This window comes from Bos mutus, chromosome 3 (assembly GCF_027580195.1).
Source record: "Bos mutus isolate GX-2022 chromosome 3, NWIPB_WYAK_1.1, whole genome shotgun sequence".
NCBI lineage: Eukaryota > Metazoa > Chordata > Mammalia > Artiodactyla > Bovidae > Bos > Bos mutus.
The window spans coordinates 47,489,007-47,633,185 of NC_091619.1; the positions used below are offsets into that span (position 1 = coordinate 47,489,007).

At 38.6% G+C, this 144,179-nt stretch overlaps 2 protein-coding genes across 2 annotated transcripts; both read right to left on the reverse strand.

Moving 5' to 3' along the window:
- Window positions 1–11,815: 11,815 nt before the first annotated feature.
- Window positions 11,816–94,177, reverse strand: ABCD3 (ATP binding cassette subfamily D member 3). Its single transcript, XM_005908707.3, has 23 exons — window positions 93,955–94,177; window positions 64,907–64,943; window positions 58,213–58,311; window positions 52,697–52,785; window positions 44,991–45,060; window positions 43,539–43,636; window positions 43,063–43,186; window positions 40,421–40,477; window positions 38,015–38,157; window positions 35,028–35,097; window positions 32,749–32,818; window positions 32,560–32,657; window positions 32,356–32,447; window positions 30,646–30,737; window positions 30,496–30,559; window positions 30,304–30,367; window positions 23,215–23,292; window positions 23,045–23,110; window positions 22,859–22,948; window positions 22,260–22,379; window positions 17,083–17,187; window positions 14,646–14,702; window positions 11,816–12,602 (listed from the first exon to the last, which is right to left on the reverse strand). Exons 1-23 carry the CDS (start codon window positions 94,062–94,064, stop codon window positions 12,525–12,527), a joined length of 1,971 nt encoding a protein of 656 aa, XP_005908769.1. The 5' UTR covers window positions 94,065–94,177; the 3' UTR covers window positions 11,816–12,524.
- Window positions 94,178–113,824: 19,647 nt separating this feature from the next.
- LOC102271961 (calmodulin-1-like) lies at window positions 113,825–114,584 on the reverse strand. The gene has a single exon (XM_014482542.2). The coding sequence runs from the start codon at window positions 114,536–114,538 to the stop codon at window positions 114,197–114,199; it is 342 nt and encodes a 113-aa protein (XP_014338028.2). The 5' UTR covers window positions 114,539–114,584; the 3' UTR covers window positions 113,825–114,196.
- Between the last annotated feature and the right edge of the window lie 29,595 nt (window positions 114,585–144,179).

Below are 144,179 nucleotides of genomic sequence, written 5' to 3' on the forward strand. Positions count from 1 at the left end.
TGCAGCCCCATGGACTGTAGCCCACCAGGCTCCTCTGTCCATAGGATTTTCCAGGCAAGAATACTGGAGTGGGTTGCCATTTACTTTTCCAGGGGATCTTCCTGACCCAGGATCAAACCCATATCTCTTACATCTCCTGTGTTCTAATATTAAGACCTACTATTTGATAAAATATAAACAGTATAATCTCAGCTCTTGTGGAGCTTGTGTATTTGTGGGGTAAAATGACAAACAGGTAATGACAACAGAACATAAACATGATAAGGGAAGTCTAGGGCACTTTGGGGAACTCAGGTGGTGCCCTCTAACCTGGACTTGGAAGGGCTATCTAAAAATATCAGCTGAAGGACAGAGTTAACCAAGTGGATGGAGGAAAGGGAGAGGAGGAAGCATGAGAAGGGTTCCAGAAGAGGGAAGGCTTGATCACAAACAGTAACTTGAACATAGGAAAATGCCAAAAATAAATGCGTGTTTGACAAAATCTGGAGTTTTATATTGCCTTCAGCATCCCAAAGTCAAAGCCATTTGGCTAAATATCTTTGGCTAAATTAAGAGTTGGGCCAATTAATTTATGTTTAACATTTATCTTTCTAGGGGATATATGTATAACAGATTCACTTTGCTGCATAGCAAAAACTAACACAATATTGTAAAGCAACTATACTCCAATAAAAAAAAAGAATACACAGCCTCTGTCCTCTAGAACTTCATAGTCTGACATGGGAGACAGATATGATGGTAAATAATTGTCATGCAGTACACAGAAGTGATTTCTTCAACGGGGCAGGTGCAGAAGTAGCACTGATTAGGAGTTTCCTCCCCTTTAGAAGAGCATCATTACACGGTGTGGTCAATTCTTAGTTACTTAGCTGCAACAGAGCTTCCCCATTTCCCCACACAACCTCCAATTAGAAGACTATTATCTAGGTTTAAAACAACAAAGAGACCTTTATCAATTAAAAAATAAAAATATATCTTTCTTTAAAAAAGTTTTAGAAAGTACTAGCTCTATTTTTTTTAATTTAGGATGATCATTAATATTTTAAGAAGCATTTTCAAAGAACCAGAATGACCAGGTCACAGAGCTTGCTCTTTCATTCGAAGAACTAGCAAAAAGAGCTTTACCTGAGTCAGCAGAACATTCTAAAAAAGTTATATCATGGGTCTCTCTACATAATCACTGGAAATATGATACTCTAAAGAACACCTCAGAATCACGGCCCGATTTTTCATTTTGAGTTTTCTTAAATGTATTATCCTCTTTACTGCTAAAATAAGCAAACTTTTGTGGAAAAAAAATGAATATAATGACTTTTAAAAGTCTTTATGGACTTCCAAAGATGAAACATGCTTCTCTTCTCCTTCCTAAGACCCCACTACCATGATACTAAGTAATCTTAAAAGGTTATAATCTATAGGGACAAAGAAAAAAAGAGAGAGGAAATTAATGCACTCAGTTAATAATGCACTGAGGCACAGAAAAAGCTTATACGCAGAAAGGGGAGTCATACCCTATTGTGTGCAGAGGAGGAAAGGAGGAGAGGAAAATTAATTTGTCTTCACAGAGCTCTCAAGAGGCTCAGACACTCCGACTTGCCAGATATGGCAGAGGATATTCTTGAGACTATATTCAGTGACTATAAATGGAAGGACAGTGGCTATAAAAAATATTTAGGGGAAAATGATCTTAAGCTTAAGTTCAGTTATTATAGCTGAACTTCCCACCAAGTGTAACAGAACAGGATATTTTCACACATAAGGGACTTTACAGAATTTTCCTTCCATGCTTTCTTTCCCAGGATGCTGCTGTAGGACACATTCCACTAAGTAAGTGAGTAAATCCCAAACAGAGGAAGATGTGGGATGCAATGCAAGAGAGCTCAGTGTCAGGCTGACAGCTCGGTGGGCCTACAGAACCACAGTGAAGAGGGACAGAGGAGCCCAGGAAGACTATCTCTGGCAAGTAATAGAAACATTGACATGGTGCACAGCTGGGAATAATTGAAGATTGTTATCTGACAATTAAAGCAAATGGGGCAAAATTTTTTTTTTAAAGGAAGGCAATCAGAACCTAGAGGGGAAAGACAGGAAGAAAGGGACACAGTTTTCTGCAGTAAACAGTATTACAGATTCATTACAGAAAAACACTGGAAAAAAAGAAACAAATGCTGATCATTAATTTAAAATGATTTAACTGGAACTTCTGCTGTATTCTATCAATTGCAGAAGTATTCTATAAATGAGCCAGAGACAGCTCTTCAGTAATCATCTATAATGGCTCCTGTGTTGCTTATTTCTTCACAGGAAGTTAGGATGATAAGCTAAAAGCCCACCTGTGACAAAGTCAAACCCTCACACATCGACTGCTTTAAATATAGTCCCAAACCATGGTTTTAGCTGATCAGAGCCTACCTACTTTACATATCCCATGAAATTGTACTGAACATCTGCTAACCATAGGTAAGATAACCCTGTTGTCAAACCACTGTTGTCACAGAGCAATTGCTGCTGAGGGACATCACCTAGACATGTGAACCCTTCTCTGATTTCCACGACCCCCCTGGGAGTCCCCTTATCCTACTGCCTTATAGGCGGTGGTCTCACACCACCACCACTGGAACTAATTTTTTCTTAGTTCTGTCAGTTTTCACATGTTGAAGGGCTTCCTCTCATGCAATCCTGTCCAAGTGCTGCCAAATAAAGTTTATGTGTTACTGCCTCCCATGATCTTGTCTCCTTGATCAACTCCCAAGCCCCCGAGCTTACCACCAGAAGTTACAAAGGTTTACAGGCACAAGGGGAGGGAATAGAGACCTCACTTCCCGATGCAGTATGTTGATCCCACACTGCAAAGAACATGTGGGGTGGGACCATCCTTGGAAGACACTATCTGTCACAAAGGCACATTTATAAAAAGTAACAACTAGGAAATAAGACAGATACAAGAATCAGAAAATAAAATAGGATCAACAAATATCAAATGCCTAGCAATAAATCTAATGAAAATATGTAATACCTCTACACTGAAAACAACAAAACATTCAGTTCAGTTGCTCAGTCGTGTCCAACTCTTTGAGACCCCATGGACTGCAGCCTGCCAGGGTTCTCTGTCCATTACCAACTCCCAGAACTTGCCCAAACACATGTCCATCGAGTCAGTGATGCCATCCACCATTTCATCCTCTGTCGTCCCCTTCTCCTCCTGCCCTCGATCTTTCCCAGCATCAGGGTCTTTTCCAATGAGTCAGTTCTTCACATGAGGTGGCCAAAGTATTGGAGCTCAAGGTTCAGCATCAGTCCTTCCAATGAATTTTCAGGACTGATTTCCTTTAGGTTTGACTGGTTGGATCTCCTTGCAGTCCAAGGGACTCTCAAGAGTCTTCTCCAACACCACAATTCAAAAGCATCAATTCTTCGGTGCTCAGCTTTCTTTATAGTCCAACTCTCACATCCATACACAACATAGAAAAAACTATTTGACTAAATGAAACTTTGTTGGCAAAGTAGTATTTCTGTTTTTTAATATGCTGTCTAGGTTAATCATAGCTTTCCTTCCAAGGAGCATCTTTTTAATTTCATGGCTTCAGTCACCATCTGCAGTGATTTGGAGCCCAAGAAAATAAGTCTGTCATTGTTTCCATTGTTTCCCCATCTATTTGCCATGAAGTGATGGGACCAGATGCCATGATCTTCATTTTTTGAATGTTGAGTTTTAAGCCAGCTTTTTCACTCTCTTCTCTCACTTTCATCAAGAGGCTCTTTAGTTCCTCTTCACTTTCTGCCATAAGGGTGGTGTCATCTGCATATCTGAGGTTATTGATATTTCTCCCAGGAATCTTGATTCCAGCTTGTGCTTATCCAGCTCGGCATTTTGCATGATGTACTCTGCATATAAGTAAAAGAAGCAGGGTGACAATATACAGCCTTGACGTACTCCTTTCCCAATTTGGAACCAGTTTGTTGTTATATGCCCAGTTCTAACTGTTGCTTTTTGACCTGCATACAGATTTCTCAGGAGGCAGGTCTGGTATTCTCATCTCTTGAAGAATTTTCCACAGTTTGTTGTGATCCACACAGTCAAAGGTTTTGGAGTACTCAATAAAGCAGAAGTAGATATTTTTCTGGAATTCTCTTGCGTTTTCTATGATCCAACGGATGTTGGCAATTTGATCTCTGGTTCCTCTGCCTTTTCTAAATCCAGCTTGAACATCTGGAAATTCTCAATTCACATACTGTTGAAGCCTAGCTTGGAGAATTTTGAGCCTTCCTTTGATAGTATGTGAGATGAATTGAAAAAGTCTTAAATAAACGAGGAATCTATCATGTTCAGGAATTTTGCAGTTGTTGGGTGCACACATTAATTAGGTCAAGGTGGTTAGCTGTGTTCAATATTTATGTGAGGTTTTGTTTTGTTATTGGTTGATGAAGCCTTTATCATTACACAACATCCTTTTTAATGTTTAGAAATGCTTGCTGCCTTAAAAGTATACTTTGGGTTCTGAGACAAGATGATGGAGTAGAAGGATTTGAGCTTACCTCCTCTCACAAAAACACCAAAATCACAATTATCTGCTGAAGAACCATTGACAAAAAAGATTGGAACCTACCAAAAAAAAAAAGATATTTTACATCTAAAGACAAAGAAGCAGCCACAATGAGATAGTAGGAGAGATTTGTGATATAATCAAATCCCATATCTTCCAGGTGGGTGACCCACAAACTGGAAAATAATTTTATCACAGAGGTTCTCTCACAGGAGTTAGAGTTCTGAGCCCCCATCAGGCTTCCCAGGCTGGGGGTCTGACATCAGGTAGAGGAGCCCTCAGAGCATCTGGTTTTGAAGGCCAGTGGGGCTTGATCAAAGGAAGTTTACAGGACAAGGGGAAACAGAAACTCTACTCTTGGAGGGTACACACAAATCTCATGTGCACAGGACCCAGGGGGAAAGCAGTGATTTCCTAGGAGCCTGGGCCAGAAGCACCTCGTGGTCCTGGAGGGACTCTGGGAGATGTAGGGGCAGGGTGTGGCTATGGCTCATTGTGGGGACAGGGACATCAGTGGCAGAGGCACCCCCAACAGCCCTTAGGTGCCAGTGCTGGGATGCCTCAGGCAGACGACAAATAGGGTGACACAGGGCACAGGCTGCCTAGTCTTCCTGAGCCCACAGCCACCTGCAAACACACCTGTTGACACAGCTCTGCCCACTAGACAGACAGACAAGACTGAGCTCCACCCACCAGTGGGCAGGCACCAGGCCTTCCTACTAAGAAGCCTACACAAGTTTCTAGATCAGCCTCACCCACCAAGAGGCAGACACCAGAAGCAAAAGGACCTACAACCCTGCATTCCAAGCATCGGAGGTCACACACACAGAAAGTTAGACAAAATGAGACAGCAGAGGAATATGTTCCAGATGAAGGAACAAGAGAAAACCCCAGAAGAATAACTAAGTGAAGCAGAGATAAGTAATTACCTGAAAGAGAACTCAGAGTAATGAGTGTAAAGATGATCCAAGATTTTGGAGAAAGAAGATAGAAGAAATGCTTAACAAAGAGCTAGAAGATATAAAGAACAGTTGAACAATACAATAGTTGAAATGAAAAATACACAAAAAGGAATCAATAGCAGAATAAATGAGGCAGAAGCATGGATAAGTGAGCTGGAAGACAGAATGATGGAAATTACTGCTGTGGAACAGAATACAGAAAACAGAATGAAAACCAATGAGGACAGTTTAAGAGACCTGTGGGACACAATTAAATGCACCAACATTCACATAATAGAGGTTCCAAAGGAGAAGAGAGAAAGAGCCTGAAAAAAATACCCAAAGACACAGTAGCTGAAAACTTCCCTAGCGTGGGAAAGGAAACAGCCACCCAAGTCCAAGAAGCACCGAGAGCCCCACACACAATAAATCCAAAAAAGAACAAGCCAAGACACATAATAATCAACTTGACAAAAATCAAAGACAACATTAAAGAAATTAAACAACAAAAATTAAAGAAAAAACATCAAAAGCAACAGGCAAAAGCAACAAATAATATATAAGGGAATCCCCATAAGGTCATCAGCTGATTTTGCAGCAGAAACTCTGCAGGCTACCAGGAAGCAGCACAATATTTATTATAGTGACAAAAGGAGAAAACCTACAACCAAGAATACTCTACCCAGCAAGGTTCTCATTCAGATTCAACAGAGAAATTGAAAGCTTTACAAACAGGAAAAATCTAAGAGAATTCAGCACCACCAAACCAGCTTCCCAACAAATGCTACAAGAACTGTTCTAAGTAGAAAAGAAAAGACCACAGCTACAAACAAGAAAATTATGAGCGGGAAAGCTCACTAGTAAAGGCAAACATACAGTAAAAGTAGGAATCATCCACACACAAGTATGGTATCAAAACTAATAATTGCGTTCAGTTCAGTTGCTCAGTTGTGTCCGACTCTTTGTGACCCCATGAATCGCAGCACACCAAGCCTCCCTGTCCATCACCAACTCCCAGAGTTCACTCAGACTCACGTCCATCGAGTCAGTGATGCCATCCAGCCATCTCATCCTCTGTCGTCCCCTTCTCCTCCTGCCCCCAATCCCTCCCAGCATCAGGGTCTTTTCCAATGAGTCAACTCTTCGCATGAGGTGGCCAAAGTATTGGAGTTTCAGCTTTAGCATCAGTCTTTCCAATGAACACCGAGGACTGATCTCCTTTAGAATGGACTGGTTAGATCTTCTTGCAGTCCAAGGGACTCTCAAGAGTCTTCTCCAACACCACAGTTCAAAAGCATCAATTCTTTGGCACTGTGAGGAGAGTACAAATGCAGGATACTGGAAATGCCTTTGAAATTAAGACACTAGCAACTTAAAACAATCATAAACCTAAGCACCTATGGTCAATTAATCTAAAACAAAGGAGGCAGGAATGTACAGTGGAGAAAAGGTATTCTCTTCAATAAGTGGTACTGGAAAAACTGGACAACTATATGTAAAAGAATGAAATCAGAACATTCTCTAAAACCATATACAAAAATAAACTCAGAATGGATTAAAGACCAAAATGTAAGACTGGATACTATAAAATACTTAGAGGAAACATAGGCAGGACACTCTGACATAAAGTGCAGAAATATCTTTTTGGATCCACTTCTAAGAGTAAAGAAAATAAAAACAAACATAAACAAATGGGTCCTAATTCAACTTAAAAGTTTTTACAAAGCAAAGGAAACCACACACAAAATGAAAAGATAAACTATAGAATGGGAGAAAATATGTGCAAGCCATGTGACCAAAAAGGGATTAATCTCCAAAATATACAAACAGTTCATGCAGCTCAGTATTAAAACAAACAATCCAAAAAATGGGCAGAAGATCCAAACAGACTTTTTTCCAAAGAATATATACCATAATTTGAAAATATACATGCACCTCAATGTTCACTGCAGCATTATTTACAATAGCCAAGACAGGGAAGCAACCTAAATGCCCATGGACAGATGAAAGGATAAATAAAATGTGGTACATCTATACCACGGAATATTACTCAGACATAAAGAATTGAAATAACACTATTTGTTACAACACAGAGATTATCAAACTAAGTGAAGTAAGTCAGAGAAAGACAAATATATATCATTAATATGTGAAATCTAAAAAAATGATACAAATGAAATTATTTACAAAACCTAGACAGACTCACAGACATAGAAAACAAACTTATGGTTACCCAAAAGGGCAGGTTGGGGGGAGAAGAATAAATCAGGAATTTGGGATTAACATATACACACTACTATATGTAAAATAGATAATTAAGAAGGACCAGCTGGTCTAGGTTTTGTAATCAGACAATTTAGAACTCAAATTGTTGGTCTACCATTTATTTTTTCTATAAGCCCAATAATTTACTTTGTGCTATGAGTCTTAACTTACCTTTCTGGGGATCATTTTAACCATCTTATAGTATACTTGTCAAATAAACAATAAACATGAGGATCTGGCAAGTTTTAAGAGTCTACTTTGATATTTAAACATTCATCTAACAAAGGACTCATATTCAGAATATATATAAATCTCTAACATCAATAGGACAATTCATAAAAGGAGGCCCAAAGATTTAAATGGCCCCTTCAAAAAGGAGGCTATCCAAATGGAAACATGAAATGAGCTCAGTTGTTACTGGTCAGGGAAATGCAAAATGAAACCACGATGATTTACTGTTGATGGCTAAAAATACATAAATAAAAGAGAAAAAACATTCATAATACCAAGGACTGGGAAAACAGATTCTCATACACTTACAGTGGGAGTGTCAAAATGGCACTTCAGTGAACAGTCTGGTGGCGGTGTACGTATCAAAGTTGAATACATTACATTCCAAAAATGAACACGTATGTGCACCAAAAGACATGCATAAGGTTTATAGGAACTATCTGTAATAGCGCCAAAGAGAAAGCACAATGCCCATTGGTGGTAAGATTAATGAAGTGTCATCTATTCATATAATTAAATATTATACAGCAAATAAAAGTGAAGGCACTTTTGCCACATCTAAAATGTATCAGTCATTTTCATAAGGTTGACGGAAAGCAAACACACACAAAGGGTATTTAATTACATATGAAGCTCGAAAACAGGTAACCAAATTTCTAAGTCTAAATAAAATGGTTTTTACAGTCATGATTGAACGAAGACATGAAGGTGGCCTTGAAGTGGGACAATGTCCTATTTCTTGATCTGGGCGGGGATGGTAATGAGCACGAACACTTTCTAAAAATTCAATGAGCCTAAGATTTATGGGCTTTTCTGTTTACATATTATATTGCAATAAAGTGTTTACAAATTTTTTAAAATGATTTAACTATATGCGGTGGGTGTGACAGGAATACAGGCAGTAGGGAATGCCTAAAACTGATAAATTAAGAAACAGTTATGTAACCCACTATCTAAAAAATAAAAACCACCACAAAACAATTAGAAGTTAAAAATGGTTGCCCTCAGGGCATGGGGAGGGGCTGTTATTCATTAATTTCTGGTACTAGAATTTATTAAGTGACATGCTTGTTTACAGGTTAGAGCATTTCAATTCTTCACAAAGGAAAAATAACTGACGTAGGGAAAAATGTAAACCATTTCCTACAGTTAACAATGCTGAAGTCCATCTACTAGAAGAAAATTCATTCTGCTTTTAGGCAAATTATGGTTTTAAACATCAAATTTAAAAGTTAAAAAATTATATAAGGAAATGACAGATGTTATAACATCACCACAGTTTTAAGTCAAATGCTAATCATTAAGTAGGGTGGAGGTGAAGGGTGGCAGGATTTGTCATCCCAAAATACCCACTTTGCAATAAGGACTAGTTGAGTTAAAGGCACTTAAAACAGCAGGTGCAGGAACGTCACTCTGACTCTCCCCCCTTTCTTCCTAAAAACAGGAAGTAAAACCTCCGTAGACAAGATGTCCTTCCTACACCAGAAGGAAAATAACACTCTTACCAAGGACAGGATGTTGAGGCTGACAGAATTCTATACAAACCTTATTAAATAATGCTTACCTTCCCCTAGGCTCTCCACAGTTACTTTTCCACAGTCACCTCTCTTTGCAGCACCATCGGCTTTAGTTTTGCCACTTCTTTGGGGCTTCCCTTCCTTATAAGGGCTCCTGTAAAACTTAAATAAATGTGTCTGTTTTTCATCTGTTAATCTGTTTTATGCCAACTTAATTCTTAGGCTGGGCCTAAGAGGGTAGAGATAAAATTTTACCTCCCCTATAGAGGCAAACCCCAGGTACCTGCTATTCTGTTAGTGCACAGCATACAATGCTAGTTGTTTACATCCCTGTTTTCTCATATAAAAGTAGAAGCTCGCTACGAGAACCAAGTGATAAACTTGATATGCAGTGTTGCTCACGGATGAAAGCCCTTATCCTTAGCTTCAGTTAGTTCAGTTCAGTCACTCAGTTATGTCCAACTCCTTGCAACCCCATGGACTTCAGCACGCCAGGCCTCCCTGTCCATCACCAACTCCCGGAGTTTACCAAACTCATGTCCACTGAGTTGGTGATGCCATCCATCCTGCCTTCAATCTTTCCCAGCATCAAGGTCTTTTCAAATGAGTCAGCTCTTTGCATCAGGTGGCCAAAGTATTGGAGTTTCAGCTTCAGCATCAGTCCTTCCAATGAATATTCAGGACCAATTTCCTTTAGGATGGACTGGATGGATCTCCTTGCAGTCCAAGGGACTCTCAAGAGTCTTCTCCAACACCACAGTTCAAAAGCATCAATTCTTTGGCATTCAGCTTTCTTTATAGTCCCAATATGACTACTGGAAAAACCATAGCTTTGACTAGATGGACCTTTGTTGGCAAAGTAATGGCTCTGCTTTTTAATATGCTGTCTAGGTTGGTTGTAACTTTTCTTCCAGGGAGTAAGTGTCTTTTAATTTCATGGCTGCAGTCACCATCTGCAGTGATTTTGGAGCCTCAAAAAATAAAGTCTTTCACTGTTTCCCCATCTATTTGCAGATTAAACAGCCATTTATTTCCCACTGCAGTCTATGGATGATGCTAACAGGAATTATGTGGAAAAGGATGTCCCATGGTCAATCACATCTTGGAAACACTGGATTCCTTTATTGTAAGCCTTCCTAGAACTATCAAGTTAATGTACACGGTGATTCTCCAGGGAAGGGATCTTCTTTCACACCTCAAATGGTGAGGCAATTTTTAATTTACAGGGAAGGAAAAATCAAGGAGAAACATTTTTTTTTATCACAAGAGGCATAACGGGGCAGTTAGGAAAATACTTCTATTAGTAGGCTTAGGGTATCTTAGCAATCTGATAATTTGAAACTTCCCCCATGTCATAAAATCTTCCCTAGGACTGATACGATCTTTCAAGGTCCCCTGACTATTTGGTAGCATTTGTGAAGTACACCTAAGGTTTTTTCATGATTTTTCTAAAAAAGAAATTTATTTCAATAAAACCACATTTGACAAAACTTTTTAAAATTGAGACACTGGGTGCCAAAAAGGCCTTCTGAATTTTTATTTTTGTATTTTTCAAGTCAAGACTGTATGAACTCTGTATGAACTATCTAGGATTTATATACCAGAATAAAAAGAACGAGCAAAGATTGTATAGGATATCTGATTCTTTTTTAATCTGAACAGAAAATAAGTAAGTATACAAGTTTGCTAAACAGAAGTTGTAAAAACTGAATGTTATGTATTATGGAATCAGTACAAGTTTTACTTCGGTAGTTGGTGATTCTTAGAGTTAATTTTGCAAAAAAAACAAAACCAGTTATGCAAAAACAAGAATATAAAAAGCCCCTTTCTGAATCCCAGTTTGATAAAACTGATTTCATATCTAGCTTATTGATAATACTCAATTGCAGTTTTCCCTGTGCAAATAATACACATAGTCATTAATGGTGGTTTGGTGAGATAAAATTGATTTCTCTTAGGATATAGTTCAATATAATAACCCAAATGTAAAAAAGTTATTCAAGATTCACAGAGATAAACCAGTGCCTCAGGAAACATAATTCACTCACGTGCATAATTTTATAACACACTTCTTAAACATACAATCACGGTCAAAGACAGTGATAACATTGCATACTCAGTGCTTCACATGATGTAGTGCACTCTTAAGGCTCATCTGGAGTTTAACACCGTGTAACCACCATGCATTTAATGAATGGGCTTCTAACATACACAAATCCACTCAATTCATTAGAAATTCTAAAAATATTAGAAGACTTTGAGCTTGACATGTAAGGACTTTGTGTTCTAATATCCCAATCACTGAAAAGATTAGGTGGAAACACAGTAACCCTCCCCTGTAAGCAAGACTGCACATGTACTTTCGTTGCATCATCACAAAGAACCCCAAAACAACTCAATACTGAAGACTGTGAGGGGCATATTTATTACTTAGGCAAAGAAAATTCAAATGGCTTTCTTGGAGTCCAGTGTGCCCCAAGACATATGCAAGGAATGAGGATAACTGTGGCAGCCCAAGAACTCTGCCACGGTGTCATAAATGCCATTATGCCAAGATACACATTTTGATAAAACACTGTGATTTGTTTCCCGCTATCATGGGACACAAGAAAATGAAACTCAAGACTCTTGTTAGAACAGGACAAGTGATGACCCCAGTTTTAAATAGGGTTCTTCATTGAAGGAAAAGATAGAGCCATAAAAGTCAAAGTAGCTGACTTCAAATGGTTTACATCCCAGGATGAATCAGGTTACACTGATTTAAGCCCAATTTAATTTAGGCAGGTTTTTAACCACAAGAATAAGGACATTCTTAGTACATATTAATAATTAAACCAACATATACACAATTAGCAATATCCTATATAATATTAAATGTTTCAATAACTTGTTCTCGATTATTTGGTACCTAATTTGTTGCTTTGTTTTAAAAAACAAGCTCAACTTTATTTTACAATGTACTTTGTATTTCTAATTGTATTGTGTAATTATTTCATTGAAGCTGGTACAATACAGTTCTCCGGATTCTAGGAGCCAAATTCAACTGTATCTTCTGTTATCTGTTTGAATTCATAATTGCCTCTGCCATCCATATGCAGGTAGTACTAGGGGAAAGAAGGGAGAAAGAAATCAATAACTGAGAATCTTCTTTCAGTCAGGAATTTATGTAGAGGTCATCAGACAAGAAAATGACTGGAAACAATCATTGTAAGCCACTAAAATTTTCAAAAGTTTATACTCAGAAATGCATACCATTTTCCAAGGAAAGACTAAATGACGAAGTTTGCTCTTTTTAAAAATAGTCACAAAATACCTCTGCTTGTAGCGGATATAGCACTTTCCATTATGAGAACTAAAACACCAGACCTCCTCATTCATTTTAAAGGAACCAAATCTGTAAGCATCCCACAGAGTAGAATGCTTCTGTCACTCCACAACTGATCTGGTCAGCAGAGGTGCAGCTGTACTGTGTGCAAGCCTATCAGGCAGGACAGCCTCTGAAACATTCACTTTAGCTGGTTTCCCAGATTGGTTCCGAACCTCTAACTTAAGGCTTTTTGTTCAATTGTTGACTTGGCAAAGGAGGAAAAGAGCCCATATAATTCCATCCTACAAAGATGCTTAGGATAGCAGCTACAAAGCCTTCTGTTTTATTTAGTGGTTTTTTTGTTTACTGAAAAGATCTTCTTTTTTCCAGTTTTCTATATTGTTATTTTAAGCTATTTTGGACTCAACACTGCAGTTCTTTGTGTCTCCCCCTCCATCACATGGTCACTGATCCGATGGTTACTTTGCTACTTGTCTACACCTCCAGGAGAAGAGGAAAGGGGAAAGCCAAGTCCTTGCACTGTCCTATGGTTGTAATGTTTATGAACTTCTGTGAAAACACAAAGGCTTGGGTATATTTTAAACTGCCTTGATATCCAGTTAGTCTTCCATTCAATTAACAAAAGTGGGAAAATCATAATGTGCCATTATAAAACTATCTTTAAAAGTCAACAGCTATACACAATTTCATTAAAGTTTATTAAGAGCTTTCATACAGACTACATCTGATCCTCATGGTAACCTAGGAGACAGCTGGGCAAGATCAGTAACTCTATTATACAAAGGAAACAATGTCAGAAACAGTGTTGCCTAAACCCAGGTATTCTGACTTCAAATTCCATGATCTTCATTTAACCATCTGTACACTACCATTTGGACCATAATATTCCTGAGAGCAAAGACAGTACTCTGTATCCCGCATAACACTTAACCCAGTATTTGGCTTTTTTTTAAAAAAGGAGCTCAGTCAGGTGTATTTTATGGGACAAGATAGCCTTACCATATTACAATTTTTCTCAAACCCTTTCTTTCACCTGAAATTTCTGTATCATTTAGGAAGGAAAGGAGGAAGGAAAGAAAGAGAGAAAAAAAGAGGGAGGTAGGAAGAAAGAAAAAGAGAGAGCAAGAGAAAGCAAGCAGGGAGAAAGAAAGAAAAAAGAAAGGAAAGAAAGAAGAAATGAACTAAGCTGGGTTTATTCTTCGGGGTTGATCATTTTACACTAGGAGAGGAAAAGAACTGCTATGGTGAGAAGGGCTCTGTGATACTGCCGGAGAACCTGAACTGCTGCAAAGCTCACTGTAGTATCTTTGTAAATTAGAGGGACCACTTAATGAATTCTATTTTATTATAGTGTGTGATGATAAACAGCTTACATTATAGTTTCCTCCTTGTAGTCCTGATTTCTACTAAAGCTGTCCCTAAACTTTTTGCCATCTGATCCTTCTTAAGACTCTCTTTCCTTTTGGTCAGTAGAGAATGGTTAGAAAAGGCTGTGATCAGATTATGTACATTTTAGTCAGTTCATTATGTAATAGTGATTTATAAAACTGGAGAATCATTAACTGGTTCTCTAATACCTTTCCTATACAACTAGAGACTATCCATATTAATATATATTATATGGCCCTCAAAATTGACAACTACAATAATATTTATAAAAATGCTATTTTATAACAATGAATTAGAATCACCTTTTCCCCTGAAATTATATATCTATGATGGAACACACACCAAGAAATCTAAAGTCATAATCACCTAAATTCATATTATGAAAATAAAACAAACTTTCACTATACCATTCAATATAAGAAATACAAACCTCATGGTGTTTCCAAAGAGACTTTCTATGTGACACAGTGAAGAGGGTAATGCCAACCTAATACAAGGAAAACGATTTAGGTTTACATCAATAACACAGTTACAAAGTAAATTAGTTTATATAATTTAAGCTGTTAAGATGACTGGCTTCAGTAGCTATAGTTAAAAATCAACTGATACCAAATGTTTAAAGTAACAGAAAGTATAGGCCATCAACTACATAATAAAAACTAACAAGTATCAATAGAGTCTAAGAAAGAAAAAAAACTAAACTAACAGTTACTAGCTTAATTAACTGTATTGTTTTGTTTTGGGCACAAAATATATATCCTAGCATATTTTCTATTTTATTGTGAAAAATATATGAAAAGAGCATAAGGATGGTAAAAATGACAAAAGGTCAAAATCAGGAAAATTAAATCAATATAGTATTGCCTACAATAAATCTGTTTTTCAAATACAGTACAATCTTTACTAGAACCCCTTAATTTGGAACATGTCTTAGAATTCAGATTTTGGAAAAGCAGCATTTACCACTCCCAGAGGGTTCTGAGGTAGAATTCTGAAATTAACACATCAATGTTTCTGCAGCAACACATATGGACATGGACATTCAGGAAGATAAATATCAATAAAAGGGCTTAAAAATCTATTAGTTCAGGCCAGCTCTGGCTACCCAGTAAACTTGCCACAAAACAATGAAAAATCTTTTTCAGTTTTAAAAGCTCACTGGATTTTAGACTGTGAATTAGGGTTTATGGACCATTCTTCAGATTTTCAAAACAACATCAAGAGATGTAGCTAGCTGCTCTGGATCAGTGATTCTCAACCGGGAAGAAGAGGCAGGACATTTTGCCGTAGGGGACACATTTCAAGGTCTTCTGATTGTCAAAACTAACAGTGCTAGAGACATCTAATGAGTTGAGATCAAAAATGTTCCAAACATCCCACAAAGCAGAGGACAGCCTCCCACAACTAAGAATAATCCACCCAAAACGTCAACAGTGCTGAGCCTGAGCAACCCTGCTCTAGGATCACGGTTTCTCAACATGGGTCTCTCGAGGCTGAGAAACAGGCTAGGGTAACCAGGAAAAAATCTCCACCATGAGTTCCAAATCTTACTTTCATTTTGAGAATTAAAAAGAATTTGGGTAAGTATATTCTTCTTATCACTTCCATCATGAGATTTAAGTGCCTAGGTTCGTGCATACACTTCTGCTGGTACCATGTGATGACTTAAGCTGGTATTGTTTAAAATTTTTAATGTGTAATAAGTTCAGGTGCCAAAGGAAAGGTTATCAGACAGGTCAGAAACTGCATGACAAATATACTATCAGTTATTAACAAAATATATATTTCAATGGTGCAACACATGTGATTTTTGAAAGCTTACTTCAGATATTATTTCTCTTATAATTCTAAAATAATTAGATCAGATCTCAACTGAATGAAGGCATTCTTTATTACAGAATTATTTAAGTCAAAATACATAGGCAAAATTCAAAACATAAGATCTGGACTTCATATTATATTTGGACCTCACATTTCAAACTAGTAGTTTAGTTTCAGCAAAACAGTATCAAATGTCTTTCTAATGCTGCAATTTTGAAACTGTGTTTTAAAATTTCTTCTGTACTTAATTTGTAAGTTTATACCGGTTTTGTAGCTGTAAAGGAGTTTCAAGTTTAAGTTCATACCTCATATCATGTTTATCCATTTTTAAGTGCCATTAAAGTAATACAATTTATCAACCGGGGGCCCCACAGGAATTTTTTTCTTTTAAATGGAATCTATACACAGGAGAATTGCATATTTTATGCGGACTTGCAGCCTACAGCTAGATATAAGAGGAAATTGCATGGAGCGTCTAAGTCACTAATCAAATACAGACTACATTGTTTTATGTATAAGAGAATTCCACAAACACCTCTTAATACCTTCAAATCTGAAAATCTATATAGATAAATGGATTTAAAAAAAAAAAAAAAGGCTACTATACTAAAAGAAGCCTTGGTAAAATATTGACCAGGCCAGACAAAAAAACAGATATATTAAAAGTTGCCAAATAATTTGCCAATTTTTTTAATTAAAATTTTTTAAAATTTTCTTTATAAAAAAACAAATGATATTTAGGTAAAGCTAATGGAACAAATTAAGAAAATATCAGTTTATTAACAATGAGGATAGGGAATGAGATAAAAGGGGAAATTTTTAAATATTTATTTTATATCTAACACATGGCTAGAAAGAATTATACACAGAACTCACTGACAATTTTCTCTTTTAGTCGTATCTATTTTATCAGTTTAAAATCTTTATTAAAGCAAGATACCTTCCTTTGATAGTAATTTTGTCACTTCATAACTTGGAATCTTCTCTTGGATAGATATTTGGTTGGACACAGTAAAGTGGGAGCAGGGACAGAATATCACACTCACCTCTCGACAATGACTGTAAATGTAGTCTTCCACATCCACACTAACTGCACTTGTACATTCATCCAAAATAGCAAACTGGGGCTTGTGATAAAATAGTCTTGCCATCTGAAGCACGAAAGGAAATACTCTGTATAATCATATGTCACACTACTGAATAACATTAGTAAGCTAAAACAGATTTTCTTTCAATTAAATATATATTTATATTCTTGTAAACAAAGAAGGAAATGTATTCTAACTCAAAAAATTTACTTCTCAGAAACAAAAACAACATAAAGAAACTTGATTGCTTTCATTGCCTTCCCAAGCAAAGAGAAAAATGTAACACATGAGAAACACTGTTATGAGTAAAGCAAAAGCTCTTGACTGATATGAGATGAAGTTGAGCTTTAAATTAATATTAAAAAATTCTCTAAACAAGATTAGAGGATACACATTTTCATGAAATCTTAGAATTCAGACTATAGATAACTCAATGCAAAAACTATTTTTAAACAGTCTGTTGCTTAAGTAATGCCAACTAATATTAAGTTGCGAATTTATATTCCTACCAATAATGTCTGAGTGCACATGTTGTATATATCACTGTGGTCAATATTGGGCATGCTCATTTTTAAAAGTCTATGTGAATTTCGTAAGTGAAAATTAACATCAAGACTGTTATAGCTTAACATTTCTTTGATTAGCAGGAATGCTGAAGATGTTGCTATTTATTTTCCATATGTATTTTATTTTCCAGGAATTATTTATCCTGACCCTTTGTCTAACAGATATTCCAAATGTCATCTGCCTCCTAACACCAATCTCGATGATATAAAGTGGGCACTTTCTATCCTTGCCCAATTTATCTTCTCTGCAACACTGAACTCAGGTGACCATTTCCCTTCTTGAGAAAGTGAGAGTGAGACCATGGGGTTTCAAGTATCTTAAGCTGTTTTCTCAAGTTTCTTTTCCAGCATTTTCTCTTTTGCTGAACCATTAAATGTTGGGGTCCCTGAGGGTTAATTTCTAGGCCCTCTTCTGTTTTTCCTATTTTGTTTCTCTGAGTGATCTTTTCAAGTCTCATGATTTCAAATATTATTTACATTTACTCCCCCAAATCTCTCTCCCACCCATACTTCTGTTCTAATTTCCAGGCTGATACATAAAAATTCCTATTTAATCTTTCTATTTGGATATCTTACAGGACTCACAGACTTTAAACATAAATCCATTCATCCATTTCCTCCACCCCATATTGAACACTTCAAAGCAGCTGCTCAAGCTAGAAAGCTGTCAGTCCTCCCTGGTCTTCTCTTCCTCCCCTACCCCCATCTTTAGTCCAAGTCAGCCCTGTGACGTCTACTCACTTTCCCCCAGCTTCCAATCATGCCCTCAGCCCAGAGCACAACCTTCTCCTGCCTGGATAACCACAAACAGCCTCCTGCTTCCTCCTCTGTGCCTCTTTAATTCTCCATGTAATCAGAGAGGATCTTCCAGAAATGTGAGAATTTCATTCTTCTACTTAAAACCCTTCAATGACTTCCCATTTCACTCAGAATAAAATCCAAACTCCTTACCATGACCTACAAGACACTGCACAACCTTATTCCTACTCACTCTCTAACCTCAACATTCCACGCCATCACCTCCTCTCAACGATCAGGAGACAAGGTGTCATAGGCCTTAGAGGCTTAGTACATGTCACGTTCCTCACGTCTCAAACGCCTCACTCTGCTCCTTGCATCATTCAAATTTCTGCTTAACGTCACCTTCTCAGACAAACCTACCTGATCCCTCCCAACCCAAGCGGGTCCCTTTTGTAACATCTCTGTAGCTCTTCACACAGCATAAACTACGTTGTCTGTTTCTTTGTCTATCCCTTAGGCTGTAATACTCACAAAAGCCAAGACACCATTTTAATCACTACTGCGTACCTAACGCCTGTATAGAATAGCAGACATTCAAATATTTGATCAATGGATAACCGAATCAGCTTTCTTGGAGTTTACACTTTATTTATAAGGGTGAGGAAGGGGAAACAGCAGGGACAGACTATCGAGAAGCTCGTTCAGCTGTGCAGAGAATGAAAGGCGTGGACAACCTGGGACCTTCGGTTATGGGAGAGTTTGGTCTCTAGATCACAGCGACCTGAAAATATCTTTCTGAAAGAGGGCTGCTGCTGCTGCTGCTAAGTCGCTTCAGTCGTGTCCGACTCTGTGCGACCCCACAGACGGCAGCCCACCAGGCTCCCCCGTCCCTGGGATTCTCCAGGCAAGAACACTGGAGTGGGTTGCCATTTCCTTCTCCAATGATGGAAGTGAAAAGTGAAAGTGAAGTCACTCAGTCGTGTCCGACTCTTAGCGACCCCATGGACTGCTGTCCACCAGGCTCCTCCGTCCATGGGATCTTCCAGGCAAGAGTACTGGAGTGTGGTGCCACTGCCTTCTCTGGAAAGTGGACTATAAGAAATTAAATATAGGTGTGTGTGTGTCAGGGTGGTGCAGAACTGAAGGAAAGGGATGTGATACAGTTAGAGGAGGGAGGGTCCAAAAACACAGATGGAAACAGTTAGCCTAATTAGGCTTTCTCAAGAGGAAGGATGATATATCATCCACAAACAGAGGAAACAGGAGTTCAGGACAGGCCAGTGCAAGGTTATTAAGAGGGGTGGTTATTTGAAAGCATTCAAATGCCCGTCCTCTGCGTTCCCAGGGAATGCTTTGCATTCCTTGTCTCCACACTTACCACGCTGTAAGGAAGTTTTCTCATCACATGTCTTTCTCTCTCCTACTATGTGGTTAGCCACTTGGTATTGCAATACAAAGAGATTTTGAAGAATATGAACACTGCAGTCATACTGCTGCCTGAGCTTGAAAAGCCACCCACAGCCTTCTACCAGCTTTAACATTTACTAGATATCTTCGCCTGGCAAGCCACTTAACTGTTCTACAGTTCTATTCCCTCTGCGGAATGGGATTCTCGTAGCTCTCATCTCACAGGACTGCTGAGAGAATGAAGTGAGATAACTGTGTAAAGTGCTTGGCATATTGCCTATATCACCTATTAAGCACTCAATAAAAATTAGCTGTCATTTAACTGAAATAACAGCTTCTCTTTTTTCTTTAAGGGATAGGAGGTGAGTTATTCTGCTGAGAGTGGTGGAGTAATAATGGGGTAGAAGGCCTGAAACTGGTAGTTTTCATATGATTATCATGAAAAATGAGACAGAGGGACAAAAATCAGTAAAATGACTGCCAAGACATGCTGTGAGGGCCTGAAAGACTGGAAACCATGGAAGTGTGGTGGCAGCAATCCATCTCTTTCTCTGACTTTTTTCCAGCGGTGCTCAGAAGCCCATGTACAGAAATGCTAAGGCAAACAAATGCTCTTGGGTCGGTATTTAAATAATATGAGAAAACAAAAAGTGAAAAAGGAAGTTAAGGGGAAGAGATCATTTGTTCATGTAAGAAATACCTCCTCTGTACCTCCTATGTGCCAGGGCCCAGATTAGTAAGTCTGTGCTGCATAGGAAAGAAGGCAGAGTCAAAAGGGAACTGATCAGCTGTAGAAAAGGAAAGGGTCAATATTAGAGAGATCTCAGTGACTTTGAGGAACGGGAACAACTGCCAATAAGGTAAAAGAAATAATTACAAAACGGACTTAAAAAAACACTAAAAATCTTATGACACTGGAATCTCTGGTAAGAGGCTTTGTGCCTTTCTTCATACTTTTGTAAGTATTTCAACTTTTCCATCATATATATTTTTTCATTAAAAAAAAAAAAATCACTAAAGACGAATAGGAAGTGGAGCAGAGGCACTTCCCTGGTGTTCAGTGGCTAAGACTTCACGTTCCCAAATGCAGGGGGCTCGAGTTCTATCCCTGAGCAGGAAACTAGACCCCAGACACCACAACCAAGAGTTGGCATGCTGCAACTTAAAAAAAAGATCCTTCATGCTGTGACTAAAGATTCTGTTTGCTGCAACTCAGACCTCATGTAGCCAAATAAATATTAAAGAAAGAACAGTGGAGCAGAAAAGATGACTATGAGTCAAAGAAATAAAGCAGACCAATCTATAATATTATCTGGAGCAACCCTGGCTGATGGTGCTGGACCCAAATGAGTGTAACGAAGGAAAGAGACATGTCACCCAATCACTCAATGCCCAGTCACTTCAAATTCTCACTCCTCCAGCCCAATATCCACTTTGAGAATGGCTGATCTCTCTCTTCTGTTTATGATGTATTCATCAGTCTAGATTAATTTCACCTTATAGCACTAGCCAAATGAATCACAATATTAGGTTGATATTAAGTTCATAAAGAATGGGTATGAACTGGGGGAAAACAACAGGCAAAACATGTTCCTCACAGAGTGGGAGGCAACCATGAGGCTGGATACAACCTGAAGACACAGAGTGAGCAGTTCAGGATACGTCAACTCGTGCTATGCTTCCTTGGCTACGTTTTCTCTCATTTACACAAAGTTTACACTCCCTCCCTCCAAAATCCTCTGGATCTGCTCAAATGATGGTACTAGTTAGAAAATGACTCTTTAAAAAGTTATCCCTCTTTACAGAGTACTCCACGAATCACTCTTAATATGCTGTGTTTTATAGCCATGTTGGATTGGGATAAGTTTAGCCAATTATAGAAACATTAAAACAATTCCTTTCAAATGTTTCTTTATATTATGAAATTTTGAAATTCTAACTTTAAGTAGTAAATATTGAGCTCTGAAACAAGAATACATATAATGATAGAGGGAAAGGGCAAGAACAGAACAAAGAATAAAAATAAAATAAAATTAACATCTCTAACACCTTCAGCTACTTTAGAGAGAATAGCCTGAGTAAGACAGAGAGATGTTTACAGGGAAAAAAGTACTAAAAGGGATCTCAAACCCAATCAGGACCAATGTGCTACAAAGTTCCCCTAACTTTTAGAAAAACAGATTAATGGTATATAATTGGATCTGCATCTTTTCCTTTCAAGGGAATATTTATGAATTTTTCAGAATTCTAAATTTACATGCAAATTATTCTTTTATTATCATATAAACAACTATACTATAATCATTGATAAATAAAAAGATTAATAAAACTGTATGCCTTGATTATCAAAATGCTGGAGTCTAAGAGTGGACTTCATGCAACCAGCTGCATTGCTGTGCAGTGTCTTCAGAGCACACTTACCGCCATTCTTTGCTTCTCTCCACCACTTAGCACATCCATCCAGTCCTGAACACTGTCCCAGCCACCTTCACGTTCAAGGATATGACTCAACTGGACATTATCTAAGTACTCCTTCAGCACCTTTCAGCAAAATGATTAAAGATGAAATCGTGTTTAACATAAACCAACATTATCTGTCTTGCTTTATTTTTGAAACTAGAATTGCTATAATTCTATTGCCAATATCACTAAAAAAAGCTACATTCACCAAAGAATGTGAAAGGTAAACCAAAAACTCTTTTACTTCCTATTTATAGTAATTTTGACAAAATAAATCTAGCAGCTTAAAAAGAATAACATTATTCTGCACAATTAAGGGATGAGGACAATGAGGAAACAAATAATAGTGTAAAGATGACACTAAACATTCAACAGTCATATTTAAGCAAAATGGTTAACATCTTACCACAGCCTGAAAAGTTATAATTAATGATAAGGTTTTAGAATTCTTTACAAAAGGTTAGGATTAACCACTTGGCATCTAAAATACTTAATTGATTAAGATACAGACTCTGAAATGGAGTGTTTTCAGTAAGGCTAGTATATAAACATTTCCTTACGAGGTCAGAAATCCCCTTCTTTTTCTGATCTTCCTTTCCATCTGGATATATCACTTGGTCTCGAAGTGTTCCAAGGGTCATATAAGGTCTCTGATAGTAAAAGGGAAAAAAGCATTAGCAGTAAATTTATTAAAAACAAAAGATCTTTAAACCAAAGATTATAAAATAGCTCAAGCGAGGCCTTACCTGCGGAACATAAAATAACTTTCCTCTCTCAGGTTTAGTTAGACGTCCTCCAAAAAGAGGCCATAACTATAAAAGCAAAGGAGGAAGGGGAACAGTTGTAAATTTCATAGCGTGGTATAGATGACAGGCCAAAGTAGGACTGCAACATCCTAAGGCCAGGCTTTACTTACTTCACCAAGAACACGGAAAAGTGAACTCTTTCCACAGCCATTTGGACCACAGATTAGAACATTGGCCCCAGATCGAACCTGAAAAGAAATCAGTCTATGAATTAATTAAATAGAACATACACACAATCAACATTTCCTTGGAGTCAAATAAGCTAATGATAAGCTTTCCATTTTGTCTACAGATGTGATTAGATAGAGGCTGCGGACGGTATAATGAAGAGGCCTTTTATTTTTGTTTACTTTCCATTTTTACTCAGTCACTTTTTTCCTTACTTAAAAACCACTATTGATATCAACTTAAATCTCCATCATAATACAAAGAGCTAAAGCTTGAATTCTTGAAAAACAGCAATTATGTATATACACAATCTTTTTTTTTTAATGCAGTTGTTCTATATATATTACTCTGTAACTTGTTATTATTTAACAATATATCACAGATGTTCTTTTACATCAGTATATTCAGATTCTCCCCATTCTTTTCTTAATGCCTGTACTGTATTCCATAGTAAGGATGTATCAAAATTTATCTAAATACTCTCCTTTTGTTAAGTATTTAGGTCATCTGTATTTTGTTTGCTTTTTAATAATACTGCAATGAAACTCCAAGTCAGCTAGCAAATTGACACATGAGTGAGAAGTATTTCTATAGATCAGATTCTTAGAAATTATAAGTTGCATTGAAGTATATGTATATTATAAATATTTATAAGTTCACCAAATTGTTCTGCAAGAATGTAAGGATGGAAGTTAAATGCAAAAATGTCAAAAGGGATTGAGTTCTAAGTTTATATAATGTGAGTTAATCAAACCTGTGATGAATCAAAAACCCTGGGTCATAATTCTAGCCTTCCCAGCAATGCAGCACAGCAGGAAACACATCAGAGAGAGATGAGTTACCCTAGCTGCAGAACCTGCCTTTTTAAAAACTGTTGAGTCTTAGGTTCCTGTTACTTAACTCAATGAATATGTATTGAATACTAAGTGTCAGGCTCTGTTCTAAGGCAATACAGATAAATTAGTGAGTAAAAGAGACCAAAAAACCCCCCAAACAACAACAACACACCAAAATCCTAACCCTTACCAGTATACATTCTAGTGGGAGACAAATACGATGAGGAACATGCATAATAAATAAGTAAATTAAACAGTACGTTAGAAAATAAGTACAATGGGGAAAAAAATCAGAGATCAGATCAGATTAGTCGCTCAGTCGTGTCCGACTCTTTGCGACCCCATGAATCGCAGCACGCCAGGCCTTCCTGTCCATCACCAACTCCCGGAGTTCACTCAGACTCACGTCCATCGAGTCAGTGATGCCATCCAGCCATCTCATCCTCTGTCGTCCCCTTCTCCTCTTGCCCCCAATCCCTCCCAGCATCAGACTCTTTTCCAATGAGTCAACTCTTCGCATGAGGTGGCCAAAGTACTGGAGTTTCAGCTTTAGCATCATTCCTTCCAAAGAAATCCCAGGGCTGATCTCCTTCAGAATGGACTGGTTGGATCTCCTTGCAGTCCAAGGGACTCTCAAGAGTCTTCTCCAACACCACAGTTCAAAAGCATCAATTCTTTGGCACTCACCCTTCTTTACAGTCCAACTCTCACATCCATACATGACCACAGGAAAAACCACAGCCTTGACTAGACGGACCTTTGTTGGCAAAGTAATGTCTCTGCTTTTGAATATGCTATCTAGATTGGTCATAACTTTCCTTCCAAGGAGTAAGCGTCTTTTAATTTCATGGCTGCAGTCACCATCTGTAGTGATTTTGGAGCCCAGAAAAATAAAGTCTGACACTGTTTCCACTGTTTCCCCATCTATTTCCCATGAAGTGGTGGGACCAGATGCCATGATCTTCGTTTTCTGAATGTTGAGCTTTAAGCCAACTTTTTCACTCTCCACTTTCACTTTCATCAAGAGGATTTTTAGTTCCTCTTCACTTTCTGCCATAAGGGTGGTATCATCTGCATATTTGAGGTTATTGATATTTCTCCCGGCAATCTTGATTCCAGTTTGTGTTTCTTCCAGTCCAGCGTTTCTCATGATGTACTCTGCATATAAGTTAAATAAACACGGTGACAATATACAGCCTTGACGAACTCCTTTTCCTATTTGGAACCAGTCTGTTGTTCCATGTCCAGTTCTAACTGTTGCTTCCTGACCTGCATACAAATTTATCAAGAGGCAGATCAGGTGGTCTGGTATTCCCATCTCTTAAAGAATTTTCCACAGCTGATTGTGATCCACACAGTCAAAGGCTTTGGCATAGTCAATAAAGCAGAAATAGATGTTTTTCTGGAACTCTCTTGCTTTTTCCATGATCCAGTGGATGTTGGCAATTTGATCTCTGGTTCCTCTGCCTTTTCTAAAACCAGCTTGAACATCTGGAAGTTCACGGTTCACATATTGCCGAAGCCTGGCTTGGAGAATTTTGAGCATTACTTTACTAGCGTGTGAGATGAGTGCAATTGTGGGGTAGTTTGAGCATTCTTTGGCATTGCCTTTCTTTTGGATTGGAATGAAAACTGACCTTTTCCAGTCCTGTGGCCACTGCTGAGTTTTCCAAATTTGCTGGCATACTGAGTGCAGCACTTTCACAGCATCATCTTTCAGGATTTGGAATAGCTCAACTGGAATTCCATCACCTCCACTAGCTTTGTTTGTAGTGATGCTTTCTAAGGCCCACTTGACTTCACATTCCAGGATGTCTGGCTCTAGGTCAGTGATCACACCATCGTGATTATCTGGGTCGTGAAGATCTTTTTTGTACGGTTCTTCTGTGTATTCTTGCCATCTCTTCTTAATATCTTCTGCTTCTGTTAGGTCCATACCATTTCTGTCCTTTATCGAGCCCATCTTTGCATGAAATGTTCCTTTGGTATCTCTGATTTTCTTGAAGAGATCTCTAGTTTTTCCCATTCTGTTGTTTTCCTCTATTTCTTTGCATTGATCGCTGAAGAAGGCTTTCTTATCTCTTCTTGCTATTCTTTGGAACTCTGAATTCAGATGCTTCTGTCTTTCTTTTTCTCCTTTGCTTTTCGCTTCTCTTCTTTTCACAGCTATTTGTAAGGCCTCCCCAGACAGCCATTTTATAGATCAAAAAAAAAAAAGTAGGGGTAGGGGGGTGGGTGCTGCATTTTTAAGCTGGTCAGGCCAGGCCTCACTGAAAATGACAACTGGGCAAAACTTTTGAAAGAAGTAAACTAGTTTACCTGGAGGAAGATCATTATAGTTTCCACCCACAAAGAGGAGCTACAAAAGCTGAGCAGGAATGCACCTGTCCTGTTAAAAAATCAGAGAGGATTCTACTAGAGAAGTAAGAGCAGGAGAGAAGAACGGGAGAACTGAGCTCAGAGGAGTAGACGGGGTGGCAGGCAGTAGCGGGCAAATGCTACAGGGCACTGTAAGCCACTGAAGGCGCTTCTCCTGATGTAACACACCCAGCCACTTGCATTATTCACACCAGTCAAAAGGTGGAAGCAACAAAATGTGGCATATATATACAATGGAATATTACCATTCAGCCTTAAAAGGAATGAGATTCTGTGTGTGCCACAACATGAATGAACCTGAAGACATGATGTTATGCAAAAAATGCAAGACACAAAAGGACAAACATGATGACTCCACTCACGAGGTCCTCAGAATAGGCAAATTCATTGAGACGCAAAGTAGAACAGAGGTTACACGGGACTGAGGGTGGGGAGAAAAAGGAGCTACTGTGTAATGGGTGGTTTGTTTGCTGCGAAGACAGTGGTGACGGCTGGACCATACACTACATGTACTTAATGTCACTAAACTGTACACTTAAAAATAGTTAAAATGGTAAATTTTATGTTGTGTGCATTTTACCACAGTTGATCTCTAACAAAATGCCACAACTTATGCATGTCAATATTAGAGAAGGAGCTATTGTGAATGAGTTTTCCAAATGATGAGCAGTCTCTTTTTCCGAGAAATTAGAGAGTCATTTTGATGGACTTCTAAATACATACTTCTTGCTTCTATATAATTGAAAATAGTGACTATTCCTAAGAATACATTATATATAATAACTGTACTCTATTATAATAGTGATGCCTTGAGAAGTGCCTGAAGTTCAGAGAACTATTAATTAAATGGATCCCTATCACCCTGATTTATCTAGATAATGTTAGCCATAAGTATTTTTTTCCTGCACCTAACTACTTATTGTGGTTTTCACTGCCATCCTATAGCTCTCCACATTATTTGGTGCAACATGCCAGGAAACCTAGAAACCAAGTTTGTAATGACGTGTATAAATAATAACTAGAGTTACTGAAATCCTTAGATACTCTTATGCACAAATGTCTTGAGACTCAGCATTAACTTTTCTTTACTCCACGGTAATAATAATGTTGGACAAAACTTCCAATTATGCCATCAGCCATGGTAAGCCAGTGATAATTTTTCCAAATTAAAGAGTTATAGGACCGTATTTCCCCGCCCCCGCCCCAGAATGAATTACGACTAAAAGCCAAGGATAACTTTCACTGAAAACCAAGTTCTTAAGAACACTCTATTACTGAGGATCCTGGATTGCTTTACTAGGGCAACAAATGCTTTGAACCACATTATGTTTCTTTATTTTCAAGCAAGCCAGATGGGGAGAAAACAATCAGATGCTTAAAAAAAAAAAAAAAAAAAAGGATGTTTGAATTAAAAAAAAAAAAATTACGTTAAACAAATGTTGGAAAAGACAAAATAAATGAGAAAAAGGCAAATCTAACTTAAAATATCTTAAGTCAGAAACAGACAGAAGAAAAGCTTTTAACAGTGGACCAAAAGGACAGATGTCAAAGAAAGGTCTCAGTGGAGAAGAATGCAATACAAGAATCATAGAACAGGTCAGAGTGGTATAGAATATGATCACAGAGTTAAAAAACTTAAACAAGCAGGATTGTAAAATAAGACTTTCCAAAGTGAAACCAAAATAAAAGCAAAAAAGTAAGGGCCTCTCTCAGGCTAAAAAAGTGAAGTTACCAGGACTGGCCAGAAGTATACTAAAATTCAAATATAAAGGTTTTAAAGGGAAGGGCTTTGGACTAGAATGAAAAGGACAGCAGTAGTGTGGTCACCTTATGACAAAGTGAGCAGACCAAAATCATGATCTACTTTCTCCTTGTATCTGTACACACAGATCGCAAATCTCTCCCCACTAGGCACAAGACATGTGTGCATCTGTGCTGCTGGTGTATTCTCTGCTGCATAAAGACAGAAGTAAGGGAAATAGGAGAAAGGGCCCAGAGGATTCTTCAATGGAGAAAATCTCATGGCTCTTTCTATGCTTGGGTGATAACAATAAAGGGGCTACTGGAAATCTATCAAAGATGGGGTTTTGAGCTCTGTTTATTCCTGATACCAAGCCCTGTAGGTGGCCACATACTCTGCCAACGGAGCCTATTTGACTACAGCACCCAGGGCTAAATGAAAAACACACTTCTGTAATACTTGCGCCATTAAACATTTATCAACCATATTCACATTTTCGGTACTTCCCTTTGTGTTTCCTGGCTTTAAAACAAACATGACAGTATATAATATTCAATACTGAGTAAGTCCCCATACTTTACAAAACTAACACTTTACAGTTTTACAGTTTTTTTTTAAAAAAGTGGAGATGTATGTAATAAATATACATGCTAAAAGTAGAAAAACTGAAGACTTACCTAATAACACTTTGAAAACAAATCTAATAACTCTACTTCTATTTTATAAACTATCAGACAACATTCTTCAACGCAAGCAGTTGGAAATAATCTCCATATACAACACAAATTACAGAGGGCCATGAACATAGAGCATGTGGAGAATTCTGGAGTTGTGCTTTCCAATACAATAGCCACTAGTCACATGTGGCTATTTAAGGGCAAATTTATTAAGTAAAATTTAAAATTCAGTTCCTCAACTGTACTAACCACATTTCAAAAGTGCAATAGCCACATGTGGCTACAATACTGGACAATGCAGATACAGACCATTTCCATATCACAGAAAGTTCTATTGGATAGTGTTATTCTAGAGTAATGGTATCTGGAACTAGAGAGACAGCACATGTAATAGACATTGATTACTATCTTCAAGATTTTCAGATGTGAACTAGTTATAAAGTCACAATAGATACAAACAAAATAATAACCCCTAGGTCTGTGAGAATCGTATAAAATCATACAATAATTCTCATGTTTTGCTTTGCTTTTTAATTTGGCCTGCTCTTTTGGTTAACAGACTCTTCTGCATCAGCATCACAGTCCACCTGGCTCGAGCTGTCTCGTGTCTTGGGTGAGGGGCAATCTGCAGTGGTATTGCGCTGGTCTCATATGGTTTTCATCAGTAATATAAAAAACTGTATTTTGTTTTTATAGGTACAGATCTTCCTGTACCATCAAAACAATACCAACTCATAAATTATTTTAATTTAAAGAGACTAATGTTATATATGCAAGTTTAAATATTCATCTTACAGTGAAGATTCCAATTATCTATATCTTCTATGGCTTTCTTGAAAGGGACTTTATTTGCAAAAAGGTTTTTTGATAGCAGTATTTGAAACTTTAAAGTTCTGTCAAATAAAAATAGATTTCTGTTTCAAAGACTTATTTTTTACTTTTTATTCCAATTATACTGAGATCTCACTGACATGCAGTACAGTTTAAGGTATACAGCACAGTGATTTGACTCCCATTCACCATGAAATGATTATCATAGTAAGTTCAGTGAACATCTCATACGGATGTCAGATTAAAGAAACAGAAAAAAAAAGTGTGTGTGTGATGAGAACTCTTAGGGTTTCCGCTCTTAACAACTTTCACATATAACATCCAGTATTATTTTTATATTTATCATGTTGTATATTACATCCCTAGTACTGATTTATTCTGTAACTGGAGATTTACAATACCTTACTCCAAGGCAGTCCTCCTTTACAAAGGCTTACTTTTTAAAGCAATTTTGTGGATTCAGAGACTAAGTGAAGCCTTAAAATTCTTTTAAACATTCAGATGACAGTTTCTCAGTTCACGTTTTGAAGATGATTTAAGCTTTTATATAACCGTGTAAAAACTTACTTCAAAATTAAGGTCTCGAATCAAGATATCTCCATTTGGCGTTGCTAAAGGAACATGATCAAATCTATAGAGGAAATTAATAAAAAGAGAATAGTTTGACGTTAAACACTAAGTAGATGTAGCTGAAAGAGAAAGGCTACTGTGTAGTTTAGCAAATGTTTATGGAGCTAAAGAACCCTTTTCTGTACATACTTTATAATGTTATCTGCATTGATGATTTCTCCAATTCCAGGTATCAAGGGAATGTCTTGTGCTCCTTCAACACATTAAATGGAAAACTAAGTATTAAAGCATCAAGCCATGTCAGCAAAAACTTATATGACTGAGTGCATTCATATTTACCCTTTTCCTGTTGTGAGACCATAGTGCGTTCATATTTGCCCTGATTTAAATCCTTTAGTACTTGCATTAATTCTGTAATCCGAGCAGTAAAGCTGGAATTAAAAAAAGAAAAAGAAACAAAGAAAGCCATAAGCAAAACTCCAAAGGCTATCGTATCTTTTATTTTTATTAATTTGAATATAATTGACATGTAACATCAAGTTCTTTTCTTTTATTTTATACAAACCTGACTTAAGTTTCTAAACTTATTATGTAGTTTCAATGAAATCACGTAAAAGAATTCTCACCAACATTAGTGACATTATACAAGTATTAGTGATACTATACACATTTTACTATTATGGTTTAGTGGGAGAGCAGGAAGATGGGGCTAAGAAAAGAGGTCTCATAGGATCCCACCTCAACAGATACTGACTTTATTAATAGGCAAGTCAAGAAGGTTGTCTGCCACTAGGACTTTAAGGAATTTTCCAGTAAATACTAAAAAAGGACACATGCTAGTGGCATTTCAGGGTTCATGAAGCACGAACCCTGAGTTCCTGCTGGGGTGAGCTACGCAGCCTTGGATAAAGCTGGCCTTTCTCTCTGAGGACATCATTTATTTTAAGTATGCCATATGCACACTACTTTCCTGCAAACAGGGAAGAACTGGGGAGATCCTTCTCCTTCTTCCTCTGAAGAGGGGAAAAGATGAAGTGTTCTTAACATTAGAGAGAAATCACTGTGGTGATAAGAGAGAAAGCACAACTACTGACAACAAGTTGAAAAGTATGAATGGCATGACGGCCAAGGAGAAAGCATTCTAACCAGAGAAGCAAACAGAGTTGTCCTGTGAATAACAAGCAGAAACCTCCTAAAGGAATGGAAGCATCCTCTACGCCAGGAAATGTAAAGGCATGAGGAAGTTATTAACAAGTTGGAAGAAATTCAGCATTCTCAAGAACGATTCCGCACAATAGTCACAGCTTCTTCTATCCTGTCATGAAGACCTTAACTGCTAAAGGAGTAGAGAAGAAGGAATAGAGGAAATAACGCAAATTAATCACAGGCCTGGAAAAGATCCAAAGTCATTCAACTTCTTCAGATAACCTGAAACTTAAGGCTTTTTTACATTATGTGCTGTCTTAAATATCATACCAAGCCCTTTATACTAAACTTTGAAATTCTGAAATATTTAATTCCATTTGATGGTCTAAGAATAATTTTACCAGACACCTTGACCGGTTTACAACTGGACTTAGAGCTACCACAAGGTAACTTTTCTTTTTTTTTTCCATTAAAATAAATTTCATCCTTGCTTATGCATTACCAGTACCAAAGACCTAAGGGGAAGAAATCTCTGGTAGGGGACAAAAAAGTCCAAATGAAAAAATTTTATTCACTAACTTAATTTTCTGTAAACTAAGCAAAGACTGCCATGATTCAACATTTCCCATCTTACTGAATACCAGTATTCACAGAGCAGACAGCTTGAGAACAACTAACCTAGTTTAAGGCTCAAAACAGCTATCTTAAGGAAACATGAAAAGCACACTATCAGAAAAAAATCTTCCTAATTTTCTATCAAAACCAGCTTCCAAAAGTAGGAAATATGGGGATTCAGGTGCTCCTTATCTCAACCTCAACTGGTCACAATCATTAAGGATAACATCTTAAAAAAAAAAAAAAAAAGATTCTCTGAGTTGCTCAGTATTACAAATCTTAACTCACCCAGCCAATCGAGTCATTTCACGGCCAGCCAAAACTATTCGACCCAGAGCCTGAGACATTCGCAAAAGCATTCTTCCACTTTGGTAGTAATCCTGAAATAGAAAGAAATATTAGTTTTCACTTGTATTTCAAAGATTACAACTAGCTGTTTAAAATTTTTGTTTTTAAGATTTCAGTTGAGTCTGACTACCATTACCACTTTACCTCCAGAAGCTCCGAGTGTGAGCTCTTAAGGTGTCGAGGGTGAGCCAAGTCTAAGAAAGGACGACTGACCACTAGGTACCCGACCACAGTGGCGAGGTCTGAAACCAAACAGTTAAGACTGAAAAACATCAACACCACCTCACTTGCCCCACAAATTCCATTCTACTATCTCTTTTAAAGCATACTTACATTTGGCAATTATGCTGTCAATGAAGCCCATAGAAAACCGAAACAAAATGAAATTATGTAGGTGCTCCACCTGACAGAAAGCAAAAACAAAATATATATATATACTTCCAATGTATTAGGAAAAATTAATCCACCATGAGGACACAAGAAACTGTATAATTTATGCATTCAACAAATATTTACTGAGTACCTATAATTTCTGATTACATTATACATCACATTTCATTGAGCACAATGCTGATCACAGAACAGGTGCCAAACAAAGCCTTCATGAATCCATTTTTATGCAAACAGAGTGGAAAACATAAAGAATATGTGTGTGGCGTCCCTTGCATGAACTAGTACAATGATACTGTATTCATAATACTGTCGGATACATATAGGCAAAAATTGATAATCAAGACAAACAAAAAACAGAAACAGATAATTTAGGTGAAACCAGCTGTCTGGAAATAGCATTCAATGCTTTACTTTAGTTGGAAACACCTGGTCTTTCGCTAAGACTTGTACTACATTCAATTTGAGCCAAGTGCTAATGTAACACCTCATAACTTGAATCTGTAGTTTTAATCTCAGCATGCATTACCCCAAAATTGCAAATCTAAAAATGTATTTTATTCTGCATTTTAAATGTTCTTGACTTTTTCATCTATCAGATTACTCAGGCCCTGCATGATCTGCCACTGGGCTCTATCTTCAACCTCATCTGCTTCTACTTTGCTCTTTCTCACTGAGCTCCAGAAATACTGGTTCCTCAAACATGCTTCTGCCTCAGGCCTTTGCTCGCCTTGTTTCCTCTGTCAGGATTACTGATTTCCAGATATAAATGCCACCTTCAAGAGAGACTTTCTTGTCATCCTAAATTGCTTGGCAACAGCCCCCATCACACTCTACCACTTTATCCCATTTTATTTCTGGTCACAGAATTCACTATGACCTGAAAGCATATAAAATATGTTTACTTGTTTATATCCCCCCCACTAAAATGTGGGTTTCCTGAGTACAAGGTAGCTTGCTCTTAATATCTTCTGCAAAAGAGCAATGGCTGGAACATTTATTCAGTGAATGCCAGATGTTACATATTGAGCTCAGCGATGAAGACGCAACAGTGAATAAAAAGACAAGGTTCCTGAGCTCATGGAATTTACATTCTAATGAAGAAGACAACCAGTAAAAAACCAAAATAATTAGAAATTGTAATGAATGCTTTTAAGAAAAACAGATCATTAAAATGGGAAGTAACTGGTGAAGGTCACTTTAGATGGATTAATCAAAGAAGATATGGCCTCAAAAGGTGTTAACTTTGGGGCTGAACTCTAATGCAAAAGCATGGGCAAGCCACGTGAAGAGTGAACTAGTTAACAGCAGTCCCTTAGACAATTACCGTAAATGCATTTTATCAGTGAACGCTATCAAATTTCAGTCATGTTAAACATAAAACAGACAAAAATTCAATTTCTTTAACCTTAATTTAAATAATTTAAAATAACAACTTCTTTAACCTTTAAAAATCACCTCAAATATGTATTTGATTTCAAAACTTTCCACTAAAATGTAAGCTCCTTAAAGGCAGGATTTGGTCCATTACACACCACTGTCACCTGGACACGCAAGACCCCTTTAGATGGTGCTCCGTATCTTCTGAATGAATAATCAACAAAATTAACTAAATTCAAATCTTCCCCGTGGCAAGTAGATAAAAACCCAAGCATAGTTTGCATACTGTTTACATAAGAAACAATGTTTATATTCTAAGTAAAAGGCCAGCAAACTATGATCCACAGTTCATATCCAGCCTGCCACTTACTTCAGTAAATAAAGTTTTATTAGAACATACCACATCCATTCATTTACATATGGCTACTTTGAAGGAGAGAGTTGAATAGTTGCAAGAGAGACCATAGGGCCTGAAAAGCCTAAACCATACATGGTACTTATCGTGCCCACTACAGAAAATGTTTGCTGAACTGTGCTCACAGTATTCCCAGAAATACTACAGAACAAATCCTTTCTGTAATTATCACTAAGTTTATCATTAAATAAGACTCCTAAGTAACCACTTCAAAAATACATGATAATTATTTTAATAAATCTACCCATTTTTATAACTGGGCAACTTAACGTATTGGTTTGATAGTTTTTAGGAAAACACAGCATAAAAATTCTTTATAGCTATTTAAAAATAAATCTTTTAAAGATTAAAGGTATATATGTATCCTGGCACAGGTCAAGATTTTTTTTTTCCATACATACATGAGCCTCCAACATGTTTATCTTACCAGTTTTTGGAAGACTGAGTGGATTGTCTGCTTTTCTCTTTTATTTCCATTGTAAAAGGCAACTTCTTCACTATTAAGGAAAATAATTTAGCAATTAGTTTTAATGCTACTTAAGCCTAGAAAATAACTTAAAATACCATATTTATTGACTAAATATTTGTATATAAACGAACACTCTGTGACTAACAGTTTATTGGGTACTTCTCAAGCCATGATCTATACATAGCTCAACTGATCAGAGCACAGTTACACCTGTACTGATACACCTGACTGCATCACAGGCTGCACTTTGGACACGAGTTGCATATCCCACATGTAGCCTGGCTGGAAAAGATGTGCTGAGCTAGTTCTCAGAAAAGTGAATAAAGAAACAAGAAGGAAGATACCATGACATATAGGAAGGCAGGACTGGGACAGCCATCTCAGATTACAAACTGAGCCAGAAGGGAAAGGAGACAACAAGAGTTAGGAAAAAAACAGGTAGTGATGCATGACATATAGCCTTTAAAGGACAGAAAAACAAATTAATTCCTCCCCGCCTGACAGTTGCCAGCTCCCAGGAGGCCTAGCTGCACAGTTGTCCTTATTCTTGGAACCCCACCATATCCTCACAACAATTCCTCTTTCCCTGAGCTGATCTGAACGGGTACACAGGGGCCACAACAATCTTAACTAGGAAAAAAGGGCATTTTATGAGTGAAGAAAGGTTTAGTGTAGTTAATGTGCAGAAGTCATGCAGCTGACAAGTTAAACAGCTGAGATTATAACTTGTATCTGACCCTAACATCTAGTTTTCTACTCTACCCAGATTGATGCAAACTGTCTCAGCAAAGTACCTCTTACAGCAGAGGAAAGGAAAGATTTACATGCGAGTCTAGAAGGCAAAGTTAAAACACAATATTTCTTAAAAGTCTCTTCCCCCGCCTCAAAAATTTATGTGAACATTATATTCTAGTCTAAAATGTACCTGTATTTTTTTTGCATCATAAAAACAAGGTAGCCCTTACCTCAATACCTTTAAGTAAATTAACTTTCCATATAGTTGCATCATGTTTGACTAGCCTTTCCCAGTTTCCTTTACACAATAATAGCCCCAAGGAGAAGGCAATGGCATCCCACTGCAGTTCTCTTGCCTGGAAAATCCCATGGATGGAGGAGTCTGGTAGGCTGCAGTCCATGGGGTCGCTAAGAGTCAGACATGACTGAGCGACTTCACTTTCACTTTTCACTTTCATGCATTGGAGAAGGAAATGGCAACCCACTCCAGTGTTCTTGCCTGGAGAATCCCAGGGACGGGGAAGCCTGGTGGGCTGCCGTCTATGGGGTTGCACAGAGTCGGACACGACTGACACGACTTAGCAGCAGCAGCAGAGAGCCCCAGGGTATCAGAATCCTAGTTTAACACAATTCTGTACCTAAAATTTCTTAATTCCTTCTACCTCCTCCACACATTTAAGTCCATTGAGAAAGACAAGGTGAGAACCCTACTTCTCCTGAACATTTTATCCTAAACTTAAAACCTGAAAGCTCAGAACTTCCACAATACTAACAACTGCCTATTCAGCATCTTTTCTCTTCCATATCCTTCCTCCTAAGAGAACCCCAATTTTCTTAAAGTTTTGTATCCTTTTCTAGGCACCCAAGTGGTTGAGGAACAGCCTCAAGCCCCAATCCAAAGGGGAAAGAGTTCCACCTGATCTAAGCCAGTGACTTCGCTGTAACTGCTTTAGTGATAATTCTGGCCAATGAGATGTGAAAAGAAAGTTGTTGTGGGGGCTTCCCACTCTCTTAAAGAGACGGCAAAAGTGGCTGCTTTTGTTTCTGGGCTTTTTGCAGGAGACGAGGGCTGGTGGATCTAGATTTAGAACTGCTTTTGCCATCCTATGATCAGAAAAATAATTAGCCAGAGGAAAGGGGGAACATATAGAGGAGGACAGAGTCAGGAGAAGAGTCAGACACCCTGAGCATGCTGTGCCTGGAGCTGGTCCATCTTAAGAGTTTTTATGTGAAGTAGTAAATGTCCTTATTGTTGGAGCCACCCGAGTCAGGGTTTTCCGTTTCTTGCATTGGAAAACATCCTAGCTAATAGCTCTTTCATTCACTTGGCAAATCACCTCTGTACAAAACCTTTTATTCTTCTGCCTCCCTACAACACAAAAAGCCTATTTAAAACCAGTAAGTACTGTTTTATCAATCCAAGGAAATAAAGGAAGAAGGAACTTTTAAAAGACCATTTCCTAAATAATTCTGTAATGCCAACAGGGTAGTAAATAAATATGACTCAAAATGACTTAAGGTTGACAGATCATCAATACATGAGAAAATTTATTGAGTACCTGCTACACATTAAAAACAGTGCTGGAAGTTTTATATATATCATATTAGTCCTCATGACAACCCTGAATTAGCTACCTAGTATAAATAAGAAAAATGAAACTATAAATAACTTTCCAGAAGTCATATATTATATAATTGATAGGTGGAGAAGGTAGATTTGGAAACTAGGCAGGCTGGCTCTAAAGCCCAATACTTCTCCCTACTTTGGATTTTCAAACTATCTGGAAAATAGACAGAGACACATGCAACGAGACTGCATTAACTTTGAGTGCTCCAAATATAGACTCAAACAAAAAATACTTGTGGATAAACTGAGATAAAATTTTCTCTGAAGAAGTAAGTAAATTTGAATTAAAATTTCTGACTTTGCTTTATGTGAAATTAACAGAAAATTAGCCAACAGAAGACACGAAGAGGTCAATCAGGGATACTAAATAGTTAATAAGAAAAAGGGTTAGAAATGTAGTTATTAAGATTACTTAATAAAACCAATATCCTTCATAATGTATATTTTCAAAAGAAGTAAATACACAGAGACATAATTTCAGTAACAGCGTTACTAGATTTTTTGGAGTTGGCTTACATGACTTCAATATCCACACAAAGGAATTTTTAGTACAGTTAAATACATTTAATACATTTGTCCTTACCTGTTTGTGATGAGCCGAGAATTAACGTATCTATACTCTCCTTCAAGTTTTTGCTCAGTTATTGTCATCTTACCAATGGGTCGTCTAATTCGAGTTAGGAATAGCCCAGAAACAAGCAAGTAGGCCATCATGCTTGCTGGGCCCTGATATTATTAGGAGAGAAAGATATACAAAGATCAAGGATATCATAAATTCACTGAATGCAACATGCACAATTTATAATTAACTCCAGTTACCTTGAAAGAAATCACTCTTTTGACTTTTTCCCTTGTTTCTTTTCTAAGAAGATACCCACTGGGCCTCTTTGTTTTCACTACTCATTTACTTCTCCTCCCACCATACATCTCTCCCCCAGCTCTCCCAAATTTGCTCACTTAAAAACTCCTAATTGCAGTCCTCACTCTTTCTACAGCATCTAAAAACTCTTCTGACGGAGCTCTTCTTGATATTCTTGATTCCACAATAATGTGCAGAACTCTCTTTCACCTTCTCACTAGTTAGTATTGCCTGAGGTTTCCTTTTCTTGCTCCCTTTGCCTCCCAAATTTATATCTCTAATCCCATCAGTCCTAGATACTGTTTCCAAATATTTACTGTACATCTTTTGTTTACTTCTCTGTAACCTCAAGCTCAGTTCCCGCAAATGAGCTCAATTTGCCTTTCCCTTCTCCGGCGTCTTGCTTCTAGCTGCCATAATGTGGTAAAGTATCTCCATATGCATTGACCCTTCCAAGAGAGAAGCTTCAAGCTTGCCTTTTCAAACTCTTCATTCCCATATATATCCTTATGTTCTGCCATACTGAAATAATTGTTTCCTGAACATGCTACTCAGTGAAGTTGTTCTTCTGTCTAGCAAGCCTGACATATCTAAAAAAGTCTGACTTATCCTCAAAGCAGCTCCAGTATCACCTCCAATTCTTCTGGACACTAAAGACATTATTCACTTCCACTACTGGGCTTATCACTCTCCATTACAACTGTTTGACTATCTATTCTTTCACCAGATCATAACTCCTCTTCAGTAGGAACTGTGTCTTACTCATCTTTTTATTCAGACAGTGTATATGGAATATAGCATATATTAAATTGGAATATGGTGTGTATTATTTTTAAATTCAATGTGACTGATTCAATGCTTTTCAATAATTACTAGAGGTACGGATAAAAGAGATAACTAAAGCATAGTCTCTACCTCTAAGAAATACAAAATCAGAAAATAAGAATATATGGAGACATTTTTAAATATAAATATAATACTTAAGTGTTATAAACATGTAATAAGTACCATAAAAAGTTATACCAATAAGAGGCATTAAGACTATTTACTTATTTATAGTAAAAACAAGTTATAAAAATGATTTAACCCAACTTATGAGGTATCAAAAGGTTAGGAAGACAGACAAGAACATTAAAATAAAAACTATTTTCCCCAATGTTTTGAAATGGAACAAAAGTCACTATATAAATTATTTATTAATAACCACAAAAAATATATACATAAATATGTGTATATATATACATAAAACAACCAAATTATTATATGATTGTGTTATAAATATATAACAATAATCTTACATATTAAATGACTAAAGTTAGACTTCAATAAGAATACTCAGAACATTTAAAGATCTTATCAACACAAATGTCAAAGAGACCTAATAAGATGACCTCATGGGACAGTCAACAATTTATATTATTATAAAATACTATTAAAACTGTTATAGTCATTCTAAATGTAATTAAACATTCATATTTCATATTAAAATAGCTGTCTCCAAATCTCTTTTTAGGCACTGAAATAAAAAAGAAAGTGAAAGTCGCTCAGTCGTGTCTGACTCTTTGCGACCCCATTGACTATACATACAGTCCATGCAATTCTTCAGGCCAGAATACTGGAGAGGGTAGCCTTTCCCTTCTCTAGGGGAGCTTCCCAACCCAGCAGTCGAACCCAGGTCTCCCACATTGCAGGCGGATTCTTTATCAGCTGAGCCACCAGGTAAGCCCAGGAATACTGGTGTGGGTAGCCTATCCTTTCTCCAGGGGATCTTCCCAACCCAGGAATCAAACCGGGGTCTACTGCATTACAGATGGATTCTTTACCAGCTGAGCTACCAGTGAAGCCCCTTTTAGGCATTACCTTGCAACAATAAATACAGGTGTGTTCAATGTTTAAGCATTTCTGGTTATTAAAACCACAAAAATTTTCCAAGTGTCTGGCTTAAGAAAAACTGAAAAGCTGAATCAGAAAACTTTAAAAATCTCTAGTAGAGTATTATTTTATAACCAGACTTTATTAGCTACACTTGTAAAATCACACTCTTTGAGATACATAAAAATTCCAACAAACCATCCAGCTATTCACAGCACAGTATTAAAGCAATTTAAAAGACAGAAAAAGTAAACTCACCTGAGCTCCTATTGCACTGGTTAACCTGAAGATATACAAAACTATGTCTAAAAATGGCTGTAAAATAAACATCAGAAGGCACAGAATTAAAAAGAACAAAACTGCCTACACTGATAGCTAATAAGCATGTTAAATACACAATGCTAGTCAACATTTAACACATAATTGTCAACACGTAGAGTTCTCACTATGTACAAGGTACTGTACAGTACGTAGCTCGATGAATACATAAAAGACACAATTCTTATTCTCAAGAAGCTCAAAATGGAGACAGCCTGACCAATGTCTACTGACCATCAATTAGGGAAAATATTTACCACTTTCCATCAACTAAGATAGCTCTACTGTGACAACTAACCATTACTTACTTAGCAATTTCTTAATGTACTATAAAGATGCAAGAAAATGATCTGAGTTATAACCCCAAATCTACTATCTGTTTTTCTGGTTTCTATATATCTTCATCTGAAAAATGAAAGACTCTTTCTGCTCTTGATGTTAGACTTTACCACAACATCTATATGTTGAAATACATTGAGTAAGTTTATAAATCTTAATTTTATGATCTAAAACTCAAGCTCCTAAAACTAAAATAACATTAATTTACTGCTCTTCACATAGAGACAATTTAATTGACATACCAAAAGTTGTACATGTTTTGAAGTGTTTTTCAAGAAACCCAAATCGTGTTCATTTAAGTCCATAGCCACCTTTTCTAATATCTATATCATTACTAGGATAGGTGGGTTGGCTCATAATTGGCTTGTACTAAGATGAACCTTTTCTTTCCTGTCTTATGAACTATCAAGAAGTTAGGCATACTTACGTATACATATAAAGTTCAAGTGCACTTAAATTACTGACAAAAATAATGATTCAGTTTAAGTCAGAGTTCAAACAATTACATATTTTATAAAGTAAATATACTATAGTATATAGCACCACTACAATTAGTTAATATGCTAACATTTTTCTTTATTGCAGATGTGATAAGTCCTGAGCTATGGACTAACTCAAGTGCCAAGATGTAATAAAGAATACACAACAAGGTCTACAAAATTACCAGAATAATATATACAGCATCTCTCCTTCCCGACCCCAACCACCACACACACATGGAGAACAAACTTTAAAATGTGGTAAAAGGCAGAGGAAAAAGGCAGCTGGATTACCGAGCAATTTGTTGCTACCTCAGTTTCTAGAGTTTGGATCAGTAAAGACTTAAAGAAAGAGCTAAATAAAGGACAAAGTTTGGCATGAAGTGAAAAAGGCATCTTAGTAGTAGGCCTATCAAGAGGGGTAAAGTTCTTGTGAATACACATTACTTTTCTAACACCTGCCTGTACTTCTTCGTCCACATGGCTGAAGAGGAAGTATTCCTAGTCTTCCATTGTGACCCAGCGCCTTGTATACAGTTTTCTGTCTCAAGACTGGATACGTGGATTAACTGTGGCCCAAGGCAAGATACTATAAGTGGTCCTCTTGGAGACAAGTTCCGACCACAGATCAAGAGCAGTCGTGTGGATCAGATGGGAAATGGGGCATCTGAGAGGAAGAGGGGGAGGCGGTAATGCTAAGCAGAAATCTTCAAGATGACCACTGCATTTCCCAGCTAATGCAGGAAGTAAAGGCAAAGAAAATGGCTTCACGAGAAAATCACAGCAAAAACTGTAAGGATGGTGAGATAAGAAGAATAAGTAAGAGCTGATATAACCATCATGAAGAACACTGGTTAAGGTCAGAGTCAAAAGCTCTGGCAATATTCTGGAAAGGGGGAAAAACAGTAATTAGAAAAATTGAAATATACTAATATCTTGTGAAAATTTTTTGACTATTAATTAAATGAGCTATTAGAATTAGAAATACTGAAGTGGAGAAATGGGTAGGAAGACATCCACTGTGTATATGTACCACTGCTTTCTTATCCATTCATCTGCTGATGGGCATCTAGGTTGCTTCCATGTCCTGGCTATTATAAACAGTGCTGTGATGAACATTGGGGTACACGTGTCTCTTTCCCTTCTGGTTTCCTCAGTGTGTATGCCCAGCAGTGGGATTGCTGGATCATAAGGCAGTTCTATTTCCAGTTTTTTAAGGAATCTCCACACTGTTCTCCATAGTGGCTGTACTAGTTTGCATTCCCACCAACAGTGCAAGAGAGTTCCCTTCTCTCCACACCCTCTCCAGCATTTATTGCTTGTAGACATGGATTGCAGCCATTCTGACTGGCGTGAAATGGTACCTCATAGTGGTTTTGATTTGCATTTCTCTGATAATGAGTGATGTTGAGCATCTTTTCATGTGTTTGTTAGCCATCTGTATGTCTTCTTTGGAGAAATGTCTATTTAGTTCTTTGGCCCATTTTTTGATTGGGTCGTTTATTTTTCTGGAGTTGAGCTGTAGGAGTTGCTTGTATATTTTTGAGATTAGTTGTTTGTCCGTTGCTTCATTTGCTATTATTTTCTCCCATTCTAAAGGCTGCCTTTTCACCTTGCTAATAGTTTCCTTTGTTGTGCAGAAGCTTTTAAGTTTAATTTTTTTAATAAAAGCATTAAATACTTATAGGCTGCTGTCATGTTCATCATATACATTTGCTTAGATTCAAAATTTAGCAAATTAACAACAAAAACAGACACACTTACCTTACTAAGATTTGAATACAGATCAACTACACTGTTACAAAACTTTTCCACATCTTGTGTAAGTAGCTGGTCTGGATTAGCTATTCTGTTGTCCAGATTTCCCATTTTATAATATGTGAAAGCTCTAAAATAACAAGAAGATGATTTTAAAACAAATGATTCTAAAAAACAACAACAAAAATATCATGTTATACTATGTAGTACAAATTTGTAAAAACAGAAAACTTTGGAGCTAGAAGAGGACCTAAAGATTGCCCTAATTTATTTTAGAGATGAAGATCCCAGTCTAGAGAAGGATGATTTGCCAGTTAATGGAAGTCAGGATTAGATTCCAAATAGTTGAGATCTTTCCATATATGCTTCTGGTTCAAGAGCAATTCACTTGAAAAACATATCTAATAAAAAAGAAAGACTTCTATATCTCATTATCATAAGTATTATTTTTATTTTTAGTATAAAATTAGGTTATCACTTACTGGAGATATTCCTCATAGAGGTACTTGGTTAATCTTACTCGGAAGCACAGTTTGAGCTCATTTAACCCAAACTTCAAGAAGTTATTAACCAGAGAAATCTAAAACAAACAAACACACATTATTAGTTTTGCTTCATTTCTGCTTACGAAATCATAATTTATTTTCCTATCATTGGCTTTGTCCCCAAATCCTATAATTTTTTAATAACTGATAGTTTGAATTGATATAATTCAGTTTTTACTTAACAGTCCCAAACACACAAAGAGAATATGCTACATCAAATGCAATTAGCTATTACCCTAAACTTGAAAATTAATTTTAAAATATATTAGTATTAATTATGAAAAGAATCTTGCAACTATTTGCGGTGGGGAAGGTGTGTATAAACAAACAAAAGGCCAAATTTGTCACCTGTTTATTCAATGTAAAGAACTTACTTCAGGAGTACTGACATTTATGCTTAGTATATCTTTTCTTTGCTACTACCAGCACTACAACCCTAGCTAATGGGATTCTATACACACCACATTTGCATCTGTTAAAAAAAATACCACAAGTTTTACACCAATTAACGCCATTTTCTAGATTATTTCTGGAGTCACCTTTACTCTTTTCCACCACTATATTAAAATTAATTTTTCCATAGTTCTAAAGTCACATTTACATAAAAATTTTGTGAAGAAAACACTGGTCTGCTGAATCTTAATCTTTGATTGACACCAATGCTGCTTAATTTTCTCTTTTAGAAGGATTTCCATGTATGACTATCCTCAAGCTTTATTAAATCTGACATATTTTCTAATAATTAGATTTTACAATCAAGTAAATTTTACAATCAAGTTCCTCCCTATTACTCTCACACAAAAAATACTAAAATTCTTATTGTGCCAATAAAATACTCAAGCTAAGAAAATTACTTATGATTTGGACCACTTATCTTTATTTTTAGTAAATCCACGCAATAAATTCCAATTCAACTTAAATCACGTTAGTGGTTCAAGTAACAGTGTATAGCCCACATCAATGACTCTCAACCAGGATTTCTGCCCTCAGCTCACTGCCTCCACAACCTCACCTTAGCCCTCACAGGACATCTGGCAATGTTTGGAGACACTGAAGACATTTTTTGTTGTCACAGCTTGGGGAGGGATACTATTTCCATCCTGTTTACTATGTTACTATGAGAAACTCTGGCCTAACGGTCAGAAAACATCATCTCCAGTTGTACATACCCACATATGATGCAAAGAAATTGATCCAAGCATAATTCCTTTAAGTTTTTCCATCTAGTATAAAGGTTTGCATTGATACATTTCCTATAAGTTACAAAACTAAACTTGAAAAAATTTAGCATATAAATCTTTAAAGAACTTAATAAGTAAAAATCCTTAAAAGATTTTAGTAAGATGCAATTTTTTTCTATGTAAAAATTTTTAAAGATATAACACTTACGAGAGGCATAGCAGCGATGAAGTTGAATAAGTATTTCTTGAAATCTTTTCTGCTACGACCAATGATACCACTGCAAACCACCACATGCAATGCATTAGTTGCAAAAGAAGCAATATTTGTCACACACAAAAAAACTCTGTAAATCTCTAAAATTATTTTTGGAAAAGTTTATTGAATCAAATGAATCAATAAAAAAAAAAAGATGCTAAAGTCATTTTCTAACAAAAGCTTGAACTTTTGAAATTTTACCATTTTAAACAGCTTGCCTGGAAATCACTCTATAAATGGCAAAATTAAATAAGAATGACAGCTAGTTCTTTCCCTCATAAAAATGATAATTAAACAGCAGGCTTAATTAAGCAGTCACAAAAGGGGTTTTATATGGTGAAACAATTAACTTTACAGACCCAGGAGTGGATTACTGTGGATAAAACAAACTAGTATTTGTTTGTTTTAAATATTTTAACATACTGATTGTCATTTGTATGAACTAATGGCAGAGAGACAGACTAATGAGAGATCAGTAAACCCTTTTAGCTTTGCAGGCCGTAAGGTCTCTGCTGCAACTACTCAATTCTGCTATTGGAGAGCAAAAACAACTAAGAAAGCAATAGTTGTAAGAAAATTTTATCAAAACAGATGATAGTGGGATTTCAATGAAACAAGATCTTCTATCTGTTTTTAATTTATTTAAAATATTTACTGTTTTTAAAATATCCACTAAGAATTTATTTAAAGGATTCTGCTACTTTTAACCTAGAAAGCCATGATGTCATTATAAGTAAAGGATCTTTGACTACCAAATGCGCTAGTGCAAAAATAGAATTTGATCATGTACTCTTCTTCCAAATAATACTAATATTCCCCAAAGCAAATTAAATATATTTTTAAAAACAATTGTGCTAAATGATTCAAACCTAGCTACACACACACACACACACACACACACACACACAAATGACTGGGATACACACTGACAGAGAAATAATTTGCTTTTTATGAGGGAGTAGGTGAATAATGCCAAGTAACATCAACTGATCTTTTAGGGCAAAAAAAATCCACGGTCAAAGAAATTTGGGAAAACCTGAGTTAAAGCTAACAAATTTCTTTACCAAAGAGCCTCTCAAAGCTCTCAAGTATACTATACACTATAAAACTCTCTGAGATAGTTTTGTAGCACTGTAGCATTTCCTTCGCCATAGCTAAGATTCCCAAGAACATATTTTGGGAAATGTTACTCTAGACCAATAGAAAAATTAATGATCCAATCTTGACATAGCTGCTAAAAATTTAAAAAGAAAAAAAATTTAAGCTGAACTAGAAAGAAGTTACAATAGAACCACACAAAAATGTTGTCTACAGCAATAAGAATATTAGAGATGAGAAGCAATTAAGACAGTACAAAAGTTTAGAGGTTTAAATTAAAACTGAACCAAATTTCACATAAAATCAAAGTGCTTTAGTGCTGCCCAAGCTGTGAAACACACAAGATTATCAAACACTGGTAAAGCACATGCCATCATTCAGCAATGGTTTACCATTGGAGTAGCAGCTATAAATTTAAAAAATGGTTTCTTGAATAAAGCTTTATTTCTGCTTATTATTCCGCTGCAAAAGAAAAATAATCATCAATAAAGAGTAATTTTACAGTAGTCCCAATCATAACTACTTCTAAAACATATAGGAATTAAGATAGTTTGGTAATTTTAAAATGTTACTTACAGCCAAGTGGGTGTAAATAAAATATACATTTATGATTGCATATGGCAGTATAGAGGAACACAATTTGCCAAAATGCACCTCTTTGGCCTCAGGCTAGTTTTAGGCTGATTATTTTTAAGAAACAGAAGTGTCAGGAAGCCTTTCTTGTTTGCCTTCCCCTTAGCTACCTAAAGAATTTACAAAAAAGGGCCTGCTCCCAGGACAGAGCTCTGACCACATATATCTGCAAAGCACATGGGCCAAATGTGCTGAGCGAATCAGATATCAGAGTCCACTCTGAGTCCACTCTAAGTCTGGGCCACAAGGCCCAACAAACATTTGTTTACCAAACATTTACTTTTCCGTCTTCATGTAAATTGCTTGTCTCCCCTGTAAAGCCCCAAACCACTACCCCTAACACCCTCTTCTGTTTTTAGCTGAAGATGGTCTTTAAGATGAGGGCTTTGGCCATTTTGGAGAATTACTAAGTTCTCCAGGGTCTCTCCCATGTATATATGTTATTAAAATTTTGTTTCATTTTCTCCTGTTAATCTGTCTCATGTCAATTTAATTCTTAGATCAGCCAGAAAAACCCAGGAGAGTACAGGAAAATTTCTTCCTCTCTAGCAACAGCAACAAGATATGAAGGATTACCTTCCATATCATAGAACTGTCAATCTCTACCTATGCTATTAAAATTTGCCCCGTTCCAAAGACATCAGTTATAAAGGATACTAAAATTAAGCACATCAAGGATCATAACAAGTCTCTTTGAGACTCTATTTTAGCAGAAGTGTACATGAATCTAAACACACTTTGGAAGAGTCAAAATGGAAAAGACAAACTTACAATGTAGCTTTAGTAGCAGGTTAAAGAAACGTGTTACTTTTTCAAATCAAATTGTTTTATATTACGAATTCACAGTATCTTAGAACTTTAAGTTTGACCAAATATCAAATATCTCATGCACAGCAGAAGCTCAAAAACATTCAGGAGAAAGTTAACAATTAACTTTTTTTAATTTTTAGAGCAGAGAAAGGTTTATTGCAAGGTCAAGCAAGGAGAATGGGTGGCTCGTGCTCAAAACCCCTGACCTCAACAATTAACTTTAAAACAACTGCTTTAGAACCCATGAGTGTTATGTTAAGAATATAACGAGAAATGGAATATTTCCTGTCATATCAGTAAACAAAGGATGTCACAGTCATCAGCAACTGAAGCCACCACAGATGGTTAAGCTGCTGAGCCCTGAGGGTACTCAGGAAGGAAAGAATACCTGCCATCTAGCAGCCATCAGACTGCAGCTGCTCCCTCAATGAGCTCTGAGGAAAGGAGGCTCAGGATGTGAAAGCAGAACACTGGCCCCAGATAGATGAGGTGCATGTTAAAGGAATGATGAATTTCTGTGAGCCCAGACTCTTGCATTTTCCCATACATAGAAAAGAGCTAAATTCCTTAACTTGGGAATATTTGGTTTTCTTTAAGTAACAATAACCTCTTGATGTTCAGACTACCTGCCCTTTGCTGCAAAACTTCTCTAGAACCTGGCTCCTCCCCTCGCCTCCTTGGAGCAGTTCTCTCTGGGCCACTGGAGATGCTGTCTCCCAGGTTTGAAGTCCTAAAAATTCCCACTGAATAAAACATAACTCTCAGCTTTTAGGTTGGGAGTAATTTTTTAAGTCCACAATAAGGAGATCCTTGTACTATTCTTGCAACACCTCTGCAAGTTTAAATTACAGGAAAATAATATGCTTCTTAAAACTCTTAAAATTTTTTGTTTCTTACTTTTTCTACATCTCGTAACTAAATTTTAAAACTGAATACCTAACAAGTTGATTACTCTGGCAGAATTATAAGCTGGCTCATGCTACACAATAATTTCCTCTTATCTATCATCACCAATTAATGCACCACCTACTCTTAGTCTAGTCAAGGCTATGATTTTTCCAGTAGTCATGTATGGATGTCAGAGTTGGACTATAAAGAAAGCTGAGTGCTGAAGAATTGATGCTTCTGAACTGTGGTGTTGGAGAAGACTCTTCAGAGTCCCTTGGACTGCAAGGAGATCCAACCAGTCCATCCTAAAGGAGATCAGTCCTGGTGTTCATTGGAAGGACTGATGTTAAGGCTGAAACTCCAATACTTTGCCCACCTGATGCGAAGAGCTGACTCATTGGAAAAGACCCTGATGCTGGGAAAGATTGAGGGCAGGAGGAGAAGGGGATGACAGAGGATGAGATGGTTGGATGGCATCACCGATTCAATGGACATGAGTTTGAGTAAACTCTGGGAGTTGGTGATGGACAGGGAGGCCTGGTGTGTTGCAGTTCATGGGGTCGCAAAGAGTCGGACACGACTGAGTGACTGAACTGAACTACTCTTAGTAATGCATTTTCTCTAGAGCATTCAGTCTTTGAGAAAATTAAACTAAGCATCTATTTAATTAAAGTTGGAAATCCCTAGTTTAGAAAATTAAAAATTATTCTTTTAGGTTACAAAAACATGAAATCACAAAATCTGAATAAAAGGGAAAAACCTTTTAAAAATAATCTTCTATACTATACCATGATTGTGCAGGGTTCTTTATATGTATCATGTGACATATTCTACATACATATCTAATATAATGTTCACAGTGGATGTAACCTGTTATTTTTGCCACAGGTAATTAATAACACTATAGTTAGGAAGCCTATTTTTATTAATAGATATGGCAGTTAAATAATAAGTAAAGCCAAAGGAAAAATATATAAAATTCTATAGTTTGTAAAAGGACATATAAGTCTTCTCTATATTAATTATACAAAGGACTCAAATTACTTGTGCACAAAGCTCACAGAAAGAGAAATTAGCAATGAAACTGATCTAGCTAAAGTTGATGTGCTAGCAGCAATAAACAAATACTTCAATTATATTAATGCTTTACTTCTCAGGATTCTTTAGATTTCTTAGGATTCTTTAGAAGATTTCTCACTGGGACACACACACACAAACTGGCCAGACTCTCCCTACAAATCCCCTTCAGGGACACCAGACAATCAACAATCCCACAACTTGGCTTCTGACAAGTTAAATATGAACACATAGCCAAGAGTGACTGCTTGAGGAAAGCTCTAACATGAATGACAAAGATCAGAATAACAAAGGACAGTGAAAGTCAAAGACTTGAAAGAATGACTACCACCAAAAATGAACATTCATACAAAAAGACAATACTTGGAAATAAAACAAAAATTCACTGGATGATAAAAGAAATCTCCTCGAATATACAATAAAATGTCAGAGATGTATATAGAAGAGAAATTACAGTCAGATGATCAGTCCAGGAAGTCCAACACTCAACTAGTAAGAATTCCAGAAAAAGTAAAGAAAAAAAAAATGGAGAGGAAGAACTTTTTTAAAAACACAAGAAATTACTTTGGAATGAAGAATGAGACTGAAAGGGTCACAAAGACAAGGAATGCAAAAAAAAATTCACACTAACATTCAGTGAAATGCCTAAACCCTAGCAATACAGAATCAATAATAAAGAAATAATAAAGCTTCCAAAGGGGGTAAAAGCAGATCTGCTACTAAGGGTGGGCAACCAGCACAGGAATGGGCCTAACATCCAATGTGGAAACTGGATCAGTAGTTTCTAACCTTGGCTACACAGTAGGATCACCTGGGATGCTTCAAAAAAGGAATAACTAATTGAATCAGAATCCCGAGGGGTAGGCCCAGGCATTAGTAGTTCTCAAAATTCCCCAGATGAGTCTAATTATTCTGCAGCCAGGGTTGAGAACCACAGAGCCCTATAGAAGACAATAGGGTGATGCTTTCCACATTCTGACAAAAAGTGATTTCTAATTTAGAATGCATAAATAAAGCTAAATTACCAATCAAGTGTGAGAACAGAAGACTTTATCAGACCTACGAGGTCCCAAAATTTTACTTCCCTTGTAACCTATTCTCAGAAGAAGATTGCATCTGCCAAAAAGACAAAGTAAACTGAGGAAGAGGAAAACCAAAGATCCAGAAGACACGAGTTATTCAATGCAGGAGAGGAAGATGAAAAAAATTCCTAAGATCATGATAAAAGTAAATTCAAACATGACTGCTATTCAGTGGAGCTAAAGCACAATCAATCCTGATGAGAGCAGGAAGACAGAAAACTAACAAGAGGTATGGGGAGGGATGGTAATAGAAATAAAAATCAGTAAGTTATCTGATGTGTTTGGCATATTACAAAATTGAGATTTTAAAGTGTTGACAATACGCTTGAGCTGAATTAGTAAGTAGGCAAAAAATTAATGTACACAAAAACCTGCAGTTTATAAATGGCAGGAAAAACAAAACGTTGTATGTAAAAGAAACTACCAAAGAAGAGCATGTGGCTCAGCTGTAAATAATAATCAAAATTATGTAAACAATAAATTTTGATTGAACAAAAAACTGTGGTACAACATTGAGAGAATGAGCATGGACACACGTAGGACTGTAAGAGAGCTAACTCTCCTCTTCTAAGAGATAAAGAAATACACACATAGTGTCTAAAACTGAAAATCTAGAGACAGCAATGTAAGTATGTTACAAAGAAATGCAGACAAAGTAAGAGATGAAACAGTAAAAACAGAAGGCAGGTGGCTCCAGGAATCACAGAGGATCGATGGCTTTGTGATTAAGTTCTGTAAGGTTATTTGATATTAAACTATATTCATGTTTTACTTCTTAAGCTATCCATACATTATCTTGATTAAAATAAAAAGCCATGGGGCTAACCAAAGGATTCAGGGAATCCTGAATTGAATACTGGCATCTATACCCCATTGACTACCCTGCCAGGCTCCTCTGTTCACGGAATTCTCCAGGCAAAAATACTGGAATAGGTAGCCCATTCCCTTTTCCAGGAGATCTTCGCAACCCAGGGATTGAACCCAAGTCTCCTTCACTGCAGGTGGATTCTTTACCATCTGAGCCACTAGGAAAGCCCCGGGACACCCATACACGTATTCTAAGGCATGTGGAATTTACACATTCAGAGATCTGTGGTTGGGGCCTTACTCCCATGCAGACAACCTTCTTAGTTTTCCTAGAGACAGGAGTCAGAAAATATCTGCATAAAACATTCTTCCTCTCCTACAAATCCTCTTAAATCAGGAATCAAGGATGTCAAAGAAAAAAAAAACCTTCAAAATTTGGAAGCATTTAAAAATTTTAAGTACTGTCATTTAAAAAGTTATCTTAAATGTTTTAAGAAATTTTCTGATAAAATACTACATGCCAAGAAACAAAATTTCAAGAAAAAATTTTTTACTGACATTCAAATTGGTATTATCACAAGGAATAAACCCTTCATTTACAGATAAAAGTTAATATCACAACTGTTATTTTTGTTTTTAAATTCAAAGTCATCTATTACAGCAATTAATAATATAATATGTACGAAGACTATAAAAAATATACACAAAGCACTAACTTCAGAAACTGAAGGAAATGCCTTATAATTTTTGTTTAATAAACATTCACAACATTATTCCCTGAAATGCTTTGATATTTTCCTCACATTATCTCATTAATATCAGACATCCAATTTGGTGACTTAAGTTTCCATTACAGAATTTAATATACAGCACATCCCTTTTTTTTTTTTTTTTTTGGCCATGTCACACAGCACGTAGGATCTTAGTTCCCAACCAGGAACCAGATCACTGGCCCTGCAGTGGAATCACAGAGTCTTAACCACTGGACCACCAGGGTGTCCCATAATTTTCCATTTACTTGTCTCTGACCCTCTATAAACTGCCAGCTCTGCTAGGGTCTCTCCTGTTCACTAACAGGTACATCCTTATCTCTGCCTATGGCACAAGGGAGACAATCAATCAATATCTACTAAATAAATGAACAAAGACATAATCTGACTTATGTTATTTATACCTAATTAGAATCTATTTCTTGCTTAAGATAATGCTTAAATATGACACAAGTTAGTATTTCATACAAAAAAGGAGGAAGATGAAAAGTACCTTTCAATGAGCGTCCCATTTTGAATCATCCAAACGTCACAGAATGTTCGAGACACCAGCATAACAGCAATAAGTATCAAGTAACCTGTCTAAAATAAACCAGGTAGAGTAAATTAATTAAGTGCATTTTAGAAAGTTAAAAGAAACATTACTTTGATAAAGATTTTTGGTTTCTAAATTCAAAGCTTTACTCTACCTTTACTGTAGTTGGCTGACATTTTACTGATAGGTAATTTTTTTTAGTATAAATTTATTTAATTGGAGGTTAATTACAGTATTGTATTGGTTCTGCCATACATCAATATAATTTTGAAAGAAGTTTAAATATATATTTCAAATGGAAAAGGCCTTGTAGATCAGTTAATCTTTTTCATCCAGAATTAAAAAGTGCTTCCAGCTCAAGATGGTGGAGTAGAAGGATGTGCCCTCATCTCCTCCTGCGAGAACACCAAAATCACAAGTAGCTGTTGAACAACCATCGGCAGGAGGATGATAGAACCTACCAAAAAAAGGCACCCCACGTCCAAAGACAAAGGAGAAACTGTAGCAAGATGGTAGGAGGGGCACCACAATCGTGATAAAATCAAAGCCCATACCCGCCAAGTGGGTGATCCATAAACTGGAGAAAAATACCAAAAGAAGTTCTCCCACTGTTGTGAAGGTTCTGAACCCCACGTCAGGCTTCCCAGCCTGGGGATCTAACAAAGGGATTAGGAATCCCCAGGGTATCTGACCTTGATGGCCAGTGGTATTTGATCACAAGACTTCCACAGGACTGCGGGAAACAGAGATTCCAGTCTTGGGAACGTGAACGTGAAGTCGCTCAGTCGTGTCCGACTCTCTGCGACCACATGGACTGTAGCCTACCCGGCTCCTCTGTCCATGGGATTTTCCAGGCAATAGTACTGGAGTGGATTGCCATTTCCTTCTCCAAGGGATCTTCCCAACCCAGGGATCGAACCCGGGTCTCCCGCATCGTAGACAGGCGCTTTACCGTCTGAGCCACCAGGGAAGTCTAGGGAGGGCACAAACAAAACTTTGCACACACCAAGACTTATATGCAGAGTACATCATGAGAAATGCTGGACTGGATGCAGCACAAGCTGGAACCAAGATTGCCAGGAGAAATATCAATAACCTCAGATATGCAGATGACACCACCCTTATGGCAGAAAGCAAAGAACTAAAGAGCCTTTTGATGAAAGTGAAAGGGGAGAGTGAAAAAGTTGGCTTAAAGTTCCAAATTCAGAAAACAAAGATCATGGTATCCGGTCCCATCACTTCATGGGAAATACATGGGGAAACAGTGTAAATAGTGGCAGACTTTATTTTCTTGGGCTCCAAAATCACTGCAGATGGTGACTGCAGCCATGAAATTAAAAGACGCTTACTCCTTGGAAGGAAAGTTATGACCAACCTAGACAGCATATTAAAAAGCAGAGACATTACTTTGCCAGCAAAGGTCCGTCTAGTCAAGGCTGTGGTTTTTCCTGTGGTCATGTATGGATGTGAGAGTTGGACTATAAAGAAAGCTGAGCACTGAAGAATTGATGCTTTTGAACTGTGGTGTTGGAGAAGACTCTCGAGAGTTCCTTGGACAGCAAGGAGATCAAATCAATCCATCCTAAAGGAAAATCAGTCCTGAATGTTCATTGGAAGGACTGATGCTGAAGCTGAAACTCCAGTACTTTGGACACCTGATGCGAAGAGCTGGCTCATTTGAAAAGACCCTGATGCTGGGAAAGACTGAAGGCGAGAGGAGAAGGGGACAACAGAGGATGAGATGGCTGGATGGCATCACCAACTCAATGGACAGGACTTTGAGTAAATTCCGGGAGTTGGTGATGGACAGGGAGGCCTGGTGTGCTGCAGTCCATGGGGTCGCAAAGAGTCAGACGCGACTGAACTGAATTGAACTGAAGACTCAGAGGAAAGGAGTAGCGATCCCACAGGAGACTGAAACACAAGTCCCTGCTAGTGTTGGGAGGGCTTCCTGCAGAGGCGTGGGTCAGAGGGGTCCCTACAGGGATGGGGGCACTAGGAGGGGACGGTCCCTTTGGTGTAAACCCTCTTGAAGGTCACCGTTAACCAGAATTACATTAAAAAGTGAATCCTAGGCAGGTCAATGATTTGCCTTCACATAATCAATGACAGAAACCAGCAGTATAACCTAGACTACCTAGATTACATTGTACTGTGATTGTCCTATGTTTTGAATATGCGACTCTAATAAAGAAAAATGACAACTACCAACATACAGTTATCAACAAATACTGAAGACTAAAATTTTGCTTAAGTAGAATAAATTTGGTTCAATTTGTTAGGAAAACCTTTAATAGGCAGTGCCCCTGCCCCAGCAGGGCTTTCAATTTAGTTATTAAGGCAAGATTTACACACAACAAGAAAACAGACCAATGTAAGTAAGTATATTTGCATCGCTTCTTGCAGTAAGTGGCAAATTGGAAGGTGTGAAGTAACAAAAGAGGGTTATGACATTAGAAATACATCAAATAAACCAAGTAAACCAAAAAGAGAATGAGGATTATGAGTTAAAAAAAAAACGATTTAATGGAGAATAAAAAATAGATTAAAACCACATGAATTATCATATCCAGCAGAGCTTAAAAAACTACTGCAAGCTTTCAGCTTGAACAAAATATTAAAAACTGTTGTTTAAAGAACATTACTTAAGCAATGCTGGGAGAGATAGATTACTGAGGAGAGATGAGAGACTGAGGTGCTGGTGAGGAGTAACTGTCTTGTGTGCGGGGCAAGAATCTACACTCCAGTCTCTAATTCCCACACACACCCACTCAAAGCCGACCTTAATCTTTCTAAATTGGAAGAATATATACAGCAACAAAGATGCTAACGTCAGAGAGGAGGGGTATGGCAGGGGAAATGTTTGCTGGATAAAGTGTTTGATTTTGAATTTACAGAATTGAGGGGCAAATGCTTCTACGACTTCTGCAATTTTTGCAAACAAATCTTGTTTTCAAAAAAGGTGAAGGTACTAAAAATGTCAAAGACAAGGCAGGGAGTCAAAAACACAGAAGTAACAAATGAATCCATAAGAAAGAAAACAACGTCAAAAAAGAGTCTATGGGACTGAGTTGTGACAGCTGCTCCCCCAACGTTTCCCAGAGTTGGCTGGCAGGAAGGGTACCATCTTCCTACCTGGTCCCACCACCTCAAAGTTAGGTATTAAACTGACAACAGAAGAACCCATTGATTTTTAATAAATGCTCTCGGTAGATGACACTCTAACTATAATGCTAACTTTTAGTTCAGACCTTAAATACAGTCTCACTCCTAAATTAATCATTTGAGGAATAAAGGTAACATTAGACAAAGACAGTTTATATATTCCTTTATTTTATGTACTTTTGCTTAATTTATTCTCAAAATAACTACCAAGTTTATTTGGCTCACTTTAGCAAAATCTAGTAAACTTTTGACTACTGACCATCCAGAAATGTATTTTTGTGCAAAAGATGTCCTTAGAATCACCATAATTCCATTCCTGGGTTTGTAGAATATGTCAGAAACTAAAGATCAACCTGATCTAGGCAGTCCCTCACCTCATGATATAGATGAACTTCCATATATTTATATGCAGTATTTTTATTTATTCCATAATCTCGATCTCTACGTCTAATTATCTGTGATTTCTACTGGAGTTTACTTCACTTTCTTGAACTGGGGTTAAGCTTGGATTTTTCTGTCTCTCAAAGATGATTCATAAAATGGCTCTGTGGCATGGATACACCTTGACAGAACTGGAAGGTTGGCCAAGTTAGGCTGATCTATCCAAAGTCTCACATTCATTTTATATTCAGCAAACCCCTGCTAAAAGGTTAAATGAACGTTAAGCTATAAAGTGATGGAGGGGGAGGGGGACATGTAACACAAATCCTTCCAGTGAAGCTTATATTTTAAATAAAGATTCTTCAAAGTCAGGTAGGTTGTGGAATGAGGAAACAATTAACTATCCCTGAAGATACATGGGGCGCCTTCACAAAGAAGATAGTGAGCATTAAGCTATTTTCAAAACATATTTTTTGTTGTGGGTGTTGTCATAAACATGGTGTCATTAAAAACTGAGAACACAGGGCCTGGCTATAAAACAGCGAAGAATCTTATAAGTAGATAATATTGAAAAGCAAAGCAAAGTCAGGTGGTGATTTACAAGATAAAAGAACCCAAATGTCCTTGTAAGTGTTTCAGAAGGAAAGACTAGTTAGAAAAGAAGACCGATTAAGAGATTACAACAATCTAAGTAATGGAGAACAGTATAAAAGGAAAGTAAGGGACTAATCAAAGAGAAACTCAAGGATACTTGGGGAAAAAAAAACATTTAAAATATAAGGGATGAAGCAGATTTAAAAAGTGCATATCCAACTTTCCTCCACAAAACACATACTGTCGTTCAGTCACTAAGGCGTGTCTATCTCTTTGTGATCCCTGGACTGCAGCACACCAACTTCCCTGCCCTTCACCATCTTCTGGAATTTGCTCAAATGCATGTCCGCTGAATTGGTGATACTATCTAAACACACATTATCTCTATCTAATCAGGAAAAAAACAAATGTTATTACATTACTTTTTAGAGTTTCTTATGGGTAGAGTCAACAAGACACGATGCTAAGTGAGGGGAAGGAGAGCAAGCCCAGTGTACGGAGGAATGTGTCTTTTCTCTGAGAATTACAGTGCTTTAATGTCTTACCCCTTTCTTGATGTCACTAGATTATAAGGCTAATGATTTTTAAAATGTGAAGAGTAGGAAACAATTATGTTTGAAGAAGACAAATTTGGCAGAAAAGATTTTAAAAGGAGAGATTCTTTGAAATGAGGCTAATTGAAAAATACTGTAGTATCTAGGTAAGAATATTCAGAAAGAAAAATTAGCAGACACCAGTGACTAAAAGGATGACAGGTATGTATGGAGAGGAGAAAGAGTCAAAGGTGATAATATTTCCAGTTGTACAAAAGGAGAATAGTAAGGTAATTAAAGATGGAGAACACAGTATTATTTTATTTTTTAATAATTAAAAATAATAAATAGTGACAAAGATAATCTTGATAGAAGGGCAAAGGAAAGAATAATAAAACTTTATTCTGACAACCAGTTCACTTCCTAAAAATAAAGAATTCAGGTATCTTAAAAACATTAAATCAAATATGAAAAAGCAACCTTCAAACATATTTCATATCAATGTTACTTGTTAACATCTTAATGTAATAAAAATATCTTTCTAAATTTAATCTTGTCTTCAATATAATAAAGCAACACCATTTAGGATAGCTGTACTGAAGTACTCCAGTATTTCACATAAAATATAATAAAATAATATTTCACAAGCAATAGAAAATCATTTAAAAACTGGCACTGAACAATAGTGATATTTGACCTGTAGCAGAACAAAGGCTTTATAACTCTGTTGTTCTGACCTCATGTAACCATTAAAGGTGAACAGTGAACAGTTTCATAAAGCAATAATTTCATAAGACTTACCTCTTTACAAAATGTTTTAGGTACCATGATTTTCAGAATTCGCATGAGCCTTGAAAAAAACACCCTGTCCACCACAGCTCGCTCTTTTTTCCCCTCTTTCTACGTTAAAAAAGAAAGAAAGAAAGAAAGCTTTTTAAATAGCTATAACAAATAAGATTTTAAAACCATGTTTCATCTAAGTCAATATAAACAACTATCAAGATGGATACAGTATTTGAAGAATATAGTCCTATACTGTTCTTCATATTCAAACATGCTTTCAAGAAAATAAGATATTACCAAAAACTGAAAAAGGAGGTGATAAGTTCTGAAACTTCAGAAAATATATGGAAAAAGAACACTGCAAACAGAAGAAACAGTACGGGCCATATACCAAGGTGAAAGCCCGTTTAACAACAAAATGGCCAATCTGGCTGGACCTGTGAGCAAGAGACAGCAGTAGAAGATGAGGTCAGAGGACAACTAAGAAATGGTCAGGTACTTACTGTTTGTTCATTATCCACTTCCTGATTAACAACAGAATTTTTAAAAAATCTTGAGCAGGAATTTTCCTTCTATCAAGTACAGGAAACGTTTGGATTCCTAGATTTATCATTTAGCATTTCTAATGTGCACTCTCTTCCTTAAGAATTCAAAGACAGACAAGGTTCCCTTACTCATTCAGTTCACATTCTAGCAGGGGAAACACAGATAAAAATAAACCAATAACCAAGTTATTACAGATAGTCCAGGCAGGGTCAAGACAAAAAGAATGACTTCAGAAAAGTATGAGAAGAAAGATCCCTTTGGGTGAGGGCAGTAAAGCATGGGCAACACCAGGCACAAAACCCAGTTCAGGAATAAAGCTGGTGTGCATGCTGAAGCACGAGATGACAGAGCACAGGAAACAAGGGGAGAGAAGAAGGGGTGGGCAGGGCCCCGAAGAACAGAGCTCTGAAGCCACAGGCAGGATTCAGAGTTCACTGTCAGTGCGGAGGGGAACCACTGAAGACAGTTAAGAGCAGTAAGCCATCCTACTAGTAGTGTTAGTCACGCGGTCGTGTCCAACTCTCTGCGACTCCACGGACTGTAGTCTGCCAGGCTCCTCTCTCCATGGGATTCTCCAGGCAATACTGGAGTGGATTGCCATTCCCTTCTCCAGAGGATCCTCCCAAACTAGGGACTGAACCCAGGTCTCCCGCATTGCAAGCAGATTCTTAACCATCTGAGCTACAGAGACTACTCTCAGACATTTCTTCATTGCCACTGGTCCATGAAAACCTAGATACAAACCACTTGCAAGGATAAGAAAAAAGTGATGTGCACTGGGTATAGTGGACATTATTTACCTTATTAGTTTTGGGCTGTCTGGAAGAACGGGCAGAAGAAACTTATCAGAACTGGCAAGACTCTCCAGAATGACCTCATCCTCAATTTAGCTCTTTTCCCCAACTCCCATAATCTCTGCTCACTTATTTACTAACTACTATGCTCTTGATACTATGCCCATGATAAACAAATAGCCATGGTATAGTAAATTCTATTAAACAAACTTTGCTGTAAATGTGCTTTAATTAAATTAATATCTTATTAAACCTTGTGAGTAGTCTGTAAACTGAATTAAAATAATAAGCTACCATCCACATGTTAGACACTGTACTAAGTGCTTTATATATATAATCCTAATAAACAGTCACTGCATAGCTTACAGAATTGTAGACTAAAACATGAAGGCACTGAATGTGCGGAGTTAGGTCAGAAAGACTAAGACAGAAATAACTGGATAAGAATCAACTTATCATGTACCTTTGATTCCTGCTGGAACAAAGTTCAGGTCTTTCAAAACTTCTAACGGTTATAAACCTCATCCTACTGAGTCACAGGCAAAAGTACACTCCATTCACATGTATATGCATTCATTCATTCAATATTTACCTGGTCCCAGGCGTTGTTCTAAATCATAGGGATACACTAGTGAGCAAAACTTAAAATGCCCTATTCACAGTTGATTCACTCTAGCTAGTCTATTCTCCTCAAGCCAAACTTTACAACTTCAACCTAAATCTCTCCTTTCACACCCCCCTCACAAACTAAGTATAGGAAGAATAAAGAGAAAGCAATATAACATCAACTGCCTTAAAAAGAAAAAGTTAAACTGCCTCCCAACCTCACTTCATCCCACCTGTAGTCAATACCGTCTCCATTTCTAGCTTGAGCCTTAGAATAATTTCAAGATAAAAGGACCACCTCTGATTTAAACAAAGGACTACTATTTCTAGCTGCTCTAAAGAAAGGATCTAGGGCAAACCATGAGGAAGGTTTAAAAAAAAAAGTTATAAGAAAGTAACAATGAAGCACCTGGTATATAATTAGCACTTTACCTGGTGTATAACTTCCCCTCCTCTTTTTCTCCTGTTCCTATTGTCACTGCTCCTATTTCTTATGCTGTCTGAAAGCTGACTTTATTATTCTTGTTAAATTTGAATCCATGAAGGCAACTATATACTTCCTAAAATGAGGAAACACCAGACACCTGGACTGGAGGGCTGACTCAGAAAGGCTGAAGAAATATCAAGGTGCTCTACCATTCCTGACACATAATAAAATTCATACCTGAAACCCATCTAAATACAAATAACTACAGAGACAGTACAGCTCATAAACACTACAAGTCTCTTCTAAGAATTCATTTTAAATTCACAATTGACTTCCCCCACCTATAAACTTCCCAGTAATTTTTTAAAATATTAAAAAACACTTTGATGATATAAATCTTACATGCAAATCATAGGGGGAAAAAAACATTAAAGACCATTTAAGAAGCTAAAGTAATAAGGTGTTCAGAAAAAAAAAAAAAAAAAATATATATATATATATATGTCCCTGACATTCAGGAGGCAACAATGCCAAAGGGCAATGAGATTCTATTGATGTGTCAACCAACTTAGAAAGGTGACATGAACTAGAGTTGACAAAAAAGACAGATGCTTGAAATAGCAAATAAAAGGTCATAGGGTACTGACAAAGTGTAAGCACCTCTGTATATTGTTAGAGAAACTGTAAATCAACTATTATGTTGTATCCATCAAAATGTACAATGTATACTCACTGTCATAGGTAAAACAATCCAGCAAATTTAGTTTCAGAAACTTATCCTAGAGGTATTCCTGCACATGTGCTTAAATACATAAAAAATGAAAAAACTCATATACTGTTTTATAATATTATAAAATTAAAAACCTAAATGTGCATCAATTATGAGATACTATATAAATCATGGCAAATTTATGCAGTGAAGATTCTATACAATTGCAGAAAAGGAAGCAGCTCATATTTATACAAGACAATACTACAGAGTGGTTAAATTAACTAGGTCTATATGGATCTTAAAAAAACAATATGCTGAAAAAAAGTAGAACAATAAATACAATGATTTGATTTATAAAAGTTTCCAATAAGCAAAATAATTCTACCCATAGTGTTTATGGAGCTATACACATACCTCAAAAGGATAAAAATATGCATGGGAATGCTAAATGCCAAACCCAGCACAGAGTTACCTTTACATATTTTGAATTTTATATCCTGTGTATTACATCAAAATTAAAAGAATTAATATTTTAAAGTCAACACTTTTTATACTCTTCTCTAAAATTTTTTCTCCTTAAATCTCATGTCTTATGAAAATTATCTCATCTCAACCCATCCTACCAAAGACTAAAATTTTCAATGAAAAAAATTCTAATTGCTTCCCCTCATAAGAGACACATTCACTGTAGAAAAACTAGAAAACTCTGACATGCAAAAACAGAGCCTATACCTACCATTTAGAGAAGTCAACTATTAACATTTGGCACGTATCTTACCATTATGTCCGTGTGTGCACTTCTTATAAATTTTACAAATGTGGTACCAATATGTACACTGTCTTAAACCTTTTTTTGCCAACCATTTGTTCTAAAACTAAATTTATCTTGCTTATACTATACAAGTAGCAAACAAGTAGATGTTTTTTAGAATATACAAAAAATAGGAAGAATTTAAAATGTGTGAACAAATACTGATGTACTGAATAGTTTCAGTCATGTCCTAAAACTTGCAGATATGGTGGTATACAGAGAGTGATATAACTAAGATAACTAAGCTTTGAAGACTCAGGTATAACTTACATATGAGAGACTATGAAGATGGAAATAATAAGATAAGCATAAAATGTCCCATTTTTTAGACTATGGAAACTAAAGAGCAGCAATTTGATATCAATATCCAGGATATGCAGAGAACAGATATTAATATGAGGGCTCAGGAAGACCCAAGAGACTCTAATCACAAGAAGCCAGCAGAAGTTTACTAGGAATGAGTCACATCAAACCCTTCTAATTTTGTTGTTTGACAAGAATATCGTACTAGTATATTAGCTGACATAAGCTCCATGATGGTAGGAACTTTTCTAACTGCTATACACACAAAACCAGACCAATGCCAATCAATACATGGTGACAGAATGACTCAATAAAAGGAATTTGATATTTCTTATAAAACTATCGTGGCCTTAATGGAGAAATACAGACCAGATTTTGTGACAGTTGGATATAGTCACAGCTAAATAAACTGTAACCAAAAAAACAAAAGATTAAGAGATGCCACAGAGGAATTTTCTTGTCCTAACCTAGACAATACTATCAGCAACTGTGAGAAAGAGAAGACAAATTAAATTTGTACATAATACCTTCCACCTAACACATTAGGTGTTAGAATTATATTCAAAATTACACTAGGAGTTCCCTGGTGGCCTCGTGGTTAGGATTCCGGGCTTTCATTACCATGGCCCTGGTTTATATCCTGATCAGGCAACTGAGATCCTGAAGGCCGTGTAGTGTGGCCAAAAAGAAAAAAAAATTACAGCAACAGAATACATATATTATAGAATAGACTAGTAGTATAGACCCTACCCACTCCAGTACTCTTGCCTGGAAAATCCCATGGACGGAGGAGCCTGGTAGGCTGCAGTCCATGGGGTCGCTAAGAGTCGGGCACGACTGAGTGACTTCACTTTCACTTTTCACTGTCATGCATTGGAGAAGGAAATGGCAACCCGCTCCAGTGTTCTTGCCTGGAGAATCCCAGGGACGGGGGAGCCTGGTGGGCTGCCGTCTATGGGGTCGCACAGGTCAGACACGACTGAAGCGACTTAGCAGCAGCAGCAGCATAGACCCTGCAGGTTGACTTAATGTTTATCTAAAAGCAACAACCTGAGTTCCCAAATGACCTAGAAATTTTACTCCTAGGTATATACCCAAGAGAAATGAAAACATATGTCCACATGTCCATATGAAAACCTGTTCATGAATGCATGAAAGTTCATAGCAGCATAATTCATAATGATCAAAAAGGAGGAAACCACTTAAATTTCCCACAACTAATGGTTAAACAAATGCGGTATATCTAAACAATGAAATGAAGTGAAGTAAAGTGAAGTCGTTCAGTTGTATCCAACTCTTTATGACCCCATGGACTATAGCCTGCCATGCTCCTCCGTCCACGGGATTTTCCAGGCAAGAATACTGGAATGGGTTGCCATTTCCTTCACCAGGGGATTACAATTCAGCAATTAAAAAAAAAAAAAATGAAGTACTGATGCATTCAACAACACATATGAACCCTAAAAACATGTTAAATAAAAGAAACCAGTCACAAAATGCCAAATATTACCACATGATTCTATTTATATGAAATGTCCAAAATAGGGAAATCAACAGAGACCAGTGGCTCAGTGGTTACCAAGGGACAGGAGGAGAGGGTAATGAGGAATGATTACTAATGGGTGTGGAATTTCTTCATAAGGAATTGAAATTTTTTAAAATTAGATAGTGGTGATGGCTGTATACCTCTGTAAACATACTAAAATCACTAAATTGTACACTTAAATGGATGGATTTTATGGTATATGAATTACATCTCAATAAAACTGTTACCCAAAAAAAGAAATAACTGATGAATACAGGTGTCTGTTAAAAGAGCTGTTCATCAGAAAGATACCTCAAGCTTACAATTTACCATAAACTCTACTTAATGTAAACAGAAGTAATGGCTAAAAAAGTAAAAGCAACTTCAGGCTGAATTTTAGCAATATGGTATTCATATCAAGAGATGTAATAGTGCAGATGCATTCCATGCTAGTCAGACCATTTCTGGACAACTACATTTTATCCTAAACATAGTGTCTGGAGGAAGTAACTAGTACAGATCCAGAGGAATGTATACATAATTAAGAACAATCAGAAACCATGTTACCTGAGAAACACTTGAAAGAATGAGAACTGCTTAGCATGGGGGGAAAAAAAAGATTCAGAAAATACAACTATCTTCACACAACGTCAGAGTCTGTTAGAGAAAGCAGAGTAAACTTGTTTTGTGTCTCTACAGAAGACAAAATAGAATCTTAGAGAAAGAAGATTACTTGCACCTTGGATTTAAACTAACAAAGTTACAGCTGTCTCCTAGGTAGTACTTTCCACCAAATGAACAGATTCAAGTAAATACTGGAAGTTACCTATCAAGGCTTTCTATCTTAGGATATGTAGTGGGTTTGGGATGATACTTAAGTTCCCTTCTAATCCTAAAATTCCATGACTTTATCCTAGTTCAAAAATATATAATGAAACAAATGAAGTAAATGCATGAAATCCCAAAGAGTAAATGATATAAATTTTACCTCATTGTTCTGTAATGGTGGTTTTCCATTTTTCTTACTGCAGAGAAAAAGAAAAAAGAGCAAGAGAGCTTTATTTGCAAATTGTTTCCATCATAAAAAAATTATTTTAAGAAATAAAAAGAATATACCAAATTCTCCAAATGAGTCTCTTCTTTTACATGTCATACTGAGACAGAATATATTAAATACAATAGTCCAACTGCCTCTTACTAACTATAATTCACAGAAAATGCTCAATAAATGTTAACTACCACTATCATGTGTCAGGCATTACATTGTAATTTTTTCATACACACACAAATATGATTTCTATGAATTCTATGATTTCTCCCATGAAGATACGGAATCTATCTTTCCATCCTTGAATCAAGGCTTGGCCATGACATTAGCAAACTGATACAAACAAGGGCTAGGCTAGTGTGTACTAGGCTTGTGTACTAGGCTCACTCTCTTGTTGCTGGGAATCCTTTCCCAGCCCTGTGAGCGATCCCAGTTAGTAGCCTAAAAGATGGGAGACTATGTGTATGAATGAAAAAACCGGCTTGGAAGAGTCAGTAGCACCACCAAGGTTCATGCAACTCAAAGTAGTTAATCTACCACTTGTACCCAGATCTGACTACTAACCCAGGCTTCCTCCCCTAAACAATCTAATAACCAAACTTGGCTTCTGTTTATATACACTACCACCTCACCCTATGCTTCTATATAATATTGATCACAGTTAAAATCTCTTGTTTAATGTATGTTTCCTCCCAGTAAATTAGTTCCATGAAATCAGGAGCTACTGCAGGTTGGTCTCTCCAAAGTAGAGTACAAAAGGTCTATTAGATATCAGCATCTGTGAAAGAAAGGCAAAGAAGGAAGCTAGGCAGAACTCAAAACTGAGATACACACCAACAAAATTTCAGCCAACCAGGTGGGAAGCCCTGAAGCAAGAAATGTTCATCCTAGTGCTCTGAGCCGGGATGAAATGGTAGGGTTTTTTAAACCTCTTCCTAACTCAATAAGCAAATCTACCCCGCTCCAGCAAGACCATGACCTTGGAGAAGGTAGCCCTGCAGCTGAGGCAGACCCTAAGATGTGTGCAGAAGGGGTTACCTGGTGATTCGCACTGCTCATAGCTGGACAATAAGCCCTTCTTTGAAGGGGAATCTGGATAGCACATCTCCTTTTCTATTACAAGGGTCATATATTACCCAATCCTCTATGTTCAATACCTAGTTGAGCCCCAGCGTTTTGCAGATTGAACATTTTCATTACAGGACACCATGTCACTGAGTAAGGCAAGAAGACACACAACTACAACGCAGTAAATGCTATCATTTTTAAAGTGCTTAGGCATATTATTACTGTTTCTAATTTCAACTATACTGCAGGATTGCTCATTTGTTTTTAAATTTTCATGAGACTACAAAACCATTTCAGAAGATGCCTTTTATATATATATATATATATATACACACACACACACACACACACACATGTTCAAGCATGCACAGTTAATTATAAGCCCCTTTTATAAGGCTTTCTAAATTCCTATTTTTAAAGAATTTTTTAAAGTTTCCTCAGTTTTGAAGATACCAGCTATATGTGATTTAGTCACTAAGTCATCTCCAACTCTTGCAACCCCATGGACTATAGCCTGCCAGGCTCCTCTGTCCATGGGATTCTCCAGGCAAGAATACTAGAGTGGGTTGCCATTTCCTTCTCCAGAGGATCTTCCTGACGCAGGAATCGAACCTGGGTCTCCTGCATTGCAGGCAGATTCTTTAGACTGAGCTACCAGGGAAGCCCTTACCAGCTATATAAACACATAAAAATTGCTTAGGATATATGAGAGCAGTATATTAGAATTCTGTTTAATAGATTACATTTTTTTTTACTTCATATGTCATAAAGATTATTTTTCTTTTTTTACTTCATATGTCTGAAGTGTAGAGAGAAGTTAATGTACTTCCAAAAATAAGATCTACTAGTAGGCAGATTCAAGTCTAACAAAAATTCAGTATTTTCCTTTTTTTTATTTTTATCCTATGAAACTAGAAAGGCTCTACAACAGACATGTCTTCTACTCGTCTATGTTTCTTTTGACTACCAAAAAAAATCAACTTAGCAGCTAAATTAAATTCATTAAATAAAAGCATTCAACGTGTTCAAAATATATTACCAGTATGAACACAAATGGTGAAAGTGAAAGTCACTCAGTCATGTCCGACTCTTTGCGACCCCATGGATAATACAGTCCACGGAATTCTCCAGGGCAGAATACTGGAGTGGGTAGCCATTCCCTTCTTCAGGGGATCTTCCAAGCCCAGGGATCAAACTCAGGTCTTCTGCATTGCGGCTGAATTCTTTACCAGCTGAGCCACCAGGTGAGGTATCTATAATCTGATTTGGAGCAGTCACTAAACATCAGCTGTTTTGTTACATCTCAGGGTATAACCGAATTAAATTATTTTTAATCTAATTTTGTGACTATGTGAATGATGACCTTAAACCAGTCTATTATATCAAAATCGATGTTATGTTCAGACAGGAGCTGCTCATCTATTTTCTTCTTGCTCAATAAATCAGCACACTGGATGGCAGTCCTATATCAATTCTTTTCATTGCCTTCCCAATAGCTCAGCCTGGGCAGAGGGAAGGAAAAGAGAATCACAGTACCAGGATAAGATGTATAAAAACAGTTTGGTTGCTAGAGTAAGAAACAGAGGCACACAGAATAGATACATTATCAAATGCACATGTTACTGAAAAGACAGGTAAATTATAAAGTAATGAGAGGGTAACAGGCAGGAAGGCCAGGGGTCTCCAAATGGAGGAAATAGCCTGCAAGTGTCAGACATTTTTATCTCTCTCAAGCGGCAGGAGGAAACAAACTAGTAATATTTTTTTCCTTCTCTATACAAATTTAAAGGGAGGTTTCTCTTAAAATACTGTGTTGCCATAATGACACCTGGTTTCACCTGAAGTTAGCTATTCTCGAGCCTAGAGATAATCAATGCCTTTTTCTTATGGAAATGTTCATCTTAAGCTATGCTAATGTACTATGCCTTTACCCCAAACTCTGTCTCCAAGTTGGTTCCCCTCTTGGCCCAGAACCTACTTGACAAACCAGTATGGATATTGTTCCCCTAATCTATGTAAATGAAACTATTTGTATGGTGATCTGCCCTTCTTCAAGATTCAAGTTAATCATTTTATGGCCCAGGATAAACCGTTTGGCACCAAGACTATCCCAAAATGCATCTTATGGGTGAGGGGCCTAGTGCCATTCTGAATTTTAAGACATTCCTTTCTTTCATTAACAGACTGCTAGTGACTATATAACACCCAGCTGAAGACTAGCAGGCGGGTACTCTTTCTACCCCCTTCTGATGCCTATGTCAGAAGCTTTCTCTATCTCCTTTATACTTTAATAAAACTTTATTACACAAAAGCTCTGAGCGATCAAGCCTCATCTCTGGCCCCGGATTGAATTCTTCTCCTCCGGGGGCCAAGAATCCCAGTGTATTCGCGTGATTCAACAACAACCTTTCAGTAACATGGTCAAGAATCATTCAGACATCTACTAATTGCTTACTGCATGCTAAGGACTGTTCTAGATCAGCACTTCTCGAACCTTCTGGTCTCAGGATTCTCAAGAACTTTTATTTATTTGTGTTACATGAATACTTATCACACAGAATTTCAATCTCAGAAATTTTTTAAAAATACTTATTTACTCATTTAAAGATAATAAACACATTACACATTAAATAAAATTTTATTTAAAAAAAGCTGTATTTTCCTAGAAAAAACAATTTAGTAAGAAAAGTGGCATTGTTTCATATTTTGACAAATCTCCTTAACGACTGGCTTAACAGAGAACAAGTGGATTCTCATATCTGAGTCTGTATTTATTCTATCTACGGCAATACAGATCTGTTGCTGTTTAGTCGATAAAGTCGCGTCTACTCCTTGCGACTCCATGGACTGTAGCCCACCATGTTCCTCTGTCCATGGGATTTCCCAGGCACGAATACTAGGTAGCTGTAAAACAGGAGTATTCTAGTAAGTGTGGATATTCTTCTGTGATACTATAATGTGGCGATGCAGTCTGAAAATTGTATCAATAAACTTATACTCTGATATAATAAAATTCACTAATCTACATTATATTCCACTTTCAATGGCTCTGTTTACCCATTCTAGATTTTTTAAGATCATGTATTAGTCATTTGGACAACAATGCTTCACTGAGTTCAACTGCAGGCCTTCCAATTGCAACACACTATACAATATTTTTCAAAATTACACTTGTTAATATTGCCACCCATCTTACCAGAAAGGCCTTAAGCACTGGGAAGCTAGCAAGCTCATGGTAGCAAACAACTTTTTCAAATTCCGATTTTTCACTTGAAAGCCTAAATTATAACATTAGCAACAAATACTGCCAGTTGTTTTTCCTTGAAGGCAATACAAGAAAACATCTGCAATATTCAAGGCTGAATAAACACAGTTATTCAGTCTTTCTTCCAAGTAAAAATGATGTCACACACACACACACAAAGTAGCTACTTCAGTTCACAACTCAAATAATTGAACAGTGCTTTCTCTGAAGACAACCTCTATACTTAGTACACTGCATGAAGCACTTTTGCAGATTTCTCATTTTTCTCTGCCAAAAACATTACAAAAAAGAAAGACAATAGTAACTAACTATTTATAAAAACGTTTATGAGGGTTTTATCCAAGAAATGCAAGATCGGGTTCAGTTCAGTTGCTCAGTCATGTCCGTCTCTTTGTGACCCCATCAACAGCAGCATGCCAGGCCTCCCTGTCCATCACCAACTCCCGGAGTTCCCCCAAACCCATGTCCATCGAGTCACTGATGCCATCCAACCATCTCATCCTCTGTCATCCCCTTCTCCTCCTGCCCTTCAATCTTTCCCAGCATCAGGGTCTTTTCAAAAGAGTCAGCTCTTCACTTTAAGTGGCCAAAGTATTGGAGTTTCAGCCTCAACATCAGTCCTTCCAATGAATATTCAGAACTGATTTCCTTTAGGATGGACTGGTTGGATCTCCTTGCTGTCTAAGGGACTCTCAAGAGTCTTCTCCAACACCACAGTTCAAAAGCATCAATTCTTCGGCGCTCACCTTTCTTCACAGTCCAACTCTCACATCCATACATGACCACTGGAAAAACCATAGCCTTGACTAGACGGACCTTTGTTGACAAAGTAATGTCTCTGCTTTTCAATATGCTGTCTAGGTTGGTCATAACTTTCCAAGATCATGTTAACATTTGAAATATCAATGCAATTCATCCTATTAACAGTTTTTAAAGAATAAACATATGATCATATCAATAGATACAGAAAGACCTTATGACAAAACCCAACACCTGCTCATCCTAAAAAACTCTCAGACTATAAATAAAAGAAACTTCCTCAATATAACAAAGGACATCAAGACATCAACAAACACCTACAACTATCACCGTACCAAAAAACAAAAGACTTAATCTCTCTGTAAGATCTGGAACGTGCCAAAGATGCCAACTCTCAGCACTTTTATTCAATATCATTACTGAAGTACACACTACAATAAGGCAAGGAGAAGAAACAAAAGGCACATAGAATGAAAATGGATAAGTATAACTACCTTTATCACAGACTCTATTAATATCTATATAGAAAACCCTAAAGAATCTACAAAAAAGCTAAGGGAGTTCAACTAGTTTCTAGGATATAACATCTATACATAAACATCAACTGCATTTTAAATATGAGTGTAGAACAACTGGAAATTGAAATTTTAAACATACCATTTTCAAAAGCATCAAAATATTAAATATTTAGTATTAAAATGAAAACAAAAGATGCACAAGACTTGAGTGCTGAAAAATACAACACCCTGCAAAGAAATGTTCAAAGAAGACTAGAGAGATCTATCATGCTCAAGGATAAGAAGAGTCAATATTATTAAAATGTCAATTCTTCCCTAATTGATTTAGAAATTCAATGAAATCCCAATCAAAATCCTACCAGACTTTTCTGTAAAGATAACAAATTGAATCTAAACTCCATTTGTAAACGTGGAGGACTTAGAATAACCAATAAATTCTGACAAAGAACAAAGTTAGAGGAACTGCACCTGACGTCAAGGCTTATCATAAAGCTATGCTAATTAAGAGAGTTTGATATTGGAGTATAAATAGAAGTCAAGAAATAAAAAAGTCCAAAGTAGACCTATACATATGTGGTGCAAAGGCAACTCATTAAGGAAAGAATAATCTTTTAACCAATGGTCTTGGATCAACTATTCCAAATCCTGAAAGATGATGCTGTGAAAGTGCTGCACTCAATATGCCAGCAAGTTTGGAAAACTCAGCAGTGACCACAAGACTGGAAAAGGTCAGTTTTCATTCCAATCCCAAAGAAAGGCAATGCCAAAGAATGCTCAAACTACCGCACAATTGCACTCATCTCACATGCTAGTAAAGTAATGCTTAAAATGCTCCAAGCCAGGCTTCAGCAATATGTGAACCGTGAACTTCCTGATGTTCAAGCTGGTTTTAGAAAAGGCAGAGGAACCAGAGATCAAATTGCCAACATCCGCTGGATCATGGAAAAAGCAAGAGAGCTCCAGAAAAACATCTATTTCTGCTTTATTGACTATGCCAAAGCCTTTGACTGTGTGGATCACAATAAACTGTGGAAAATTCTGAAAGAGATGGGAATACCAGACCGCCTGATCTGCCTCTTGAGAAATCTGTATGCAGGTCAGGAAGCAACACTTAGAACTGGACATGGAACAACAGACTGGTTCCAAATAGGAAAAGGAGTACGTCAAGGCTGTATATTGTCACCCTGTTTATTTAACTTCCATGCAGAGTACATCATGAGAAACGCTGGACTGGAAAAAACACAAGCTGGAATCAAGATTGTGGGGAGAAATATCAATAACCTCAGATATGCAGATGACACCACCCTTATGGCAGAAAGTGAAGAGGAACTCAAAAGCCTCTTGATGAAGGTGAAAGTGGAGAATGAAAAAGTTGGCTTAAAGCTCAACATTCAGAAAACGAAGATCATGGCATCTGGTCCCACCACTTCATGGGAAATAGATGGGGCAACAGTGGAAACAGTTTATTTTTCAGACTTTATTTTTTTGGGCTCCAAAATCACTGCAGATGGTGACTGCAGCCATGAAATTAAAAGATGCTTACTCCTTGGAAGGAAAGTTATGACCAACCTAGATAGCATATTCAAAAGCAGAGACATTACTTTGCCAACAAAGGTTCATCTAGTCAAGGCTATGGTTTTTCCTGTGGTCATGTATGGATGTGAGAGTTGGACTGTGAAGAAGGCTGAGTGCCGAAGAATTGATGCTTTTGAACTGTGTGTTGGAGAAGACTCTTGAGAGTCCCTTGGACTGCCAGGAGATCCAAGCAGTCTGTTCTAAAGGAGATCAGCCCTGGGATTTCTTTGGAAGGAATGATGCTAAAGCTGAAACTCCAGTACTTTGGCCACCTCATGCGAAGAGTTGACTCATTGGAAAAGAGTCTGATGCTGGGAGGGATTGGGGGCAAGAGGAGAAGGGGACGACAGAGGATGAGATGGCTGGATGGCATCACCGACTCGATGGACATGACTCTGAGTGAACTCTGGGAGTTGGTGATAGACAGGGAGGCCTGGCGTGCTGCGATTCATGGGGTTGCAAAGAGTCGGACACGACTGAGCGACTGATCTGATCTGATTGGATCAACTGGGCTTCACAGGTGGCCCTAGTGGTAAAGAACCTTACTGCCAATGCAGGAGACATAAGAGACTCAGGTTTGATCCCTGGGTTGGGAAGATGCCCTGGAAAAGAGAATGGCAACCCAATCTAGCATTCTTGCCTAGAGGATCCCATGGACAGAGGAGCCTGGAGAGCTACAGTTCATGGGGTTGCAAAGAGTCAGACACGACTTAAGTGACTTAGCACGCATGCATGCACTAGATCAACTGGACAGACATATGCGAGGGAAAAAAAAGGAATCTCAAACATTATTGCATACCATATACAAAAATTAACCTGAAGTGAAACAGAGACCTAAATGTAAGAGCTAAAACTACAAAATTTCTAGAAGAGAACAGAAGATCTCAGTAATCTTGAGCTAAATAAGTAAAGTGAAGTGAAGTCGCTCAGTCGTGTCCAACTCTTCACAACCCTATGGACTGTAGCCTGCCAGGCTCCTCCATCCATGGGATTTTCCAGACAAGAATACTGGATGGGGTTGCCATTTCCTTCTCCAAAGAGTTAAATAAAGATTCATTAAATAGGATAAACTGCACAGTAAAAAAAAAATCAATAAATTAGAATTCATCAAAATCCTAAATGTTTGTTTCTCAAAAGATACTGCTAAGAAAAGTAAAAGACAAGCCACCAAGTGGGAGAAAACATATGTAAAATACACACCCAAGAAAAAAACTGTATTCAGAATAAATGACAGACTCTCACAATCAAGTAAGAAGAAATTCATTTAAAGATTTAAACAGATATATTGCCACATAAAATGTACGGATGAAAAATAAACAGGAAACATGCCCCATATCATTGGTTCTAAGGGAAATTCAAATTAAAACCACAGTGAGAAACCACTACATACATCCACTAGAATGGCTAAGATTAAAAAGACCGATCCTAGCAAGTGTTATCAATATGTGGAGCAACTGGAATTTTTTTATACTGCTGATGGGAGTATGACATGGAACACTCACTTTGGAAAAGTTTCTTAAAAAGTTAAACATAACACCTACCATATAACCCAGCCATTCCACTACTAAGCATTTGCTCAAGGAAAATAAAAGTGTGTTTCCAGACATAGACCTTACACAAATGTTCACAGTAGCTTTATTTTTAATAGCCAAAACCTTGAAACATCCAAATGTTCAACAAGCAAGTGGATTTTAAAAATCAAAGTATTTCCATAAAATGTATTCAACAATTTAAAAAAATGATGCATGCAATATGAATATATCTCGAAATCATGATGCTGACTGAAAGTAGCTAGACAAAAAATGTGCATAGTTAGATTCCACTTATATGAAATTCCAGAGCAGCCAAATATCATCTACAGTTTTATGCAGTAGGTCAGTGGTGCCTTTAGGCTGGTGGAGGGGAGAAGACTGACCACAGAGGGGCAAGGGGGACCTTTGGAGTGATGGAGATGTTTGTTATCTTAATTGGAGTGATGGTTTCACTGATGCTTACATGTGAAAACTTACTAAGTTGTGTTTTAAATATAAGCAGTTCATTATGCATCAATAAAGCTTTAATAAAACTCTAAAAGAAAAGATGACCCACTCCAGTACTCTTGCCTGGAAAATCCCATGGACGGAGGAGCCTGGTGGGCTGCAGTCCATGGGGCCGCTAAGAGTCGGACACGACTGAGCGACTTCACTTTCACTTTTCACTTTCATCATTGGAGAAGGAAATGGCAACCTACTCCAGTGTTCTTGCCTGGAGAATCCCAGGGACAGGGGAGCCTGGTGGGCTGCCACCTATGGGTTCACGAAGAGTCGGACACGACTGAAGCGACTCAGCAGCAGCAGCAGCAGCAGCAAAGGAAGATGACCAAAATTTAGGAGAGACATTTTCCTAAGAATACAATATAAAAGTAAATTTTGTTTGTTCTTTATTGGAAAGGCGAGGGAGAAGGAGTTAACTGTTCTTTAATAAAGTCAATAAAATATGTAAAATTAATAAGCAGAAACTTCCCCCAACAAACTATGAGACTACGAAAAAGAAACTGACAAAAACTGAAGAGAAGCTTTCAGACAATTTCTAGACTAAGCAAAAAAAGAACACAATTCTGAAAACTTTAATCAGAGTTTAGTTATCCAGAACAATAATTCTGATCCTAGAATTTCTCACTTAGTTCATTTTCCTAGACCAGTGTTTTCTAGACTTGGGGTAATGGATTAACCTCTCCTGAAGGAAAAAAAATTCTTACAGACTCCAGCATTGCCTTAAATTGGTTCTTTCTTAAATATGTATAAGAATACAGTTAAGTACAACTGACCCTTGACATGAGGTTTAGGGGCACTGATCCTCCACGAAGCTGAAAATTCACTTATAACTCTACAGCAGGCCCTCCATATCTGAGGTTCCAGATCCTTGGATTCAACCAAGGATTGTGTAGTACTGAAGTGAGTATTTAGTGAAAAAAAATCCACACGTATGCACACTCTCACAGTTCAAAGCCATGCTGTTCAAGAGTCAGCTGAATATATTCTTTTCCTTTACAGCTCCTCTACATTCACAAAATACAGTGTATCACTTAAAAACAAGCAAAAACGTTAAAGCCAATAAAAATGGAATCAATGTTCATTTAAAGTGATAGGTGAAACAGCACTGCTACAACTAATCACCAGTGCCAGGGTGAAAAAGTAGAAGCAACTATTTATGTGTTACATATGCCAGTTAATAGCTGAGAGTTTTTAATAATACTATTTTTCCTTTGTAAACAATGAACTGGTTTTAAATCACTGCTTTATTAATGCTGATGAGATAATGAATTTATTACTATATCCCCAAAGAAAATTCTAAAAAATCAAAATACTCAGAGAAAATATCATAAGCCTTATTGCAAATAAATATTACAAATTGGTATTTATAGAGATAAACAGGGATTCATGTAATATAACTGCTCACAAAAAGAGAACTCTGCATAAATAAAACATACATACACACATATATACACACATATATCCACCCACACAAGCATATACATACACACACCCACAACAGGCCACACGATCAGTCAGTCAACTCTGCCATCACTTTCTCCCTCCAAGCTTTCATAAAATATCTTATTCAGTGTGTACCATGACATTTATGAAGCCTTCACTTGCCCTCAACACATCATCCACATGAAAGCCCTAAGTTCTTTTATCAGTTTGTGACAATTACAGTAATACACTGCTCAGTTGCTCTATGTCTTTTTCATTATTTAAACCCAAAGCTTCGTTATAATAAGAGTTCAGTTACTTAGAAATTCTATGAAGACAAGTTTCACCTGTAATTATCACTACAAAAGAAACTTTTAACAGCAAAAAAATTCAGTACAAATATAAAGACTTGATGGTTTCGAAATGTGGTGCTAGAGAGGATTTGTGAGTCCCTTGGACTGCAAGGAGATCAAACCAGTCAATCCTAAAGGAAATCAACCCTGAATAGTCAATGGAAGGGCTGACACTGAAGTTCCAACACTTGGGCCACCTGATGCAAAGAGCCAACTCATTGGAAAAACCCTGATGCTGAGAAAGATTGAGGGCAGGAGGAGAAGGAGGCAACAGAGGATGAGATGGTTAGATAGCATCACTGACTCAATGGACATGAATTTGAGCAAAGTCCAGGCGAGAGTGGAGGACAAGGGAGTCTAATGTGCTACAGGCCATGGGTTGGCAAAGTCGGACACAACTTAGCAACTGAACAACATGAATGTAAAAGCTTAAAATGATTTTCTTAGTTTTACATTACTACATGTCAACCTAATACAGGTTCTAATGCAGCAGGTCTGTTTACTGTTTACATGTAGTCTCTTTGGAGACAATTAAACAACCATTCAAACACAAACAGAAACACAAATCTGCAATAGTCATTCAGATGACCCAGAAGGCGCATATATTCTTTTATTTATAACATCACTAAGATGAAAAATTTAACAAAGGTAAAAAATTATCAGAATCATTAGATCCATTAGAGTCTAGAGATACCGCTCTAGAACACCTCAGTCAAAACCATGATAACAGCTATCACCTGTACTCAAAAGACTCCCCAAACCTCTAGTACCCTCATCTGTCCTGAACTCCTGACTTGAATATCCATTTTTTAAAATAAGATATTTGTACTTGTATCTACTGAAACCACTTTAAACTTTCCATGTACTTTTAGGTCTGAACTTACTGTTCCACCCCAAACCTACTCTTCCATTTTCTCATACTGAAATGGATCCTCACTCAGTGAATGTACCTTTTCTACCCAACCCCAGCCACAAACTTGAATAATCTCCCTTTCGCATACTCTTTTTATCCAATCTCTCTCCATGCTCTCCTCTTCCTCTATTGCCCCGATTTCAATTCAGGCTATCAAAATTTCTCATGTACTAACGATTTTCCCACCTACTTTCTAAGAAGGATTTTCCTGTCATTTCTATTCTCTGCCACTTCACTTCCATAGCCACATCAAACAGTGAGTGTATTTAAGGCAGGGGAAGGGTGGTGGGGGGTGGGGGTGGGGGAAGCACACAGGCACACACACAGCCAAGGTCAATCAGGGACCAGAAATAATGAAGAGCTGAGCAAAGGTGGTAGCTAAGAAAATGGAAAGAAAGATGCAAAAAAATATTTGCTAGAAGTAACAGGATGACGGAACAGATAAGAGCTACTGCTGCTACTGCTGCTAAGTCGCTTCAGTCGTGTCCGACTCTGTGCAACCCCATAGATGGCAGCCCACCAGGCTCCGCCATCCCTGGGATTCTCCAGGCAAGAGTACTGGAGTGGGGTGCCATAAAGGCCTAACTAAATATGGAAATGAAAGAAGAACAAAGATTTAAAGAACCACGTAAAGATACTGGAAGTATTAGCTCCAAATTTATGCCCTGAAAGGTAAAGATCATTTTAACTCTTGCCTCACAAATAGTTTACACCTTGAGTGACCTGAGGACAGTGATTCTATTTACCATAATAATCACAGAAGCATTCAGGGAAATAATAATGTGAATGTGCTAATTTTCAGGTTCCAATAAGATAACTATATGGGATTGTCCAGAATATAATTTTTTTTAAGCTGAGATTTGAAGTTCAAAAGTAGAGATGTTAATTTCAAAGGAATTAACCTGACAATGGACTCGACTTAGCCACTAAACAACAACATGACAATAATGTGAATATATAATGATATAACTCCTTTGGGAAACAAAACTATGAAACCTGAAATGTGAGTCTTGCGTCTGCTTATTAAGATACTGTATTAAAAATTTTAGTATGTTCTCTTAAGAAATTTGGTTTAAGTTGTTCCCTAACTAACACTGCTCCTAGGCACTTTAAGAAGTAAACGTTCCTCTTAAAATGAAAGTATTGTTTACTATAAACCTCAAAATTATTCCTACAAATGATTTTAAATAACATGTCCAGATCATAATCAAAAATAACCAAGCACATGGGAAACTAAACTCCATAAGCAAGAACTAGCAGAAATCAGAGAAAACAGAAGCAGACCTAAAAAGATTTCAGATACTTGAATTTCCAAACATATCCTATAAGACAACACAGACTGTACTTAAGGAAATAAAATAAAATAAAGATATCTACCAAGACAAGGAAATAATAAAAAGCTACAGAGACTTAAAACCAAATGGAATTCTTAAAAATAAAAATAAAAAATACAACAATTAAAATTAAATATCTAATCAATTGGTTCAACAGATCTCAGATAAAGGCTGAGAATATTCCAAAATGGAAGAAAGACATCAATCCACAAAAGTTAAAAGGCCTGTGAATCCTAAGCAAGATAAAAAATAAATCCACACTTAACCAAATTATAGTGAGCTTCAGAAAACCAAAGACAAATATAAATTCTTAAAAACTGCTACGGGAGAAAAAAAGAATAATTACCTTCAAAGGAGCAACAGTTACAAACTGACTTCTCAACATTAATAAAGGAAACCAGAAGATAATGGAATCAAATCTTCAATGTACAAAAAGAAAATTACTGCCAATCTACACTTAAACATTTATGGAAAAAAGACACTTACACGAATGAAGGCAAATAAAGAAATTACCTGACAACATGGAGAGGGTTCATCAGGAGCAGACTTGTACTAAAGAAATTTCTAAAGGACATATTATGGGGAAGAGGATGGTTGATTCCAGCTGGAAGGCACAGGTTGCAAGATGGAATGGAAAGCAAATATGGCAAATATATAATTACCTCTAAGTGAATATTATATAAAACAACAACATAATGACTTACAGTACTAAAAAAACCAACAACAGCAACAAATGGCATCTAAATCAGGGGTAAAGTTAATGGGGTCACTGCTCTGAAGTCCTTTTACTGCCTGGGAGGATGATGAAGCATTTCTTATTGATTAATGGTTTAGACTTGAAAAGGCAAGCAGATGTCAAAATTTCTAGGGTAATCAGTAAAAAAATTTTTTTAATTTAAATAGAGAATAACTTCCAAACAACTAAAAGAGATTAAAAACAAAATGATGAAAAAACAAATCAATACTCTAACCACAAAGCAATTTTGCTGGTAATTAACAGCAAAAAGAAAAATACAAGAAAAACCCCTAAATGTTTGGAAATTGTGGTAGATTAAATACTGAGACAAATTCCTAAAATGGAGGAAATCTTCTCCCATCCTTGAATCTGGGCCAGGCTTGTGACTTGCTCCAGTCAACAGAATGTGTGGAAGTCTTTCTGCTTTCACCTTGACTTCTTGGAATGCTCACCCGAGACTACCATTTGAGCAACTGTTGAGCCTACTGAAAGATACAAAGTCACTAAAATGAAAACCAGGGCATCCCAGCCACCAGCCAGCACCAACTACCAGATACGAACCACAAAGCACAGCCAGTCCTCTACTGAATACAGCTCATAAGGGAAGCTAGACAAACCTGGCAAAGGAACTACTCAGAAATAACTGCTGGGATGGTGTGTTACAATTGACAGAAAGAGATTCACTTTTTCTTGTGAAAAGCCATGGGTCTAAGAAATTTTTCTAAATATTTGAAATGAATGACATATACATCAAATTATATGTTTACAAAATAAGAGTTTACATATCAAAAAAACCTGTGGGATGCAACAAAACAGTGCTTAGAGAACTTTATAACCTAAAATGCATACATTAGAAAAGAAGACTGAAAATTCATTATCTATCTGAACATTTGAAAAAGAACAAAATTAATTGAAGAAAATATAAATAAATGAAACAAAAGACAATAGAGGTAAAGCAAAACTAAGAGTCAATTTTTTTTAAAAAACTGACACATTTTACAATCATAGCAAGATTGATCAAAAAAAAGGGCAAGGGCAATATAACCAGTATTAAAAATTAATCTATAAATGAGACGAAATTCTCATCAATATCCCAACATGCTGATTCTAAAATTTAAATAGAAATGGTGCCAATGCAAGAGTTGATAACTGAGGCACATTTCATATATGTATAAGATTCACTGCATTCATAAAGGTTCCTCCAAAGCATCTAAAAGAGTAGTAAATTCTTTTCAAGGAGTAAATCAATAAGTTCATAATGACACTTAAGAAAAACTCATTGATCACCTTTGGAGAATAATAAGAAACTAATACATTATTGTTTTTTTTAATTGGAGGAAAATTGCTTTATCATGTTGTGTTGGTTTCTGCCATATAAACTGTATTATTTTAAAAACTAATATAGAAAAAAATATCTATCCTGCCTTTCCTAACTGAACTGTGTCACTGGATAACCAAACAGATGAAGAAAAGTTTCTTTTTATGGAAGCATTCCACCTTACAAAGGAAATAAGAACAGAATTCAAATATCACCATTTTGTAAGCCCTAATAAGTTCATTGTTCTAGGTATCAAATATCAATGGCTGCTCAAATTACAAAAAGAGAAACAACCAGACATTATATACCTTGCAACAGAGTATACCACATCAACACCTAGGAAGCATTCTTGTCCAAAAACCAAAATCTAAACTTGATCAATTGAAACTTCGATTCAACTACCAATTTAGAGGAAATACAGAGAATGAGAAAAAATGACACAAGAGGCATAAGCCAGATTAGCAAACCTGTATAGGTGGAAATACCTGGTTGCTTCACCAAATAAACTATAATAAAGAAAAGGGAAAGAGAAAGGGCATGGGGACACAGAAATTAAGACACACTTGAACAAAAAAAAACCCCACAAACACAATTAAATTACAGTGCTCAGGAGTGTAGCTTTGGATGATAAAAATTATAAAGAAATACAAAGATGCCATTACCAGAGAAGTCAGGACTATAGAGGGAAGGGGCTGTGATTAGGAAGGGCCAAGTGGAAGGCTTCTGGGTGGATGGCAAAGATATTTCTTGACTTGGGTGCTAGTTATACAAAAAAAAAGACATTAATTCATATATGTATTTCACGCACTTTTCTACATTTTGTTGCATGCTGCTGCTGCTGCTGCTAAGTAGCTTCAGTCGTGTCCGACTCTGTGCGACCCCATAGACGGCAGCCCACCAGGCTCCCCCATTCCTGGGATTCTCCAGGCAAGAACACTGGACTGGGTTGCCATTTCCTTCTCCAATGCATCAAAGTGAAAAGTGAAAGTGAAGTCGCTCAGTCGTGTCGGACTCTTAGCGACCCCATGGACTGCAGCCTACCAGGCTCCTCCGTCCATGGGACTTTCCAGGCAAGAGTACTGGAGTTGGGTGCCATCGCCTTCTCTGACTTGATGTCATAAGTAACATTTAAAGTGAGTTTTCAATTGCTGTTTTTTATAGTGTCACTCAAGAAACCTTAACTTAAGGCCTAACAGCAAAGTGAAGTCCTCAAAACCTCAGTTCTCTAAGAGAACAAAGTGATGTAGTTCAAATATGCTGCTGCTAAGTTGCAGTCAGTCGCGTCCGACTCTGTGCGACCCCATAGACGGCAGCCCACCAGGCTCCCCCATCCCTGGGATTCTCCAGGCAAGAGTACTGGAGTGGGTTGCCATTGCCTTCTCCGACATTTTGTTGTATAATGTACAATAAAAAAGCTTTCAAGATCTTAAACAGTATTTCACCATGACTATAATGTGCTCAGTGCCCAGTTGCTCAGTTGTGTCCACTCTTTTGCGACCCCATGGACTATAGCTCACCAGGCTCCTCTGTCCATGGGATTTTCCTGGAAAAATACTGGAGTGGGTTACCAATACCTCCTCCAATGATTATAATACTTCAATACTAATGTACTATGACAAAACTGTTAATGTAACAATTAACTTCACTTTGAATTCAACATAAGACTTCTTTCTAACCTCTGAATAATTCTTTCCTCTCCCTACCCCACCCCCAGTGATTCTTGGCTGTTCTTTTGAATCTAAGCTCCCTTACTGAGTTTATGATTAATCTCTCTATCCAATTCTTTACTCCTTTTTTGTCCCCTCTGACCTCAATCCTGTGCTAACTGAACACTAATCAACCAGTCAGATGACTAAAATTGCTGGTGTCGATAACATCGTTAATGTACTAAAATCGCTAGTCTGTGTATCATCATTAACATACTAACCCAGGTTGTTTCTCCAGGGCAAGATCAGATAACAGACCCCCAAGCCACGGACCACCTGGTCTGAGACTCCTAAGCTAGAACATCCTGACTCCCAAAACTATGATTAAGAAACGTCACAGATGATGATTAGGCCCATCCTCTTTGTTCTTCCCCTTTAAGACAATCTCCAACTCAAAAAACAAGATGGATCTGAGGACAGGCTCTCACTCCCCGGCCTGGCCACTTGCAACAAACCCTTACTTGGCTGAAAACACCTGCTGTCAAGAGTCTGGCTTTCTGTGTCAATGGACGCATGAGGCCTTGCTTGGTTACAAATCTAAGTCAATCTGAAGGACTGATATAAATGTTTTACTCCGTCCTTTACCCTCTACATGGCTAATTCAACCATAAGAACTCTTATCATCAGGGGTCATTTTTACCTTTCTGATTACTCCCCAATAAAATAAAGATAATAAAACAACTATCTCAAAAGACTGTTGTAAGGAATAAATGCAAAATATTTAAACCTATAATACACGTGCTCAATAAACAGTTAATAGTAATGTTACCAGCTTCATGTCTTGAAAGTCCTTCTTCTCGAATCATAATTCCACCCACACCATGCCTTTGCTCATGCTACCTTCCCTACCTGGAATGCCTTTTACTCCTTATCTCTTAAGATCAGGCACAAGACTGAAACCTCCCCAGGTAACCACCAAAACAATCAAACATTCTCAGCTCAGAGCTCTCTCCCACAGAATTATTATTAGACCAAACGTCTAATGATATTGATTTGTACAATACAACTTTTCTATGTATTTGCATTTCCATAAGACTGAGGTTAGAAATAACGTTCATCAATTTTGTATCTCAGTACTTACCTAGCCTAGTGACACATAACAAGCATTCAGTAGAATGTACTGGATCAATGTTTTATTTCCTCCAACACTGAAACTTTCTTCAGTGATGGGGAAGTAGCTATTTTGTTGAGCCAGTGATAAAATACACAGAGAAATGTATTCACCCATCAATAGTTAAACTGTTAATTATCCGATCTATTAAAAATGGGGATCATTTCATTGATTCTCTGACACCTGCTTCCTAAACACCACATCTTGGGCATTACTGCAGGGGAAAGCAAATGTTTAAAATGTTGAATTAAATCTCATTTCCTGATACAACAAAACTGTATTCACAGGTAAATGGAGAAATAATATTTTAAATAAAATATACCAGATGTTTTAAACTAGAAATTCAGTGTGAAATGTTAAGACACAGGATTCTTTCAATAGTTGTGAGTTTCTTAAGAGCAAGAATTCTAACTCAATGTTTAATCTTCCCAAGTGCCCAATACAAAAGTAAAATGAAATAGGTCTTCTCCCACTATGGGATCCATCTGGGAAACAGGCCTATCTCACTCACTACTGTGTGTCCTCAGGAGCCACCACTGGGTGTTGAATGAAGGTACAGACTTGGATCATACCCCAGCTCTTGACAACAGGAGCTTTTGTTCATCTCTATGGACCCAGGACGACAGAGGATGAGGTGGTTGGATGGCATCACCGACTCGACGGACATGAGTTTGAGTAAGCTGTAGGAGCTGGTGATGGACAGGGAGGCCTGGCGTGCTGCACTCCATGCGGTCACAGAGAGTCGAACACAACTGAGCGACTGAACTGATAAACCCAGCATCTAACATGTAGCAGGCATGCAACATCTTATGAGTTAGTGCATGATCTTTGGGTTTCTTTCTTTGAGTGGTTCACTGATTCCCACGCCAACCTACGCCTCCAGTCCTTGTTCTGAAATGAGGAAAACATCTGACCGTACCTCAGTTCCTTCTTCTGCTATAACCTAAGTTCACTTCTAAGATACAATGAAGAGAGAATGATAGTGACACTGAATTTAGAGCCAGAAGACTGAGTTTGATGCAAATTATTATGAAGCATTTTTTACAAGCAAGTTGAAGATATGCAAAACACATGCATTTCACATAATTCATTTATTTTTAATGCCAATAGATAACTTCTTAAGCAGAGAATAAATCATATAACCCACGTTTATTTCTATTATTACAGTATCATTATAGCAGTGATTCACAGATATCAATATAGCTGAATGCTTTGATGAGCTTTATTTTCAATTTTATACTTTATTAATCTAACTGCATTCATTTAGGACTGCTAATTATCCAAAGGACAACAAATGAATTAAAAAAAACAAACACCTTTAAGCACACTCACTAGTTTCACCTAGCAGGGCTTCAAACTATCTTAAATATGTGTAATAGTCCCCACAACTATTGGGAACAACCGATCAATTATCCAGAGCATTTTATCCTAATGCTATGGAAGGTTACATTCCTGACAAGATGCCTAAAACAAAAGTTATTTCCTCATAAAAAAAAGTTATGATAAAAGCCATATTCTTAACCAAGGGCCTTATGCCTAATTTTTTCTAGAAATGACTACACATGTCATTTTTAAACATCTCTAACATTCTGTAAAGAATCATTCCAAAAAAATAACAATAGAGAAATACACTACCCATTTTGAATAAAACTTAATTTGGTATATGTAACTCTATAAAGAAAATTACAAAGAGTGCCTATCTCTTCTTCACAATTCCAATTCAGTGAATTCCCTGGTGGTCCAGCGGTTAGGATTCTGCCTTTCCACTTCGGGGGGCACAGGTCTGATCCCTAGTCAGGAGACTAAGATCCTGCAGGCCATGTGGTGTGGCCAAAAATTGTAATTTCAGTTTCTATTCATTGCAGCAGAGTGGAAGGTGGTGATATTCATCATCCATGATGAAAAAAGAAAAGACCCCTCACCACTGACTCCAGCAGAAACATCACAGAGCAGGAAGGACTCTGGCCCTGATGCCTAGCCCTGTTGTCAGAAGGCCAAATCATCACTAGAAGAAAACATGTGAAAAGGAACCAGGTTAAAGATGAGAACCAATATAACACCCAAAGGGCATCATTTAAAAGAAAGGTTATAGTGCTACAAATATATTGTTCTATACTTAGTCCTATCCAATAACTTAATTTACTGACTAAATATACAGAAAGAATACTAATGTGCAGGATAAAAAAAATTTAGCAGGAAGTAACATGCCCAAAGATAACTTGTAAATACCCATACCTAGGTTTTAAAAAAAAAAAAAAATCAAACCAGCAAGTTGAGAAGGGGAAAGGAGGGAAACAATTGTGAAGGCTAAAATATGAGTAAAGAATACTTACTGCCACAATAATGAATGCAACTTCCCCTATTTTAACAAAAGCTTTGGATCTACAAAGCAGGTAACAACCTATTCCACCCGATCAGACCACACTTAGAATAATGAATTCAGTTTCAGACCTCCTCTTTAAGGGGCTGGGAAAAAGAGTATCGTATTCAGGAAGCAACAACTGAAAAACACTAAGGCCTGAAACCATGTCACATAAAAAGTAACTTAAATACTTTCCAACTCTGATTCAAAAGGTTTCTTTAGGGAAATTTTTGTGGGCATATTTTTTTTGTGAGGAAAATTTTTAGGAAGGCTCAATAATTATTGAGAACCTCACAATGGGACTTTTGCTGTCTGTTAGCAAGCAAAGGGAAAGTTAAAGTTATCTTTTATCCCTGGTGGCTCAGATAGTAAGAGCGTCTGCCTACAATGCGGGAGACCTGGGTTCAATCCCTGGGTTGGGAAGATCCCCTGGAGAAGGAAATGGCAACCCACTCCAGTACTCTTGCCTTGAAAATCCCATGGACGGAGGAGCTACGGACGGATGCTACAGTCCACAGGGTTGCAAAGAGTCAGACACCACTGAGCCACTTCACTTTATCTTCTGAGCTTTGTTCCAGCTACTGAGTTAGGACATTTCCTCATTTAATCCTCACAACTACTCAGTTAAGTAAATACTATTATTCACGTTCTACAGATAAGAAAACTGAGGCTCAAAGAAGTTGAGTAATTGACCAAGATCACAGGTCTAGCAGACAGTTGAATAAAACCCTGAACCTGTATCTAACATCAATGACTATGTTTTATACTATACCAAGTGTCTCCATAACAAAGGTAAGTTTCACATGTAAAAATATGCATTCGTGCCAATTAAAATAAGTCTGCAACATTACTTTACCCCTCTAAAATAATCCCCCTATCAAAAAAATTCTAATATCCCTTAATGATGATTCAGTTCAGTTCAGTCGCTCAGTCGTGTCCAACTCTTTGCGACCCCATGAATCACCACACACCAGGCCTCCCTGTCCATCACCAACTCCCAGAGTTCACTCAGACTCACGTCCATCGAGTCAGTGATGCCATCCAGCCATCTCATCCTCTGTCATCCCCTTCTCCTGCCCCCAATCCTTCCCAGCATCAGAGTCTTTTCCAATGAGTCAACTCTTCGCATGAGGTGGCCAAAGTACTGCAGTTTCAACTTTAGCATCATTCCTTCCAAAGAAATCCCAGGGCTGATCTCCTTTAGAATGGACTGGTTGGATCTCCTTGCAGTCCAAGGGACTCTCAAGAGTCTTCTCCAACACCACAGTTCAAAAGCATCAATTCTTCGGCGCTCAGCCTTCTTCACAGTCCAACTCTCGCATCCATACATGACCACAGGAAAAACCATAGCCTTGACTAGAAGGACCTTTGTTGGCAAAGTAATGTCTCTGCTTTTCAATATGCTATCTAGGTTGGTCATAACTTTTCTTCCAAGGAGTAAGAGTTTTTTAATTTCATGGCTGCAATCACCATCTGCAGTGATTTTGGAGCCCCCAAAAATAAAGTCTGACACTGTTTCCACTATTTCCCCATCTATTTCCCATGAAGTGATGGGACCAGATACCATGATCTTCTAACGATGATTAGAGAATTAAATTAGCACTCATTCATAGTATTCTATGGCACAATTCTTAAAAAGTAATATGTAGAACTTGTGTAGCTCCAGGATGTTTACACCTTTTCTGGAAAAGGAAAGGTATAAACTAAGGTATAAACTACACTAAGGAAAGCTTGTAACTTTCCTTCATTAATCCTATTTCTGGCAATTATTCCAAGGAAATAATTCAGCAGAGAGAGAAATGTTCACTCACAAATATATACAGTATTGTCCATAAAAATTACAGAAGCAATCTAGATATCCAATATTTAAGGGTAAAATAAATTATGATATAGTCACACAAAGGAGTGTTTATAGATTTCTTTTAAAATATAGTAGAGGTTCATGTAAAAACACAAGAATGATGTCTATGCTTTAAAATGAAAATAGCAAAGCATGCATACAGCTATGTAAAAATCTATGCATATAAATAATAAAGGTAATAAAAATAAAACAATATGTATATTATGGTGATGACATTATACATGATTTTCAATTTTTTATAACTGTTTTTAATGTTTTCACTCTACTGCTAACTATCAAAAGCAGGTTATAAAATATAATAATAATGATATTATTTTTATAAATTTCTAAGATATGCTTTACGCATGCATACAGAAGCAGCCCAGCTCCTAAAGAGTTCATAATATACTTAAGGAGACAACATTTACATTTGTAGCAAGAAAAAAACTGTTATTTAAAACAATAGTAACTAAAGCTCTAAGAAATAAGCATTTCAGAGGTAGTCATTTAACAAACTTTTTTGAGTGCCTACTATATGCCAGCCACAGCTCTAGCCACTGGACTTATAACAATGAACAAAACAAACAAAAATTTCTTGCCCTCATGGAACTTACATTCCAGCAGCAGAGATACAATAAGTAAGTTAATATGTGAATTAAATAAGCAATTGATAGTGCTAAGTGCTACGGAGAAAAATAGAGCCAAGAAAGCAGGCAGTGAGTGTGTATGTGAAGGATGCAATTTTACACTAAGTGCCAGTGGAGGGTCTCACTGAGAAGACACCTGCTAAAAGACTGAAAAATGGGAGAGAAAACAGTAGTGATAAATGAGGAAAGAGAATTACAGGCAGGGGAATGGCAATAGCAAAAGCCCTAAAATAGACTGCCTGGCCAATGATGCTAATGTGCCAAAAACTGAGACATGTATTTATTAAGCAGTCTGTACCCAGTTACCTGAAGCATACCACAGACAGCTACACAGTTCTGAGAAAACGAACTGCATCAGTTGGTTTCTGTACGTAGCTGCTTTTCCTGGCAAATCCTTTGAGATCTTCTTCACCTATAATTACTTAAGCATCTCCTTTTTATTCTGAGGATCCATATGGGGCCAACCCCTATAGAATCCAACAAAGCTAACAAATTTCTAACAGGGGGAATGAGACCCTCAGGGTGAACCATGAGAGTGGATGTTATAGGGGTGGCCCCCATATGGAAATGTCCAAGAAACTTGTAAATAAAAGAACTTCATTTTAAGCTGTTCTCTGTGTCGTGATATGGTGCTTCCCCAATGGCTCAGAAGTAAAGAATCCTCCTGCAATGCAGGTGACCTGGGTTCGATCCCTGGGTTGGGAAGATCCCCTGGAGAAGAGCACTCCAGTATTCTTTCCTGGGAAATTCCATGGACAGAGGAGCCTAGTGGGCTAGAGTGCATGGGGTTGCAAAAGAGTCGGACACAACTGAGTGATTAAACAACAACAACATGTTGTGATATAATCCCTGCCACTACTTCCAAAATTTCAAAAACCTCTACAACAAAACCTGATTTGTGAATTTAGAGGAATCAAGGCAGATACCAAAATGACAGGCTCAAGAGACAAGATATAAGTGGAAGCTAAAATAGAGCAGAAACATAGAAGTGAAGCAAGGCATGACTAAGAAAAACACAACTTTCTGAAACTCTTCAGAAACATTTGGCTATTCCTACCATCTACAGACTGGGGCTTTGAAAAAGACAAAGGACCACCCCATAAGCTGGTGGACATGGCTACACTTTGATGGCCAACAACTAGATCACACTCAAACAATTAATAGATGAAACAAAAAAAGTACCTAAACACACGGTTCATAAGACTAAAGGGGAATGCTTATCATTCAGATTAAAAGTTGTTTAAAAACACTTCATGGAAAAGGTGACCTTGGCCTAACCTTTAAAGGATAAGAGTTGAAGAACAGAGAATATAGGAAGAGATATTCCAGGTACGGCTAAACCATGAATAAGGCTCCAAAGCCAAGAAGCAGTGTGGCCTGTTCAGAAAACAGTGCAGAAACTGGTCTATTTGGAACAGGTAACGGAATAAAAGATTAGCCAGGTAAGGTGAGAACAGATAAAGGCAGATTCTGAAACCCAGGATGAGAAATCTGAACTCTGACAAGCATTCATGAGAAGAGAAAGAAAACTGCTTTGTTCTGCTTCTGCTCTTTGTTTTTTTTTAAGATCATAAAATAGTTTGGCAATGTTGACTGGTCCCTGCCTTGCCTTCTAAAACTGGCCCACTGATTTCCTACCCTCCCCTACCCCCAGTTCCTGTTATATAATCTCAGGCACACAACTATCACCTCTCTGAAGATAATGCCTTTAACTCATGTTTGTGCTAGTACCCCATCTCCAACTGCCTGTCAATTATCCTTAAAAAGTCTTCAACTATCCTGTATCATTTGTCCACCCTATAAATGCTTCTGAATGTCTATCCTGTGACATATGCAAACAAGGAATGTAAAGATAACTCAGTCCATAGCCTCCAGAAACTCACAGTCTGATGCAGACAGAAGCCAAGAAAATAAACTGGTACAATACAGAGCAGAGGAATGCTTAGCGCAGCATGAGAGCAGAGGACAACAACATCAGTTTGGAGATCAGGAAAAGACAGACAACATTTAAAAGAAAGTGCTAACTGAACTGAGTCATGAAGGAAAATACACATCAAAGGGTGGGAAGAAGTGGAGGGGATGAGAATGATTACAATTAGACGGCAACGGCTGGGCAGAGCTCATCCTGCTCAGAGACTATTAATTTCATATGGCTGGCTAAGTAGTAAAGGACCAGATCACGAACACCGTTCTCTCATGCTAAGAATTTTGTATTTTAGAATAGCTGAAGGAGTTGAATGATGAAATAACATGACCATATTTGTGTTTCTTAAAAAGAGCTCTTGTGGCAGTGGACACTGGACTGAAAGAGCACGACCATGCCTCATAAAATGCAACAAAAATCTGTTAAAGGCTTCTGTTAACATTCAATTTATCTCCAGTCATTCATTCCTACCCTCATTCTAGGCTTAGCTCATATCCTTCATAAAACCTTCGTTAACTCTTCCCAACCACATTAATCTCTTCTTTCAGAAATTTCTAAGGCCTGGCTGTCTGTACACTGCACTGTCATCATCTTACATTTTTAACTAATTCACACTTAAAGATGTCATATATTTTCTGAATGTACGTGTGACACATGCATACAAACACCTCCATCTCACAGCACCTAGTGTGGTAATACATTATGAAACAGATAATTCCTTTGAACTGAATACATGAGTCTCCTTTATCCATGAATAAAATGATTCCACTATTCTCCATATAAATAATAAACACATAAGATGTATGACTAATCAAAACTAGGGTGAAAAAGTTAGTACAGTGGTCATATAGAACAAATACAAGGGAACTTTCTGGGGAGATGAAAACGTTCTAATTTTGCAAAAGGAATGTGTCAAACTGTTGCATCTATTTATTTTAAAAATACACAGGATGTGTACAGCTCAATATATACAAATTTTACCTAAAAATCTTTAAAAAACAAGGGGTAGGGAGCAAGGAGCTATAGATGAAACAAGAATGGTAGAATGTTGACGGTACTTTTTGTGTAGAGTGTATGGGGGTCCACAAAATTATTCTGCTTACTTTGAATGCGTGTGAGATTTTCTGTAATAAAAAGTACATTTCTCCCAGTCAAATCATATATAACTAAAAAACTACTCAGAAGATTAAATTACTCATTCTCCCAATGTCTGGAATAATGTAACATTGTATCTTTTAAAGTGATTTCACTATCTTTATTACCTATCTGGTTCTAAGGAATATCTTCTAAGACAAATTTGTCAATAGCACAGACAAGCTATAAAGGTCAAGCAGTCACAATTTCCTTAATTAGGTGCTAGATAGTAAAGTTAATTAGCCCTGTTACCAAAGACACCCAAAAAGCCAGTAAAATATAAAGTTAGAATTTTCTAATCTTCAAACTATTGAAGGAGGAAACAGACAGAACAAGCTCCATCTTGAAAGCAGCACCCCATCTTGGGCCGGACTGTGGACTTTGAGCTATATGCCCAGTATCTATGGAAACGACATACCAACTGGAAAACCAGACGCCCAGAATGTAAGAGCCCCAGGGCTCGTACCTAGACTCTCAGTAGCCTAAAAGAATATCCTAATCATCTGTGTAACCAAATAGAATCATAAATTTTATTATGCTTATTGGGGTATAGCCACAGGCCTATTGATAACTGTCCACTGTTAATTACCTAGGCTTAAGGCATATGAATCACGGATTAACTTTGACTGTATCTTTCTTTTCCTTTGTTCAGACTAGTTTCAGGGAATTTGGGGAGGTGGGTTTGGGCACGTACACTTAAGAGTATATAAGGTTTTCACAAAAACTTGTCAGGGTTCTTGGCTAAGAGGAGACTCTGCCTTGGGCCTGCCAGTGTAATAACTGCACTCCACCATCTGCATTGTCCTTCTGAGTGAGTTTGTTTGCCGGAATGAGTGGCTACAACACTATGATGCCAAAGACGGCAACTGAAAGATATCCAAATGATTCTGGAAGTATATTATCCACAAAGATAGATTTGACACCATTCTTCATGACTTTAAAATAATTCAACCACTTTATCTCTGTAATTTAAAATTCAAGCTTATCTGCTCATAATTTGCATTCGCCTCCCACAAACTATTTAATGTGTAAAATAAAGATTTTCCTTAGTACTGTACTGCCAGCGCAAAAGATTAACAAGAATCTTTTATTTAGTAAATTAACTGCTGCATAGTTTAATCCCCTCCAAAGTTCACAAAATTTCTCAAAAAGAGATCTATAGAGCCTTTTACATTAATAATGAATAAACACCCAAAATTACTTACTAAGCCAGATTATATTGTTTTGCTATTATTGCTACTATTTCCCATCAGATTATGCTTAAACTTTCCCTTACTCAATTATCTATGGCCTTATTAATCAGGAACTACTTTAGCTGTGACTGGAAGGGACCTGAAGGACTTGGAGAGTGTTTCTGGGATGCTGACAATGTTCTTAATTGGGTGCAGATCTGAGTGATGATTACATGAGTGAGTTTCATTTGTGAAAATTCTTCAAGCCCTACACTTACATGTATTTTTCTACAAGTATGTAATTCTACAATAAAACGAAGTTTTTATTTTAAAGAAATCATAAAAGCAAGCCAGAGCTGTTAGGGCAGTCCTCAAATCCCCCTCTCCCATAATAAAACACCTGTTCCATGCCCTGAAGTACTTCTCCGCAAAAGTGTAATTCAAAGTTATTTTACAACATTCAACATTTTCTACTGGCATATTCCCAGATAATGCATAACTTCCATTTGCAACTGTGAGCTCAGAAAACATACAATCTCATCTAAAATTTTGTTTATATTTTCCAGAATAAGTAATTTTAAAAGCAAACTGGATAGAAGAAAAAGCTCTGTATTGTTCCGACGAAGATGCCAATCATTTTCAACTTTGTTAAGCAGATTTACGAAGGAAAAGAAAGGCCACTACTTCAAACTTTAATAAGATAAAGAAATCAGGGACAGGGGAAGGTTTAGGAAGAACTTCATGGGAAGGAAGCCCACTTGTCAATGTTTTAAATCAACGTTTACTACTAATCAGATACAATAGGCAAACCAAAAGAGAAGGCAACAATACCTGCCCAAAGAAATGAATGAGATAAAATGTATGAAAACACTATGCCAAGATTCCATATGAAATACCTAATACTTTCCAGGCAAGCATGCTTGACATAGCCTTTTCTCATTCATTTGCTGAAGCAAATAAATTATATCTATAACCCCACAACAAGTAACTCAATTCTCTATTCCTTCTCTAATCTTATAATCTCCCAAAGTTAAATTTAAACATTAAAATTCTCGAGGGAGAAGCAACGGAGTATAATCAAAAGATCTCCTAACCCTTATCTAAAGCACACTTGCACCTTCCACCTGCGAATCAGGAAAGGGAACCTTGCCCTCCAAATACCTCAGAACCCATTCAGCCTTTTCGGCTGAAATGCCAGGGCGTCCACTGACCAACTCCAACGGACACCACTTTAGAAAGCAACTTTGCAAGTGGATCCGGGATAGTTCACGTGAACCATCCTAGCGACTTTCAATGGCAACTACTAAGGATTCATGCCAAACCTCACCCACTGCCTTAAACAACAGCCTCCAGCCTGTGCGTCCAATCCCCATCCTCAAATCACACATAAACGTCCACAAAGCAAATCCACTGACAGTCAGATGAGATGGCAAAACTACAACACACCCAGAAAGTTGATGCAAAAAAGGAGGTGGTGGAGTTGATGTAAAAAGGGGAGGATATGGGGGACGACTCCTCGGGTCAGAGGCACAGGTTTGCTAGCGGGTGCAAGAAAAAGATTCACACCCCCGGGGGCAGAGTGAGCAGCTGGACAGGCAGGCGGAGCGCAGGGAACACGGAGAACTCCCGCGTCGCGGGACACCCGGACACCCTGACATTGGAGCCCGGCAGCGCCCGCGGCCAGCCCCGGCTCCACTCGACCCCGCGGGGCAAAGGGGATCGTCCGCCGGGCGAAGAAGAGCGCCCGGGGAGCTCCAGCTCGGGCCCGGGAAGGCGGCGCGGCCACGGGCCTTCTTACCTGTGCAGGCCGAGGGCGCGGCGCCGCTTGTGGAGCAGGCAAAGCAGCAGGAACGTGGCCCCCGCCAGCGAGGAGTTTCGCACGGTCAGGTACTTGCTGAAGGCCGCCATGGCACAGCCAGCACGAGCGAGACAGGGAAGGGATCGGGGACGCGGACGCGGCGGCGACTGCCGTAGTGCAGGAAGCGCGAGGGAGACTGGGAGGAGAGGAGCGCGCGGAGGGAGGGCGGTGCCGACCTGTCAGGGCCGCCCCCTGGCGCGCGCCGCCGCGCCAGCCGCGCGCCGGAGCCCACCTTGGACTTTGGCTCGGCGGGAGCGCGCGCGGGCGCCTCTGGGCCGGAACAGACTAGCTCTGCGCACGCGCCCACCCTCCTGGGTTCGCCGAGCACGCGAGCGGAGAGACGCCCTGAGGCTCTGTTTGCCGCTGCTCGCTCTTATCCCGCGGTCTCAGCCTTACCCCACCTCCGCGCGCGCACACGCACATGCACATGCACAAGGCTTTCACAAGTACTGGAAAAGCGGCCCTGGGCTGTGTCAGCGGCTTGGTGAGACTTGCCACTCCGCCTCCACTGTTGGGCAGTTACCAGCCTCTTAAAGGAGCCAGGAAGAAGGGGACCGGCCCCATCACAGATCCTTTACACAAAACTGAGGGCGCAGGAATCCTTTAGAGGAAAACAACTGTAGGAAACTCTCAGAGGTGTACGGAAACGTGGAAAGACTGACTACAAATCAAAAGTCTTTTTCCAAGCCAGTGTTTTCTAAACCATAAATTATCACCTCTAGGGGATTATATATCGGTTTGGTAGATGGAGACCATCACTTTTTTTTTTTTTTTTTTTTTTTAATGAAATATAGAAGAATAGAACAATCTCAGCGTGCTTTACGTGTAATGGAGTTGTTCTGAGAAATTTTTATACCAATCTTTTGGATCTATGTGCCCCGAGAAGTGAAACAAAATGTATTTCTTAATGTGGCTCTGATCAAACACATTTGAGAAACACTATTCTCTGCAGAGGGACATTCAGCCATAACAAGAGTGCATTGTGATCATGCTGGCCTTACTCCCGAAATCAGAAGGGCATTAGAGATTACAGCATTCTTCAGCTAGGGCCTGTGATACTGAAATCCTTAGCATTTAGACGGCTTTGTACAGTGACTAGTGAGCCCCTGTCTTTAGTTGAGGAAAGGAGAAAAAAGCAGGTGTGTCAATCAGAAAACAAGTTTGTATATTAAAGTAGCCCATTTGAAGTAGCCCATAAAACACTGGTTTCCTAAGGTGTTTTCTCAATTTAAATTGACAATTTCTTGATACAGATGACAAGAATCACTCAAGAAGGCGAAAGGGAAAATTACTAGTTCATTTAAAAATTGCATAGCACTGTGAAAGTGTTAGGAACAAGTGGAGAAAGTTTATCATCTTGGAGTTTCTAGCAGTGAAGAAAGGGCATGCAAGGTTAGTCCAAAATATGTCTATTTAGTAAATAGATTTTATTTCAAAAAAAAGATACATTTAGGAAGTAGACTATAGATCAGAGAAAAGACAAGAATGATTCATTGGGCAAGATACTCTAAAAATATCCTTGTTCAAGACGCATCAGTGGACTTCCCTGGTGGCCCAGTGGATGAGAGTCTGCCTGCCAATGCAGGAAAAATGGGTTAGATCTCTGGTCTGGGAAGATTCCATATACCTCAGAGCAACTAAGTCCATGAGCCACAACTTCTGAGCCCAGATGCTCCAACTACTGAAGCCCACGTGCCTAGAACCCGGGCTCCTCAACAAGAGAAGCCAGGGCAATGAGAAGCCCATGCACTGCAATCAAGAGTAGCCCCCGCTGGCGGAAGGGATTGTTAGGGACTTTGGGAAGGTCATGTACACACTGCTATATTTAAAATGGACAACCAACAAAGACTTACTGTATAGCCATGAAATTAAAAGACGCTTACTCCTTCGAAGGAAAGCTATGACCAACCTAGACAGCATATTAAAAAGCAGAGACATTACTTTGTCAACAAAGGTCCATCTAGTCAAGGCTACGCTTTTTCCAGTAGTCATGTACGGATGTGAGAGTTGGACTGTGAAGAAAGCTGAGCACCGAAGAATTGATGCTTTTGAACTGTGGTGTTGGAGAAGACTCTTGAGAGTCCCTTGGACTGCAGGGAGATCCAACCAGTCCATCCTAAAGGAGATCAGTCCTGGGTGTTCATTGGAAGGACTGATGCTAAAGCTGAAACTCCAATACTTTGGCCACCTGATGTGAAGAGCTGACTCATTTGAAAAGCCCCTGATGCTGGGAAAGATTGAGGGCAGGAGGAGAAGGGGATGACAGAGGATGAGATGGTTGGATGGCATCACCGACTCAATGGACATGAGTTTGGATGAACTCTGGGAGCTGGTGATGGACAGGGAGGCCTGGCCTGCTGCGGTTCACGAGCTTGCAAAGAGTCAGACACGACTGAGTGACTGGACTGAACTGAACTGATAGCACATGGAACTCTGCTCAAAGTTGTGTGCCAGCCTGGATGGGAGAGGGTTTGGGGGAGAATGGATACATGTATATGTATGGCTGAGTACCTTCCCTACATACTTAAAACTACAGCAACATTGTTAATCAGTTATACCCCAGCAGAAAATGTTTTTGGTGTTAAAAAAATAATTTTTGTTTAAAACTCAAAAAAAAAGAGTAGCCCCCACACTGCAACTAGAGAAAGCAAAGATGATCCAATGCAGCCAAAAATAAAATAAATAAGTAATTTTAAAAAGAAGCATAACTGATTCTTAATAATGAAATTAGTTAAATATGAGCTCAAATAATTTTATTCCATCATATAAATACCACCAGGGACAAATCTGTAACCCAACAAAGTTACATTTACTAATTTGCTGCAGCGGAGGAAACCACAGAGCAGAGGAAACCGAGGAATTATGGGTATGTCTCCAAAAAAGGGAGGAAAAGTGGATGATTATCATATTAGGGGAAAGAAAGAATTTAGGTAGACTAAATGAAACAGTACTTAATAGATTCAGAGCAAATCAGATCTATATGTAAAGGAATTAATATCAGACCTGCATCGAGAAGCAGACTAGGGGATCTGATTCTTGAAAGATAAGATTAATGTAGAATATGCGTGTGTGTGCTAAGTTCACTTCAGTCGTGTTTAACTCTTTGCACTCTATGGATTGTAGCGCACCAGGCTCCTCTGTCTATGGGATTTCCCAGGCAAGAATACTGGAGTGGGTTGCCTTTTCTTCCTCCAAGGAATCTTCCTGACCCAGGGATCAAACCCAAGTCTCTTTTGTCTCCTGCATTGGCAGGCAGGTTCTTTACCAGTAGTGCCACCTGGGAAGCCCCTCACTAATAGGAGTTCCAAACAATTAATTTTCTGTCAACCTAGGATTTTAGAGAAGGTTCCTTAGTACTGTATCCTTCAATAATTAACCAAAGCAATTTTTTAGATTCATACTTTTAATTTTTTTTAATGTGATTTTATTGGGCAATCTCCAGGAGCTCTGATTTTTAAAGAATTTGAACTATTGAGAATAGGGAAGAGAGGGGTATATGGAGCTAAGGAATCTAGAAAACCTCTTGAATAGCCTCCAGCACTGTCCCAGGTGATTCTTGCTTCCTGGTATTCATACCTTTGGGTAATCTCCCACATACAAGGGCTGATGTGTGTGAACAAAAGATGGCAAAGGTGATACACGACTTCTGAGATTAGATCATGAACGGTGTTGTAGTTCCTGCCTTGGTCTCTCAGATTGCTGCTGCTGGAGAAGCCAACTGCTGCAAGGAACAAACAGCCCTGGGGAAGAATTGAGGACTTATGGCACCCCACTCCAGCACTCTTGCCTGGAAAATCCCATGGACGGAGGAGCCTGGTGGACTGCAGTCCATGGGGTCGCTAAGAGTCGAACACGACTGAGCGACTTCACTTTCACTTTTCACTTTCATGCATTGGAGAAGGAAATGGCAACCCACTCCAGTGTTCTTGCCTGGAGAATCCCAGGGACGGGGGAGCCTCATGGGCTGCCGTCTATGGGGTCACACAGAGTCAGACACGACTGAAGCGACTTAACAGCAGCAGCAGCCAAGAGCCAGCACCAGGTCACTGAGCCCTGGAAGCAGATCTTTCATTTCCAGTCAAGTCTCAGATGACTGCAGCCTCATGAGCCATCACCAGCTGGAACACTAAACCCAGATACCCCTGAATTCCTAGCTGACACAAGCTATGAGAATACATACTGATCGCTGTTTTAAACTACTGAATTTTGAAGTAATGTATTATGCAGCTGATGTGATTAGGGCTAACCCTTGTAAAATGGGTAGAGGAAAAGGACTTTAGGAGAAGATATAATAGGAGGAAAAAGACACAAAGACAAAAAGATACAGAACAGGAAGATGATTAAGTCTGGTGTGGATGGAGGTTCAAGAAGGGGTGTGAAATGACAGACGAGGATGCAATGTTTAATGGAAGGTCTAAAACACCAAGATAACCAGTTGGGACTTTATTCTATGTATAAAAGGGAGTATTGCAGGTTTAGGGGCCTCAGCTATCATTTAAGAAATGTAGTGTGTAGGATGGATTGAAGGAGAGTAGAGAGACCAGTTTGAACACTTTTGAAATAATCTAGATAAAAGGTCGTGGGCATCCGAGTGAGAGCAGCACAGAGCAAACAGGAAGGAAAGCACTTTGTGGATTCAGATTGGATGGAGATGGGTGAGATTGTTGTTTAGTAGGATCATTATTTAGTTATTTTTTAATTAACTCTGAAATTTCCAGGTTGAGTGCCTGAGAGGACCATAATATTTACCAAAAGGCAGAGGCGCAGAAATGGCACCTGCTTGTCAGGAAAGATAATGAGATGCAGATAAATGAATTCCTCACTAGTTCCTCATCACCAAGATAAACCCCAAGATTCTTAGCATCCTATTCAAAGGCAATTATATAAGCTCTGTCTACCTCTCTGAAGGGAATTCCCTGGTAGCTCAGTTGGTAAAGAATCTGCCTGCACTGTAGGAGACTGGAGTTCAGTCCCTGGATTGGGAAGATCCCCTGGAGAAGAAAATGGCAACCCACTACAGTAATCTTGCCTGGGAAATCCCATGGACAGAGGAGCCTGGCAGGCTACAGTCCATGAGGTTGCAAGAGTTGGACACAACTTAGCAATTAAACCACCACCTCTCTGAATTCCTAACTTTGCACTCTTCCCCAGCCCCGGCAGCTATATTCTACCCCTGACCCAGGAGACAAATGCACATTCCTATTCCCCTCTGTGGTTTTCCCTTGAGTATGTTATTCCTTCTACTTGAAATACCAATCCCGTTTTGTCCTAACATACTTTAAAATGAAGCTTTGATGGTCTCCTACCCCAAACTATCTTTTCTGAAACCACTTCCCCAACACCATCCACCCCCACTCCCAGCAAAGTTAACCACTCCCTCCTTTGTACTACTTCTGTTTCATATGTAATTCTATTAATGTATAGCAGGTTAATGTATAGTAGTCATGAAATCAAAAGACACTTGCTCCTTGGCAAAAAAGTTATGACCAACCTAGACAGCACATTCAAAACCAGAGACATTACTTTGCCAACAAAGGCCAGTCTAGTCAAAGCTATGGTTTTTCCAGTAGTCATGTATGGATGTGAGAGTTGGACTATAAAGAAAGCTGAGCACCAAAGAATTGATGCTTTTGAACTGTGGTGTTGGAGAAGACTCTTGAGAGTCCCTTGGACTGCAAGGAGATCCAACCAGTCCATCCTAAAGGAAATCAGTCCTAAATATCCATTGGAAGGACTGATGCTGAAGCTGAAACTCCAATACTTTGGCCACCTGATGTGAAGAGCTGACTCATTTGAAAAGCCCCTGATGCTGGGAAAGATTGAGGGCAGGAGGAGAAGAGGATGACAGAGGATGAGATGGTTAGATGGCATCACCAACTCAATGGACATGAGTTTGAGTAAATTCCGGGAGTTGGCAATGGACAGGGAGGCCTGGCGTGCTGCTGCAGTCCATGCGGTTGGAAAGAGATGGACACAACTGAGCGACTAAACTGAACTGAACTGATAGTAGGTTATCAAGGAGGCAGATCTTAAAACTTTCTTTTAAGACAAACTGCTAGTCATTTCTCTGACAAAGTAAACTTCAAGTCACCAGGAACAGTTCATCTTTGCTTAGAAAAGAAACACTTGAAAGGCCCTTCTTACTGACACATTTATAGGAGTGTTTTATACCCATTGGATTGGGGAAAGTATGTAACAGGACATCTGGACAAGACCATTCCTCCAAATAATCCTAGTTAGCCCAAGTTGGTAATGGGAAAGTTTGCCTGGGATTGCCTCTTGGGAAGAAACATTGAGATGTCAACCTCTTTGCTTTCCAGGTTCAACATTATTACAATCTTTTGATAGATTTAGATAGACTGAGATAGTCCTATCTCACAGCTCAGGATCCTAAAGAGAAACTCCCAGGTGAAAAAGGAAGCCTGGGCTGGTGAACCAGTTCAACAACAGAGTCTCATGGGCGCAAGAGCTGTTTCCAGCACAGTCCTTGGCAAAGCCACGCATGGCCCATGTGCTCCATTGTGTCTGACTCTTTGCAGTCCCATGGACTGCAGCCTGCCAGGCTCTTCTGTCCATGGAGTTTTTCCAAGCAAGAATTTTCCATTTCCTACTCCAGGGGATCTTCCTGACTCAGGGATTGAACCTGCATCTCCTGCATTGGAGGCAGATTCTCTACCGCTGAGCCACCTGGGAAGCCCAGCTAAGCCATGAAAGCCATCTGAATTTAAATATATATATATATATAATATAAATAAATCCAGTCATCTAGGAATACCCACATTCTTTGGGAACAGTATCCAAACATAGAAACACCTTGGGGATCCATGCTTCAGCTGCTCTACAAGCTGTGCACCCAGGATGTCATGACAGAGGAGCAAGGATGGTGAGGAAAGCCAACTCGCAATGGCAACACCAGCTAGTAGCCACAGATTTTTGGCAACAGTTTCCTGTCTTGTGTGGAGACAGAGAACTAACTTCTGTGAGCTGAATTAGCACGTGAAGTGAATTGGCTGAGAAAGGCAGTCTCAAAGATCAGGTACTGGGTTTCCTAATAAGGACCTAAACTGGTCAATTAACTGAAAAAATAAATGATGTGAAGTGATATGTGAGTATTACCGCAAACTGATGAAGCAGGTCATACTGATTACAAGCATACACACGTGTGCATACTCAGTTGTGTCAGACTCCATGACCCCGTGGACCGTAACCTGCCAAATTCCTCTGTCCACGGGATTCTCCAGGCAAGAATACTGCAGTGGGTCGCCATGTCCTGTTCCTGGGAATCTTCCCGACCCGGGGATCGAACCTACATCTCTTATGTCTCCTGAATTGGCAGATGGGTTCTTTACCACTAGTGCCACCTGGGAAGCACCCCCTACATACACAGTTGTGCTTTTTGTTTTCTGTAGAGTAGGTACATTCCTAAGCCCTGTATACTGTTGACACATAGCATACACATAGCAAATGTTTGTTAAATTGAGCAAATATTTTCTAGTGTTAACAGGAATACCCTGTGGAAAATGCCCAGCCAGTGATTACAAAATTAAGATCTAGTTCATAGGAGAAAAGATTAGTACTAAACATTTTCTCATTTGAAAATTTTTATTAATGACTGACCATGGGTCAAGAACTGAGGCCAATGGTGAGAAAAACAGAATAGTCCTCACCCTGAACAGATATTAAGCAAAAAATAAAATAATTATAAAATCCAAATACAGTAAGAGTTTCAAGTATACATTTAGAAAACATATACGGTAGAGCTAGTGGTAAAGAACCTGCATGCAAATGCAGGAGACGTAAGGAGACATGGGTTCGATTCCTGGGTCAGGAAGATCCCCTGGAGGAGGGCATGGCAACCCACTCCAGTATTCTTGCCTGGAGAACCCCTGGTGGAATATGGTCCACAAGGTCGCAAAGAACTGGACACAACTGAGCGACTAAGCACACACACAGACATGGATTTAGAAGTCTTCTGTTTACAAACAGACGAATTCTTGGAATGGAATAAGAATTAAAAAGAAAAAGGGGCAGTTGAGAAGTGAAGCATAATCTTATGAAACACCTACATTCAGGGATAAAGGAAGGAAAAAGAGCTGGGGCAGTGAGAATAATTTATATGGTAGTATAGGAACACAGAGGCATGATACTCACAGAAGTCAAGATAAAAGAGAGTTCCAGAAGGGTATAGGATTAATTAATTCAGATTATTGGTAAGTATTGGAGATATATTCTTTTGTGAAGCCTTTCCTGAACTCTCTTGTCCTCTCTCCGGTGTCCCTAATGCACACTGTTCTGACTTTTGTGACAGCTTCTTTATAATGCTTATTCATGTTAATGGAAATAGCAAGGGAAGGAACCAAGTCTTATTTTTCTTTTTTTTTCTTTTTTGATGTGGACCAATTTTAAAGTCTTTATTGAATTTGTTATAATATTGCTCTGTTTTATGTTTTGGTATTTTGGCCCCAAGGCATATGGGATCTTAGCTCCCCCACCAAGGATCAAACCCGTACCCCCTGCTTTGAAAGTGAAGTTTTAAAACCCAGGTCTCCCAAATTGCAGGGGGATTCTTTACTGTCTGAGCCACTAGGGAAGCCCTTGGACCACCAGGAAAAAGTGAAAGTGTTAGTAGCTCAGTCGTGTCTAACGCTTTGTGACCCCACAGACTGTAGCCTGCCAGGCTCCTCTGTCCATGGGATTCCCCAGGCAAGAATACCAGGGTGGGTGTTATTCCCTTCTCCAGGAGATCTTCCCAACCCAGGGATTGAACCCTGGTCTTTTACATTGCAGGCAGATTCTTTACCACTGAGCCACCAGGGAAGCCCCTTATTTTTCTGTAACCCCATATCACCTCAATAAAAAAATTGGAACCATACCTCATACTGCAAACAAAAGAAACAGAATAATTTCTAAACTGCTCAAAGAATGAATAAAAAGAAAAAAGAAATTAAAAGAAACTATTAAAATCATTGAAAGAAAACAAAGAATTCCTCATGAAATAATTATAATCTTGACATGAGGAAGACCTCCACAAGTATTAAAATCCAGAAACTGTAGATGAAAATAATTGATACTGGCTACTAAAAATAATGTCGTCTTGATAAAAAAAACAAAACAAAACCATAAACTAAGCAAAAAGAAAACTGTAGGAAAAACCTGCACTTTATTTCTTACACTAGAGGTTCATTTTCCTAAAAGTACATCAAATCAGTAGAAAAAAGCCACAGCTAAATAGAAAACTGGGTAAATAATGTGAATAGTTCACAGAATAAAAAATTCAAATTTGAAAACTTTTATCACACATGATATGTGACACAAAACAAAGCAACACTAAAATACAATTTTCACCCACCAAATAGGCAAAGATCCCAAATTTTTAAAACATACTATGTCATTTTTTAATGAATATTTCTGAGGGCCAGGCAAATTAGAGCAAACTGTAAGATAATTGGTCAAAAAGATCTCAGAGAGACAGCAATGAGTGGTCCTGAAGAGAGATCTTAGCTGCCTGTCCAGGGATTGAACCTGGGTACCCTGTATGAAAATCAGAAATCCTAGCCACCAGACCACAAGAGGCTATAGGCCAGAAGGAAAGTGTCCTTGGCTCTTTCTCCTGTTTGAAAGCAAGGCTGTTTCAAGGAGATAAAAACTGTAAAAACAGGTTCAACGTTTATTATTAGAGACACAGTTTGACACCTGGGAGAGCACGTAGAAAATCAGTTTAAGTCAGAAGCAAGGCAGAAATGCACAGCCAGAGAGGAGTGTGGGCATCCTGAATGAGGAGCGCGGTACAAAGGAAATCTAAATCACTTACATAGGACAGTTCTTCTGAGATTTTGCTTACCTTTGGCAAATTATCTTGTTTCTTTTTTCACACCTGGTCCTAGGACCACCTCTCCCCCCAAATATGTGTGCACAAGTCTTTGCTAAGATGGATCCCACTGCAGAGGCCTATGGGTGCACATCCATACTTATTACAGGGGTGGCACCCTCTTCCCTTTTTGACCTCCAAGAAGCCTTCCTGGGCAGGTGCAGACAGGGAAGTTTACCTTGACATCAGAAGTGGGCACCTTATCTCTTTACTTTAGCAGAGCTTAGCTTTTGCCGCTGGCTTTGTCCTTGGAGTGTCTGGTTGAGACCAAAGCTTCAATTTTACTGCACTTGACAAGCACCAGCTGTCCAGTCCAAGGGCCCATCTATCTCCTACCTCAAAAAGCTTTAAAATAGTCCCAAATATACATACTTTCTGACCTAGCAATTCATTTCAGAGAACTGATTCCATAGATTTACTCTCACATAGATATGATGCATCTTTCTGTAAGAGCAAGGAATGGGAATATTCTTTAATTCTATAATGTAATTATTCCTGTAATGTCATTCTTATTAATAATGGAATATTATACATGCACTAAAAGAATGAAGCAATTCTGTATGTACTATGATGGAATGATACTAAAATATAATGTTAACCAGGGGGGAAAAAGTTAGGAGTAGAATAATTTGTAAAATATGTTACCATTCATAAAAGTGTTTATAGATAAATATAATACCTTTAAAAGGATACTCATAAAGTTGATCATATTGGTCAGTTGCAGGAAGGGTAGAATGGAATTGAGAAGTAGGAAGAAAGATTTGCACTGAATAAATTTGTACCTTTTATGTTTTAACCATGTGAATATATCATCTAATACATTTCAGAAAAAAATTCAATGAGATGAAATTCATATAAGATAATATTACCTATTTTTAAATCAACAATTCAGTGGCCTTTAGTATGTTTACAATGTTATACAACTACAACCTCTGTCTAGATCATCATCATTTTCATTACCTGAAAAGAAAACCCCATACCCATTAAGCATTTCCACTGTTTCCCTCCCTCAGCTCCTGGCAACCACCAATCTTCTGTCTCTATGGATTTATCTATCCTGGATATTTCATATAAGCAAAATCATACAATATGTGACATTTTGTGTCTGGCTTCTTCTGCAGAGCATACTGTTTTCCAGGTTAATCCACATTGTAGCATTCCTTTTTAGGACTGAATAATGTTACATTGTATAGACAGACCACATTTTATTTATCAACTAATGGAAGTTTGGATTGTTTCTACCTTTGGGCTACTGTGAATAATGCTGTTATGAACATGCATGCACAGTGTTAGCTAAAGTACCTGTTTTCAATTCCTTGGATGTATACCTCAGAGTAAATTGCTGGATGTATGGTAATTCTGCTGACATTTTTTGAGGAGTCACCAAACTGGTTTTCACGGCAACTGAACCATTTTGTGTTTCCACCAGCAGTAAATGAAGTTTCCAATTTCTCGACATTTTCACCAACACCTGTAATTTTTTGGGTTTTTTTTGTTTTTTTTTAACCTGCTGCACCTGCTACTGCTAAGTCGCTTCAGTCGTGTCCAACTCTGTGCGACCCCATATACGGCAGCCCACCAGGCTCCCCCGTCCCTGGGATTCTCCAGGCAAGAACACTGGAGTGGGTTGCCATTTCCTTCCAATGCATGAAAGTGAAAAAATAAAGTCAAGTCGCTCAGTCGTGTCTGACTCTAGAGACCCCATGGACTGCAGCCCACCAGGCCCCTCCGTCCATTGGATTTTCCAGGCAAGAGTACTGGAGTGGGTTGCCATTGCCTTTTCCTAGTGAGTGCAAATACTCATTGTGGTAATAATGTGCATGTTCCTAGGAACTAATGATGGTGAGTATCTTTTCATGTGTTTGTTAGCCATTTGTGTATCTTCTTTGAAGAAATGTCTGTTCAAGTCCTCTGTCCTTTAAAAATTGTCTTTTTGTTAAGTTGTAAGAGTTCTTTACATATTATGGATACTAGATCTTTATCAGATATTTGATTTGCAAATATTTTCTCTCATTGTTAAAGTTGTCTTTTCACTTTCTTGGTAATGTCCCTTAAGACACATTCTTTTTTTTTTTTTTTTTAAGACACATTCATTTTTAATCAAGTCCAGTTTATCTATTTTTTCTTTTGTTGCTTGTGATTTTGGTGACATATCTAAGAATCCATTGCCAAATCCAAGATCATGAAGATTTATCTGTTTTATCTTACAGAGTAAGTTTTACCTTTGACATTTAGACCTTTCGTTAATCTTTAGTTAATTTTTGCACATTAGTATGAAACTGTCTAATTTTTTTCTTTATTCTTTTGCATGTGAACATTCAATTGTCCTAGAACTATTTTTGAACCTATTATATTTTTGAAATGGAATTTAAGTATGAAACAAATAGATAAACTTAGTCTTTTCAAGCTTTCCTCCTTTGGGGCGTGTCAATGTTTTGCAGTCTCTTACATGACTTAGGAGTTTTAGAGGCACCTTCCTGTATCAGTCCTCTGTGCTAGCTGTGATTGAAGCATTGTCTCAGCATGCACAGTTCCTTCCATGCCAGGAAACCTCGGATGAGGCTGGGATCTTCTGATCCAGTATTTAACTGACCTGGTACACTATGCAGCTAAGAACCCCCTTCCTCCTCCAGTCTTGGGCATGATCTTTTTATTTTTCTTCAAACTCCAATCTCAGTGTAAGCTTGGACAATCAAAAGTCACGAAGCCATCCTACCAAGCCCAAATGAAGCAATGAAGCAGAAGATTTCTTCTGTGAATGGGGAAGGGAAAGGGGAAATGATAGGGAGAAACATAAACTGATGCCTCAAGAAATTATCCTGCTACACATGTATTGGGAACGTACTTACAAGAAATTCAAAAGTAAGTAAGATAGCCCCTACCCTCTTGAAACAAACAACGTAAGGACAAATACAGGCTAGGGAATTATAAGGAGCCAAGTTTCTGATAACACTTATTTCTACACTTAAATTTTGCATTTATCCTCACTTCAGTTCTCCGTCTGGTACACTGTGCCCACATTTGTATGCTCAGTTCCGATCATTTTTAAGCAAACCTTGATTCAAATAGCAGTTACAGTCGTTTTAAAAAATTTGTTTATTTTTGGTCGCGCTGGGTCTTTGTTGCTGCATGAGGGCTTTCTCTAGTTGCAAGGAGGAGGGGCTACTCTCTGTTGTGGTACGTGGGCTTCTGATTGCAGCGGCTTCTCTTGTCGTGGAGCACGGGCTCTAGCACTCGAGCTTCAGTAGTTGTGGAGCACAGACTTCGTTGCCCTGCAGCATGTGAAATATTCCTGAACCAGGGATCGAACTCATGTCCCCTGCATTGGCGGGTGGTTTCTTCTCCACTGTACCACCCGGGAAGTCCATAGTTAAAGTTTTGATGCCCTATCTGACTGGCTAAATTCTCAGTCATCCATTTGTATAGGGGATCCAGTCAAAGAGACACAGTTATGGCCTCCATAATGATGTTTGACTCATTACTCATCTGGATACCACTTTATCCCTCTTTCAGAACTAACGTGCTGCCCTGACCCCAACTGGGATTAGACACTGTGCTGAGTCTTCTCAGGCCTCCTGTGTAGAAATAGAACTTAGCACAGTTGCTTGCCCAGCCTAGGGTCCTGCTCCACAGCCTCTTTGTTTGATGATCAGCCATTGTCTGATTCCTGGATTCTCTAGCACTGTGTGCTACCCACCAGAATGGAAACTTAAGAAGTTACTAAAATTTGGTGTGTAATAATAAAGCCAGAAAGTTTTGAAATTAAAAAACTATAAAAAGGCCAAAGAACTCTTTATTATTTTTATTTATATAGATTTTTAACAACTGAAAATGTACACTGTTTTACCAATACAATTGACCCTTGAACAACACGAGATTGAACTGAATGGGTTCATTTTCATGCAAATTTTTAAAGTAAATATAGTACCTATATCTTCATTTTATAGGTCTTTAAATTAGCAAGTATGGGGGAAAGTTAGTGTTTGATAAGGGATCACAATATGTGTAATCAATATAACTAAAATGTGAGTCCTGATTCTATCCAAACCGACTGACTTACTTTGTTTACTTTAATGCTTGATATTTATTTTATATTTATTTGGGCCCTACTTTGTGAAACAATTACAAGAAGATGATTATTTAAATCATAATGATAGCTATGAGGGGGGAAAGCTATAAAAAGGCAAGCACGAACAGATTCTAAAGCTGATGCTGATGCTTTGTTCTAATTGAAGTATAGTTGACATACAATGTGATGTTAGTTTCAAGTCATAGCAAGACATATATATCTATGTCTACTCTGTTTTAGATTATTTTCCCTTATAGGCTATTACAGAATATTGGGTAGAGTTCCCTGTGCTATATAGTAGGTCTTTGTTGATTATGTATTTTCTACATGGAAGTATCTGTATGTTAAGCTCACACTTCTAAGTTATCCTTCCTTCTCTTTCCCCTTTGGTAACCTTAAGTTTGTTTTCTATGTCTATTGACCTATTTATTTTGTATATAAGTTCATTTGTACCATTTTTTTTAATATTCCACATGTAAGTGATATCATATGATGTTTGTCTTTCTCTGTCGGGCTTATTTCACCTAGTATGATCATCTATAGATCCAGCTATGTTGCTGCAAATGGTATAATTTTATTCTTTTTTATGGTGGAGTAGTATTCTATTGGATCTATATGATTCCCCAGTGGCTCAGCAGTAAAGAATCTGCCTGCGATGCAGAAGCTGCAGGAAACTCATGTTTGATCCCTGCATGGGGAAGATTCCCCGGAGAAGGGCATGACAACCTACTCCAGTATTCTTGCCTGGAGAATCCCATGGACAGAGGAGGCAGGCAGGCTACAGTCCATGGGGTCACAAAGAGTCAGACACGAATGAAGCAGCTTAACACATGCACACACATATATGTGTGTATCTTCTTTATCCATTCATCTGTCAATAAACATTTAATTTTTTAAAAATATCTGTATATTTCATTAAGCTGTGAGGGTCTTAGCTGTGGCATGCAGCATCTTCAATCTTCTTTGCAGCCTGTGGACTCTTTAGCTGCAGCATGCAGAATCTAGTTCCCTGACCAAGGAGTGAACTTGGGTTCCCATGCATGGGGAGTATGGAGTCTTCACCATTAAACTACCAGCCAAGTCCCAACATTAAGTTTTTAAAAAATGAAAATAGAGCTACCATGCTGCTGCTGCTGCTGTTAAGTCATGTCAGTCGTGTCCGACTCTGTGAAACCTCACAGAAAGCGACCCACCAGGCTCCCCTCCCTGGGATTCTCCAGGCAAGCATGCTGGAGTGGGTTGCCATTTCCTTCTCCAGTGCATGAAAGTGAAAAGTAAAAGTGAGGTTGCTCAGTCGTGTCCGACTCTTTGAGACCCCATGCACTGTAGCCTACCAGGCTCCTCCGTCCATGGGATTTCCCAGGCAAGAATACTGGAGTGGGGTGCCATTGCCTTCTCCAAGAGCTACCATATGATCTTTCAATCCCACTCCTGGGCATATATCTGGAGAACACCATAATTCAAAAGTACCCCAATGTTCACTGCATTGCTATTTACAATAGCAAGACATTGAAGCAACCTAAATGTCCAGCAACAGATGAATGGACCTTTATATCTAGACCCATGGCCTGTTTACAGATGAAGAAACTAAATTAAGGAGAGGTGAAGTACCTTGGCCAATATTCTGTGATTAATTAGTGACAGAATCAGTATAATCTTCCCTGTTCCATTTTTTTTTTTATTTCTATACCTTTCTCACTTCTTTCCTCTTTAATATGATTATATTAAGAAGACAGACCCTTTAAAAGTAACGTATTAATGTTACTACACACTTGAATTCAGATATTTCTATTTAAAGTTGTTAACTTGAGATTTTAATAATCAAAGCAGGATTATTAAAAAATAAATAATGAGATTCATTAAACAAATTAAGAAATTGCTAATTAAATAGTTATCGCTAATTAAACAGTTATAGCTAATTAACTATTAACTGTAACCATTTAATGATGCTGAAGCTGAAGCTCCAGTACTTTGGCCATGTGATACGAAGAGACGACTCACTGGAAAAGATTCTGATGCTGGGAAAGATTGAGCGAAAGAGGAGAAAGAGGCAATCGAGGATGAGATGGTTGGGTTGGATGGCATCACTGACTCAATGGACATAAATTTGAATAAACTCCAGGAGACAGCGGAGGACAGAGGAGCCTGGCAGGGGTAACGTCAGTCTTCCAACTTTGTTGTTCTCCTTCCATACTGTGTTGGCTGTTCTGAGCCTTTTTTTTTTTTTTCTTCATATAAACTTGAGAAGTAGTTTGTCAGTATCCATAAAATAACTTTAAGGGATTTTGACTGGGATTGTGTTGAATTTATGAATTAAATTTATGAATCTGTGACTCAAGTTGAATGTAATAATCAACTGACATCTTAAACACTGAGTCTCCCTATCCCTGAGCATGGAAGTGCATCTCCATTTACTTATTCCTTCTTTAATATCTTTCATCTGTTTTGTTGTTTTCCCTCAAATCTTATACATATCTTAGGTCCATTTCATTTAGTGCTAATGTAAATGGTAGCATCTTTTAATCTCAAATTTCAGTTATTCACTGCTGCTTATATAGGAAGACAATAGACTTTTGTGTATTAACTTTGTATTCTGCAACTTTGCTGTATCTTTCATTAGTTCCAGTTGTTTGCTTATTTTTGTAAACTCTGGTGGACTTTCTATTAATACATAATCATGTTGTCTACAAATTAACACAAGTTTACTTCTTCCTTTTCAATCTGCATATATATTTTTTCTTTCCTTTTTGTATTAGCTAAGACTTCCAGTATGATGCTGAAAAGCAGAGGTGAGCCAGGAAAGACATTTTGCCTTGTTTGTGATCTTAATGGGAAAACTTCAAACTTTTCCTGTTAGGTGTGATATTAGCTGTAGGTATATTAGTTGTAGGTTTTTGTAGATGTTTTTAAAAAACCAAGTTGAGGAAATTCACTTGTATTCTTCATTTACTGAGGTTTTGGTCATGAATGGTGTTGGATTTTGTCAAATGCTTTTTCTGCTATATCCATTGATAAGGTTATGTGATTCTGATACAGTTCATACACTCGCAGATTTGGGCACGACTGAAACAGCTGAGCGTGCGTTCATATACACCTAGGTATTGTTGATATGTGGCATTCTTTATCTCTGGATGGTATTGCTAAAATTTATTTGTAAAGAGTTCTATTTAGTTGGCTTAAAAACAAGCAAGCACTATTGAAGTAAAGAAATGTTACAGAAACTAACCCCAAATGCTTTTCAAGTTCACATAATCTAGGGTGGTGACTGTTGTTGTTGTTTAGTTGCTAAGTTGTGTCTGACTCTTTTTTGACCCCATGGACTGTAGCCCATCAGGCTCTTCTGTCCATGGGATTCTCCAGTCAAGAATACTGGAGTGGGTTGCCATTTTCTTCTCCAGGGGCTGTTAACTTTTATTTGTATAGGTACATATCAATATATGTGTTCCAAAGTTGTGTGAAATCTCTAAAATTCTAAGTTGTCCTGATACACTTTTACTGGCCATATTTTAAAATGTATGTCACAGAAATAAGCAGATCCCCTTGTCAATCTCATTATAATGAAATCTCAACAGATCTTTAATAATGGTCATCTTCAAGTCTTTTTGCCATTTATGGAAAGTTACTACTTCAGTCTGGTGTTTTTGCAAAATGCTTTTCATCTTCAAAAACCTTCGTGGAAAGGATTCTGATAGGTACTCTGTAATACAGGGTTTTTTGGATAAGTTTAAGATTATAACACTGAATTGGATAAGAATTTCTAAAACTCCAATGGAAAACTAATTGCCTTAGTGTTTTATGTTTCAGATGTAAAGGATCCCTTTTTGTCCTCTCCTCTAAGCTACCTATAACTTATAGCAATTTGATAAATGATGTCTTCACAATAAAGGTTGAAGCAGTTATTTTTTTCTGCCTACTTGATCTTTCAAAGTGTTCTGAAGCGCTTATTAAATGTTCTTTTTTTCTCATGACAATGTAAGTATTTGTGTAGGTTCGATGGCAGGCTGTTCTTGTAATGGGATGCCCAACGCACCTCGTTACTGCATCTTTTGATCCACAACTGATAAAGCGCTTATTAAATGTTCTTTTTTCTCATGACAACGTAAGTATTTGTGTAGGTTCAATGGCAGGCTGTTCTTGTAATGGGATGCCCAACGCACCTCGTTACTGCATCTTTTGATCCACAACTGATAAAGGGAGACAGACATCTACACTGTAAAGGCCTAAATTGCTTCTACTAAAAACAGCCTTGTTCTGGTAGAGCACTCTTTTTCATTATGCACCTAAAAGATAAAGACTTCAGACATCACATGCTACAACCTGGAGATTTTGTGTACTGGAAAAGGCACCTCCAAAAGGTGCCTCCCTCCAGCCTGAAGGGCAATTATCAGCTCCCATTAACTAACCCCTGTGCCGCCAAAGGCCCGGGAGTAGACTCCTAGCATTTGCACATGCTGTACCTAAGGAGGCAGCAAACCCCAGACTGGACCTACATATTGTATGGCAACCTGAAGATAAAGCTCACTAGGATCTGATGCAGAAGACATCTGAGGCTGGGAGCTTTCCCGAGATGTCTATGCCAGGCCTGTATACTTTTCTTTCAGTACTGTCTCTTCCCTTATTTTCTCATTCCTCCGTGGAAGGACAATGCCTTGGTCCATATTCCCTAATTCCTTGTGAAAGAAGGAAAGCTCTCCAATTGCTGGATCTGCCACTGAAAACCTCGGTCCATCCAAGATAGCAATGACCCTTGGGCTCAGTCTGTCCAAGAATGCAATGACCCTTTGGTTCTTCCTAGAAGTAATTTCACTGGGGTTCCAGAGGCTGTTGTCTACCCAGATTCTTCTGTGGGTCCATTTTATAGAGTCAGTGACTGCCTAAATTTATTCCTTGCTTCAACTGGACCCAGTCCTAGAATGGGTAAACAAGATCTTTTGAATATTTATATGGAAGTTTCTCCAGAGTTAGAAATGCAAGTTGGATTATTTATAAATTTGTTGAATATCTATACACACAGGTGACCTCTCAGGATGTAACAATATAATGTCTAAGGCTTTGTTAAGTAATGCTAATGCCTCTGTACCAACAAATAGATCCACAGATACAATCTCTTATGTGGGCACCTTAAGTACACCAGCTGCTTTTATTTTCATATATGGAAGTTTGAGAAATGGCCTCTATGCTTGAGCAATCCATCACCTTGGTAGCTAGAGAATACAAGGTCAGGGTGTCTTTGTTGTGTTCACTGGCCTATTCTCCCTACATAACTGAACAGAGCCTCTCATTGATCTGTCCAATTAAGCCTCTATAACTGCCTTAAGTGAGAACTTCTGGGAGGTGTACGTAATTCTGGTTTTGCCTCCCTAGGGAGACCTTTGGAGTGCAAATAAACAAATGGTCAGGAGCCTCTCCTGACATTAGAAAGTTAGTTGATTCTGTAGACAGAGTTTTAGCTCAGCAATGGTCACTTAAATTCCTGGCCAAAGTGGTTTTGGATAATCACATAGTCCTTGATTACCTATCTGCTGAGCAAGGAGGGATCTGTGCAATAACAAACACCTCTTGCTTCACTTGGATAAAAGCCTCTGAAATAGGTCAAACACACTGGTCACATCAACTTCTACCAGACTACCCACTGTCTCTTAGTTTATTCACCTGGCTACCTTTGGGTCTGGGTTCCTGGTATAGAACCATCTTACAAACTGGGTTTATTATGTGGTTTTAAATTCTGCTCTGTATACTTGTTAAGTTCTGTATTTATTGCTTGTCAGGCCTTTATAAAAATGACTTGCCTAATGTAAGAAGGTGCTACGCTAGCTCATCGCTTTGAGATTATTTCTACCACTTACAACCTTGACTTTAAACGGACTTTTCACTTTTTCATTTTTAATACAAACGCCTGACTGTGCTCAATTGTCAAGCTGCATGCATGAAAAACTGGCCAGCCCGAACAGTGTGATTAATCATGAGCAGACGGGCCTGCCAGGAGCCCACTAAGTGCTTCCTTATCGTTAAGGTAGGACAAGTATTTATATCGGAAAACTCATGTGTAGCTTGATCTTTAGGGGACAGGACCACCAACCAATACATGCAGATTTTGTGTGTGTGGACAGAAGGTACTTTTGACATTCAGTTTTGCTATATAGAAACAGAATGAGTAAATGAACTTTTTTTTTTTTTGCAAGAGGTAAGTAAAAGATTCAATTTGATTCTTCTAGAGGGGGGAAAAAGGAGTTGAAAATAGGTCTTCATTTTGCAGTCATCATCTGTACGAATTCTTCGTAGTTGACCTGCCCGTCTCCGTCGATGTCTGCTTCTCTGATCATCTCATCTACTTCCTCATCTGTTAGCTTCTCTCCCAGGTTTGTCATGACGTGACGGAGCTCTGCGGCACTGATGTAACCGTTGCCATCCTTATTGAAGACTCGGAACGCCTCGCGGATTTCCTCTTCACTGTCGGTGTCTTTCATTTTTCTAGCCATCATAGTCAAAAATTCTGGGAAGTCAATGGTGCCATTTCCATCAGCGTCCACCTCGTTGATCATGTCCTGCAATTCGGCTTCTGTTGGGTTCTGGCCCAACGACCTCATGACGGTTCCAAGTTCCTTGGTTGTGATGTCTCTTTTTGAAAAGAGACAAAGAAGGTCACTACATAATGATCAAAGGATCAATCCAAGAAGAAGATATAACAATTATAAATATATATCCACCCAACATGGGAGCACCGCAGTATGTAAGACAAATCCTAACAAGTATGAAAGGAGAAATTAACAATAACACAATAATAGTGGGAGACTTTAATACCCCACTCACACTTATGGATAGATCAACTAAACAGAAAATTAACAAGGAAAAAAAAAAACAACATGTATCTATAAAGCTCACTAAAGCAAAGCACAGTAAAATGAGGTATGGCAATAAAAGGCGTTAAATTTATCAAATAAAAAAAAATAAATAAAGTGCTGAAAAATTTAAAAAAAAAAAAGATCATATCCCAACATGTATGCCACCATCTGCTGTTAAGAGAATCTACATTTGCTGTGCTTTCCACTTTTCATATACATTATATTATGTAGAATGCATTAATCCTTGAAATGAACCCAACCCACCTCTCTTTAATTTCTATTCATAGATACTAATTATGAAGACAGACCTGTAAAACTTTGCAATTAGTTTTAAAGAAAAAGTTATTTATGACACTTGTTAATGCATTAATGCAGACTTTATTCAGGAGGACTGCCACCATAGGTATAAGGCGTATTGAAATGAGATTTTGCAGTAGAGAAGAGAGATGGAGCTCAATTCCTAATAAGATGAGGACTTATTGGGGAATATGGCAAAAGATTAGTTTGGAGGATCAGTGGATGAAAAATTACTAAGAGGAAACATTAAAATAGGCCTGATGGGAAAAAAATAAAAATAAAAAATAAACGGACTTTTAACCAAAAAATGCATGAGAGTTTTCCCTACTACTTTCCAGCTTCGTGCGGTTTCTGATTTGTGTACTTTCTCTTTGATGTGGGACATGACAATCAGGCAAGGTCCCTTCTGGCACCAAGGGACAAATCAGTACATGCGGAGGTCCTGACTTGATCTGCAATCCTTAGAGGAAAGATCTTGACCAAAAGGAGGGAATGTAGAATTAATTAAAGAAATTTCAGTTAAAATTAGAGTTGGGACAGGCCTTCAGGGCTAACTCTCATGCTCAGCCATCATAAATCACTCCAATCAGGAAGAGATGTACATTTACATCTCTGACAGGAAAATGTTGCCTACTTTACTGCCCAGCAGGAAGAAGAAAACTTCTCTCTACCCACCAACAGCCCAGTCAGTCATAGACTATAGCGGCCAACGAATCAGAAGCATCTAACTTTTTACTCCCAGTTTCCTCTAGTGGACCCTGGTTAGACAGTCCTTCCCAGCTTCTCCCTTTTCCCTGTAAAAGCAAGTTTCTCTTCTTTGTTCTCTGGATTTTCTATGATCTGCCAAAGTTCTCATATCCCAAATTGCAATTCCTCTTTCAATTCCCAAATAAACTTCCTTGTACTGATAAAATAACTGGACATTATATCATTAAAGTCTACAAAGTATAGCAGAACAAAGGACCAGAAAAGCAAGGAGACTTAGGTTATAATTCTAACCCTACAGCTAACCTATTTGTGATTTTGTTCAGTTCATTTAATCTCTCTGACCTTGTTCACTTGTGTGACAGGTGAAGATATTGATCAAGATGATCTTTTCATTCCTTCTGAGCTCCAAAATTCTTTAGACCATGGAAGGTACAAGAGTTCTAAATTTCTGTGCTATGGGACGTGAAGTGCCTCACAAAATGTTCCCTTGATTTTTTTTTTTCCAATTTTAAACTTTTTATTTTCTTTTGGGGTATGGCCGATTGACAATATTGTAATGGTTTCAGGTGAACAGCAAAGGGACTCAGTCATACATACACATGCATCCGCTCCCCCACAAACACCCCTCCCATCCAGCCTGGCATACAACATTGAGCAGAATTTCACGTGCTGTCCAATAGGTCCTTGTTAGTTACTAGGCTCTAAATGTTCTAAACCTTTCCCATAACCCATCTTTGTCCAAGGCACTGTCTTGGCTCCCCTCTTGGTTCCAAATTCAGTACCTTAAAGCTTATTTCACCCCATTCCTACTCCAAGTGAAAAATGGAATTACCTGGGTAAGCCCTACCCCAATGTCACACAGTGGGGAATTGATCCCCTTCTAGCGGGGAAAGCCTTAAGATAGTATCATAATACTGAATTTTCTTCTGTGGAGGGCATAAATGTTCCTTAAACAGTAAGTCCAAAAAGCTTTTCTTAAACTGCTTGCAATACAACTGAATATTGAGAAGAATGTTTTCCGGCAAATTCAGCAAATTCCTTGGGCCTGAATGCTTTCAGTTAAAATACAAATGGTGTATACAAATTCTTCTTTAAGCTAGATTTTTAAATGACTTAAAGCAAATTCCCATATATACAGATTTCTAAATTCACTACATTTTATTCATGGCTGCTCACCTGTTTACACAGACATCCACAACCACATTGCCTCCCCCACATGGTTGGGAGTTACTATAGATTAGAGGGCTTATGAAGAGGGATGGCGTCTAAAAGTGCTGTGTCAGAGACAAAGAAACTTTGAATATAATTTCAATGAAAAGCACTGAAGGTACACTTCCAAGAATCTGTCTTTAACCAAAATGTAAAAAATGCAGTCAAACTCTTCTGCTTCCTCAGGGTCTTGACCTTGACTCTGTGTCCTGACTTCAGGCTATACCATGTCTGAATATAGTGCACCCAGCATCAACCGCACTGCAAGGTATATTTTTAGTCCTGCCAGTTTAGTGCCCTCTCTTTTGTGCAGAATTTAATAAGCTTGATTATATATATATTAACTTTGTTATGTTCGGATTTTCTTTTCTTTTTTTTAAACGGAGTCTTTTCTTAAATTTACTTTATTTTATTATGTATTTTGGCTGTGCAGGGTCTTAGTTGCTGTGTGTGGGCTTTCTGTGGTTGTGGCGATCGAGGGCTGCTCTCTAGTTGAGGTGTGCGGGCTTCTCTTGTTGCAGAGCTCTGGCTCTAGGACCCGTGAGCTCAGTGGTTTTGGCACATGGGCACTGTGGCGGGTGGAATCTCCCTGAACCAGGGATTGAACCCATGTCTCCCGCGTTGGCAGGACGATTCTTAACCACTGGACCACCAAGGAAGTCCTATATCCTTTTTTTTTAATTTCCCACATTGCACAAATCTTACCAGGATTATAAGATGTCCATGCCCCAATGTACTGTGGAGCAGAACCAACGTCTCACAGATCTATAGTAAATGGGATAGACTGCTTTTTTCCTTAGTGGCAACTGGTGCCAACCCTCTCTTCGCTAGTTCTTGAACTTGGTAAATGAAATCAACATTCCCTTGTCTGGAGACACTTGAAAAAAAAAATCTCAACTGAGGCAGATTCCTCTTAAGGTTATACTTTTTTCCCTCAAGATCTGACCTATTTCCCTCATTGCCTTCAGACTGGTAACTATGGTAAGAGCTCAGTATAGTCCCAGAGCAGAAATACAGTTCTTATTCTGGGAGGAAGTAGCCTACATGCCAAAGAAATTTCAGGACCTGGTGAATATGAATATTTCAGGAGGACACGTGTACAAGGATCTTGAGGATACTGGATCAGGGATGGTGGTGGTTGGTGGGGATATAAAGCTCGGTGGAATATAGTTTATTGACATGGGAGCACTCCTCCATGACTTAGAGCTCAGTGTTCTGGCAAGAACACAAGGAGCCCATCTCACATAGTGCTGCTAAGATGACTCTTTGAAGCTTGTGCATTAAGAGCCTACTATTAACATAAATGAGATGGGGATGCTGGAACTGCCTTGACATAGTATTGAGGAAAAATGCCAATGATTCAAGGAGGTAAAAATATTAGAATAAATTTATTATGTGTGATCAAGAAAAGCTAGCACTGGACAATCTTCCCTGGGAAAACGGAGAGGACACTTCTTTTGCTAAAGCAATGAGGAATACTTGCTAAGGGACATCAGCTAATTTAAGAAGCTCAGTGACAACTATCCCATTTAGGATGGGGTTGACAGAAGAAGGTATTGCAAAGGAATTGAGATCACTAATATCAAGGTGCTGATAGGATTCTGGAATGGCAGAGACCAATGGCAGCACTTAGAATAAAGAGGACACAAGCCATAATAAGGCAATGGCAACCCACTCTGGTACTCTTGCCTGGAAAATCCCATGAACAGAGGAGCCTGGTAGGCTGCAGTCCATGGGGTTGTGAAGTGTCAGACACAACTGAGTGACTTCACTTTCACTTCTCACTTTCCTGCATTGAGAAGAAAATGGCAACCTACTCCGGTGTTCTTGCCTGGAGAATCCCAGGAACAGGGAAACCTGGTGGGCTGCCGTGTATGGGGTCGCACAGAGTTGGACACGACTGAAGTGACTTAGCAGCAGCAGCAGCAGGCTATCTGTTATAGGATTCAATCTGCCTTAGTGCTTTTTTCCTTAGTGGCAACTGGTGCCAACCCTCTCTTCGCTAGTTCTTGAACTTGGTAGATGAAATCTACCCCGCCCCCCCGCCCCCGCAGGAATCAGTAGCAATAACTCATAAATCATGGTATTCTCTGAGGGCAGGTCAGGTAGAGAACCACTCAGAACATTATTTAACTTGTAACAAAGAATAAAAACTGGTGAACAGAAAACCTTCACCAGCTTTCACTTCAGCAGAAAAGAGTCCATCACCCAGTTTCCAAATATGTCATTTCATAGACCCAAATCTCACTCATTGAAAGAGAGGTGGATCCCCTTGAGGAAAGACAATGCAATGCTACTTTAAGTATGTATGATAAACATTCTCGTGATCCTAGCCAAAGGGGATCTAAGATTGTTTATCAGGGTTAACATACACTGACAGAAAGGGAATCCCCAGACTTTTAAAGAACTGCTGAATATTGGGACTATGGTTCTGTGTTCACACTGACTCAAGGGTGCTGCAGCCCCTTCATTACCCTCTCGTTGAAAGGGGTTATAAGGAGGGCCAGGTTAGAAATGGAGTTCCGCCTGTCTCAGATGGGTTCAGTGGATCTGTTGGAGCTACCCTGTGGTTATTTCTCTAGTTTCTGAGTATGCAGTTAGGGTGCATAACTAACTATTAATACAGTTAGCATTAATAGCTGGAAGAAGCCGTTCATTGGTTTCCCAACCTGTGAAGAGCCGTTATGGCAAGAAACTTGAAACTGTCTCTTCCCTCAGTCAAGTGAGCATGCCAAAATAATACACACTGGCAGGATTGCACACCATCTACCCAGCATGGTTGCTAAGTCAATAATATATCACAGAATTTGGAGGTAATTTTTTTCCTTCCATGTTTTACTCTTTCAGACCCTCAATCTTGCTCTTTGGGATTACTTTTTAAATAAACTACTTGCATACGAGACTGCTTTTGGGAAGACTTGGGATAAGATGATTCCTCAATGGCCTTGTCTGTGTTATTCCACTTATTTTGGGGAACCACATTTGGTCCCATCACTTCATGGGAAGTAGATGGGGAAACAGTGGAAACAGTGTCAGACTTTATTTTTTTGGGCTCCAAAATCACTGCAGATGGTGACTGAAGCCATGAAATTAAAAGACACTTACTCCTTGGAAGGAAAGTTATGACCAACCTAGATAGCATATTCAAAAGCAGAGACATTACTTTGCCAACAAAGGTCCATCTAGTCAAGGCTATGGTTTTTCCTGTGGTCATGTATGGATGTGAGAGTTGGACTGTGAAGAAAGCTGAGCACGGAAGAATTGATGCTTTTGAACTGTGGTGTTGGGGAAGACTCTTGAGAGTCCCTTGGACTGCCAGGAGATCCAACCAGTCCATTCTGAAGGAGATCAGCCCTGGGATTTCTTTGGAAGGAATGATGCTAAAGCTGAAACTCCAGTACTTTGGCCACCTCATGCGAAGAGTTGACTCATTGGAAAAGACTCTGATGCTGGGAGGGATTGGGGGCAGGAGGAGAAGGGGACGACAGAGGATGAGATGGCTGGATGGCATCACTGACTCGATGGACATGAGTCTGAGTGAACTCCGGGAGTTGGTGATGGACAGGGAGGTCTGGCATGCTGCGATTCATGGGGTCGCAAAGAGTCGGACACGACTGAGCGACTGAACTGAACTGAACTGATACCTCTGTCTTCTGTGGCTACATTATCTGAATGGAAGCTGCCATATTCTTAGAGGACTTTTCCTGGCAGTAGTAATTTGTCAAGGGATGGATATGGGACATAAATGGGCCAAGAGGAGTGCTTCTCCAAATTTCCTCCATATGGAGCTTTTGGGGAAAATAGCCTCAAGTCTGAGCACTATTGGCAGAACAGAGAGTCTGCCCAGACCTGCAAAAACTCATATTTGCTAAAGCCACCGTATCTGCTATACCTCATCTGGAAGAATGCGTTCTATCTGCCGTCCCTTCCCCAAATAGTTTGAGAGTATCTTATTGAGGCATTTAAATTACATTCAGAATTACAGTTCCTGAGCTTCCGGTCCCTTGAATACAAGCGAAAGCAGAGAAGAAGGTGGAAACAACTGCTGATTGCTAATAAACAGTATCAAATAGGGGAGATGTTGTATACTTCACAGGATTGGAGATGGCTAAATGAGATTATGTGCAATGGCTGGTTTAGATTAGGAATTAAATATATCAGAGGAAATTCAGCTAAAAAAACAGCAGGTAAAGCAGTATTGCCAGGTGAAAGATTTTATCTGTTACAACCTATTTCTCTTTAACACTTCTAAAGGGATAAAACAATCAGCCATTTCTATAAACATATGACATAAAAATGTACCAACTTTTGTACCATTATATTATTGCTATCAGTCAGTCAGTTCAGTCAGTCGTGTCTGACTCTTTGCGACCCCATGAATCACAGCACGCCAGGCCTCCCTGTCCATCACCATCTCCTGGAGTTCACTCAAACTCACGTCCATCGAGTTGGTGATGCCATCCAACCATCTTATCTTCTGTCGTCCCCTTCTCCTCCTGCCCCCAATCCCTCCCAGCATCAGAGTCTTTTCCAGTGAGTCAACTCTTCGCATGAGGTGGCCAAAGTACTGGAGTTTCAGCTTTAGCATCATTCCTTCCAAAGAAATCCCAGGGCTGATCTCCTTCAGAATGGACTGGTTGGAGCTCCTTGCAGTCCAAGGGACTCTTAAGAGTCTTCTCCAACACCACAGTTCAAAAGCATCAATTCTTCAGTGCTCAGCTTTCTTCACAGTCCAACTCTCACATCCATACATGACCACTGGAAAGACCATAGCCTTGACTAGATGGACCTTTGTTGGCAAAGTAATGTCTCTGCTTTTCAATATGCTATCTAGGTTGGTCATAACTTTTCTTCCAAGTGTCTTTTAATTTCATGGCTGCAGTCACCATCTGCAGTGATTTTGGAGGCCAAAAAATAAAGTCTGACACTGTTTCCACTCTTTCCCCATCTATCTGCCATGAAGTGATGGGACCAGATGCCGTGATCTTCGTTTTCTGAATGTTGAGCTTTAAGCCAACTTCTTCACTCTCCACTTTCACTTTCATCAAGAGGCTTTTTAGTTCCTCTTCACTTTCTGCCATAAGTGTGGTGTCATCTGCATATCTGAGGCTATTGATATTTCTCCCGGCAATCTTGATTCTAGCTTGTGCTTCTTCCAGCCCAGCATTTCTCATGATGGACCTAACAGAAGCAGAAGATATTAAGAAGAGGTGGCAAGAATACACAGAAGAACTGTACAAAACAGATCTTCATGACCAAGATAATCACGATGGTATGATCACTAACCTAGAGCCAGACATCCTGGAATGTGAAGTCAAGTGGGCCTTAGAAAGCATCACTATGAACAAAGCTAGTGGAGGTGATGGAATTCCAGTTGAGCTATTCCAAATCCTGAAAGATGATGCTGTGAAAGTGCTGCAGTCAATATGCCAGCAAATTTGGAAAACTCAGCAGTGGCCACAGGACTGGAAAAGGTCAGTTTTCATTCCAATCCCAAAGAAAGGCAATGCCAAAGAATGCTCAAACTACTGCACAATTGCACTCATCCCACATGATAGTAAAGTAATGCTCAAAATTATTGCTATAGGTATTATTTAATCTCTGAGCTAGGTATTATTATCTTCATTTTACAGATGGAAAAATGGGCTTTGAAGAACTATGTATTTTCCTCTAGTCTATGTCATTAGTAAGTGACAGAAATAGGTCTTGAACTTAGTGTTTTTTAGCTTCGAAGTTTATGGTCTTTTCTCTGTACCATGTGGACTTCTAATAGAAGTACGAATGGTCTTTGGAGTACAAATGAATTAATCCCAGTTGGGGGAATCTGAGAACCATTTTGAAGGAAGTAAGACTTATGGCTGGCCTTTGGAATAACTCAACAGGTGACCATGGGGAAGGAAAGCACATTCCAGGTAAGGACAAACCTGGAGAGAGAAAAGCAGACAGCCTGTCTGGAGAGTGATGAGTGGCTTGGGGTTCAGAATTCAGTGGCTGCCAGAAAGCATTTCCCAGATGAAGCTCAGCAAGGCCAGTGACTGGGTCTGCACCACTGTGTCCTCAAGAGCCCAACACAGCACCCGGCACAATACTGTAACAAGTTCAGTAAAGATCTTTAAAAAGGTTGAAGCCAAGAAAAAGAAAAGATAATGATCATAGCCTGGTGCTATATAGGGTAAGGGGGGGCTCGAAGAACTTGTAGGGTCAGAAACTGCTGACTTTGTGCCTTTTGTTGTTGCTATAGTTCCCGCAGTGAAGCCACCACCCCACTGCTAGTCTCCACCCAACCAATACTAAGTAAGTGATGTGGACAATATCACACCACTCAAGGCCTCTTGTTAAATAGAGGCTGGGAGAAGTGCAGGAACCACCCAAGAAGACAGAGTGACCTGGGCAGTGTCAAGCCCAGGCTGTCTTACCCCAGGATTTGACAGAAACATTGGGGAGGGCATCAGCTTTTCCTTAAATTATGAAATGGAGGTTCAAGCATGTCTTAGTAGGATAAGTTTCACATAGAAAAAAGTGCACAGGTAAAGAACCAAAGCCAAATAGTATATCTGAGCATATTTACTGAAAACAAAGTGTTAGCAAATCAAAGAACAGTTAAAATTCTTATAGCAGCTCAAAATGATCACCATAAACTCTGAGACACTGAACTCTGAAAATTAAATCGAATAAAAGAAATGTTGCTCAGAGAAACCCTTAATTGCGCCAATGAATTTTTTCAGTGCATTTCTTTAATGTAATGATAAATATTTGACTGCTTAGAAAATCCAAATATTTACATTTGTAATCCTCATAATGACCCTGAAGGATTCAGAAAGTATAAAAAGTTATTGTGAGTATTCTACAGCATTATAACTGCCTTTGCTAAATCTATTGTATTCTGACCTGTGATATTGTTATGCACTTGCATTTTCTCTCCCACTAGATTGCAGATCAATTTTGCAGTCCTTCAAATTGCCTTGTACATAGTAAGTGATGAATAGATGCTGAATTCAATTAACAGTTTTCCCAGTGTTTATCCTATGTATTAGAAGAGAATGAAACATTAGTTACCTTAGTAATTTAACATTTGCTTGAAAAGGGTAAGAATGTGTTTATGAAACTCTTACAATTTTATTATTTCTAATATGAAATTAAAATATAATTTAGAACCACCTGAATTTTTTTGGTTTTATTTATTTTTTATTTTTTGGCTGTGCTTCTTGGCATGTGGGATCTTAGTTCTTCTGCCAGGGGTTGAACTTGTGCCCCCTGCAGTGAAAGCACAGAATCTTAACCACTGGACCACCAGGAAGTCCCAGAATCACCTGAATTGTTATCACACTTTTTCTCTAAAGAGCTCATTGCTCACCATGGACTTTAAGGCCACAATTTCAGTAACAGATGGCCATTGCTGATCCCACACAGACATCTACCCATCTCCGGCTCAGAGAGAGATGCTTTGCTTAGAATGGAGAAGTGGTTCCTGCAGTGAAGGTGGAGGAATACAAATGTGTATCAAAAATGAAGATGAAAATGAATATAATCTTGTAACAATCTTGTAAACAATTTGGTGAATATCTTTCCATTCTTTTTTCCTGAACTTTTTTCATATTTACAGTTATGTACTATATGGTCTATTGGTATCTGTGTATATGTCTGTGTGTCTGTGTATTTCCTCACTGTTTATAAAAATTTCAGACAAGTCCTTAGTGACATAGATAAACATCTCCTGAAGTTGGATTAGGGTGACATTTCTCAACTTACAGGTAATGAATGACAGAAAATTCATAACTCAGACAGCAGTTCAGTTCAGTTCAGTTGCTCAGTTATGTCCGACTCTTTGCCACCCCATTAATCACAGCAAGCCAGGCCTCCCTGTTCATCACCAACTCCCGGAGTTCACTCAAACTCATGTCCATTGAGTCGGTGATACCATCCAGCCGTCTCATCCTCTGTCGTTCCCTTCTCCTCCTGCCCCCAATCCCTCCCAGCATCAGAGTCTTTTCCAATGAGTCAACTCTTCGCATGAGGTGGCCAAAGTATTGGAGTTTCAGCTTCAGCATCAGTCCTTCCAATGAACACCCAGGACTGATCTCTTTTAGGATGGACAGGTTGGATCTCCTTGCAGTCCAAGGGACTCTCAAGAGTCTTCTCCAACACCACAGTTCAAAAGCACCAATTCTTCGGCACTCAGCTTTCTTCACAGTCCAACTCTCACATCCATACATGACCACTGGAAAAATCATAGCCTTGATTAGACGGACCTTTGTTGGCAAAGTAATGTCTCTGCTTTTGAATATGCTATCTAGGTTGGTCATAACTTTCCTTCCAAGGAGTAAGTGTCTTTTAATTTCATGGCTGCAATCACCATCTGCAGTGATTTTGGAGGCCAAAAAAATAAAGTCTGACACTGTTTCCCCTGTTTCCCCATCTATCTGCCATGAAGTGATGGGACCAGATGCCATGATCTTCGTTTTCTGAATGTTGAGCTTTAAACCAACTTTTTCACTCTCCTCTTTCACTTTCATCAAGAGGCTTTTTAGTTCCTCTTCACTTTCTGCCATAAGGGTGGTGTCATCTGCATATCTGAGGTTATTGATATTTCTCCCGGCAATCTTGATTCCAGCTTGTGCTTCTTCCAGCCCAGCGTTTCTCATGATGTACTCTGCATATAAGTTAAATAAGCAGGGTGACAATATACAACCTTGACGTACTCCTTTTCTATTTGGAACAAGTCTGTTGTTCCAAGTCCAGTTCTAACTGTTGCTTCCTGACCTGCATACAGCTTTCTCAAGAGGCTGGTCAGGTGGTCTGGTATTCCCATTTCTTTCAGAATTTTCCACAGTTTATTGTGATCCACACAGTCAAAGGCTTTGGCATAGTCAATAAAGCAGAAATAGATGTTTTTCTGGAACTCTCTTGCCTTTTCGATGATCCATAGGATGTTGGCAATTTGATCTCTGGTTCCTCTGCCTTTTCTAAAACCAGCTTGAACATCTGGCAGTTCATGGTTCACGTACTGTTGAAGCCTCTGAAATGTGAAGTTACTTGGAAGATGAGTTACAAATATATTCATGGGCAGGAAAATAGAATTTGTCCCTGTTTAAGGCAGTGACTGATACATACAGAGTACTTTTCTACCATCAGGTTCATGGCAGTCAAAGGAACGTTGGCTGCCCGTAAGGTGATAAGTGCTTTGTGTAAGAACCTGTTTCTAGTTCTTGGGCCCTCTTTTTTCGTAACTGCTCCACTTCAAGTGTAGTCTCTTGATGTGCTCCCTTCCTTCCTTCTCAGCTTGCTCTCTTTCTCTGCTTTGTATTCTGAAGTCACTTCAGGTGTTGTGAAATCTAGAATTCACATTCCAGTACAGGATTACATTTTAGTTGGTCAAGACTTCTAGACTTCCTGAAATACCGAGTCCAAGAGTATCTCCTTTGTTTGCCAACATTCACCTTAACGTATGACCACTTGCCCTGCCCCTGGGCTAAGAGAATGTCTCAGTGCTCACTCTGGAATAAGCCCCCTAAAATATTTTAGCGAGGATAAGATCCAGTCTGCCCAGATCTGGTTCTTGGTACAGGTACAACCTCAGTTTTCAGGACTTCATCTTTGTTGCTCCCAATCTGCTTCCTTTCTTGGATGCCTTCAAAATCATCCACAGTGGCCACCATTTTTTTAAAGCAAGTTCAGCCTCTGAATGTACCCGGTCTTTACATGTTCACTGCCCTTCAGTGCTGAATGAGCCAATAACCCCACTGCTCCTGTCTCTCAATCTACTTTGCACTTTGGAGAGAGACCCAGGCTTTTGACTCTAACTTTGCTCACCACTGCTTTCTCTAAGGGCTCTGAGCAACCATTCACACCTAAAAGTGTTAGTCTGGGTTAAGAGGGAGCTACTGCTGAGTTGAGAAGAGCTACTGCTCTTTTCTCACTCTGCTGAGCTTTTAGAATCTTCCTCGTACATCTGAGACCACTGGGAAGCAGAGTAAGTCCCACAATCCTCCTGAGAGGTTATAGTTTTAAGACATTGTCCTTCATTGCAGAAATGCCCACAAAAGTCCAGGGATTGACATTTGCTTTAATTGAAAGATCGGTTTCAGAAATTGACTCTCAGGGCGATAAGTTAAGGTAGCAGTAGTGCTTAGGATAAGAAATGTTTGTATTAACTGCTAATTATTGAGTTCCCAGGTTGGGCCATGTTCTCAACATATGTTATTTCATTTTTATCAACACAGAACATATGATAAAGTAAATATTATTTGCCCCATCACAATTAGCCAAAGCTGAGAAAACTGATTTACTTTCCAAAGGCACAGAGTTAACAAATGGCAAAATCGAAACTCAAATCTAGGACTCCAGATTCTAGCTCTTAGTCACCAGGCTAATAGCCTCCCACAGAGAAAACACTGAGATCCACTCCATCCACATGAGAGTGTGGGTCACATTATTTTAACACAGGTTATTTGGAATCTGCTCTAGTCAGTCAATGATTGACAGAGTCCAACGATATGCAAGGCACATGGGCAGGTACACTGAAGGACAAGCCAAAGTATGACATGGTCCGTGCCCTGCAGTTAGAGAGAAGGCATCACACTGAGTGAAGAATATAAAGGCAAAAAGTTAGAGAACAACATTAGGCAATAATGCAAGAGATAGCACAAATAAACCAGAAACTTTAGTATGTATCAGACCCTGTTCCTTTAAAACCGTTTTTATTGTGGTATAATATACATAACAAAACTCACCATTTTCAGCATTTTAAGCTTACAGTTCAGTGGCATTACATGCATTCTTATCGTTGTGCAGCTCTTACCACTTTTCATCTCTAGAACTTTTTCATCACCTCATATCAAGGTTCTGTATCTAGTAAACAATGACTCCCCTTTCTTTCCTTCCTTCAGCCTCTGATAACTTCTGTTCTACTTTCTGTCTCTATGTATTTTTCTGTTCTAGGAATCTCATACAATATTTGTCCTTTTGTGTTAGGCTTATTTTACTCAGTGTAATGGTTCAAGGTTGATCCATATTGAAGTTTTCATTAGAACTGCACTTTTTTTAAAGCTGAGTAAGAAATACTCCATTATATGTTTCTATGTCATTTTTCAGTCCATTTGTCTGTTAATGAACATTTGGGTTCTTCCAAGTACCTTTATAGGAATTAACTTAGGACTTCCCTGGTGGTACAGTGGTTGAGAATCCACCTGATAATTTAGAGGACATGGGTTTGATCCCTAGTCCGGGAAGATTTCACATGCCGCGGGGCAGGTAAGCCCATGTGTCACGACTGAGCCAGTGCTCTAGAGCCTGTGCTGCACAAGAGCAGTCACCATAATGAGAAGCCCATGCTCCAAAATGAAGAGTAAAGCTTGCACACTGCAGCTAAAGAAAGCCCTTGTGCATCAGAAAGACCCAGAACAGTCAAAAATAAAGAAAGAAATAGAGTTAACTTGACCTTTGAGGTAATTATTATTATCCCCATTTTCAGATGAAGAAACTGAGATAAATTAAGAAACTTGGCCAGTAAATAGTGAATTTGAATCCAGAAGCCTGCGTAAAGAGCCTGAAATCTTAGTCATTATGCTCTCCTCTCCCTGTGTTTTTAAGTGGAAGATACAGTTAACAAAATTCAGTATATCTAAGGATGAGGAAATCACCACAGGTTGAATTGAGAGAGGAGCTCTTCATGGCAGCTGTCGTTCTGGTTCTGAACCTTACAGGAGATGAAAGACTGAAATAAACCTTGGGCTACAAAGCCAACATCTGAAGGGGTGGAGGCAGGGCTTGCTTTGAGGGAAGGGCCATTTAAGGACCTGCAGGATCAGCCATTTTCCACAAGGGATACCGTGTGCCAAGGAAAGCATTGTGAACCAGGTGAGATGACTTCAGTAGCTCCATAGGCTAGGCAGACATAGCCTTGTCAGAACTGTACTGCCTTAAACACAGCTGCTGAGTCCAGAAGACTAAAGGGCTTTGAAACTGAATATACATTTCCCCCCAAACCTGTAGTACACTTCACTTTTTAAATTAACTGACATTTTAAGTGCCCTGGAAAGACTGGCTCTTAAATACGTCATTCCTTTTTAATGTAGCATGAACTACAGGCCATTTCCTTACATTGTTTTTCACGGAATCATTCGACACCATTTAAAGGCAATCCACCTTTTCACTGTTTTACCTCCTCCTGCAATGCTTTCCAGGTGGTGCTAGTAGAGATCAGATCAGATCAGATGAGATCAGTCGCTCAGTTGTGTCCAACTCTATGCGACCCCATGAATCGCAGCACGCCAGGCCTCCCTGTCCATCACCAACTCCCAGAGTTCACTCAGACTCATGTCCATCGAGTCAGTGATGCCATCCAGCCATCTCATCCTCTGTCATCCCCTTCTCCTCCTGCCCCCAATCCCTCCTAGCATCAGGGTCTTTTCCAATGAGTCAACTCTTTGCATGAGGTGGCCAAAGTACTGGAGTTTCAGCTTTAGCATCATTCCTTCCAAAGAAATCCCAGGGCTGATCTCCTTCAAAATGGACTGCTTGGATCTCCTTGCAGTCCAAGGGACTCTCAAGAGTCTTCTCCAACACCACAGTTCAAAAGCATCAATTCTTCGGCGCTCACCCTTCTTCACAGTCCAAATCTCACATCCATACATGACCACAGGAAAAACCATAGTCTTGACTAGACGAACCTTTGTTGGCAAAGTAATGTCTCTGCTTTTCAATATGCTATCTAGGTTAGTCATAACTTTCCTTCCGAGGAGTAAGCGTCTTTTAATTTCATGGCTGCAGTCACCATCTGCAGTGATTTTGGAGCCCAGAAAAATAAAGTCTGACACTGTTTCCACTGTTTCCCCATCTATTTCCCGTGAAGTGATGGGACCGGATGCCATGATCTTCGTTTTCTGAATGTTGAGCTTTAAGCCAACTTTTTCCCTCTCCACTTTCACTTTCATCAAGAGGCTCTTTAGTTCCTCTTCACTTTCTGCCATAAGGGTGGTGTCATCTGCATATCTGACGTTATTGACATTTCTCCCCACAATCTTGATCCCAGCTTGTGCTTCCTCCAGCCCAGCATTTCTCATGATGTACTCTGCATAGAAGTTAAATAAACAGGGTGACAATATACAGCCTTGACGAACTCCTTTTCCTATTTGGAACCAGTCTGTTGTTCCATGTCCAGTTCTAACTGTTGCTTCCTGACCTGCATACAGATTTCTCAAGAGGCAGATCAGGTGGTCTGGTATTCCCATTTCTTTCAGAATTTTCCACAGTTGATTGTGATCCACACAGTCAAAGGCTTTGGCATAGTCAATAAAGCAGAAATAGATGTTTTTCTGGAACTCTCTTGCTTTTTCCATGATCCAGCGAATGTTGGCAATTGGATCTCTGGTTCCTCTGCCTTTTCTAAAACCAGCTTGAACATCAGGAAGTTCACAGTTCACATATTGCTGAAGCCTGGCTTGGAGAATTTTGAGCATTACTTTACTAGCGTGTGAGATGAGTGCAATTATGTGGTAGTTTGAGCATTCTTTGGCATTGCCTTTCTTTGGGATTGGAATGAAAACTGACCTTTTCCAGTCCTGTGGCCACTGCTGAGTTTTCCAAATTTGCTGAAACCGTACTCACAGAAAACTAGTCAATCTAATCACACTAGGACCACAGCCTTGTCTAACTCAATGAAACTAAGCCATGCCCGTGGGGCAACCCAATAGGGGCAGGTCATGGTGGAGACATTTGACAGAATGTGGTCCACTGGAGAAGTGGTAGAGAACTTGCCTGCAAATACAGGAGACATAAGAGATGTGGGTTCTATCCCTGAGGTGGGAAAATCCCCTGGAGGAGGTCAGGGGCAACCCACTCCAGTATTCTTGCCTGGAGAATCCCATGGACAGAGGAGGCTGGCAGGCTACAGTCCATAGGGTCACAAAGAGTTGGACATGACAGAAGTGACTTAGCAGGCACACACGTGATGCTTTCAGCTGAGGTATGGGTAGGTGAAGACACCCAGCGCAGTTAAAACTTGCATGGAGCCACTGATTTTTAAACAGTAGCACTTTGAGGCTTTAGGACTGCAAATACTTTGAAAGCAAAATCCTTGGCTTTGTCTTCCTTGGAGCCTAGCATCAAGTCATCATCTAAAACTTTGGAAACATGGCCTGCTGGATGAAATGAAACCAAAAGGCAGGGATGCTTGGATTGAGGAGGAAACAAGGCCCTAGTCTGACCTCAACCACTCTAGCATTGTGACCACAAGCAACTTACTTAAACGTCCTAGGCATCAGTATTCTTAGTTGAAAAAATAACATTGTGCTTGTTGTTGAGAATAAAGATGTTCCTTTATCTTTTCTTTATCAGCTCATGACTCCTCAGCTTGGATGTCTACCCACTCATTGAGAAATCAGTGCCCCAGTCCAGCACAGCTGGTGTTGTTTACCTAAACTCACAGCTTCTAGTTCCTACAGTGAGAACACTCAGGCAATCACAGACAAAAAGAAGGTTAATGACAGACTAAAGTTACCCAAGTCAGAATATGATAAACTCAGCTAAGGCAGGCAAATGCTATGGGATAGCAAAAATGGAAAGTTATTGTTCAATAGGTACTGAGTTTCAGTCTGGGTTAATGAAAAAGCTTAAAGGTGGTGTTAGGACTCAGGGTGGGCCACCCCAAAACATGTTACAGTGGCATCTTCATTATGTTGAACTGAAGTTCCTTGAAGCTGAAGTTGAACAGTTCTATGGAGACGAGAAGACCTTCTAGAACTAACACCCCAAAAGATGTCCTTTTCATTATAGGGGACTGGAATGCAAAAGTAGGAAGTCAAGAGATACCTGGAAAAACAGGCAAATTTGGCCTTGGAGTACAAAACGAAACAGGGCAAAGGCTAACAGAGTTTTGCCAAGAGAACACACTGGTCATAGCAAACACCCTCTTCCAACAACACAAGAGATGACTCTACACATGGACATCACCAGATGGTCAATACTGAAATCAGATTGATTATATTCTTTGCAGCCAAAAATAGAGAAGCTCTATACAGTCAGCAAAAACAAGACCGGGAGCTGCCTGTGGCTCAGATCATGAACTCCTTATTCCCAAATTCAGACTCAAATTGAAGAAAGTAGGGAAAACCACTAGACCGTTCAGGTATGACCTAAATCAAATCCCTTACAGTTATACAGTGGAAGTGACAAATTGATTCAAGGGATTAGATCTGATAGACAGAGTCCCTGAAAAACTATGAATGGAGGTTCATGACATTGTACAGGAGGCAGTGATCAAGACCATCCCCAAGAAAAAGAAATGCAAAAAAGCAAAATGGTTGTTTGAGGAGGCCTTACAAACAGCTGAGAAAAGAAGAGAAGCTAAAGGAAAAGGAGAAAAGGAGAGATATACACATTTGAATGCAGAGTTCCAAAGAAAAACAAGGAAAGATAAGATGGCCTTCTTCAGTGATCAGTACAAAGAAACAGAGGAAAACAATAGAATGGGAAAGATTAGAGATCACTTCAAGAAAATTAGTGATACCAAGGGAACATTTCATACAAGATGGTCACAATAAAGGACAGAAATGGTATGGACCTAACTGAAGCAGAAGATATTAAGAAGAGGTGGAAGAATACACAGAAAAACTATACAAAAACTATGTCTCCTGGTCATCTTCATGACCCAGATAACCACAATGGTGTGATCACTGTAATGCAAAGTCAAGTGAGCCTTAGGAAGCATCACTATGAACAAAGCTAGTGGAGATGATGGAATTCCAGTGGAGATTTTTCAAATCCTAAAAGATGATGTTGTGAAAGTGCTCCACTAAATATGCCAGCAAATTTGGAAAACTCAGCAGTGGCCACAGAACTGGAAAATGTCAGTTTTCATTCCAATCTCAAAGAAAGGCAAAGCCAAAGAATGCTCAAACTAGCACACAGTTGCACTCATCTCACACGCTAGCAAAGTAATACTCAAAATTCTCCAAGCCAGGAGTCAAAAGTACATGAACCATGAACTTCCTGATGTTCAAGCTGGATTTAGAAAAGGCAGAGGAACCAGAGATCAAATTGCCAACATCCGTTGGATCATCAAAAAAGCAAGAGTTCCAGAAAAACATCTCCTTCTGCTTTATTGAGTATGCCAAAACATTTGACTGTGTGGATCACAACAAACTGTGGAAAATTCTTCAAGAGATGGAATTACCAGACCACCTGACCTGCCTCTAAGAAATCTTTATGCAGGTCAAGAAGCAACAGTTAAAACTGGACATGGAACAACAGACTGGTTCCAAATAGGAAAAGGAGTACATCAATGTTGTATATTGTCATCCTGCATTTAACTTCTATGCAGAGTACATCATGCAAAATGCTGGGCTGGATGAAGCACAAGCTGGAATCAAGATTGCCAGGAGAAATATCAATAACCTTAGATATGCAGATGACACCACCCTTATGGCAGAAAGTGAAGAGGAACTCAAAAGCCTCTTGATGAAAGTGAAAGTGGAGAGTGAAAAAGTTGGCTTAAAACTCAAGTCAGAAAGCTAAGATCATGGCATCTGGTCCCATCACTTCATGGCAGATGGATGGGGAAACAATGGAAACAGGGCCAGACTTTATTTTCTTGGGCTCCAAAATCACTGCAGATGGTGACTTCAGCCATGAAATTAAAATGGTTTTCTCCTTGGAAGAAAGGCTATGACCAATATAGACAGCATATTAAAAAGCAAAGGCATTACTTTGCCCACAAAGATCCAGCTAGTCAAAGCTATGGTTTTTCCAGTAGTCATATATGGATGTGAAAGCTGGACTATAAGGAAAGCTGAGTGCTGAAGAATTGATGCTTTTGAACTATAGTGTTGAAGACTCTTGAGAGCCCCTTGAACAGCAAGGAGATCCAACCAGTCCATCCTAAAGGAAATCAGTCCTGAATATTCATTGGAAGGACTGATGCTGAAGCTGAAACTTCAATACTTTGTCCACCTGATGTGAAGAACTGACTCATTTGAAAAGACCCTGATGCTGGGAAAGATTGAAGGCAGGAAGAAAAGGGGACGACAGAAGATGAGATGGTTGGATGGCATCACCAACTTGATGGACATGAGTCTGAGCAAGCTCTGGGAGTTGGTGATAGGGAAGCCTGGTGTGCTGCAGTCCATGGGGCCACAAAGAGTTGGACACAACTGAGTAACTGAACTGACTGAAGTTGCTTGAAAAGCAGGTGATTCAAGAAGGAAACCCTGATCCTTCTCTGTCTCCATGAAAAAAGCAGGAAATAAATCTTACATGAAGGGTGCACCCTCTGCATCTGGAGGGAGGACACTTCATCACCAAAGTTAGGAATTCAGAGCAGAGAAGCCTGTATTAATAAAACTTGTTACTTATTCTCATTTATCACCTCAAGCCAAGCTCAGTTTACATTCTTCACCCAAAACCTTTGACCTGTCAATTCCTCACAGATATATTTCTAATTTTTCTACAAAGTATATAAGCTGCCTGAACTGCTTATATATTCTTTGACAATGCCAAAGAATGCTCAAACTGCTGCACAATTGCACTCATCTCACACACTAGTAAAGTAATGCTCAAAATTCTCCAAGCCAGGCTTCAGCAATACATGAACCGTGAACTTCCTGATGTTCAAGCTGGTTTTAGAAAAGGCAGAGGAACCAGAGATTAAATTGCCAACATCCACTGGATCATCGAAAAAGCAAGAGAGTTCCAGAAAAACATCTATTTCTGCTTTATTGACTACATCAAAGCCTTTGACTGTGTGGATCACCACAAACTGGAAAATTCTTTAAGAGATGGGAATACCAGTCTACCTGACCTGCCTCTTGAGAAATCTGTATGCAGGTCAGGAAGCAACAGTTAGAACTGGATATGGAACAACAGACTGGTTCCCAATAGGGAATGGAGACTGAACTGAACTAAACAGATATAAGCTGTCTATTTTGGCCACTTAAGTTCTATTTCCATGGGACTTCCATGTGCAGAAATTAAAATTTAATTCTTTTTCTCCTGCTAATCTGCCTGTGTCAATTTTATTATTAGTCCTGTTAGGTAGTTAGAATGGGGAAAAGGAGTCCAGAATGGCAATGGCTAAAAGACAAGGAAAGAAAAGCCCATGAAAACAGAACAAAGGAAGGTCGGAGGACCAGAGTGAGGACCTCAGGTAAAACAAACAACACTCCTGGCTGGTCCAATTTACATAGGACAGGCCCAGGGAGAGGAAAACATGTAAAAAGAGGAGCCAAAGGGCTGGGGCTCTCTCTCTCCCCCGCGCTCTCTCTCTTTCTCTCCCCCCGCCACCCCCACGCACTGGGGCGCTCTTCTCTTCTTATCTTTGGGTCAACATGCCCTCACGCCTCGAAGATGGATTTTCCTGTTATTATCTAAATAAAATAGAGCTGTAACACTGAGCTGTAACACTGATTTGTCTAAGAGCTATAACACGGTCCTCTCGAGACCTGAGAGCTATAACACGGTCTGTCCAGAACCCGAGAGCTGTGACACGCCGAGGGGGGCTTTAATGTCCGTCACTCCAAATCTTTGTTGTGACGAGACAGAACTGAGGAGCATACACTCGCCTGACAGTCCAACCACAAGAACTCAAGAGAGGTAAAGGGGGAAATGTCCCTCTCCTTGACACTAGGTAGATGGTTGCACAACAATTCCAATGTACTGAATGCCATCAAATCGTACACTTCAGTTCAGTTCAATTCACTTGCTCAGTCGTGTCCAACTCTGTGACCCCATGGACTGCACCACACCAGGCTTACCTGTCCATCACCAACTCCCAGAGCTTGCTAAAACTCATGCCTATCAGGTTGGTGATGCCATCCAACCATCTCATCCTCTGTCATCCCCTTCTCCTCCCGCCTTCAATCTTTCCCAGCATCAGGGGCTTTTCCAGTGAGTCAGTTCTCCACATCAGGATTGGAGTTTCAGCTTCAGCATCAGTCCTTTCAAAGAATATTCAGGACTGATTTCTGTTAGGATGGACTGGTTTGAGCTCCTTGCAGTCCAAGGACTCTCAAGAGTCTTCTCCAACACCACAGTTCAAAAGCATCAATTCTTTGGTGCTCAGCTTTCTTTATAGTCAGACTCTCACATCCATACATGACTACTGGAAAAACCAAAGTTTTCACTAGATGGACCTTTGCTGGCAAAGTAATGTCTCTGCTTTTTAATATGCTGACTAGGTTGGTCATAGCTTTTCTTCCAAGGAGCAAGTGTCTTTTAATTTCATGGCTGAAGTCACCATCTGCAGTGATTTTGGAGCCCAAGAAAATAAAGTCTGTCACTTTTTCCATTGTTTCCCCATCTATTTGCCATGAAGTGATGGGACCGGATGCCATGATCTTGGTTTTTTGAATGTTGACCTTTAAGCCAGCCTTTTCACTCTCCTCTTTCACTTTCATCAAGAGGCTCTTTAGTTCTTCGCTTTCTGCCATAAGGGTGGTGTCATCTGCATATCTGTGTATAAAGGAGAAGAATCAGCCACCCCAAAATATCTCTTTGGCATGTAGATTTTTTTCAAGACAACCAGAAAATATAGAAGACTCAAGAAGTCTTTTTTTCTCCCCCTTAGCTGCTCAAAGAATTTAAATAAAGGGCTTGTTTTCAAAATAGAGCTATGACCAGAGATATCTGCAAAGCATATGGGCTTAGTGTGGTGGTGGGAACTAGCGAGGATGTAGAGATCAGAGTCCACTCTGTGTCCCATAGTCTCCACATGACACATCAAAATTTATTTACCAGACATTTGCTTTTCTATCTCTATATAAATTGTCTTCTTTCCCTGTGAATCCCTAAACCCCTACCCACAAGATCTTTTGTTTTTAACTGAAAATGGTATTTAAAGTGAGAGTTTAGGCTATTTTGGCAGAAATAGCCAAATGGTGTTTGGCAAATAGAAATGGTGTTTGGCAGAAACCAACACAACATTGTAAAGCAATTATCCTTCAATTTTAAAAAAGTTTAATGACATGGCAGAACTTGGACACTTCTAGTAGAGGAGATTCATTTCAGAGATTTCAGTCAGAAAATAGCAATATCGAGAGGCATCTGGGGAGAGATGATTTATCCAGTGAAGTAAGCACCTGCATTTGCCCTTTGTACTTTCAAGCTTGTCCTTTCCAGTTGCCTGGGGTAGTCATATCAGCTGTCACTCCACAGAACGAAGTTCCCCTCCTTATTTTAACTAAGTCTCTATTCACAGTCTGTGAATTAAAACCAACACATCCACAATCTAGCTGACTGAGCAACTAGACAGAAAACTAGGAAAGATACAGAAGAACTCAACAAGACATCAGTCAACAAGACTGAGCAGACATTTACAGAACACTCCATTCAAGAACACATCTTCTTTTCAAATACACTTGGAACATATGCCAAGATACATGGTACCTCGAGTGGTAAAGATACCACCACGCACCTACTACAGTGGCCCAAATCCAAAAATCTGACAACACCAAAAGCTGCTGAGCGTGTGGAGTAATAGGAGTTTCTCAGGTTCCTCAGACACCTGGGCCCTGGAGGCAGGTAGCCTGGATTGAAACCTGGCTGTGCCACTTAAAGTATGACTTTGACCCAAGTCATCAGCCTCTCAGAAGCTTAGACTTCCCATCTGTTAATGGAAATAGTAATAACTATTTTCTCTTAAAGCTGTTGCAGTTTTTAAGCTACACTGAATTTTCACAAACTTAACTCATCCATGTAACCAGCACCTTGATCATGAAACAGAACATTTCCTTGACTCCAGATGTGGTTCCTGTGCTCTCTTCTTGTCATTATGTCCCAAAGCACGACTTTTTTTTACAGGCTAACTTTGCCTGCTTTGTACCTCATCTCAGTGGAGTCATATAACATGTATTTTTTTGTATTTGGCATCTTTCCTTAACACTATGTTCAGAGATTTACCCATTGTATGGAATTATAAATTCTTCATTCACATTACTGTACAGTATTCCACTGTATGTTTAAAATTCAGTTCTTTATGGGCATTTACGATCATAGAGTTGTTTGGGGATTGAGTGATATGTACTGAACTCTTACAAACTGAAAACAGACCACATCTGTTTTTGTTTGGCATTGCATTCCTAATGCATAAATGCAGTAGGATCTTAAAAATACTTATTCAGTAAAGAAGCATTTTTTATTCTCTACATTAAACATATTGCCTTTAAAAACTAAAATATATCTGACATAAATATTAGTTTCAGGTGTACTACATATTGATTTGATATTTGCATACATTATGAAATGAACACTGAGATAAGTAACCACCTGTCTCCACACAGAGTTATTACAACATTATTGACTATATTTCTTATACTATAAATTTCATCCCCATAGCTTAGTTTATAACTGGAGGTTTGTACCTCTGAGTCCCCTTCACCAATTCACCCCTCCACCATGGGCCTCCGCTCCAGCAACCACCAGCGAGTTCTCTGTATGTGTAAGTCAGCTTTCATTTTGTTTGGTTCATTTTTTTAGATTCTACAAGTAAGTGAAATCATATGGTGTTTGTCTTTGTCTGATTTCTTTCACTTAGCACAGTACTATCTAGAATTCATTCATGTTGTCACAAATGACAAGATTTCTTTGTATGACTGAGTGATATTCCACTGTACATATACCACATCTTCTTCATCCATTCATCTATTGATGGACTCAGGCTGCTTCCATGTCTTGGTTATTGTAAATAATGCTGCCATGAACACTACGGTGTGCATATCTTCTCAAATCGATGCTTTTTTTCCCTTTGACTAAATACCCAGAAGTAAAATTGTTGGCTCATATGGTAGTTCTGTATTTAACTTTTTGAGGAGCTTCTATGCTGTTTTCTATAGTGGGTGCTATGGAATTTACAATGTCGTCAACAGTACATCAAGGTTCCCTTTTCTCCATATCCTCCCTGCTGCTGCTAAGTCGCTTCAGTCGTGTCCGACTCTGTGCGACCCCATAGACGGCGGCCCACCAGGCTCCCCCATCCCCAGGATTCTCCAGGCAAGAACACTGGAGTGGGTTGCCATTTCCTTCTCCAATGCATGAAAGGAAAAAGTGAAAGTGAAGTCACTCAGTCGTGTCCGAGTCTTCGTGACCCCATGGTCTGCAGCCTACCAGGCTCCTCTGTCCATGGGATTTTCCAGGCAAGAGTACTGGAGTGGGGTGCCATGTCCTTCTCCAATATCCTCACTAACACTTGTTATTTGTTCTTTTTGAAGGTAGTCATTCTGACAGGTGTGTGGTGTCATCTTCCTGGGATTTAATTTTCATTTCCCAGATGATTAGTGACGTCGACATTTTTTCATATGCCTTTTGGCTGTCTGTATATATTCTTTGGGAAAATGTCTCTTCAGGTCTCTGTTCATATCTTATTCAAGTTTGTTTTTGATGTTGAATAACTGAGTTTTTGGTTTGTTTGGTTGGAAATTAACCCCTTATTGGATATATCGTTTGTAAATATATTCAATAAGCTACTTTTTCATTTTGCTGATAGTTTCCTTTGCTGTGCAAAAGCTTTTTAGTTCAATGTAGTCTCAGGTGTTTATTTTTGCTTTTGCTTCCCTTGCCTGAGGAGATAGATCCCCCAAAAATGTTGCTAAGATCAATGCCAAAGAGCATGCTGCCTGTGTTTTCTTCTAGAAGTTTTATGGTTTCAGTTCTTACATTTAAGTCTTTATCCATTTTGAGTTTATTTTTGAATATGGTATGAGAAAGTAGTCCAGTTTGATTCTTTTGCATGTAGCTGTCCAGTTTTCCCAGTACAATTTATTGAAGAGGCTGTCTTTTTCCCATTGTATAATCTTGCCTCTCTTGTCATAGATTAATTGACCATAAAAGTATGGGTTTCATTCTGGGCCCTCTGTTCCGTTTCCTTGATCTATGTGTCTGTTTTTGTGCCAGTACTATACTGTTTGGATTACTGTAGCTTTATAGTATAGTTTGAAGTCAGGGAATGCAATGCCTCTGGCTTTGTTCTTTCTCAAGATTGCTTTGTCTCTTGGAGGTCTTTTATGTTTCCACACAAATTTTAGAATTATGTGTTCTAGTTCTGTGAAAAATGCAATTGGTATTTGGCTAGGGATTGCCCTGAATCTGTAGCGTGCCTTTGGTAGTATGGACATTTTAGTGTTATTAACTCTTCCAACCCATGAGCATGGTTTGTCTTTCCATTTGTTTGTGTCACTTTCATTTTCATCAGTGTGTTATAGTTTTCAGAGTATAAGCGTTTTACCTCATTGGTTAGATTTATTCCTAGGTATTTTATTCTTTTTGATGCAACTGTAAATAGGGTTCTTTTCTAAATTTCTCTTTGTGACAGCTTGCTATTAGTGGATAGAAATGCATCAGATTTACATATATTAACTTTGTATCCCACGACTTCACCAACCAAACTCATTTATTAGTTCTAATAGCTTTTTGGTGGGCATCTTTAGGATTTTCTATATATAGTATTACAACATTTAAAATGCCAAACAGTGACAGTTTTGCTTCTTCCTTTCCAATTTGGTTTCCCTTATTTCTTTTCTTTGTCTGATTGCTGTGACTTCCAATACAATACTGAATAAAAGTGGTGAGAGTGGGCATCCTTGTCATGTTCCTGATTTTAGAGGAAATGCTCTCATCTTTTTGTGGATGACTGTGATGTTAGCTGTGGCTTTGTCATATATGGCCACATATGTTGCATTTAAAATCAATGAAAAAAGACTACCACACTATGGTAGTAGTATGGTATGCTAAAAATAATATTATTATAAGAATAACTAAATAAATGCTTGTTATCTAAAATGAAGATTTGTAGTTTATTCCCAAAGATAAACACATTATTCTGACCATTTCCTTGCATTGCACTCTTCTGTTAATAAACCAGGGGGACTCTCAGCAAAGTACTCTAACAAAGTACATAAGCCTTTCATAATTTTAGTTTCTTTATTTTTTCCCACATCTATTATTTCTCTCTCTCTACATTTTGTCTAGAGAAAAGAATGCTTGATTTTTTTTTTTTTACATATAAAATAGGTATTTCTTCCATAGTGCATACAAAGAAAAATCCCAATCTTCTCTGGGCATTGTCTTCTTCAGCTATCCATGTGAAAATGAAACCTCTCAAGACTCTGACCTTTTTCTTCAAAGCAGTGTGAGTTACAAAAGAGACTTTACAGTTTTTTCAGCTCTAAATTCAGATCAGTTCAAAGCATCTGCTTCCTTTAAGATTCTCTTAAAAGGAAACTTGATATGTTTATTATACAAAATACTTTAGGGAAAAAAAAACAAGTCCTCCCTGTTTAGATCTAAGAAGATCTTGTAGAGTTTTAGAATTTCTCAAATGTGAAGTCTTCCCATCTCCATTTCATTCAAGATAATGCATTTTCTGTTCAGATAAATCTTGAAATGAATTACTCAACATTTCCATTGTAGACACTTATAGGTAACTTCAAACATGTTAGCGCTGAAGGAGTACTGCCCCAGGATTAAGCAATAGTACTCCTGATTTAATCAAACAGAGCCAGCCACTGATCACTTCTGACCTCCAGACTTACAATACCTTTCACCTTTCTCTCAGTTTCTTTGATGATGTTTTACAAATTGTAGAAATTTATCTGACAGATCTGAAAATAGTGTTAGGCAGCAATGATGCTGACAGGGAAGAGGAGCTGCAGAAGTGTCCTCATGCAAAGTCTAGACTTTCCCCTTGTCATTGGCTGGGGAGAACGTCAGCAGAAGGTAAGAACTTTCAACAAGAAGAGGGAATGAGATTTCCCTGGGCAAAGGGCAGGGGATGGAAGGATAAATGGATTGATCCTCTCTGTTAATCATGTCCCTCCTGCTATCAGAATATAATGTGGGGGTAACTGTGCTGTTTGTCAGATGATTAAAATTAGGAGACGAGTATATGAGGCTTTGATAGAGGCAGGATTTTCTTACGCTATATAAGCTTTGGTCCAAAAAACATTTTAAATATATTCAAATACATTTTATTTCTCCAAGAGATCTTCCCAATCCAGGGATTGAACCCAGGTCTCCCACATTGCAGGTGGATTCTTTACTAGCTGAGCCACCAGGGAAGCCCTAAATATATATATATATATATATATATACACACACACACATATATATATATACATATATACATACACACATGATCTGGCTGGCAGCAACTGTTGTTGTTGTTGTTGTAGTTGTTTAGTCACTGTCATGTCCAACTCTTTGCAACACCATGGAATGTAGCCTGTCAGGCTCCTCGGTCCATGGGATTTCCCAGGTAAGAATACTCTTTCCTGAAAAGTGGTATTTGGTCCAGACAACAGATGTTCTTTGAAGAGGTTGATCGTGTGTGTACTGTTGCTTAGGTCGTGTCTGACTGTTTGCGACCCTATGGACTGTAGCCCACTAGGCTTTTCTGTCTATGGGATTTTCCCAGTAAAAATACTGGCATGGGTTGCCATGCTCTCCTCCCGGGGATCTTCCTGACCCAGGGATCGAACCCGTGACTCCTGTGTCTCCTGCATTGGAGGAAGATTCTTTACTGCTGAGCCACCAGGGAACTCCTTCAAACAGATTTAAACATTTAAAAACATTTTTTTCGCTGCGTTGTGCCTTTGTTGCAGCACATGGGCTCTTCACTGCAGCATGCAGGCTTTCTCTAGTTGTAAGGGCGTCTCTCGTTGTGGCGCATGGACTTTAGTTTCTGCTCACAGGCTTGTTGCCCCAGGGTATGTGGGATCTCAGTTCCCCAGCCAGGGAATGAACCTGCATTGGAAGGTGGATTCTGGACCACTGGACCACCAGTAAGCACTTAGGAAATGTATGATCTTGCATAACAGGTAGTGCAGAGTTGAGAGCTGGCTTCACAGCTCATTGACCAGAATTGATCTGTTGGCAAAGGGAGTGAATGGGTTACTTTCAGACCAATCACTTCTGAAGCTGGGGGTGGAAAATAAGTGAATGTCTAAATGGTGTTTGAATTCCATCAGAAATCATCTTGCAGGGGGAGTGGTGATGGTAGAGAATGAATGCTGCCAACCAGCAGCGCCACCTACAACTCAGGTAGACAGTGAGCAAAGACAGGCTAGAGGGGTGAAATAGGATGGCCCAGCAGAGTGTAAGAAGTAGGGCCTGGAGAGATCAACTAAAGTTATTTTGCTTTCTAAGAGAGGGCTGTTTAAAGAGCACAGGCAAATCTACAAGTGGAGAGAAAGCCACAAAGGACACTGAACGTCACCCTAATCCCTCATCAGTTCTTCTCTCCTGTGTGGAGAGGAACGGGATTTTCTAAGTTCACTTGATGGAGGGATTTAACCCATTAAGAGTATCATAAATAAGATGGACTGATGTTAAAACTTTAAGGTCTCACATTTTACCCTTCTTGCAAGCTAATGGATGTGATTTCATGCATGTTGGAGGAAGACTTGAGATTCCTGGGTCAAAGACAAAGTACTTTATTACTCAAAGCAATGACAGTTGTGAAGGTGTGAGCATTTGTGTTTGTTTCCCATGCCCCAATTCCTATAGTATGATGCAAAAAAGGACCAGGTGACACTTGCATATGTAACAGATATCATCACAGGTGAGGAACGCTGAGCTTTTATATTATATAAAAGTCCACATATATATTATATGTAATATATATAATATAAATGTGTGTTATATAGTATAAACATATAATATATATAGGCTTTATATTATATATGTGTGTATATATACATATAGGCTTCCCAGGTGGTGCTAGTGGTAAAGAACCCACCTGCCAATGCAGGAGATGTAAGAGATGCAGTTCTATTACTGGGTCGGGAAGATTTCTTAGAGGAGGGCACAGCAACCTACTCCAGTATTCTTGCCTGGAGAATCCCATGGACAGAGGAGCCTAGTGGGCTATTGTCCATAGGGTTGCAAATAGTCAAATATGACTGAAGTGACTTAACACACATGAATATACATACACACACACACACACACACACACACATATACATGTGTGTGTTAGTCATCCAGTCATGTCCAGCTCTTTGTGACCCCACGGACTGTAGCCCACCAGGCTCCTCTGTCCATGAAGTTCTCCAGGCAAGAATACTGGAGTGGGTTGCCATGCCCTTCTCCAGGGGACCTTCCTGATCCAGGAATCAAACTCTGGTCTCCCCCGCTGGGGCAGATTCTTTACCCTCTGGAGCCACCTGAGAAGCCATATACATAAGCATATA

Bases quoted from the DNA above. Each gene is read 5' to 3' on its own strand.
- ABCD3 (XM_005908707.3), bottom strand. From the start codon at position 94,064: ATGGCGGCCTTCAGCAAGTACCTGACCGTGCGAAACTCCTCGCTGGCG. The intron at 30,738-32,355 runs GTGAGTTAAGAT...TTTTAATTCCAG, and splicing joins GAAATGACTCGATTGGCTGG to CTTTACTGCTCGGATTACAG. The intron at 22,380-22,858 runs GTAAGGAAATGT...TTTTGCTGAAAG, and splicing joins AGAAGGGGATTTCTGACCTC to GTGCTGAAGGAGTACTTAGA.
- LOC102271961 (XM_014482542.2), bottom strand. From the start codon at position 114,538: ATGAGGTCGTTGGGCCAGAACCCAACAGAAGCCGAATTGCAGGACATG.